This window comes from Muntiacus reevesi, chromosome X (genome assembly GCF_963930625.1).
Source record: "Muntiacus reevesi chromosome X, mMunRee1.1, whole genome shotgun sequence".
Taxonomy (NCBI): Eukaryota; Metazoa; Chordata; class Mammalia; order Artiodactyla; family Cervidae; genus Muntiacus; species Muntiacus reevesi.
Window position 1 is genome coordinate 146974891 of NC_089271.1, and position 111384 is coordinate 147086274.

The 111384-nt window shown below is 48.1% G+C and overlaps 2 protein-coding genes across 2 annotated transcripts; both read right to left on the minus strand.

Annotated features, from left to right (window-relative positions):
• Positions 1-22484: 22484 nt before the first annotated feature.
• Positions 22485-30053, minus strand: IRAK1 (interleukin 1 receptor associated kinase 1). The gene is made up of 14 exons (XM_065915160.1): positions 29844-30053; positions 29572-29739; positions 29317-29448; positions 29096-29199; positions 28750-28938; positions 28441-28505; positions 28121-28235; positions 27620-27738; positions 26949-27156; positions 26635-26700; positions 25294-25530; positions 24309-24720; positions 23750-23893; positions 22485-23463 (listed from the first exon to the last, which is right to left on the minus strand). Exons 1-14 carry the CDS (start codon positions 29977-29979, stop codon positions 23402-23404), a joined length of 2157 nt encoding a protein of 718 aa, XP_065771232.1. The 5' UTR covers positions 29980-30053; the 3' UTR covers positions 22485-23401.
• Positions 30054-35380: 5327 nt separating this feature from the next.
• Positions 35381-92042, minus strand: MECP2 (methyl-CpG binding protein 2). Its single transcript, XM_065914840.1, has 3 exons — positions 91893-92042; positions 43115-43465; positions 35381-41999 (listed from the first exon to the last, which is right to left on the minus strand). The coding sequence occupies exons 1-3, from the start codon at positions 91952-91954 to the stop codon at positions 40916-40918; spliced, it is 1497 nt and encodes a 498-aa protein (XP_065770912.1). The 5' UTR covers positions 91955-92042; the 3' UTR covers positions 35381-40915.
• Between the last annotated feature and the right edge of the window lie 19342 nt (positions 92043-111384).

Sequence of the window (111384 nt, forward strand, 5' to 3'; positions counted from 1 at the left end):
CACAAGAAACACAAAAGTTGAGTTCTCAACAGAATGTTGTTGGTGACTCTTCCCTCAGAGCCAGGGGATGGCTTAGATGTCCTTAGCAGCTAGGGTTACTGAAGTGTCAAGTGTCTGTCACCCATGGAGAAACCTGGGGCCTTTAGGAACCATGATTCCCCTGATGGCATCTCAGGTGCACGGGCCCTGGAGTTGGCATCTTTCAGCCCTGAAGTGCGCTTTTCATGCAGATGATGATGTCTGAACCAGCGGGCCCACCCAGGGGTGGGTGACCCTGACAAATCCTGAGGACTCTGCTTTGGAGTTGCCCTGTGGAGACCAACTCTCTCTGCACTCTCTCCTGTTTGTTAACGTGTTCCTTAGACACCAGTTTCATTCCCCTGTCACCTAAAAGGCATCTGGTCTTTAAAGACACTGGTGAGGGTGGAGAGGAGAAGACGCCCTTTCCCTGCCAAATGGCTCCTTGGTATGGGCAGCCCACATGCATCTGTTCAGTGTCCCCTGAGTGTCCCTAGAGCCTCAAGGGTTGGCCGGTGGACTGTTGCCATGACTACCGCCGAGGTGCTTTTGAAACCAGATACCTGATGCTGGATGTTCTGTCCCAGCTGGCACATCCCCAGTGGGTGGTGGGTCTCAACCAAGTCGTTACCTGAAGGATCCAGCTGAGGACCGTCACCTCTGCCCCTCTCCCCAGGAATGGGGCCCGAGGCGGGGCCTGCCGGGCAGCATTTGCCTCAGGAAGCAACTTTGTTCTGCCACGATTATCTCGAAGGCTCTGTATGTCCTACAAGAGCACAATGGCCAGGACATCTCCTTGAAGAGGCCAGAGGGGAACATCTGATTTCTCGATGGCTTGGTTAGAGATGGAGGTGGGAGGGTGAAAGGCCGGGGGAGGACCAGGGTCTGATCGGGGCGGGGGGGGGGTGGCTCTAACTCCCCTCTGCTCTGCTGTCTCTCTCAGAGTTGCTGTTTCCTTCCTTGACAGTGTGGGTCCCCTGAGAACTGGGACTTTGCATAGCCTCATTCATTCCATACTTTTGAGCCACAAGTACCCATAACATATTTAGTTGTTGTTGTTGTTGTTGTTTTAAACCAATTCCCATTTAATAAATAACCCTGAGAACCTTCTGGGTGTCGTTCCACTCCTGCGTCAAGCTGGGTCCCCACAGGAAACAGGTGGCACACTGAGACCAGGACATCTACACACACCACTGTGTGCAGGTGGGAAGAGTGAGTGGGGAACTGCAGGGGTCTTTTCCACTCTGGGGCCTGGGGAGACCCTGAGCAGGGTGGACTCCGCCCAAAAAAGAGACTCGTGTGGAAGGGACACTTCAGGGGGGGCCGAAACCCCCAGAAGCCCAAAGTCACTGCCTCCTGGCAAGCCTCCCACCTAACATGGTCCGATGAAATACAGGATGACAAATGATATTTCAGGACCACTGTGTCTCCAGTGTCGCACAACACATGCTTATACTAAAAAAATGTTCATTGCTTATCTCAGATTCAGGTTTAACAGGGTGTCCTGACTTCATTTGCCAAATCAGATGACCCCGCATTGAGCCAATCCAACCAAAGCCAGAGGCCTGTAACCTTCCTTCTCTGGCCCATGTATTTGATCGGCGTTTCTCAAAGGGTGGCCAGCGTCTGCCACGCAGCTTCCTGTGTCCCCTCCAGCCCTGGTGAGTCCTGCCTTTCGGGGCTGGTCCAAGCCCAGCCCCAGCCCTGTCTGAGATGCTGGAGGACAACAGAGAAGCCAGTGGTTGGCAGATGGGCCCCTCCCCACATTTGGCCTAATGGTTTAGAAGTTCCCTAGCTGGGCGGGATCTCAGCATCTGTGCAACCCCCTCGTTTCGCAGAAACTGAAACTCTTAGATGTTCGACTGGGCTGCAAATTTCATCACTGAGCATCAGAAAGGCAGGTGGCCGGCCTCTGGGCCCAAAGCCTTGTCCTTGAGGCCACCTCACCTCCCCCAGGGGGCGGTGACCGTGACGTGGCCACCTGGCCCCTTCCTGCCCCCACCAAAAGTAGCGATAACGGTTTCGCTCTGATCACCCAGGTATCCATGCTCACGGCAGGGAAGACAAGCCACCTGAGAGCTCAGTCAGGGTTGTGGTCCCCCCGACATCGGACTCACCCCCCACGGCACCTGTCTTTCCCAGTTGGTGCTGGGCATGGCTGCAGCCGCGTCTACGCAAGCTGCCCTCACCTGATCTCCTGCATTTGTGCCCTGGAGCTTGTCTTCCTCTGAGTCAGCCTCAGGAGGTGACTCAGAGGACACCCGGGTTGCCTTTCCCACTGACACTTGTATTTCCCACAAAAATGTTTTTGACGGTGGTCAGAGAGGTCCCCAGCCACAGGCAAGGTGTCACAGGCTTTTTCATTTTGTGCCAATCTGATGGGGGCGAGGCAAGATCTTGCTTTGACTTTAACTCGTGCCCCTCTACACACACACACACACATGCACACTTGTGCACAACTCGTGCTTGTGCTTTCTATTGAAAGTTAGGATTTGTTCTTCTGTAAGATGTTTATATCCTTTCCTCAGTTTGGACTTTTTCTTCCAAAAGTTTGCAGAAGCTTGTTTTATATTATATTAGCCATTCACCTGTCATATGGATGATACACGTTTTCTTATTCTCATTTGTCTTTTGCTTTTGTGGGCATCTTAAAGGAAGGTGGTTGCAGGTTTTCCCTAGTCATGGATTTCTATATGTCTGTCTTTTTCCTTGTAGCTTTTGGTGTTCTTGTGTACATATCAGCTACCTTTGTCAAATCTTAATATCTGCAATAGCTACTTCAGATATTTTGCCTTATAAACATGTATTCTAAAAGTACTCAGAATAAAAATTAAAGTAGTTGAAGTGTGCATTCAGAAACCAAATAGTGCAGATGTCACCACTGCTCACAGGAAATCCACCAAACTAAACTTGACCAGAGCCATTCACAGTCACAATACATGGCCGAGAGGAAATGCCCAAACCCGAAACGCGTTTCATCAAAGGCTGGAGGACAAAGGAGGTTCTGTTTCTCGGCACTTAAAATTGGCCGCATCCCACAGGTAAGCATTTCCCTCTCGCCTTTGAAGGCCTCCATGAGGGGAAATCTTTGGGTAAATAGAAATGAGGGAATTCCAGTTCCCAAGCGAGCCCCCAGACAGCCACATAACTAGCCCCTTATCAGCGGGGCTTAGGTTCCTGGTGTTTGCAGGTCCACGTGGCCCTCGAGCCGTAGCTGCCTCTCTTCTAAGTGACCTGGAGGCTGCCCACCGCCTCCTGGGCTGAACGATGGGGCCCAGGGTCCTTCTAACCATTTTCATGCGTTTCTAGTATTTTCTTCCATTTCCTGCTTTTCACTTGGAAACTTGCCCTCCATTGAGCTTCAGAACCGCTGACTTCTGGTTTTCCTTCTGCCTCTTCTTTCTCAGCTCTGCCTGCCTTCCACTTGGGGCATCTTCCATGGGGTTTGCACTGCCACTATCTCAGCCATCCCGTGCAGCCTCACAGATCACATAGGGGTCCTGACCCTACCCTCCCACCCGAGGCAGCCGCCCTCGGGAGTTCGGTGTAACCCACTCCCTGGTACATTCTGAGACCTTTCCTGGGGGCAGAGGGAGACGAGCAGCCATGCACACTGCCTGCTGTCACATGCTCTAAACTTCTCTAGATGCACCACGTGGTCCAGAGCCATCTCCCACCAGCTGCAGGACCCAATCTGTGGGCGTTTGCTCCCGGGGCTCCTGGGTACTCAGCCGGGGAGTTCCTCCTTTGGTGCTGCTCTCTGGGACTCCCTGCCTACGTGTGAGCACGTCGCTAGAGAATCTGCCCACGTGCAGCATGCCTGCACCTCCAACCACAGTGGTTGCTGAAATGACTGCCTGCCAGAGTCTCTGTGTGCCAAGCATCACCAGCACATGGTGCTGGGAGAAGGGTTGCTGTCCACTACCCGGACAGCAGCCAACTAGAACTGCACTGCCTTCTTGCTTGCCTTTCCTGGCTTAAAATTGAAGTTGCTCGGAAAAATCAAACATACGATTACCATAGGATCCCGGAATCCTACTTGAAGGGGATCTCCCCACAAGAAGGGAAAGCGGGGCCTTGAAGTGATACTTGTCCCCTTGTGTTCACAGCAGCCTTATTCACAATAACTAAAACATTTAAAAAAACCCAAGTGTCTGTCAATGCATGCCTGGATGAACAGAACATTGTCCAGCCCCATAATGGACTGTGATTCAGCCTTCAAAAGACAACCGCTACAACACGGCTGGACTGACAAGGTGTGATGGTCAGTGAGAGAAGCCAGACACAAGGACAGACACAGTATGACTCCACTGGTATGAGGTGCCTAGAGTCGTCAGACCCTAGACAGAGAGAGGAGGATGGGAAGGGGGCACAGGCTGGGAAAGGGGAGTTAGAGTCTAATGGGGCAGAGTTTCCATTGGGGAAGATGGACCGTTCTGGGGATGGCCGCACACCCACATGAACATACTTAGTGCTGCAAACCTGGACATTTAAAAATGGTCAAGACGCTACATTTGATGTTTGTTGTTGTTTAGTTGCTAAGTCGTGTCCAAGTCTTTGCGACCCCATGGACTGTAGCTCACCAGACTCCTCTGTCCATGGGATTTCCTAGGCCAGAATACTGGAGTGGGTTGCCATTGCCTTTCTCCACGGGATCTTCCAAACCCAGGGATCGGAACCTGGGTCTCCTGTATTAGCAGGTGAATTCCTTACCACTTAGCCACCAGGGAAACCCAAATTTGATGTTATCAGTACTTAATTACAGTTTCAAAATCGACATTGATGTCTGCAGTTCAGGAGCTGGGACACCTTGCGTACATTTTGTCAGCCTTCTGTGCCTCAGTTTCACCTCTTATATGAGCACTGGACAAGGTCACATAAAAGCAGGTCACAGGCTTCCCAGCTAGTCCAGTTGTTTAGAATCCGCCTGGCAATGCAGGGAACATGGGTTTCATCCCTAGTCAGGGAAGATCCCACATGCCACGGAGCAACTAAGCCTGTGAGCCGAAACTTCTGGAGCTCGCACACTCTAGGGCTTATGCCCCACAAGAAGAGAAGCCACCGCACTGCAATCAGAGAAAGCCCATGCAGCAACAAAGACCCAGTGCAGCCAAAAATAATAAATAAATCTTAAAAAAAAAACCAACAAACCCAGCAGATCAGGAAAGTGTCTGCACAGAACCAGGTGGTGTCCTGGTCACCCTTCCCCGCCGGGGCTGCGTCTCTCAGCCGCATTGTAGATGAGGAAACACAGATCATTTCAGGGAGGATGGAGGCCTTACTGTCAAGAACAGTAAGTTTAGAGGAGGTGAAGGACCTTCAGGTCCGAGGAGCTAGGAAGTGGCCAAGGTGAGGCTTGCCCTGCTCTCAGCTGCTACGTTGGTCTTTTTAACTGGAGCCCTTGCTACCATGGCTTGGGAGCCAAATTTCGTTTGGAAAATACATTGAAAAATTCAGATCTGAATGACATACCATATAATTCATGTTCTTTCATGTTACTTTTGATAACTTTTTTTTTGGCCATCTGACCTGTGGGATCCTAGTTCTGTGACCAGGGATCGAAACTGAGACCCCCCCGCTGCATTGGAAGTGTGGAGTCTTAACCCCTGGACCACCAGAGAATGCCCCAATTCACACTGTTAATGTGTATGTTTCAGTGTTTTTAGTACACTCACAGGGTTGTGCTGGGACAGGGGCTGATTTTCTGTTGAATTTTTGGAGGACTGGACGCACCATTCCTACCACTGTGCACGAGGCTTTTGATTTCTCAACATCCTCACCACTACTTGTTACTGATTTTTTTTACTGATTTTTTATTGTAAGCCTCCTAGTGGGCATGATACGGGGTCTCATTGTGGTTTGGACATACATGCTTAATTTCAAAGCCCTCTAATCAGCACTCTGCTGTGTCATGGGGCACCTCAGCTTCTCTGGAGAGCACCCTGACCTTGCCAGGCAGCCATCTGAATTGTTTATCATTTGCAACTCTTTGTCCTTGCCATTCAGATGGGCTTTCTTTCCAGATTGTTCTTCATAGTGTACAACCCAAACAGGTGGGGGAACTAAGAGTGTGACATCCACAATGAGCTGAGCCAGCCCCACAGGACGGAGGGGTGGGGGGTGGGGTGGTTGCTTCTGTGGTGGCCGACACAACAAACAACAGATGTCAACTCTGAGAGGACTTCAGATAGCGGGACTGTTAGAGATTACAGACATTGTCACACTGCATCCTAACCACAACTTCCAGGCATATGCTGTTTACTAGACACTCACCTAAAACATATGTCTGTGGAAAGATCACATGTGACAGAAGGAGAAAATCAAGATCTACTTGGCACCTAAGAACCAAGAGGGAGCTGGTGTAGTTATATTAATATCAGACAAATCTACAACATTTTAGGAATAATGTTAAAATAGTTTCAAAATATATAAAGCACAAATGGACAGAACTCCATGGAGAAATAGACACATCTAGCACCTTAGAGGGAGGTTTCCATGGGCTTTCCTTGAAGGTATTTAGGTCAAGCAGATGAGTTCTGTGAAGATTCAGAAAACGTAAATGAACCTGTGGCTAGGGGCATCTTCCCTGTGTCTGCAGGTGGCTCTGAAGATCATGGTAGTATTGTCACCATAAAGCAAGAAGCAGGCAAGCTACAAGGTGTGGTGTCACACACACACAACTGCCACATGCTGCAAAGTTGAAAAAAATCATCACGAAAATTTAAAAGATACTTAGAGCTATAGGGAATTCCCTGGCGCTCAGTGGTTAGGCCTCTGTGCTTCCACTGCCAGGGCCTGGGTTTGATCCCTGGTCCAGGAACTAAGATCTCCCAAAATGCCTGGAGTAGCCAAAAAGAAAAAGACTTAGAATACAGTAATAGAAAGAAGGAAATATTAAAACTGGTGGCTGACAGTGAAAGTGGTATTTAAAGTAAAATTTACAACTTTATGAGCTTACTTATCTGCATTATTTTTATTGAACCAAAACATACTAAGTGTAACCACTGGAACTTTCCATACACACAGTGGAGGCGCCATCAAACTCAGCCCCAAAGCAAACTCTCCAGATTCCTTTTGCAGTTCTAGACATTGGTATAAAAAGAAGCTCACAGTGACATCCATACCCGTATCGGCACATCCATTCCTTTTTATCACTGAGCAGCAGTCTGTGATATGGAGGTCCCACATCTCTGTTGATGGGCATTTATTTAGTTTTCAGCTGGGGGCTTATAGGAGAATAGCTGCTGTGGACATGCAGGTACAAGTCTTTGTGTGGATGTGTGCATTCCTTGCTTTTTGCTACACACCTGGAAGGGGAATGGGCTTCCCTGGTAGCTCAGTTGGTAAAGAGTCAGCCTGCAATGCAGGAGACTCCGGTTCGATTCTTGCGTTGGGAAGATCAACTGGAGAAGGGATAGGCTACCCACTCCAGTATTCTTGGGCTTACCCTGTGACTCAGCTGGTAACGAATCCGCCTGCAATGTGGGAGACCTGGGTTAGATCCCTGGACTGGAAAGATTCCCTGGAGAAGGGAAGGGCTACCCACTCCAGTATTCTGGCTTGGAGAATTTCATGGACTGTATAGTCCATGGGGTCGCAAAGACGACTGAGCGACTTGCACTGCACTTAGAAGGGGAATGGCTGGCTGGGGGGTGGGGTGCGTAAGTGAAGTTCAAGTTCGGAAGAAAAGTGGCTGGCCCAGGTTGTGCCGCGGTTGGCTCCACTCCCTTGCCGACACTTGGTATGACCAGTCTTTTTAGTGTTAGTCATCCTGGTGTGTGTGTACACAGCCATGTCCTTGCGGTCTTAGGCGTTTCCCGGCGACCAACGAGGGCGGGGGCGGGGCTGTGCAAGGAAGGGGAAGGGGGAGGGGGAGGGCAGAGGCGGGGCGGGGCTCGCAGGGAGGAGCGCCGGCCCGCTGGCCCCCACCGCCGAACCCCGCCGGGCGGCGCGGGTGTCTTCCGCTTCTGAGCGGTGGCCGTGCCCATCCTCTCTGCCGACTAGGCTGCAGACACCGCCGGCACTGACCGCAGAAGAAAGAGAGCAAAAGGGGAGAGTTGTCAAATGCATCCTTTCTGGCTTTACAGAAACGGGTCGTGCCACTGTATTCCAGAAGGTAAAAACGAGCTTCCAAGTGCGTCTAATGAAACCGGAAGAACCTTCTTGAGAGTGGCACACACAGGCCGACTCCCCGTGGTTCTCCCTCCCGGGCTCCGTTGCAAGAGTCCAGGCCGGGCGGGGTGCTCCGTGGATACTTCTGGCCTGACTGACGGTCTGACCTGGTTTCCAGACTTGACAAAGAATCCTTACCCACCCCCCCAAAAACAAACACACCACAAAGAAAACTGCAGATTCTTTGCACCGAAATATTGGTGCACAGTTCAAAAATTAAAAATTAGCTAAGACAATCCAAAAGCAGATTAAGAAATGAATATAGCATAACCTAGGGCTTCCCTGGTGGCTCAGCGATAAGGAATCTGCCTGCCAGTGCAGGACACGTGGGTTTGATCTCTGGGTCGGGAAGATCCCCTGGAGAAGGAAATGGCAACCCACTCCAGTATTCTTGCCTGGAGAATCCCATAGACAGAGGAGCCTGGCGGGATACAGTCCATGGGGTCGCAAAGAGCCGGACACGACTCAGCAACTACATGACTACACAATCCCATAACCAAGTGGAGTTCATTCCAAGAGTGCAGAGGTGATTCAACTACAAATGACGTTACTATAATTAGCAATATTAATACATCCAAGGAGGAAAACATGACCTCAGTAGATCTCAAAAGGGTATTTGAAACAATTCCACCCAAAAGAATTGAAAGCAGGGATTGGGACAGGTACTTATACATCAGTGTTCACAGATGAGTGGACAAAGTGTGGTAGAGACATACAGTGGAGTGTCATTCAGCCTTAAAAAGGAAAGAAATTCTGATACATATTTCAACATGGACAAACCTCGAAAATATGCTGAGTGAAATAACCCAAGACACAACTGGACAAAGAGTGTATGATTCTATGGTATGGGGTCCCTAGAGAAGCTCAGCTCACAGACACAGAAAGTAGGATACTGGGTGCCAGGGTCTGGGCAATGGGAGGGGGAATTAGTATTTAAGGGGGACAGAGTTTCAGTTGTGGAGATGGAGGGAGCTCTGTGGATGGATGGTGGTGATGGCTGTACACAAGTGTGAATGATCTGAACTTAAATACCACTGACCTGGACAGTTCAAAGTGGTCAAAATGGTAATTGTTAAAAAAAAATGCAGTTCGCTTAATAACACAGGAATTGGAATAGATGGCGTTCCAGTTCACTATCCACCCCAGAACGGTGGCTTAAATCAACTCCAAAGGTCCATTTGGCTGGTGGGTCCAAATCATGGGCAGGGCTCATCTCTGTTCTATGTGGTGTCAGCTGGGGCCAGTCCACTGAGGGCTGGGCACCTATTGCCAAGATGGCACGTGGGCAAGTGGGTGCTGGATGGTCCCTCTGCACACGTGCCCCTCCGGGTCACCTCCTTCACAGTGTGGGGCTTCTGAGGGTGAGCCTCTCAAGAGATGGACTTCACCTTGGATGTTACTAGTTTCTTCTGCCAGACTCCATCTAGTCAAGGCAGTCATAAAGGCCCGCCCAGGGCCAAGGGGACTCTACCTTCTGATGGGGGAGTGGAAATGTTCTGGAAGAGCAAATGGTGTGGGGGATATCACTCCAGCCATTGTTGGAAAGTGAAATCTATGATAGATGCTAGCTTCAAAAGCTGATATATATGCCTGCGTGCCAAGTTACTTCCGTCGTGTCTGACTCTGTGTGACTCTATGGACTGTATAGCCAGCCAGGCTCCTCAGTCCATGGGATTCTTCAGGCAAGAACACTGGAGTGGGTTGTCATGCCCTCTTCATGATATATATATATATATATATATATATATATATATATATATCTCAAGCCAAAAGGCTAGGTGAGTTACTGTCTGGATGCTTCACTCTGGGGAATAATTTTGAGGATTAATCTGGGTTGTTTTGTTGTTGTTCAAGTTGTGTCTGGCTCTTTGTGACCCCATGGACTGCAACATGCCAGGCTCCTCTGTCCTCCACCTCCATTCAGGAATCCATCCACCTTGGGTTTGCCTTCTTTCTCGCCTCTCAGTCCTGCTGACCCCACAGTTCTTGCTGCTGGGGATCTCTCAGTAGGACATACTTTTGGGTAGAAGTCAGCGAGAAAGCCAACCTGACAGCCACCATGTCATCACTTTCAGTCCCAGGTGGAGGTGGCTTCCCCCACACGGCAGCAACTTTTGACCTGCTCAGGCGAGAACCACAACCGCAGTCACCCAGCCTCTTAGCTCCTGGTGCCTCTGCTATGCCAGGAAATTCTTGTCTAGGACATAGAAGTTGTAAATAACTTTATTGTTGATTTCAGGAGCTTCCTCAAAATCCATTTATCCAAACATGACCTTCTTTAACCAGTCCTCATCAGGGTGACGGCCTCCAACTGAGCATCATAGCACTGACTTTGCAGAGGGCCCTTTGTTCTTGCAGTTACCTTCAAAGCCCTGGCTCAGCAGGGTCCACCAATCCTGAGTCAGGTTGGCTCCATCCCCATCAGATCCCATCATTAAAAGTCCAGCCTTACAGCAGTTCTGAGAAGTCTCTAAGGCTCTGACAAGGTCGTGGTCTCTCTTAGTGCAGCCCAAAGTGATTTTGGCCTGGCTTGACCAAAAATCATCTTGGTGACCTCACAGGGGAGTGAGTGGGTGCCAACAGTGGCCTAGGGGTCTTAACTTGTGAAATCTGACACCAGCATCCTTTCCTAATCCCGTGTTACATCATACTGGGAACAAACAGACCACCCTGTCCCCAAGACAAACAATTCTGGGACTGGGCATCCTTTCCCACTGTGTTGTCAAACTGGGAACAGAGCAGAGTACACGAGCTTCTGGCTCCAGGACAAACTTGGTCCAGGAAGGTAAGACTGTAACCCAATCCTAGATGAAGACCCACCCCTAGGCTGTGTCCACCAATCAATCCACAGTGACCATGTCATACCCTTGGCTTGCCCCTAGATTCCCACCTGGACATCACTGCGCACTTCCCTGGCTCCGAGTCTTTTTTCTAGCTTCCTCGGTCGAGGTGGTGTCCTTCCTCATCGCCTTTGCATTGAGTCCAGTAAACTCAGCTTTGCCGGATCAAAAGGCTTTGCCTGTGGTCTTTGAGGAGTCTTCCGCCAACAGCTGCAATTGGGAAAAGGTGGGAGGGGGGCCCCCATGGTCACCCCGAGGCAGAATTGTGTTCAAAGCCAGATGGTGGCACCGGGTGGGGGAGATGTGGCCCCAGCCCCCAGCAGGCCTCAGCCAGGCAGGGTCCCCCAAGTCTCATTCCTTCTTACACTCCCTGGGCTCACCCCACTGTGGGAATGCCTCTGTGAAAGGTAAGAACATTTTGCTGAATACAAGCCCTTTGCATATCATTCCATATCACGTGTGGATCTTGTTGGATTCGGTTTTTCTACTTTTTGAGACTATTTTGACATATACCCGGGAATGGAATTGCTGAGTCCTGTAGTAGTTCTATTTTTACTTTTTAAAGGAACCTCCATACTGTCCTCCATAGTGGCTGCAAGCACTTATCCATTCCACCAATGGCGTATGAGGGTTCCCTTTTCTCCATGTCTTTGCCTACATTTGTTATTTATTTGTAGTCTTTTTGATGCTAGCAGTTCTGACAGGTGAAGATTTGTACAATTTTGCATGGCAAGTACCAGGAACAAAATTAAAAACGTGTCCCAAATGAGGATAGAATACTTGGAACACAGATCATCCTGGATATGGAAAGAACTCTCTGTTCCCGATAAGAAAAAGCTATAACTAGGTCGCTCACATGAAAAGAAACTCAAAAGGGCCCATGAAGAACATCCAACGCTACTCAAACCAAAAGAAATGTGCATAAAAAGCAAGCTATGCTTTTTTGCCAGTAAATTGGCAAAGGTGAAACTTTGGCCAATACCTGATGTCTTGGAGGCCACGTGGGCTACGTCTACCAAAATGAGCTAGTGATCCAGCTCCTGAGGGTCTCGCCTAAAAAATATCATTGTCTCAGTGTGTAAAAATACACATGCAAGGAAGCAGGATTGTTTGTAGTGGCAAAAGCACAAAGAGAAGAACTGGAAACAACCTAAGTGCTCCCCAACAGAGGACCACGTACATCACTTGACAGCATATCCAGACAGTGTCTGCTCTGCAGTTCCGCAGAGGAGCAAAATGGGGGGGTCCACCTGCGAGCAGCCTTTGAACACCTGGCTGGATGTGGGGTAGGCTGGGGGAGCACCATTTTGAGCAGCGGCCAGTGGACCATGGAGGCTGGCATGGTTGCTCTCTGTTCTTGGGGAGGAGATGATGCAGGAAGGGAAATTCAGAAGGGCTTTGTCTTCCTTCATATACTATACTCCTAGGCTGTTTGGGGTTCTCCATAAGAAGCAGGTATTTGTAAAAGGCAAGGTTTGATTTGAAAAAAAAAAAAAAAAAAAGGACTCTAAAAATGTTCTGGCTAGGAAAAAAACTGACCACATGGTGGCCAGGAATGGGACTACTGATCCCAGGTTGGCTCTGCTCCCAGCCTGCTCACTGGTTGCCTTAGAAACAGGCTAAGAGAGGGGGAGCCAGTTATCTCGGGGAGCCATTAAGGCAGTGACTCAGCAGAAAACCTAGCCCAGGAGGGAGGTCTCCATTCATTGTTTGTGCCTGCTGACTTTATTCTCTTCTAGAAAAACAACAGTGAGGGAGGATTTCTGATGTCACATTTGCAATCTGGCGAGAGGATAAAAAAATGAAGGTTTTAGGACACGTCGACCCTCTCTTCTATATTGTCACTAGCAGAGTGATGTCTCTTCTGTCCCTAGGAGATCACAGGTCCCCTGCCCTCTGCCAGCCGTTCCTTCGGTTCTACTGAATCTGCAGCTTCTACTTGTGGCCTGGCATCCCAGAGCCTCCCGCTGATGGCGTAAAGCAAGCTTCCTTTTGCAACTGGTGGCTCCTAGAGCACAAGCAAGCCAAAATCACCACCCAGTATTAGCTAGGGAGCTTAGTGTGGTTCATCCCTTCAACAGAGAGAAAAGCAAAGGGACATAGCTTTGCTTGGATTTGGTTCTGACTTGCTGGGGCACAGATCTGTCTTGACCAACATTATAGTTTAATGTCTGAGTTTTATGAAGAGACCCAAGTGGCAGGAAAGAAGGCAGAGGGGAGAGATACACAGTGTGGAAGAAGATAAGATGTGTTGGCTAGCTGGTGTTGGGAGTTCGAGTGAGGGAATGGGAGGTGTCAAGAATAACTTGTGGTGAGTTTTCATTCTGGTCACAATTGATAAGAGTATATCAGAACTAACTCTCCCTGGAAACACCTTGAGAAGTTAGTCAAAATGTATATTTTTCAAAAAAAATGTATATTTTTCAAGAACAATTTGTAGGCACCGCAGAACAAGGCCTACTCGAGCGGCTAAAGAGGAAAGAGGACAGAAGCAATATTTGAAGAGATAGTGGCCAGGAACTTTCCAGAAGGGACAAAAAGACATCAGATCCCAGGTTCAAGGAGGTTACAAACATTGAGCAACACAGAGAGAAAGAAAATCACAGTTAGGCGCCAGGCGCCTTACACAGTCAAACTGTTGAAAATGCAAGAGAGAGAACTATTCCAAGCAGCTAGAAAGAAATGAAACATTGCCTGCAGAAGCATTGTAATAAGGCTGGTAGTGGGCTTTTCAACAGAAATAATGAAAGGTGATAGGATGATACCTGAAACAGTGCCAAAAGGGAAAAGTTGCCAACCTGGAGTTCTATACCCAGAAAAATAGCCTTTAAAGATGAAAGCATAATAAATACATTTCAGGCAAAGGTTAGGGAAACTCAGTGCCAGCCTACCTATCCTGTATGAAATATTGCAGGTAGTTCTTCAGGCTGAAGGGAAATGCCCCTGCACATGAAAAGATGTTCAACACCATTAGCCATTAAGGAAGTAGAAACCTGCAAACTACAATAAGCTGGCCCTTCACACCTACTAGAATGGTGCTCGTCAAAAGGACAGACAATAACTTGGGGCCCTCACACATTGCTGGTGGGGCTGTAAAATGGTGCAGCCCTTGTGGAAATAGATCCTCAAAATGTTCTATGTAAGTTACTATACCACCTAGCAATTCCACTCCCAGAGTAATGAAACACAGCCACAGGAAAACATACATAAATGTTCATAGTGGCACTATTAATAGGCACCCCAAAGTGGAAACAACCCACATTTCCATCTATGGAAGAATGGATTAACAAAGTGTGGTCTCTGTACGATGGCATGTTATCCAGCCATCAACAGGAATGGAGGTCTGACACAGGCAGCAATGTGGCTGAACCTGAAAGTCAGGCTACTCAGGGAAAGAAGTCAGACACAACAGATCACATTTATGTGGAATGTTCAGAATAGCTAAAACCATAGAGAGAGCAAATAAGTTAATAATTGCCTTGGGTTGGGGCTTCCCAGGTGGCACTAGTGGTAAAGAATCTGTCTGCCAATGCAGGAGACTGGTTTGATCCCTGGAGGGGGGAAGATCCCCTGGAGGAGGACATGGCAACCCACTCCAGCATTCTTGCTGGGAAAATCCCATGGACAGAGGAACCTGGCCGGCTACAGTCCATGGGACCACAGTCGGATATGACTGAGTGACTAAGCATAGCCTTGGGCTGGAAGGGGGACAGGGAAACACAGGCAGTGACTGCTGATGGGCATGCCATTTCCTTTTGCAGTTTGGAATAAGTGAACGCTATGGTATGTGAGTTACAGCCAAGAAAGGGTGTCACAGACCTCAGCATAGTCACCCCAGCCCTCTTGATAAATGCGTGAAGGAGCCCCGCATTTCCCCTGCATGCAGAGGTCCATCCAGAGAATATTTGCTATTTAAAGTGTTATTCAAAAAACACTGACGTCTAGGTCATGGGCCCCATAGAGGGGATTTGGTGATGTTTGCAGGAGTCAAGAGCAGAAAACAACAGAGGATGGTTCATACTTGTTAATGGCTCCGGTGGTGATGTTATCCTCTCATTATTTTCTTGACCCTATTTTCAGCCAAGAGATGAAGTCATTTGAGAAATAAAGCAAGGGAGGGAAGGAGGGATCCAGGGTGGAAGACCAGAGCAGCAGGAAGGCATGCAGAGCATTAGAAAGGGAATCTATGCAGTCAACGCAGCATAAGTGAAACCATGCAGACACTATGAAGCCAGGAATGCTGGGGGAGGGGTACATGCAGGGCTGCAGACCTGATCCGCAGGGTAACCCAAGACGGATGACACTACTGACATTGAAAGAACATGAGAAAGGAAAAAGGAAGGAACACAGAGCAGATGGGACAATATGCGCATCTCAGGAGGGAGAATGAGGTGTCACTGGTTAGTGGGCACAGGGTTCATGTTGGTAATGATGAGAAAATTGGGGGGTTTCAGTGGTGGTGATGGTTACACAACACTGTGAATGTATCCAGAGCCACTGAATCGGATACAAATGGCTCACATGATAAATATTATGTCATGTATATAAACCACAATAAACACACACACAACCATATGGGCAATTACATTAAAATGTCAGTGGATAAACAATGATTGCCAGGCTGGATTAAATGGAAAAAAAACCCAACAATATGTTGCTTAAAAGAGTCACATTGTATTTTGAAAAAAAAAAAAAAAAAAAAACAAACCAGCTATCTTGAGATAGAATTGACATAAAATCAACTGCTCATAATTGAAAGCCTAGAACTCTGAAAGTTCTATCTATGAAACCATCACCTCCAAAAGTTTCCCCTCCCTCTTGGTGACTCCCCTCTCTCACACCTCCATCCCCACCCATCCCTAGACCAGCCACCCACCAGCTTTTTGTCAGGAGAGATAAGTTTGCATTTCCTAGAATTGTGTGCTTTTTTTGGTCTGGCTCCTTTCACTCAGTGTAGTTACTCTGAGTCCAATAGTTCATTCCTTTTTATTGCTAAGTTTTCCTCTGTTGTATGATTATACAGTTCACACAGTCACCTGTTGGCTGTTTGAATTGTTTCCACTGTCTGGCTGTTGTTATTAGAGCAGCTGTGAACACTCACATACAAGTCTTGGTGTGGATGGATGAATTTGCTCCTCTTAGATGCTAGCTGGGGAAGAGTGTATCATCATATAAGTGGATGATGACATTTTAAGACACTGCCAAACCATTTTCTAAAGTGGCTGACCCATTTGACATTCCCAGTAGCAGTGGAGGAGACTTCAACTGCTCTACGATTTATGTGGAAATGCAAAGAGCTTAGAAAAACTGGAAGATCGATCTGGAAGAAAAACCAGATGATCTAGAAGAAAAAACCTGAAGGCTCAAAGCTCACAGAAATAGAGACCTGCTCTAAGGCAGCAGTAATGAAGCTGATACGGTGCTGGTAGAGAGAAGGCAGAGAGCCTGGTGTAATGGAACAGAGAACAGAGCTGGCCAGCAGGTTGATGACAAAGTCCCCACTGTGATCCACTAGAGAAGGATGATCTTTTTACTTACTGGTGGAGGCTTCCCCAATAGCTCACAGTAAAGAATCTGCCTGCCAAGCAGGTGATGCAGGAGGTGTGCGTCTGATTCCTGGGTCAGGAAGATCCCCCGGAGAAGGAAACCCCATGGACAGAGGAGCCTGGTGGGTGACAGTCCATGGGGTCACAAAGAGTCAGACGTGACTGAGTGACTGAACATACCTGGGAGAGACCAGATATCCACGTGGGGAAAAAAAGGACAGCTTGATGTCAACCTGCCACCAGAAACAAAAATCAACTTGAGGTATTGCATGGACCTAAATATGAAATGTAAAACAATGAAGTGTCTAGAAGTCAAAGAAGAATATCTTCATGACCCTGGAGGAAGCCAAAATCTCTTAAGCAGAGCACAGACCAACAGAAAAGATCCCTTAACCCAAATGGAAACAATCACTATGTTGGGCTTCATTAAAATTAAGAACTGTTCATCAAAAAATGTCATTCAGAGCATGAAAAGATAAAGCCCAGAGTGGCAGAAGATGGTATGGGACACTTGTCATCCAAGACAAATCCTCTGAATGGACACAGAAGCCCTAAATATCAACAAGGGCCTCATCAGGTGGTGTGCCTTTCCCAGGAGTGAACCTGCAGATGGCCAACAAGCAGATGAACGGACACTGACCATGAGTCATCAGGGAAATGCAAACTGAAACCATGAGATAGTCCTTCACAGCCCTGTTGGAATGACTACAGCAAAAACACGCAGAGAACACCAAGTATCCATGAGGATGTGGAGCAACTGGAATGCTCATGAACTGCTGGGGGAGGGGGGGTAAACTGGTACAGCCTCACTGGAAAACATCTGACAGGACTCGCTACAGCTGACCACATGCATCCCATGGGTATATGTGCCTGAGCTGCTCTGGTACTGTGTCACTCAAGCTGAACTGAAATTTCTGAATTTCCCAGAATTCCCCTCCACATGTGATCCCAGGGCAAGGTTGGCCTCAGGAGAAATTTGGGTGTGATCTGGCAGATAAGGAGGGGGTAGGAAGGCTGGTGGAGGGCGGAGTGCCTTTGTGGTCTGGAGTTGACAACTGTGGGAAGTGTGGCTGGGGGTTGCTGTGCGTGTGACCTTCTGTACAGGCTTGTCCCGGGCTGCTTGCACCATGGGGATATGGTGAGACCAATGCAGGCTTCACTGGGGTTTGCTTTCCCATGAATGGCTGTCTCTCCTTTCCAGAAGCCAGGCCTGCTGACCTGAGGTCCTAGAGAGGCAGAAGCTACAGCCTCACGCACTCCGGCAGGCCGAACCCTATCTGTAACCAATAGTGGTTCTGCCTCTAGGCTGAAACCCTAATGCATGGAACATCCAAGAGAAATGCAGGCATCCATCACCAAGACATGCACAGAAATGTTCACGGCATCTTTATTTATACCAGCCCCTGAATGAAAACAACCCAGATGTCCATGAAGGGGAGAAGGGGTGAAATGTGGTCTGCGTGTGCAGTGGAAGAGCACGCAGGCACAAAATCCTGTCTGCTGCTACCACTCGGCTGTATCTCTGAACAACGTGCTGAGTGAAAGAAACTGGACACAACAGGGCCCATCTATGCGGTTCCATTTCTGGGAAGTTCAAGAACACAGCAGACTCTTCTGTGTTTGAAGCCAGCAAAGTTGTCCTCTTTGTGTAAGGAAATGCCCTTGTGCTGGTTTTTGACACGTCGTGCATCCTCTGACACTCCTCGCGCCAAAAGCTGGATTGTAATCACTTCCTCCTTGAGGATGCAGCAGAAACCAGACCAAAACTAGTGATATGGCCTCCAGCAGGCCATCTCGAGGGGCTCACTCTTAGAAGCAAGCCCCCATGCTGGGAAGAAGCCATGTGGCCACGAAGAAGCAGTATGTGCAGGTAGGTGTCCCGGCCACAGCAGGGTACTTGGCAAGTCCCCAATGTCGACTACCAAACATGTGCAGGAGCATGAGTGGTCCCAGCAACCAGCCTTCTGGCTACTCCAGCTGACGCTGAGTTGTACCCATCAGAGGCCTGCCCACGTTGCGGGTTTACAAAATAAATGTCATCTTTTCAGCCCGTTTTGAGGTGGTTATTTGGGACAATAGATAACTGGTGCTGACTTAGATCTCAGTGGTGGCTGTCACCTGGCTGTCTATAGCCAAACAACATCAATGAGCTAGGAATCCAATGTTCTATTTTGTCATTTAGGTTTATGGCACCTGTGAGACATCAAAGAGGACATGTCTGGTAGGCATCTGGGTGAAAAGGAGGGAGTGGAGGTAGTGAAGGGGTGGCATAGAGGACACAGCAGGTAACATCGCAGAGGTGGCACCCAGAGGCCCGGAGGATGAAGTCAGAAGGGGGAGTCACAAGATTCAGTAATATGGTCAGTGGTATCTTGGACATAACTTTGGTGGAGTGGTCGGGTCAAAGCCAGATTAGAAGGGTTTGAAGAGGAAATGGGGAAAAAGTAGGAAAAGAGACAATTATTTTGAGACTTTTGTCCATAAAGAAGAATAGAAAATTGGGGTTATGATTTGGAGAGAGAAGCTGGGTCAAAGGAATGGTTCAAGCTACTAACCAACTTACTGTATAGCATGGTGAATTCTACTCGATACCTTGTGGTGACTGACCTATAATGGAAAAGAATCTAAAAAAGAACAGATATAGCTATAGTGTATAAGTGAAACACTGTTGTACACCTGAAACAACATTGTTAACCTACTGCATTTCAAGAAAAATTAAAATCAAATCACATGAGACTAGAAAATAAAGAAAGAATGGAAGCTACTAGAACATATTTGATGAATGTAGATCCAGGAGTGAGGAATAAATGGATCCCGCAGGAGAAAGATGGGGTCATCTTAGGACTGAAGAATTCCTCAAAAAAGAGGGGAATGTTGTGATTCTGGCCAGAATAGCCCTCTTATTGTGAACAACTAGAAAACTAGACAAAATATCTGAAACAACTATTTTTAGATATTGGACTACTGGCAGTGATCAGAAGGAAAACAAATGTTGTGACCGCTATGAGCAGCATGGCATTTCTGCCTAGGGGTACTTTCCAGGATATGATGCAGCTCCAGAGTAGAACCAGTGGTCTCAGTTATTAGAGTTAATGAGCCAACAGGAGAGAAATAATAGAATACAAGAAACATGTAATTAATCAAGATATTAGGGACAGAGGAAAAGAGGAACAAAGGACAGATGTGACAGATAGAAAATAAAAAGCAGTTGATAAACTGAAAAAAAAAGCAGTTGATAAATTGAAACCTAACCATCACATGTAAATGGACTAAACAGACGAATTAAAAAGGTAGAGATTATGAAATTGGTTAAAAAAGATAAACCAAAACAAAAAGTAACACTGAACCATATGCATCTATAACTGCACTTTAAATTCAAAGACACAGAACTGAAAAAAAGGCTATACCAGGGAACAAATTAAGCACAAGGAAGTTGGGAGTAGCCACTTTTATCCACACCAGACAAAGCAGACATCAAAAGAAAGAACATTACCAGAGATAAAGAGGGGCATTTCATGATGCTGAAAGAGCCAATTTATAAAGAACACAATCCTAAACATGTATGCACCCAAAGAGAATGTCAAAATACATGCAGCAAAATCTACAAGAATTGAAAGGAGAAAGATGGAGTTACAGCTGGAGACTGCAATCCAGAGACTTGAACACTATCAACCATCTTGATCTGACACTTATAGAATACTCCACCCAACTGCTGAATATATACTCTTTCCAAATACACATAGAACATTCACCAAGCTAAACCATATGTTAAGTCATGAAGCAAGTCTCAATTATTTTCAAAGGAATGCAACTATACAGAGTAGATTCTCTGACCACAACAGAATTAAAAAACACATAACATACAGGTATCTGTAAAATCCTCAAGTATTTGGAAACTAAATACACCTCTAAGTAAGACATTAAAGAAAATAATCACAAGGAAAAGTAGAAAACATTATGAATTGAATGACAATGAAAACAATATATCTAAATCAGTAGGATGCAGCTAACGGTGTTCTCAAAGGGAATTTATAACCTTAAATGCTTATAATAGAAAAAGAAACTTTTAAAATCACTGATTTAGGATTATACTTTAAGAAGTTGGAAGAAAGATGAGCAAATTAAACCCCAAATAAGATTTATTATTCCAAAACAAGTAAAAGAAAGGACATGATAGTGGAACTTAATAAGAGAGAAAATGGACAATAGAGAAAAATCAGTGAAACCAAACTTGCTTCTTTGAAATAATCAATAAAACTGATAAGCCTCTATTTAGGCTGATCAAAAAAAAAAAAAAAAAGGAAAGACATGGGACTTCCCTGGTGGCCCAGTGGTTTGGAATCCGCCTGCCAAGGCAGGAGACATGACTTCAATCCCCGGTCCAGAAAGATCCCTCATGCCGCAGAGCAACTAAGCCCATGAGCCGTAACTATTGAAGCCTCTGTGCACCCCAACAAATAGCAGCTTCCACTCGCCACAACTAGAGAAAGCCTGTGTGCAGCAGTGAAGATCCAGCACAGCCAAAAATAAATTCAGAAAAAGGAAACACACAAATTACCAGTATTGGGGATGAAAGAGGGGCTATTGCTATATATCCTATAGATATCAAAGGGTAAGGGGGCATTATTAAGTGTATGTCAACTTAGATGAAATGGGCAAATTCCTTGAAAGACACCAATCGCTAAAACTGACACATGAAAAAAATCTGAAGGGCCTGATATCTAATTAAAGAAATTGAATTTATAATGAAAAACCTTCCCTCAAAGAAAACTCAAAAAAAAAAAAAAAAGAAAAAAAAGAAAATTTCAGATGCAGAGGACTTCACTGGTGATTCCATCAAACATTTACAGGAGTGACACTTAAGCATATACGAGCCATTTAACAACCTAGGAGGAGAAGGAAACTTTCCAACTTACTTTATGAAAGCCTATCTGATAGCAAAACCAGGTAAAGATATTACAAGACAACTACAGATCAGTATCCCTCATGAACAGATGCAAAAATTCTCAGTATTAGCAAATAGAATTTAGCAATATATAAAAGGGTAACATCATGACCAAGTGCTGTTTTTATCTAAGGAATATAAAATTGGTTTAATATTAGAAAATCAACTTATGGAATTTACTACATTGACAAAATACACCTATGACAATTCTATTGGTAGCATCATGCTTCATGGTGAAATATAACACTTTGCACCTAATACTGAGAACAAGGCAAGGATGTCCCCTTTCACCACTTCTATTCAATACCAGACCAGAAGCCCTAGCTAGTGTAACAAGGTAAGAAAAAGAACAAAGGGAATTCCCTGGGGGGTCAGTGTTTAGGATTCTGTGCTTTCACTGCCATGGGCCTGGGTTTAATCCCTGGTCAGGGAACTAAGATCCCACAAGCTACACGGTATAGCCAAACAAAAAAATAAAGAAAGAAATAAATGAAAAAAAGAACAAGAGCTAAACAGCATACAGAAAGGAAAGGAAGAGGTGAAACAGTCTTTATTTGCACATGAGATGGTTGTGTGCAAAAGCCATCCCACAGTATTTACCAAACAACTATTAGAGTTAATGTGTAAATTGAAGCAAGGTCACAGAAGGTAAAGCCAATGGACAGAACTCAATTGTGCTTCTATACACAAGTAAGGAGCAGTTAGAAAAGGAAACAAAGATGCCATTTACAATAAAAATGTGTAACATAGGGGGAAATATAACAACCTGTGAAAGTACTGCTGGGTAGTAGTGTTGTGTGACCTGTTAGCAGCATGGCAGCTTACTGGGAGAGGAAGCAAGTACCTGCAGAGGATTTGGGGATGGGGTGGGAGACTGGTGTCTGGGTTTGCAGTCAACCCTGAGAAGAAAGGCCCTGGACAAGCTCAGGGCTTTGCCACAAAGTCTATGAGTACAGCCAGAGATGGAAGGGTAAGCTTTTATTACTCCAGGAGAACTTGGACTCCACCAATGCCTCACTTATGTGGGGCCTGTAGTGTGACTCATGACTGCAGACACAGAAGCATCTGGAGCCTCTGCTACAGCCCTGGGCTGCTCTCAGAGACACTCAGTGACAAAAACCCTGACTTGCTCCGAAAACTTGGAGTCCCCTTGTCTTTTTCCTTCCTCTCTGCCTGGCTCCTAACTTCCTGCCTTCTTGGGGCTTCTCACAGTCTGGGTGACACATGGTGTGTGCCAAGCCAAATCTGGAGGGGGCGGAGCATGACCCCTCTGCCACAAGCTGTGCCTGGGGCGGAGCTGGTGGTCTGGAGAGCCCGGTCTGGAGAGCCCGGTCTGGCTCGGTGACCGTCTGCAGCACTGAGAGGTGGCCTGGGTGGTGGGCCAGCTTCTGCCCCCCTGGGGCAGCCTGCAGACACTGGCCTGGCGGGAGGCACTGCGGGACTCCCCGGGGCCTCTTGGAACCCCCGCTTCCAGCTTGTGGACTGAACCATGGGCCAGCCACACCTCTGTGTTTCCCAGTTACAAGGCTGGGAGGGGCCCCGACTCGATGGCTCTGTACCCTGTAGCCCTGGGCTACAGATGCCCTGCCCAACTGGCAGTGCCCACTCCTGACTCCTCCTTGGCCCCTCCAGAGCCAGTGGCCTTCCGCTTCTGCAGATGCTGGACTGAGGGCAGGTCATAGAGATATCCCTGCCCTACTCAGGGCAGGGGGCTCCAAGCCCAGCCCCAAGAGTGCCAGGGCCACCACGCGCCCTCCTCCAGGTGGATGGAGCTCCCCTACCCCCAATGCCCGCAGGCCGTCAAGGGGTTGAGGGCCGTGAGAACTTCTGACCATGAGAACTTGGACTTCCAGGTTTGGGGATCGGCCCAGGCGGGCGGTTCAGCTCCGAAACTCGTCTCTCTCTTCGGGCCCCTGCCTGTCCTGCAGGTCCCGGCCCGAGTCTGCACAGTGGGTAGGAAATGCCAGTCAGTTAGCCAACAGTGGGGCTGCCCTACCCCCTTGTTCCCGGAGCGCTCTCTGGACTTAGTGGTTTCCATTCCTCAGCAGCACTTCTTTGAATGGAACCTGCCCGGGGGGGGCTTCGTATGTTTCGGAAGCAAAGGCAGGGCTGACAATCCTGGACTACGGGGAGGGGGAGTGTTGGAAGGACAGGGAGGTGGGACAGGACAGGACCAGGCTGTGCCCAGAGCACATGATTTCTCAAAGGCCACCATTCTCGGGGGCTACCTGGGAGAGAGCTGGACGAGAGCAGCTGCAGGCTGTCTAGGACTCCATCCTCGTACAACGCCAACTTCTGCAGCATCTTCCGTCGCGCTGGATTGATCACAATCTGCGGGGGCTGCGAGGACGTGGAGCTGCCCAGGAGGGGCCCTGGGGTGGAGAGAGGACCCTCTGAGCCTCTAGGAACTCCCTGCTGACACTCACTGCTGGCCTCACGAGTCGTCCCCATCCCCAGCCTAGCTCCCTCCCTGCCCTCCTGAAGGCCAGAGGCCCTGAGCGCTCTGTCTGTCTATGGGCAAGGCCTGGAGTCCAGTTGTGGACTGGGCCTGCCTTGCTCCTGGCCTGTCCTCAATCAGCTGGGGGCATGGCACAGCGAGATGAGATGGCCCAGGATGGTCCTTCTGTGGACCTTCCTGGGCCAGGTGAGCAACCCAACCCAAGACGGCAGCCTGCAACTTTCTAAGCACAGACAGAGCTTCACGGCGGGTCTTGGGTCTCTCCGCCCAGAAGGCTGGGGTGGGGAGGGTTTGCCCGGAAAGGAGGCCTTTGGTCCCCCTGCTGGTACCTTCCACAGCTGTGGGCTGGAGACCTGGGCCGCTCCCCCAGCTTGACTCTCGGGCGGCGCCTCCTTGGGTGCGGGCAGCCTGCCGGAGGGGTGCTGGCGCCCAGCTGGGGGCCCCTGGGCCCGCAGGGCAGCTGGGGCTCAGATGCCAGGAGTGCAGGGCAGCGGAGAGCTCAGACACGCTCTCATCACTCTCCACGGGTTGGTTGGCACCTTTTTGCGGCCAGTCTGTAGCCTGGGCCTGGGCCCCCGAGGGCGCCACCAGGGGCTGCCGGGGGCTGGCACGGCTCAGGGCGCTCCTGCTGGTGGACATGTAGGAGTTCTCTTGTGGGGAAGGAGGGCTGTGGCTGGCAGCCTCCGGCTCCAGGCATGGCCCTGCCACCACCACCTGCAGCTCCTCCAGTGTCTGGTACACCTGCAGGGAGGGACCGGGGCTCTCAGGGTGAGTGGCCCTGTCCAGGTCCTCGCAGAGGGTGGCGGAACCGCAGGGCAGCTCCGGGTTGGGGCCGGAGAAGAGAATCATCACCACTAAAGCTAAGGACTGAGAGCGGCTTCTCTTTGTCCTCAAGAAAGCAAACCTCGTTGCCCTGATGCCCTCCATGATGCTTCTTTCTTTTCTCAAGAGAGACAAATAAGGGACGGGATGGGGAGGGACATGGAGGGGGTTCAGGATGGGGAACACATGTACACCCACGGCTGATTCATGTAAATGTATGACAAAATCCATCACAATATTGTTAAGTAATTAGCCTCCAATTAAAATAAATAAATAAAATTAAAAAAAAAAGAGACAGAGGTGGAAGGGACACAAAAAAGGCAGATGCAGTGGCGCCAGGCACCCAGAAGGGGGCGCAGTAAAAAGCCAATCGCCTCCCTCTCTGTACCTGGCCGGGTTCAGTGGGGACTCAAGCCGAAACAAAGGGCAGGTGAGCAACATGTAGAGACTGGCATCTCAAGCACTTCCCGTACCCCCAGCTCACAGGACTACCTGGGTCATTGGGGGTCTCCTCTTGGCCCGGCGGTGCAGGCAGCAGCAAGCTAGCTGGCCCAGGGCCAGGCCCAGCTCTGGTGGACACGGCCCCGGCCTGGGGTCCAGGTGCTTCTTGTAGATCTGGGCGGCAACTGGGGCGGCCCACGTGTCTGCAGCTGGCCCGCCTTGGACTGCGGTTTGGGTGCCCTTCAGGGTCACCCCAGCCTCCTCAGCCTCCTCTTCAACCAAGTCTTTCTGTGGGACATGCAACGTGAATCTGACCCCTGTGGGCCGTGCCTTGCTCTGCCATCCTCTGGCCCTCGTCTGCATATGCTCAGTGCTGACCTGGGACCCTGGGATTCAGCCACACGCCCAGCACCTGGGCTGGCTTTCACAGAGCTGACTTCCTGAGAGGGGAGAGACATTGATATGCCTCGAAAACCAGGGGAAACCGCGGCAGGGAGGCCCCTCTGGGGGTTTCGATGGGGGGGCCCAAGCAAGTGACACTTGGGCTCTGATCAAAAGATAACAACTAGCCAGAGAGGGCGGGGCGCAGGGAGATTGGGGGGACAGGACCAGACAGGAAGGACCAGGAGCAGACCCTGGGGTCAGAGGGCGTGGCCTCTCAGGCAGAGGACCGGGGAGCCGCCAGGTCTGGAGGACAGACAGAAAGCTGGCAACCACGTCAAGGGCCTGGGCCTTCACCCCAAGCACGGCGGGGGTAAAGGGGTTCTGCCACCTCCTCACAGTTCTGAAAGAGCTTTTTGGTGGTTTCCCAGAGAAGCCATGGCGGGGACCCTGTGGGGTCTGGCATGCTGCCCCACAGCAGTGCTGACAATGGGCCTGAGTGCTGATCTACTCGGTGCCCAGTTCTGGCGCAGACCCCTCCGAGACCCGGGGATCGACCGAAACAGCCCCGAGCCTGGGCAACACACTGGCTTATACAGTGTGAAGGATCCTGCCGACTAAGCAGAGAGGAGCTGGATTTTGGGCTCTGGGTCAGTCTGTGGAGGAGCAGACCTGCCCCCCAAAACCCAGGGAAGGTGTCTGGGGTGAGGGGGGACATGATCCGATTCCCAACCATTGCCTCTCCCAGGTCCCTTGATTCTGCTTTCCACTGTGATCAGGCTGCACCCCACCCTCTCTGACCACCCCTCAACCCAGGTGGGGTCTGGAAGGGCCCACGGCACCTGCCGGGGACATAGGTTTGTCCCCAGCCAGGCAGATACAGCTGTCTGGGGCCCTGCCTACTCTCAACGATGAGTCAGCAGCGGCTGGACTGGCTCCTGTGGGGCCCCGTGTTCCGGATTGTTCCACCCTCCCTCTCTCCCTCCCCACCTGCCTCGGGAGGAGGCTCACCAGATACTTGGGCTGGGCGCCATGCATCCTCACAGCCCTCTGGCCAGCCAGGGTCTCCAGCAGCACCTGCAGAGAGAGCAGGCTGCAGACTGGGGCCACTGAGAACCCGCTCACGGGACTCAAGCTTGGGGGGTCTGGAGGGCCCACATGGAGCAGAGGAATGGAAAACGACAGACATGAAGGTGTGAAACTGCGTAGGGTGCCCGAGCTGGGGAGGACTGGTCCCAGGAGCTGAAGCTGGTCAGGCCTGCTGGGGGATTCTCTGGGGGCTATGGTCCCCCACCCCCAGACCGGCCGAGGGCCCTGCAGCTTACCACGCCGAAGCTGAAGGTGTCGGTGTCCACGGCCAGCCTCCCGGTCTTCACGTACTCCTCGGGCAGGTAGGCCAGGGTGCCACGCACCGTCTGAGTCCGGGCCACGCTACTGCTCTGGCCAGGGTTGGCCCCCGCAAACCGGCTGAGACGGGCCAGGCCGAAGTCCCCCAGTTTGGGCATCAGTCTCTCATCCAGAAGGACATTGGAACTTGGGGACAGAAGGCGGTGGTGTCAGCCTGGCCCTAGCCCTCTCTGCGACTCATCACCCCTGCACCTACTGCCCCCCTGCCTGGTCCTGAGACAATCAGACCAGAGTTACCGACGTGCACCTCAGTGGCGGATCGTGGCCCATGCTCATGGTGTTCTGGCCCCTTGAGGCTTTGAGCAAGTGGCCCCCAGAGCCCCATCCTGCAGTTGAGGCCCTGTTCACCAGTGGGGCCCATCCTTGGCCTCCAAGTCCACCCCTGGCCCACACTGTATGCTCAGTGACCCGCAGACCCCAGCCCTGACGTCCCCTGTTATCACGGGGATCGCTCAGGGCCAGGCTCCCAGGGACCAGGCAGCAGGCACCCCTGGTCCCTGCTGGTGGGAGGTGTGGGAGCATCACCCCTTGCCATAGGGCTCCTGCCAACCTCGAAGGCCCCCAGGGGCTGGCCGTGTCCCCGCCTCACCTCTTGACATCTCCATGGATGAGGCTGGGGCTATCTTGATGTAAGAACTGAATTGCCCGGGCCGTGCCCAGAAGGATGTTCAGTCGCTGAGGCCAGGAGAGAGGGGGCCAGGCCTGTGTCTGGAAGGGCACAAGGAAGAAAGGGGAGACTGCGGAGCCACCGTCTTTGACGCCTATCCATGCTTCCCCTGAGTGCTGAAGTGTCAGGTCAGAGATGCTCCTGTCCTGGGCTTGGTCAGCCCTTGCATCCTGTGGGTGCCTCTCTAGATGGGGCCCAGTGACTGTCTGTTGCCTCTTGCCCTCTGGGCGATGCCACCAAGACCCTTCCACTACACTGCTTGCCCAGGGGAGCAGACGGGGCCCCTTTCAGAGGCCCCATGAGCTCGGTTTCCGAGCACGGAGAGGCCCCGCTCACCAAGGCCAAGGGCCCTGGCCCCGTGTCCCGCTCAGACCAGGTGCCAAGCATGACACACTGTGCCAGGCCAGGCCGGGCAAGGCTTACCTGGACGTGGAGGCGGTCTTCCAGGGAGCCATTGGGCAGGAAGCCATAGACAAGGCAGTAGAAGCCACTCTGAGCACAGTAGCCGGCAAAGTCCACGATGTTGGGGTGACGAAACCTACTTGAAACAGTGGGGTCTCAGCGCTCTGCTCCCAGCATCCAGCACGCCTTCCATCCGGCCATCGCGGGGTGGGGTGTGGGGTGCGGACAGTCCCTAACCAGGTTCCCTGGCTCGCCTGGGCCTGGCAGGCTGCAGACCAAGGGGGAGCCAGGTCCCCAGACATGCGGTCCTGGCAGGGCCCTGCTCCTGCCCGCAGGCTCACCGCGACAGCTGCTGCACTTCAGTCTGGAAGCTCTGCTTCACTGTGGTCCACTCCAGGTCGGCCTCCTGCAGCCCTCGGGGAGAATGAGGCAGGGGGGACTGGCAGTGTGAGACACCTGTGGCCCAGACTTCACAGCCACCCCCCCGCCACCTGTTCTGGGCCCAGAAGGAGCACGGGGCTGGGGGCCCTGGACTGCGAAATCAGAGGGCTGAAGGAACCCTGTGGGGTCACAAAGGGGGTGGGGGAGGACTACAAAAGCCCGAGTCTGGGAACAGCCATCTAGGGCCCTGGCGAGGATGCTCCACACACCTCCTTGAGCCTCTTCACAGCATAGACAGTGTTCCTCATCACTGCCCGGTACACACAGCCAAAGCCACCTTCCCCAATCTTGAGCTCCTCTGAGAAGTCGTGTGTGCCCTGGCAAATCTCATGGAGGGGCCAGCAGAATGAAGAGGAGGGGGCCCCTGGCAGGAGGGACACGGGGCTCTCCGGGCTGGGCTGTGGGAAGAGACCCTGTATCAGGTGAGGTCCCGTGTCTTCCCCTCTGCCTCAGCCCACCCTTGCTGGGCTGCCTGGGGTGGCCCAGGGGACCAAAGGCGGCTTTGTCACTGCTTGCTGGCATCAAACCTCTGGGTGGGGGGCAGGACCCACCTACCTTGGTAGATGAGGGGGCTGGAGATGGCAATGGTGGCTGGTGGGCAGCTGGGCTTGGTCGAGGACAGAGCTCAGAGTCAGAGTGAGTCTGAGAGCCTGGAAAAGCTTCGTAAAGACACCAGTCAGTGGCAGGATCTACTGGCGTGGCCAGGAGCAAGGGGGTCCTTTCCTGAGGTTCATCAGGCCAACCCCCGCGAAGCACCCCAACCCGGGCTGTCTTACCTGGAGAGAGGAGGGTGGAGGCCAGAGACGGCAACTTCCGGTGGCCGGGAGCCGCAGCCTCGGAGGGTGCGGAGATGCTGCTGGGTGTCGGGGAGGTGGTGCTGGGGGGCAAAAGGGGGGCGGGAGGGTGCCCTGGGAGGCCGGGGAAGGAAAAGACGTTAGGCCCAGGCTGGAGGGAGGAACTCTGGGGTAAGCCCTTGGTGGCCCCTGGCCCAGGGTCCTGGGCGTCCCAGGGGTCCCCGGGGCCACGCTCACAAGCAGTGATGATGTCCCGCGCCCGCAGCAGCTGCAGGTGCGTGAGGATGCGCACGAGGTCGGCCACGCGGGCGTTGCGGTTGATCCACGGCCACAGGACGCTGGCTGTGCGCTGCCCGGAGCGCTCGCACAGCCGCAGCTCGGTCTGGTCGCGGACGATCAGGGCGGCTGCGGGGCAGGGGACGTCAGGCCGCGGCGCCTGGGTCCCCGCGCGGCTCCCCGGCCCGACCCGTCCCGCCCCGTCCCGCCCCTGCCGGCCTGCGGCCACCCACCGAACTGGCACCAGTCGGCGGGCTCCAGGGCGTCCATCACTTTGTAGAAGCGGCACATGACCCAGGGCGGCACCTCGTACAAGAAGTGCTGGGCGCCGGGGACCGCAGGGTCTCCCGGGCCCGGCCCCCCGGCCATGGCCACCGCCGCCGGGCCGGGGCCTCTCCGGGCCGCCGCAGGCGCGGGCCTCGGCCGGCCGGGTTCGCAAACACTGACTCACTTCCCCTTTAAGGCGGCCTCGTGCGACGCCCGGCGGGCCGGAAGGGGCGGTACCCGGGGCCGCTGCCAGCTCGCCCGCCGCCGCCACCGCCAGCCCCGGCCACAAGGGGGCGCCGCGCGCGGTCACACTTCCCAGGGCAGCACCCAGGGCCCGGCTAGGCGGACGGGTGAGTTTCCCGGAGCGGGAGGAGGGCTCCGTGGGCTGCAGGAGAATGTTTCTCGGCCCCAGGGACGATGGGCACAGCGAAGGCCTTCCAGAATGGGCTTGAAGCAGGGCTTCGGAGAGCCACTGGCCGGTCCTCTTTAGGTTTCCGTTTCGTGGGGAAAGCGGTGGAGAGGGGTCAAGACATCCAGGCGGGACAGGGTCAGATGTGGGTCACACCAGGGCTCCCTGCCGACTCCCTGCAGCTGACTTGTGAGACTGGGGGCAGGAAGAACGATCTCGAAGCTCGCAGCATCTCCATCCACCTCCTGGGCCCTGGATCCCATCTTTTCTTGGCCCTCTGGGAACCTGCTCCAGCGGTGGTTAGGTCTTTGCAGCATCTGCCCGCTTTTCTTCTTCGCTCTCTCCTTCCGCTAGCACAGAAAACGTGTTTACCTCTCTTAGAGACAGACCTTTGCTCCGGCTGCCCTCCTCCCTCTTGGCATGCTTGAGGATGGCGGGCTCTGGTGGCTCCCACCCCTTTCTCTGAAGCTCACAGAATGCCATACTTGGCCTGTCTGGCATCTCCCCACAGGCCTCCGGCATGCCTCCATCATGCCTCCATCATTCGCAGTAGCAGCCACAGTAGCAGCCACCAGGAAACTGTCATCTCTCTAAACTTCTCCAGAGTTCCTCTCATCCCCACCGGGCTCTGACCTAGATGAACCTAGCCGAACATGCTTCCCTGCCTCCTCTCGGCTCAGGGGTCTTCCTTAGGCACAAAGCACTCCACACCAGTTTTCCTGCTTAAGACCTTCCCGGGGTTCCTGAAGCCCTCGGAGGGATCGCAGCTTTTCAGCACAGCTTCTGACATTGTCACCATGTGGCCCTTTTGTGCCCACCTGTCTCGCTCTTGGCACTCGGCGGCAGCCTTAACCCAGCCACAACTCCTTGGGGTTCCAAGAATGTGCCAGGGCTCCCACCCTCACGGGTTTGCACTTGCAGCTCCGTCCAGCAGATACTCAGGTAGCTGGAAGATGGCCTGGCATCCCCTGGCGCGTCCTTCTTCAGCCTCAGCACTCATCTGCTTCCCCGACACCCCTCCCCGCCCCCTGTCAAGCAGCCAGGGCACCATCCTCTTCTGTTTTTTCCAGCTGGATGCAAGCTTGAAAGGCAGGTCTTCGCTAGCCACCCCCTTGTCCACTTGATCCTGACCCCTGAGGGCTGCCACCCTCCCTGCCCGCAGGTTGTCCATCCAGAGACTTCAAGAGTGGTTTGCAGAAAACAGATCAGCCCGAGACACACCTCCATGGCAGCCTCTTCCCAGAAGCTGCAGCCATTCCCCAAGAGGAGGCCAGCCACGCCCTGAGCCCCAGTGGCTTCCGACAGGGACAGCTCTTACTGAGACTCCCAAGCTGAGGAGGGAACTAGTCAGCACACACACACTAAGTGAACCAGGACTTGGTCCCACTTCCAATTCTGCTGGACTGCAGCTCCTGGGACAGCCCTGGCACCTCAGGGATGCTCAGGATACACACACGCCATGAATGTCAACCCTCTGTTTTACCATTTAAGGCCAGGACACTCGAGTGCACCTCCAAGTAGCTGTGTTCACATACATGTGCCTGTGATGCTGAACTCTGAGCAGTTCTTGTCACCTCCAAGCCATCGGCAGCCTGATGGAGGACGGCTGTAGGGGAACCACGAGCTCCAGAGAGCGCTCTACCTCATCGGAAGCCTGGGAATGGGGGGGGGGGCGCGCAGAGTGTGTCCTTCGGGCCAGGATCAGGTCAGCAGAGACCTTGGGAGGGTCTCAGGCAAGAGGCACCGGAGGAGTCAGAGCTGGGGGGTTTCCAAAAGCCCTGCAGCCCATCAGGGACAGCCAGGATGCTGTCCTGGCCCTCTGGGACAGGGAAGCTGTGCTGCTCTGCAGAAGGCCCTTCCCGTCTGCCGGCTCAGAGCTCCCCTCTGGGCAGGTGGACCCCAAGGCAGGCCGGTGTGGGGTGCCGGCCAGTGCCCTGTCCTCCCCAGGGTGCCCAAAAAGCGGCTGGCTTCTGTGTGTTCCCAGGAAGTGCCCCACCTTGCTATCCTGGGAGCTGTCTTGATAATGAAAGCCCAGACCTGGAGTCACTTTCACAGAGAGATTTATCGAGAATGCTAACAGCACAGGATACAGTACTTCCCAACAAAAGGTGCGAACGCGTCACTTAGAAAGGCATGCTGAGTATTCTTGGCTTTCACACGTATTAAAAAACTTACAAAAATAAAATAAAACTGCGTGCTGCCCATCTTTTCAAATAGTAAAAGAACCTTATGAAAAAATCACTTGGTTTTACAACAAAAGACACAAACGGACATTTTTATGTAAATTTATAAGGCAAACTCTTTATATAATAAATAGGTTACAGGGATTCAGTGGGGGGTGTTTTTGAAACGTATACAGGTACATTCAGACAGGTTTACTGAAATGGTACAAATTTCCTTAATAAATTGCCTTTTGTTTTTAAATATATCAGTGCTTTCAGTCATTTGGCTATACACAAAGAACCTTTTTTTGAACACTACAAAAAAGCAATCAATATTTTTTTTGTTTTTAAAACGACCTACTTAAGTTTTCTAAAGTAATTGTCCCAAAACACAAAAACTGAAGGTGAATGCGATAGAGGGCTTTTGGAGATCATCTCCAGCCAAGTCTGTCTTGGGTGGCTCCCCACACCCCACACACACTTTTCCAGCCCTTTTCCTCCTGGGCTGGAGCCAGCTCCCTCTGCACAGGGAGACCAGGGTCCCTGCGACTCAGGAGGGGGCGGTGACCCTGCTTGGTTCTTCTTGCTCCTAAGCCCCATGCCTGAATGGTCAGCACTGTCCTCGAAGAGGGGGGGCCCCCGGGTGCTAAGGGAGCACGTGGCCACCCCTGTTCCGTCAGTCCTCAACAGTGTCTGGGAGGTAACAGCTACTCTGAAGAGGATCGGGTTTTGCCATGAAACGAGAAAGGGGGTGGTTTCTCACATCCAAATTTTGCTGGGGATCAGATGACAGCCAAGGGTGTGCGCTCCCCCGCCACCCTGCCATCATCTCCTCATCTGGGAAAGTGGGGAATCCAGAGGTTATGTTAGTGTCGTGCACTGTGGGGCGGGGTGGATTTGATGATGGTACCCCGAACAGTAATGACCCCCCTGGATCAAAATGCCCTGTCCACACACACCTGACCTGTGGCCACAGTAGAGGTCTCCAGGGAGACGCCCAACCTCTGGCCAAGCCTTGCCCCGCAAGCCCACCCTGACCTCCTCCCGCCGAGGTGTGGCTGGTTCTGCTCACACCCCTCCTGGCTCCCCTTGCAGGAATGTCAACCTTGTCCGTCCCTAAAAAAAAATAATCCTGATGCTACTAATCTGGGAGTGGACCAAAACATGGTTTTGTTCTGACTTCACAAATTGCAGCACGTCAGCTATTCGATTTGTCAGCTCTAGGTGTCACTTCTTTGGGTGGCTTCTGGCTGATCTGGGCAGGGGGTCCTGTCTTTGGCTCTCCCCCTCCTGGGGCAAGAGGACAGCCCCTCTCCTGGTTACCATCCCCTCCCTCCGAATTCTTTTGTTGGTAAAGAAAAGGTGTCTAGAAGCATTTGTCTCTGGAACAATTACTTTAAACATGGTTACAATACAGACTTCAGTTCAAACACAGAAGAGATTTACTTCGCAAAATTCCTTTCACCCACCGAAAATTACACAAATAGAAGCCTCAACACCACAGTTAAGAGGACCAGTAGAGAGAAGCTCATGTTTGGAACACAAAAGGAGAACTCAAAACCAAACCAAACCCAAACAGAAACAACCCCAGAGAGATGAGGGGAGGGCGGAGGAGGGGAGGAGCGCAAACACAGCACACGGTACAGTGTCCGGGTACAGGAGCCCCGCACGAGGAGCGGGCTCGGCACACCGAGTAACAGTCCTGGTGATATTTGGTCATATATTCATCAACTACTGACTCTAAAGCGGCTGTTATTGATTGAAGCAGTGACAACTCAAACGGAAAAGGAGGCCTTGGGAGCAAGGGAAGGAGCAGGTTTTGAGTTCTGCAAGCCTTTGCCACGCCACTGTCCAGCAACCCAGGAACAGTGCACTGGGTGGGCCCTGCTGCCTGGGGCAGGCCAGGCTAGAGGTCACCGGCTGAGGCTAACTCGGTGCTGCCTTCAGATCTTGGGCAGAACTGGATATGCGCCAACACCCATCTGCGAGAGGCTGGACAGCAGCGGTTGCAGCAGCTTCCTCTGACCCCCCGGCCCAGGCTGGGTGGGAGAAGAGGCAGGGACCCACCACTAATACTGAACCAAAGGTGGGGCCCAGCCCCCAGGCCCAGGTCCTCCCGGGGGCCTGAGGGGTGCCTGGCCACCTGAAGGGCCTCTACGGGTTTCTTTTGGATGCAGGCCTCAGAAGTAATGATGCAGGGAGGGAAGTTTTTGGCCCTGGTGATTATAATGCTCTCTGCTTTGGAAGAACAAGTTTCTGGATATTATTTTTTTTTTTTTTGGTGTTTTTACTTACTTAAAAAATGATCAAAAAGAACTTACGGCTAAACTCTCTAGCAGATATTGCTCAGTAAGAATTACAAAAGCAAATGCAATTACTCGTAGGATGGGGTGGGGAGAAGAGGAAGGAACGTTTCTGGAGTCTTCGCTACCTCCTGGAAGGGACCCGCTGGACCACACGTATGGTTCTGGGGTCCCTGATGTTCTATCTGGTATGGCTCACACTTTCTGAATCAAGACACGGCCTTCCGTCTCCCCTGTGGTCCCCGGACTCGGCAGAGAGGGGCCCTACCAGTGGGGAGGTTTGCTGCCTGTCTGCACACCATCACTCTGACTGGGTCACTGGAGGGTGTCGGGGGGGGGGCCAGGTCACCCCCATGAATGCCAGCTGCCCCACCCAGAGATCAAAGGGGACCAGGCAGTGTCAACTACATCCTGGGCTTCGCCAGAGCCAGGGAGCACGCTTGCATCCACCCACTGAAACGAACTTTCCTGCCTATGCCAGCGCCCTGGGGCCTCTCTCATAAGCTCGGGAGAAACAGTGCGAAACCCAGGAGCTGCCTCCTTCGCTTGGCACTGGGAAGCCCTTGAAAGAAGCGAGGAAAGACCATGGTTCTGCTTGGACACGAGTGACCAGCAGACGGATTTGTCGGTTTGTTTTTTTGTTGTTGTTTTTCCTTCGTTTGTGTTTTTCCTTTTTTTTTTTTTTTTTTTGTTTTTAAAAATTTTCCCTTGTCCTATGCTATGGTTATCAGAAATATTGTAATTAAGCAACAGGTATAATTTTAACAGGTCTGTGTGTGTGTGTGTGTGTAGCCACAAGCAAAATGAGTTTATAACTGTGCAATATACAGGTATATATATATAAAAATTCAACTGCTTTGTGTGTCTAGTTGGTGTATTTAAATAAAAGGGACAGGAGAGGGAAAAGCAAAACTAAAGAGCAAAACAAATGCCCAGGAGAGAAAAGACCAAGCAGGTCTACGCGTATAGTCTAGAAGATACTGGATATAATCAGGGTCACCAGGAAGAACAGCTTTGTCACTTGACAGACACTTTGGGGAGAGGGACTACCACTGAGCAGGAGCCAAACCTTGTGGCCTTTTCCCCTCACCGCTGAGCAGGAATCGAGGAGATAGATGACCGAGGGGGCAGCTGGCAGAGCCAAGGCAAGTTTCCCCAATGTTTGGAAACCCCCAGCTGGAGCCCCTTCCATGAGGGTCCTCTCCCCTGCCCTCCCTCAGCCCCAGGCTCCAAGGAGGGCAGAGCCAGGGACTGTCCTTGGGGGCAGGCCGCACCGTGGGCAGATGCTGTGGAGGAGACATCACCCTCTCCTGCTTAGTGGCCTGGGCCCTAATTCGAACCAATTCTTCCTGACACCTCGGCATTTGGGGTAGGCTCACTGGAGATGACAGGGGAGGAAGGAACAGGTCAATCAGGTAGTGAGGAGGTTGCACGCCTTCACAATTCCCTGCTGAGCACCCCCCTTCCCACCTGGAGGTGGGCTCCTGTAGCTTCGTGACAGGCAGGTCTCCCTGCAGGGACCACTACCCGAGAGACAGAGAAACAGAGAGAGACAGACTTTCCAGTGACCCAAGGGCCCCAAGGCGCAGACCCAGCAGTTTCAGGCTGGATTCCCCTTCACCTGCAGCGCTGACCACAAAGCAGGCCAGGCTCCAAGTCCTCTTAGACCAGCCTTTTTTTGGCGAAAGCTTGCTCTTATTCACTCAGAAACATCAAGATGTAGTTTCCTGCTCAAGATTTCTAAGTCTTCCTTCTGCAATGTTGACAAGGGCCTTCAATGTTCCCTTTTTCCCCCTTGAACATGGAACTTTAGACCCTGGGTGAGGCAGTATCCTAGAGAGCTCTAACAATTCCGCTATGTTTTCTAAAGATTGATACCATTTCAAAAAGAGAAAAAAGCAAAAACTGAGACTCAACAAACCCCTCCGGTAGACAGGTTCACGCACAGAGCGCTGAGATGGGGCCCTTGCAGAGAGCAACTGAGAGTCGGAACGCAACGTGGCAGGGCTGTCGGGCTCGAGAGCGGGGGTTCCACTATGAGCCTGGCAACATGCCTGTGCCCCAGCCCTCCCTGGGCACTGGGCAGTACTCAGGGGGTCGGTAGGCTGACGCCCACAAGGCTCTAGAGAGAGCTCACTTCCCCGAGGTCTGGATGGTCTGGGCCACCCACATAGGCAACTTGCATCAGGAAAACAATTTGGGGCCATGACCCCACTCGAGATGGATGCACGAGCTAGGGCTGATGCCTGTGACCTCCCCTAGCCCTGTCAGGAACACTCGGGAGAGGGGTACAGAGCTCAGCTGCCCTACGCCACGAGATCCGGGCTGCCATACCTGGTGGCTTCCCTTTACACCCTCTGTTCCCTCCTGGGCTCACGCTGCTTTGTTAGAAGTCACTTCAAATCCAGACATCCTGTCAGCTAAGCCAACTCCTCTCCTATCAAAGATGGCGGCGTTCTTGTGGCTATTAAGCACCCTCCTTCATGATGGCTGTCACGGCAATGACAGGCAGGGAGGCAGGTGACAACCTGGTGCTGTTCCGAGTCCCATCGCCACTGCTCGTGGCCTCTAAGATGGCATACCACCGCCGAGCAGACTGTTACTAGCACCGGCACGGGGGCTCAGGAGAGAAGTCTGGTGCTGGCTGTGGCCGGCATGCCCGGGCCACCACTGCGGCTTCCACCGTCCAGGGAGCTGAGGGGAGTGGCGGGGGGAGCAGGGCATTTCTGGGGGTCTCCTGTGCCTTTCGATAAGGACTACGGTGCAGAAGGGACGTGTACTGGACCCTGCCATGGCCCAGGGGCCCCGCCTCACTGTGGTGTCAACGCCAGCAACGACATGGGTTAGGAGAGCTGAGTGACAGGCACAGGACAGGGAGACCCAACGTACGGACCTAGCCCCTCAGGTATCTGAAAGCTGTTTTATCAATTCCTGCCTTCTGGACACAGTCCCTAAGGGATGCCCCCTGAATCTTCATGGTGTTCAAGTACACACAGAATCAACATCACACTTCCCAACTGGGCCAGACACAGCTGGTGAGCGTTCCAAGGCTAGGCCTGCCCTCCAACCTTCTGTCCACCTGTCTCCAGGACAGAAGTGGTATAGGACCTTCAGCACCCCTGCCCAAAGGTGACTCGTTCCTAATGTCTGTATCTGGGGGAGAGGGAATGTGGATGAAAGGGGGAGAAAACCCTAAGGTGCCACCTGCAGCCTTGAAACTCTAGGGGTGGGAGCTGGGGAGCGAGGGGCCTGTAGGTCAGGCTGGGCAGAAAGGAAACGCCGCTTGAGATTTGGTGTTCTCGACCACTACCATCAGTCAGCCCCAGAAGCAACTGTAACAGGTCAAAGGGGGGCATGGCAGGCCCAGCTCTCCTTGGCCCAGGAGCAGATGGTGCCAAGCTGCTGGGGAGGTCAGCTTTGGAGATCATTCCCAGGAGCCCCGTTTTATGGATTCGGTGTAATTAATGCCTCAAAACCTGACCCAGCAAACTGGATGGTACCTCCATGACAAACGGGCTAGACAGCGGGCTCATGTGGACAGGGGTCCTCTGAGAGTGCCAGGAGCCTTTTGTCCTTGGAGGAAAGAGGGAACCTGACAGACACGCCCCCTCTTCCAACTCCCATCCGTTCCTGGGGGAGGACTCAGAAGTGAAGCCCAGCGGGTGGACAGCAGAGTGGGTTTGGTTGGGGGACTTGCTTTTGCAGCATCAAGAAACATACAAAAATGCTAGAAAGGGCAGCTACTACTCCACAAACAGAACAGGGCAAACTCCCTTGCTTCTAACCGTTCTGGGAGAGAGAGACACGGTTTCATTTTTTTTCTGAAGCTACTGATTGGAACTGTCAACTAGGGGTCCTGATCACTAAAGGACTGGCAAGGAAGTGCTAGATGGTTTCTAAGATGTTTCACTCCTTCATGGTTACACCGCAGTGAGAAAAGCTGGGGGATAGTAACTGAAATACACGAGACAACACGCACTTGACAGTTCATGGCAGCAGCTCACGTGGGACGTGCTTGTGGGTGTTTCTGGAAGCATAAGACTGCTGTCTCATTTGCTACTTTGATAAGGTACTTCTCAGTTGGACAGATTTAGATATAAGAGACATCTCTGTAAACACAGAAAAGGATATACCAATATGATGAAGATATGCAGCTAGATAAGGACTTCCTGAACAGAGGGTAAAAGCACAGGGTCTCGAATTGAAACTGACCAATGAACACCCCGCAACAAGCCCAAGCCTCAGTGCCCCAACACCACAGCCCTGGTGCTGATGGGGAAAAGCATGAGGTACCAGCCACCCCCCACAGCCTCCAGCAAGTGAAGCCCACATGAGGCCCAGCAGAGAAGAACTCCTGCTCAGAGGAGTGGCAGGGGGGTATCTGCACTCGTTCTGCCTGCTGCCCGGCCCGACTACCCCACCCTAGCCGGGTCCTGCATAGGCCAAGGTCAGGTCTTGGCCACTCTGTGACACTGGCAGGCCATAGCAAGTCTCTGCTGCCCTTGGTTCTGCAGTCCCAATCTGGGTCCACTTCTCCTACCCACTACCATTGAGTGGGAAGGCTGAGGAGACCTGGGATCCAGGGTCTGACCAAAGGAGGGGAGTCCTGGGAGAGCAAGATCCTGCCTCTCCCGTGCCCCTCAGAGAGGCTGGGGTACTAGGGCTGGGGGAACTCAGCAGAGTCTGGGGCTTCCTCAGGGCTCAGAAATGGGTGGGAGCGGGGGCTGAGGTGGACGGCAGGAAGGCCAAGGGTGGGGGGAGTTCTGGGGGCCTGAGCTGACCAGTGTTGGCTCGGGGTACAGTTGGGCACTGCGGCTGCCTGGAACAGAAGGGAGCAGTGAGGACGAGGGAGGAGGGGGAGAAATGAAAAGGCTGAAATGAAAGGAGACAGAAACCGAAGGAGAGGAGAGAAACCAATCAGGAAGTCCTTATAAATTGCAGCAAACACTTAGAGTTTCGGAGCTTCGTGGGAACCCTATGTGCTGAGCCCACTTGAAAACAAGCGCAGGTATATACAGATCCAGGTAGTTGTCAACACCGTCACGTCTAGTGGCCTGAGGGACAAAGGGTCACCAAGTCAAGCCCGCTAGCTTGCTCGCAGAGCAGGTTTGTTTTTAAGTGGGAACATGAAGACTCAATAGTGCAAATAGTTCTAAGCTGTCCCTAAAGGAGTTGAGAATTGGAAAAGTTTTGGAAGAACATTTCCCCTGCTTTCCCCCTGGCCCCAGGCCCCATCTACTAAGGCTCAAACTAGCGGGCACAACTGCTCTGAGCAGCTAGGGATGCCCTTCACCTGGCCCGCAGCACTCCGCCGGCTGCAGCCTGGGCCAGCCTGCTGGGGCCTTGGCCCATGGCCTTGGTGGCCTCTGTTTAGCGCTACCCGCTGGAGGCTGGCCCTGGGCCAATGTCGCCTCCGGTGCAGGCCAGTCGACACCCAGGGGGGCTCAAAGGATGCCTCCCTCCTAGCTGGGCCAGAACCGGGGCCGACAGATGCTACATCCCCATCCTGTGAAATGTCTTGGTTGATTTGGGATTGGGGCTGGCAGGGAGCCATCTGTGTGCTCCCATGGGTGGGATCACACGGGCTGGAGCCACTGGCCGTCTCCACCATCTCGAAAGGATCCAACTGTCTCTCTTGCCTCGGACCTCCTGGTCCTGACATGGGTGGGCATAAGGGGGGTGGGGGGTTGGGGGGAGCTCAAGGCCGGGTTGGGTGTTGGGGGGAAGGAGAGCTGAGACTGGGGTACCGATGGCCCCCAAACCAGGAGTGTCTTCTCAAGCGCTCTCTGTCCCTAGTGACCACGTGGGGGGACTGGGTGGGAGGGAGGTGCAGGCACACCCTAAGAAGCCTGGGCAACAGCTTGTCTGGTCAGTAGTATCTGCAGCAAGCCTTGTTGAAGGAGCCTAGTTTAGAAAAGTGCAAAGCTACTTCTGGCCCTGGTTAGGTCTTCAACCTGACTGTGCTTGTCGATAAGAAAAAAACATCCCCAATGCTCCAACTACTCCCACCCTGAAGCCACGAAACTCTAAGTTTACTGAAAGAAAAAAAAATATTTTTTATTTCAGTTAATCGGGAAGCTTTGTCAGAGCCCTACCCATAAGGAGAAGAGACAACAGCTGCCTTTATTCTTGTTGGTTTGCTTTGCAATCCGCTCTGCGTAAAGTCAGCTAACTCTCTCGGTCACGGGCGTCCGGCTGTCCACAGGCTCCTCTCTGTTTGGCCTTGGCATGGAGGATGAGACAATGTCTTTGCGCTCTCCCTCCCCTCGGTGTTTGTATTTTTCTGTGGCCGGGGCCGCGGTGGCGAGCGTGGGCTGAGTCTTAGCAGGCTCCTTGGGGCAGCCATCGCTCTCCAGCGAGCCTGCTCTCGGCATCTTCTCCTCTTTGCAGACGCTGCTGCTCAAGTCCTGGGGCTCGGGGGGGCTGGCGGGGTCCTCGGAGCTCTGGGGCTCAGGCGGGGGTGGGGGCGGGGGCAGGAGCAGTGGCGCAGGGGCCTTCGGGGGCTCTGCATGGTGGTGGTGGTGGTGATGCTCCTTCTTTGGGGGCGAGGAGGCGCTGCCGCTGCGCCCCTTAGGGCTGCTCTCCTTGCTTTTCCGCCCTGGGCTCTTGCAGGTCTTCAGTCCCTTCCCGCTCTTCTCGCCAAGCGTGGACACCAGCAGGGGCTTCACCACCTCCTTGACCTCAATGCTCACCGTCTCCCGGGTCTTGCGCTTCTTGATGGGGAGCACGGTCTCCTGCACGGACCGGATGGACGACTCCTTCACGGCTTTCTTTTTGGCCTCGGCAGCGGCGGCGGCAACCACACTGCCCGGCTTTCGGCCTCGTTTCTTAGGAATGGCCTGGGGGTCGGCCTCTGCTTTTCGCTTCCGGCCAGGACGCTTGATGACCATGACCTGGGCCGAAGTGGTGGCCCCACCCCCTTCCGCCTTGCTGCCCGGCGCAGCTTGGAAAGGCATCTTGACGAGCAGCTTGCCAGGACTTTTCTCCAGAACCCTTTTCACCTGCACACCCTCTGATGCGGCTGCCTTGGGTCTCGTGGTGCCACTCCCTTTGGGGCGTCCCCGACCTCTGCCAGTTCCTGGAGCTTTGGGAGATTTGGGCTTCTTAGGTGGTTTCTGCTCTCGCCGGGAGGGGCTCCCTCTCCCGGTTACCGTGAAGTCAAAATCATTAGGGTCCAGGGAGGTGTCGCCTACCTTTTCGAAGTATGCAATCAACTCCACTTTAGAGCGAAAGGCTTTTCCCTGGGGACTGTGGGAATAAGCGGAGACACATAAAGAATGGTTAGAAGCTTCCAGAGCAATACTGGAGGTGGGGCACAGGAGAAGGTGGGTGGTGAGCCCTCTGACGGAAGGTGTTCTGCAACTGACATGCCTGATGATACAGCTCACCAAGAAGGACACTTAAGAGAAGCTGAGGTGAGCTAAAACTAGGGAGCTGTGGTCCCACTTACACAGGAAGCAACCAGGTCACCCGATGGCCATAGGTGCCTGTGTGGCCTGCTGTTATCTGGATGCCCCCGGGAGTTGCACTCCTCAGCCCCCCAAAGGGGTCTGGCCCAGGGACCCTGTCTACCTGCCGGACTGAACTCTCCAGGAATCAGTTTCCTCATTCGCCAGTAGGATGATGCTTTGCTCACCTTTATCTGAGTTACTGGAATTAAATGAGACTGTCTATGAGTGACTTTTGAAAATGGCTAACCTGTCTGGAGTCATCTAAGGGGGACAAGTGAAACGAACGTAGTCACACTCGTCCTCTAAAGATCAGGCTCAGAAGTGACTCTGTTTCAACAGGTAACACTCGACCACCAGCCCACAGCTGGACAAAGGCCAGAGGGACAGTGAGAAAGGCACTCCGAGCCCATCTGGGGCTCTCTCTAGGCTGTATCAGACAGCCCCCCTTTCCCAGCATGCCTCACACAACAGACTGAACCCTATGAATTCGTATTTCTCAGGGCTCATGAAGTATTGGCACAGAAGGACTCTCCCACAAAGAAGAGGTTCCCAGGTTCTGAGGACAGCCCCCCCTGCTGGGAAACCAACAGCAGAGTATATGTGGCGAAACTCTGCATCCCCAGTGCTATTCTTCCTCCAGACAAGGCCCTGATGGACATCTCCCTCAGGGCAGTGACCTCCCCAGGTGGTCATTCCAAGCATACCTGGTTGCACCCCACCAGCAGTGGTCACTACTCAAGACCAGACTCGAAGTGGGGTTAGGCACACACACTTTCTTGATCCATGAGCCGCAAGGAGCTAACACTCCAAGGGGTCCCCATCAGTTTCTTAGCGGTAGTTCCTGACTATCCCCCCCACTCCCCCACCACTAGCCCTCCCTGCTCTGGAGAGACAGGAATCACCCTCACTTACTTGATCAAGTACACATCATACTTCCCAGCAGAGCGGCCAGATTTCCTTTGCTTAAGCTTTCGGGTCCAACCTTCGGGCAGAGTGGGGTCATCGTACATGGGGCCCCGGTCGCGAATGATGGAGCGCCGCTGCTTGGGGGACGCAGAAGCTTCTGGCACGGCTGGGGCCGAGCCTGACCCTTCTGAGGTCTCTGCTTTGCCGGCCTCTGCGGGCTCGGCAGAGTGGTGGGCTGCTGGCTGCAGGGGCTCATGCTTGCCCTCTTTGTCTTCTTTCTTATCCTTCTTCACCTTTTTGAACTTCAAAGGTTTGTCCTTCAGGCCCTGGAGATCCTGCTCTTCGGACTTTTCTTCCCTGAAGTGTTAAACAAGGATGTAATTATCACAGGGAACAAACTGGTGTGCAGAAAAAAGTGGGCGCCAGCAGGTCTGGGGTACCCAGACACGGGCAGTGCCCCAGGAGAGGGGCTGTCCTGCCAGTGTCCCCCAGATCGAGATGCCCTTCCCCTTTACAGATGACTTGAGAGCCCAGGGCTGCTAACAGTGATGGCCCGCAGCACCCTACACCCTGAGGCCCAGCCCTAGCAGGCTTGCCCAGATGGCTTCTCAGTGTTATGAGCTAGGGCCTCTGGGTTGGACGGATGACGAGAGACTCTCTCGCCTGTTGGAGAGGGACCTACTCACCAAAAAGGAGGGGGCTCCTCTTTCCCAGGGCCTAGCCTGAGTGTTACTCTAAGCTTTTGTGTTTGGGGTTTTCTCAAACGGGTGTTCAATGAAAACCACACAGTACACCTTGATGATGGGAAGAGCCCAACACTGCCCCTGGGTGCCGAGTGCAGTGCTGAGGAAAAATTTGCAGATTTGGAGTAAGCCACACCGAGCCCAAATCATGACTTTTTGCCATTTCCAAACATGGATCTGCACAACTGACTTCAACGTCCCGTGCCTCAGTCTCCTCATCTTGACAACCAAGGTGGGTACCAACACCCTAGACAGAGAAGAGTCACAAAGGCATTGTCTAAACAGTGGGATGGGGCAACCAGACACTGCTGCCCAGGGTTCTCATGTAAGAAGAGGAGCAGTTCCCTGCTGGGGGAGTCTTTCTCACCAGACTCTCCTGACAAAGCGAGGCTTTGGCACTGGGACGTGCCTGATTCCAGGGCGGGTGCATCCCCATTCCTCCGTGCTGACAAACCAGCTCCTCCCCTATGTGTGGGTCCCGCCTGGTAGGGCCTCCTCCTTATCTCCTTGGACAATGGTTACTGTGAGGCTCCAGACTCCAGAATCAGTCTGGCCATGCTGCTCTCTTGGCTGGGCCAACAGAGCAAGAGCATCACTTGGGCCAGGGAGGCCCGGAAACCAGAACTGTGGGCTCACAGAGCCCACAGTCACCTGCAAAGCCCTCTCTCAGAAGCTCATCCTGGAAAAAAGTCAGACTCATCTGTATTCCAGATCTCATCCCTAGAGCCCCTGGATTCGTGCAGCTCACAACAGCCCACCCCAAGTGACTTCCCTTGCTGGCCATGTCCTGGAGACCACCACCAAGGCACCATGGCCTGCCCTGGCCACAAGACTTGAATGACATGGCTCAGTCCCCAGAGGTGAGCTCGCACCAGGAACTCACAGGTTGGGCCTGAGGAAACAGGGCATGGAAAGAGCACACCCCACCATCCGACCTATCCTGGCTGTCTCTAGCAGAGCTCGAGGGTGAGCCTAGGCTTAGCTCTGTGTCGGAAAACCAGACAGTCCCAGGTCACAGCAAAACGTGGCCCCGATGGCCAAGTATGGCTTCTTCAGAGCCCTCATGTGCGTTTGCGGATACTGTAACTACGATGAGCTTTGGCATGAACCACGTGCCCCAGGAATGCCCCTTAGGTACCAGCAAGGGTGTCAATGCCATCTAGGGCCAGTCCTTCTGGAAATTTACCAGGAAGACATACCCACGGAAACGCAAAACAACATTCTGCATTTGAGCATAATGCTATTGGCGATAGCATTCTTTTTACTGGCCCAAGACTGCGGCCAAGCCAGACAGCCACCACCCGAGACCTACTGGGCCAACACTGACATGTGCACACTACGGAGAGTCAGGAAGCCTGAACCCTGGGGTGGGACCCCCAGGAACCACTGTGAGGGCTCACGGTCCACGGTAGGCCACCCTCCAGGGGAGAAATGGAGGAGACTTTAGGAAGCAGAGGGCAGAAATGCACGGAACTAGTCTGGCATGGGGTAGGCAGGACTGAGGTGAGGACTGGCACAGGGCCCGAACTCGCCAGGTGTGTGGACCAGAATTTCATTTTCTGAATCACGTAAAAGTTAACATAACCAAAAAGAAAATGAAGACAGAAGGGAAGAGACTAGAACACGTCTAGCATCCATGGAGGGGAAGCAGGCTGGCTCAGGTCCTAGGGCAGCCTGTGCTGGGGAAAGTGAAGGTCCAAAAGCATGAACTGTTTAGATTTCAGCTAAGAAAAGAACCTGCTTGGTGATGTTGGTGGGGGGGAAGGAGGGAAAGACAGAAAGTGAGGGAGTGTCTCAAGGGTCTTATGGGGAAGAAGGTTCTGGGCAGCAGGGAGGCCTCAAGGGGAGGTCATGGAGCTGTGTCGGGTTTGATTCTGGGTGTGATGGGATTCCTCCAGCTGCTGTGTGGAGAGTAGCCTGCAGGAGACCCCAGAGAGCAGCAGGTGGCCTGGGGGACTCTAAGGCCTGCTAAACTCCATGACACAGCAGCCCCGCAGCAGCGTTACTTTGATGATCTAGGGTAGGGGATGGCAATTCCTCAGGGGGCGATGCCCAGGGCAGGGCAGACCGCTCCAGGGGCTCTTGAGGCACGGTCTCAGGTGAGGCTGGTGGGGACTTGGGACGTGACCAGGAGGTGGAGCAACACAGTTGGCCAGTATAGGGACAAGTGCCACCAACTGAGGACGGGGAAACCTGGGCCAGCAGCAGGGTGGAGCAACAGCCAGCCCTGCAAGGAGGAACTGCAGGAGCAGCTAACACCGCGTTATAAGCTGTCTCCACTTCAACACAAAGGAACAACTAAAAAGAAGCTCAAGGAGGGGAGGAGAGAATTCTTCGGCTACCAAGTGGGGAGACCCCTGTGCCCAGACTGTGACTTGGCCTAAAGGAATTGTGTGGGCTTTGCAAGATTTTTATTACGATCACATAGACATAACGTAAAATTTGCCCTTTCACGTGTTTCTAAGTGTTTGAAAAATGAGTTTTTAATAGCACCAAAGATGGGAATAAGACAGCCTTTAACTATCTATGACATCCTGGCTCTTTCAAATTGAAATTACTTGAAGCCACTAAGAAAATATGGTGATTTTCAATTCTGTGGACTGACAGGCACAGAGGTGGTTTGGTACTTAGATTTTCTGACCGCTACTGAAAACAAATAAAAGTCCACAAAGAAGCCTCGAAGCCATTCTGCTGGGTGCAAAGTGAAGGCAAAAAGGGTGCTAAACAGGTAATCCAAGTGAGTTACTCCTGGCTCAGCTGCCTGCATGGTGGTAGGGTAACCTGAAGGAGGGAGGCCAGGCAAACACTCGAGGCCTCCCAGCATGAGGGTTATGGGATTTGTTAAAACACAGTTTCAAAGAAACCAAACAGTCCTCTTTTCATCCCCCTTTCATCAGACTGTGTATCTCTGTGTGCATGTGCACGTGCATACACACCGCCCTGGAGAGGACCGTGAGAACTGAGCACCTAGCTCTTAAGTTCATCCATTTGAGACTTGCGGGTATCCACCTGATCAACTCTTCAGTGTTATAGGTCAAAAGAAAAGCAGAGATAACCAGACAAGGTCACCTGTCTGAGGTCATGTCTGAGATGACACGTGCTCGTCGATGGCCCTTTCCCAGAGCCAGCCTCAGTTCGGGGCGGGGAGGCCAGGGTAGAACCAGACTCATTCTCTAGGCTTCAAGTGCTCCCCGTTTGGGGGAGCAGATGAGAGGAGGTAGCCATGGGTGACCCTGTCCTCTGTCCCAGGCCAGAGGCAGGCCAGACACAGCAGGTCTTCAGGGCTGATGATGAGTGCTCCAGGCAAGGCAGACCAGGTGGGCCTGGGTGACCCCAGCAACAGCTCTATCCTGCCACCACTGGGACGCCCCTCCCTGGAGGAATGAATGAGTCGGGGTAAGCCCCGTGTGTCACCCTGGCTCTCGACTTCTGAGAGGCCTTTCCTGCTCCCTGCAGTGCCCCAGACAGCACACATGTCCTCTTTCCTGTCGTCCCCCTACTCAGAAACTGTGTGCCAAGGGACGATGACACCCCCTGGCCATCAGCTTCAAAGAGGCAGACAGGACATGCTGGCTATGGGCACCTGGGACCTGGGATTGGCAGGAGAGGGTGCCGGAGCAGCCACCAAGGGCCCAGGAAAGCCGAGAGTGACACCTACAGCGACGGAGAGTGTGTGGCCACAGAGGATGGTCATACTTGGGGTGCAGGTCCATGGATCGGCTCCCCGAAGTGAGGCAGAGAGACCTGCAGACTCCTCTGGTTGAAACTACCAAAACTGCTGGACTGAACGACTTCCAGAAGATGTTATAGAAGACAGTGCTTACAAAGGTTGACCAATATGCACAAACTGGCCAGAGACTAAGGAATACGTAGGCTAAAGAGGCTGGGAAGGGAGGAAGGGAGTCCTGTTCAGTGAGGACTCTGGCAGGCGCCCCGCGGCCGGCCAGCAGAAGAGCCGGGGACAGGGAAAAGCAGACAGCAGCGCCTCCTGAGGCCACGAGGAAAGGCCTGGAAACAGAGGGGCATCCCACGTAGCAGCGGGCATGGACTCTTCGGAATGGGCTGCGGCTTGGGCAGAAAAAGGGCCGGTGACTGAAGACATGGGCCACCCAGGAGCGCCACGCCAGCCTGGACTGGCTCACTAATCTGAAGGCAGCCAGGGAGGTGATGCTGAAGTCCTCGAGGGCTCCAACTGCCCCAGATGGATGCTTGGAGCAGAGTCAGCCTTCAGGCCTCAGGAGGGTGATGGCGTGCCTGACCAGGGCACAGGGGCAGCATGTCCGCAGAGGTGGAGGTGATGGCAACATGACTGGAAACTGTGCTGCCTGACACCAAGATTTCGAAGCTATTTCACCCAAGCTGTCTCACAACTAAAGAGGATGCCTTCACTTCACGTGAATATATTAAAAGACTGGAAACCTTGCAGAAGTGCCTTTTTTAGTGGCTCAAAGCACCACAACATTTTCAATAGCATTATGCTCTACATGCTACAGCTACAAGTGTGAAAGAAAAAGTGTTGACATGTTTCCCTGTGTTAAAAAAAAAAAAAATCACTGCCAAAGGCAGCCTTGCCCAGGACCCAGCTTTTAATATCAATGGAAAAACTAACCTGTGCAATGCAGGGAAGGAGGCACCAATCTGGGGGTCATGGCAAAAACCAGTTAGCTGATGTTGATGCCACTTGCAAATGCCAACAAAGCCTTCAGTGAGCCCTGGTGCTCCTTTAACCACAATGGCTACTGGTTTTGTGAACTCTGATTACCAAATCACACAGGTTTCTCATGGTCTACCCCAATCCAGTTTTTCCCATAATAACTTCTGTTTTTCAATGTGTGATTAGCAGAACACATGATTTGGGGAGGAAATACAAGTATCACATTGAAGCAGAAGGGCTACACAAATCTTAAACGTCTACAAAGACTGAGAGGAGGCTCTTGTGTAAATAAAATCATTTGCTAATTATGTCGGTGAAACAAAAAAACATTAGATCAAATCCTTGCCTTGATCTAGCAAAGGAAAAAGAGTTGCAGGAATCCTGACTTCAGTCCAAATCACTGTATCCCAAGGGGTCTGATGGCGAGAACTGACTGTATTTTCCTAATGAAAGGAACCTCCAGTAATCATGCGGGAGGCAGCCTTGGGACACAGTACCAGGCACTCTTTGGATCCATGACTCCTGTGAATTCCAGGGGTGCAATCACTGACATCGGACACCTGCACTGATCAGACCATGGCCACTTAGGTGGGACTACTCAACCCCCAAGGATTTCAGATTAAAGACAGACAGACCACAAAGCCAGGTGAAGGCTGCAGCTGAAAAGGTATTCTTCCCTTGAAGTGGAATCAGGCTCCCCCAGAGTGAGCTCTAGGACACTTCCAGAGCCCCAGTGACATCCTGACATTTCCTAATTTCAGTCACGCTTGCGTCAGCCCCATCTTGGGAGATGCGTGTCTCAGCACCTTTCATTTCCAGTCAGCCACCCAGTGGAGTCCATTCAGGAGCCCAAGCATCACTACGAAGCCACAAACCAGAAGGACGAGGGGGTGGCTACTTCCCCATGTCAATAGTCTGGGATCCGAGGCGAGAACAGGCCTCCAGGCAGAGGCTGCTTCTATCTTGAAGAGTCACTCCTTGGGGCTTCCAATTCTTTCTCCCTCCAGTACGAGCTGCAGCATCTCAGGATCCAGGAGGCTTCTCTGCACAAATCATCAAGGCATCACCACTGTGAGTCGCCAACTTTTGCCCCTTTAAAGATCTGAGAGCAATCAAACTGGCACTGCAAGATGGTCTCAGGGGTTTCTGTGGAGCAGGAGGAGGGACGAGGTTCTGCTTGAAGGTTTCAGCAGTGGAACCTAAAGTTTAGTGGCCCTGTTCTGAACTCAGTGTATTTTTAATACCCCAGTTTTTAGAAGATGCAAGAAACTATGCTTTGAAAAGCTGTACAAAACACAGTTTGTGCTACCCAAAGATAGAACCCTCCCCAAATGAAGGCAGTCAGTGCCATATGATAAGTCTCATTGTCACAGCACGAGACCACCACATGTGGGAAAGATAAGCAAGTTTGAAAAAACACTGCCACTGTGGAGAATAGTCAGGCAGTTCCTCAAAAAGGTAAACGTGGAGTTCCCACATGACCCAGAGATTCCACTCCAAGGTATGGACGCCAAAGAGTTGAGAACGGGGACTCAAACAAGAGTCCGTGGATGACAATGTTCCTAACAGCACACATCACAGCAGCCAGAAGGTCCCAAAAAGCACCCCAAGTGTCCATGGACAGATAAAAATGCAGAAACAAAATGTTGTCCGTCCATATGACGGAATGTCATTCAGCTTTAAAAAGAAGGAAACTCGAGAATTCCCTACCGGTCAAGTGCTTAGGACTAGGCACTCTGACTGCCAAGAGCCAGAGTTCAATCCCTGCTCAGGAAACAAAGATTCCACAAGCCCCATGGTGGCCAAAAGGGGAAAAAAAAAAAAAAAAAAAGAAGGAAACTCTGACACCTGGTACAGTATGGATGGATTATGAACTGAAGCTGTTAATGCTAAGTGAAGTAAGCCAGACACAAAAGAACAAATATTATGAGATTTCATGTATATGAAATATCCAGAAATAGGAAAATCCAGAGACTGCAAGTAGGATATTCACTGCCAGGGGCCAGATGAGGTAGGTAATAGAGAATGACTCCTAATGAACACAGGGATTTTTGGGGGGGAGTGATACAAACATTCTGAAACTAGATAGAGGCAATGGCTGCACATTTGTTGCTGTTGTTCAGTCCCTAAGTCGTGTCTGACTGTGACCCCATGGACTACAGCACGCCAGGCTCCTCTGTCCTCCACTATCCCCCGGAGTTTGCTCAAACTCATGTCCATTGAGTAGGTGATGCTGTCTAACCATCTCATCCTCTGATACCCCCTTTTCCTTCTGCCTACAATCTTTCCCATTAGAATGTACATTACAAATGTACTAAATACCACTGCATCCTTTAAATGGGTGAATGTCATGGTATGTGACTTCGACCTTAATTTTCCTAAGAACCCACTAAAATGATAGCCGATTCACCAATTACCCTAAATCGTTACGGTAGGTTTTCCGATGCTCTGCCAAGTAGCTCTGCTGTCCCATTCAAGAGAAAGAGGTGAGTGTGGGGACCTACGGGGACACATGGTGGACTGGACCACGCTGACCCAAATGAAATCTCCGAAGCCCAGAACATGGTAACCATGACAATCAGAAAGGAATTTAGTCCAAGAAGTTTAATGACTAGGCATGTAGCCAAGTTGAAGGTTGTTGGTTAAATATTCTGAGGGCGTTTGATCAATTTTTTTTTAATTGTGGTAAAACCCATTATACAAAATTTACCATTAGCAGCACTTAGTACATTCACAATGTTGTGCAAGCATCACCACCATTTAGTTTCGGAACATTTCGTCACACCCCCCCCCACCCCCCCGAGGAAACCTCACACCCACTAAGCAGGTACTTCCCCAGCGCCCTTTACTCCCAAGACCCTGGCAACCACTAATCTCCTTTATGTCTCTATAGATCTGCTTGGACCTTTCATATAAATGGAATCATACAATATATGGCTTTCTGTGACAGGCTCCTTTCACTCAGCATAATGTGTTCAAGGTTCTTTCACGTTGTGGCATGTATTAGAACTTCCTCCCTTTCTATGCTGAATAACATTCCACTGTATAGACACACCACGCTGTGTTCATCCATTCATCTGTTGATAGACATCCGGGTTGCTTCTACCTTTTAGCTGCTGTGGATATTTGTGTACAAGTTTTTGCACAGGTGTATATTTTCGATTCACTTGGGTCTATACCTAGAGTGGAATTTCTGGGTCACACGGGCATTCCACGTGTAACCTGTTGAGGAAACGTCAGGCTGTCTTCCATGTGGCTTCCTCTAGGGGTGATGAAAATGTTCTAGAACTCGATAGGAATAAAGCTGGGTGGCAGAAATGGCTTCTACTCTGGAATGCCCAGCAGGGAGGGGCAAACTTTGAACACAGTTGTCACAACCAAGACACTGGGAGTAGGGAGGAGTGTTTCACGTCACCACTTAATTCACTCCGTAGTGGACGCTCCGGCAACAAGACATGCTTTCTACCTACATCCGTTTCTTCTCTTTCTCCCGGTACAAACAAGCTTTTAAAGAGCTTTTGATGAGTGTTGTCAGAGAGGAGATACCAGGAGCCAGGGGAGAGCTCTGGAAGGTGGTGTGGCTTGCTTGGGGTGGGAAGGATCAGGTCCTGTGTGAGAAGCTGGTAAATTTGTGGACCATGACTAAAGCCAAGCTGGGTGGCTTCACTACCCACCGTTCCCAGCAGAGGGGCTGGATAAACGCATTAAGAATGAGAGGAAACCCAGAACTCAAGTCTTATGACTGACATTTTTGTTATTTTGTCTCTTCCCAGCCTTCACATCTAGCTACTTCTCTCCCACCATGTCTCCAGGCCCCTGTGCACGTCTGTGCTGCAGACTACTCATGTCAAGTCCTCCCACAAACAGACGGACACTCATCAGGGCAAAGCTGGCCTGTGGGGCCCCCTTGCCAAATATCCAGCTTCAGGTCCCCATGGCCCGTGTGCACAGACACTCAGGTTGCGCCTGCCTCTCTGGTTCCCAGCAACAGACTCCCACAGCTCTCGTCTGCTGCAGTTTTTCTCCCAATACCATTTGTTTTCCTCTCACTAGTGTAGGTCACCCCACAGCTGCAGATCTAACAGCCTTGCTTCTTGATGACGACACAGGAGCCGCTGAAGAAAAGGAGCAACAAAAGACAAAAAGAAGGGGTGACACCCATGGCTGAGGCACCATGAGTGACGCCAAGGAAGGACCTGCCAGGTGGGGGGGGGGTGGGTCTGAGACAGGAACCGCCCCCCTCCCACCAGCAGAGCCCAAGGAAATCTTCAGGGTCACAACAGGGGGACCTGGAGCCAGGCTGGCTGAAAAGCACGGTCTGCCCGTGGCAGATGGAAGAGCCAAGAAGCCTGTAGGGTAAGGGCGCCAGCAGGCTGCGGGGTTTCCGTGGGTCACCAGCAGGGACTCAATCTCGCTCCCTGAAACAACTCTGGGGACCGGAGAAAAAGTGAGAAGACACACATCAGTAAGTCAGCGGTGGCCCTGTGTACAAGCACTAACGGGGTAGAAAATACAATGGAAGACTGACTTCCAACCCGCTGGTGGGGAGTCGCCTGGAATCCGCACCTGGGAAGAGATGAAGACAACAGAGGATGGCGGGGGCTGGGACATGCTTCCGGGGACCCTGCATCAGCAGGCACATGACACAATCAAGTCACTGCAGATGAGAGCATCCAGTCCAAATGGTGGTTTCCAACCTCCCACGGACCTGCTCTCTCCTGATCCCGGAGAAGATGGGGAAACACACAGACAGCGAGGAGTGGGAAGGGCAGATTTCATTCCGCCAAGGCAAGGGATGTAATGTCACATGCAGCACATGCCACAACCTGGCAGCTGAGGAAAGGGCTCCAGAGAACAAAATAGCCGCGGGGCTGCTCCACCCCTGGAAGCCATTTCGGGGAGCTCACAAGAGCCCCGAGACCTCTCCTCCATTAAGCTGGAACGGAGGAACTGGGGAGGCATCTCTCCCTCTTGAAAATTCCTTTTGCATTGGAATAGAATTGCTTTATAGGGGTGTGCTGGTCTCTGCAGGGTGACAGTGTGAACCAGACACAAGCACACGTATGTCCCAGGTCTAGTAGCCAGCAGGCCAGGCCAGACCTGCAGGAGGCACCTGTGCTTGGGGCCACCCAGCTCTCAGGGAACCAGCGGGAGCCTGGGGTGCCGCCTTCCAGGAATGGCACGCATGTCCTTCAAGGGGCTAGAGCAAGTCGTGACATAAAACACTGAACACTGTTTCTAAGCTAGTGACTCCAGATGTAGCTGAAGAGTCCCCCTGCCTGCAGTTCTCCTGGTTGTGCAACTTGGTTCTGACCACAAGAGACAAGTTCACGACAGCCCAGAGGGGAAAACACTGAGATGGGCATGCCAGCGGACCAGGAGGAGACAGTCAGAACTCCCCTCTGTAGCAAAGCCAACAGAACAACTGGACGGAGTCATCAAAGCCTGAGCCAAGTTGACAAAAAACCACATGGTACCTCTAGAAACATTTTATGGCCAAAAGCTAAAAAAAGAGAGAGAAGAGAGACAGGGAGGAAGATGGCTCAGGAAAGGCAAACTTTCACCAAGTAGCAAATACACAAAAGGAAGAGAAGGAAATTCCTCACAATTTTATAAGAACATATTCTCAATAAGAGTTCAAAGATGAGAAGATAAAACACAGTAAGATGAAAGGGCAAATTCCCAACCTAGGGAAACAAACTGCAGACCAAGATGCGCCATTATGGAACTAATCAATACATTTAAAAACAGCCAGAAACAGAATATGCATAGCTGAAAATTCAGTCAGACAAACACTGTATGCAGATGAAAGAGATAAAAGCAAAACCAATTAGAGTGACACTAACAGCATTGGAAGAGAGACAAAGATAATCCAACATAAGGATAATTCGTGTCCCTGCAGTAGGGAACCCCAAATGGCACATAGACGCCATCAAAGATATATAAGAGAACTAACCTGAGACAAAGGTGAGCTGCATCTGCAGGCTGAAATAACACACCATGCTTCCAAAAAAAAGAAATTAAAGAAAAAAAAAAACCCATCAGTGAGAGGGATGGTGGTCAATGTCCTGAACATAAAGGATAAAGAATTCTTCAGGGCCTCAAGGGATCATGTAAAGAGGGGTCCAGGCTTAGGGACTAGGAAGAGCCAAGGCCCCAACTCCAGGAACAATCTGGCACGTTCCAGGAAACGCAAGAATGATGGGCTGAAGCCAAGTGAGCAAGGCTGAAAAAAGGAGCTCAACATGAGGCAGGCCTGGCTACCTCGTTTGCAGGACCCAGTATCAAATAAGAATGCAGGACTTCTTCAAAAATGGAGACGTTGGAGCTGGTCGCAGTGGAGCATTAAACCAAGCATGGTTCTTCTAAGCCCTGAGCATGATATAGGCTGCCTGTCCAGGAATAGATGAGATTTTATTCTGTGAGGGATGAGAAGCCCTCAGAGGGTTTTCTCAGAGGAGTGACATGATCAGAGAAACGGTCTGAAGAGGCTCGTCATTCATGGAAGACAGAGTGTGGGGCAGGATGAGTGGAAGGGAGACAAGAGGTGCTGCAGGTGCACTCACTGTGGGATGCTACATGTTTCTTAGGGACTGACACCCATGCACAGAAGGAAGAGCAAGCAGACCGGGGCAGGGGAAGAAGTTGAAGTGCAATGCAGGCTCCAGAAAGCTCTGGAACCTTGGGCAGTGATGGCAGAGCAGGGGTTTGGTACCTGCTCCCTCCATCACCCACCCACGGCCCTGGGATCAGCCTGACTGGGTAAGGAAGCTCTCATAGCTGAGACTAAGGCCAAGGCCAAGCCCAAAGGGGCCGGCAGATGGGGGTGGCCTGCAGACTGCACTCCTTCTGTGGATCTGCATGGTCACCCCCTTGACTACTGTGGGGGCTACTGCAGAGTCTAAGCAGGGGACACTGGTTGGTCTAGGTGCCATCAGGGGAGGGCATGTGTGTGCCAGTGGAGTGCTGGAGATCCAGGACTCTGACTTCTGTATTTTACGTTTTCCACGTTGAGGCATTTCACCTTCGAGGGCTTGAGGCTAGAGACAGAGATCTCATAGTCCTCAGCACGGAGGTCTGAAGAGGCCAGCGAGCAAGTAAGGGTCCCTTAGATATGAGTGTGGACAATATCCCTCCCGTTATCTGGCCCTGTGACAAGGAGAAAGAGTCAGCAAAGGAGACAAAGAGGAGCGAGGCAGGAGAAAGACAATCAGGTGGATCTGTCCAGATTATTGGTGGTAAGCAACAGAGACCAACTCAAGCTGATTTATGCAGAACAGGACTGGATTAAACAGCTCCTGCAAGATGGAAGGTGGTAATGTTTGTACAGTATGAATATACTTAATACAACAGAACTGTACACTTAAATGGGGGCTTCCATGGTGGCTCAGATGGTAAAGCATCTGCCTGCAATGCAGGAGACCTGGGTTCGATCCTTGGGTCGGGAAAATCCCCTGGAGAAGGAAATGGCCAGCCACTCCAGTACTCTTGCCTGAAAAATTCCATGGACAGAGGAGCCTGGTAGGCTACAGTCTATGGGGTCGCAAAGAGTCGGGCATGCCTGAGCGACTTTTCTTTCTTTCTTTACACTTCAATGGTAATTTTTTTTCAAGTGTATTTTACCCCAGTAACAAAAATTGGGGGGAATGAAAGACTTATTAGTTGGGCCAGAGGGCGGGAGAAACAGGTTTGAATCTAGTTAGCCGGGAACAATATTCCAAATTCTGCTGCCAAGGTGGTGCAGGGCAGATAGCACTGCATCTGCCACCTTGCAGAGGGCAGCCCTGGCCACAGCAGAGCAGCCACTGTGGCCGGGGAGCTGGCCCTGCTCCCTTGGGGAGGGGCGGGGTCTGATGAGCCAAACAGCGACACATGGCCATACCTCCGTGCAGGGCTTAGGGCATTTTTGTCTGCCAAGGGCCACACAGCAAGCATTTTTTGCTTTACAGGAGGCACTCAACTTGCCAGTGAAGTGGGAGAGTAGCCTCAGACAATGCATACAGGAAGGAGGAGGGCTGGGCTGCAAGAAAATTTTCTTTACAAAAACAGGAGGTGGGCCAAATTTGACCATCAGATGTAGTGTACCAACCATGGTTCAAGCAGAAAGGGCAACTATGAAAAAAAATCATAAAGCATTTTCAGTGACTCCAGTCAGAGTCTCTCATCAAACTTCTAAGATGGGGCGGCTCAGATGTGAAGTAAGAAAACCAAATGAAGCCAGTGACTCTGCACCAGTAGAGAGTTAGGGTTAGGGTGGGACCCCTGAAGAGATGCAGGAAGAGGATTCCAGGAGAGAACAAGCTTGTTGGGAGAAATTCCCACTGGCCCAGGTAAGGCAAACATCCACTAGGGGTGGAGCAAAACTGGGAGGTAGGAAAGGGGAATATTCAGTAGACAAGTCATGAAAAGCTTAGGCAAAGAGGGAACAGAGAACTGGGAAGAAGCTAAGGCGGGAGTGCTTGTTGAAGCTGGGAAATTGGAAAAGACGTTTGTACAGTGATGGGCAGGATTCACGAAAGGAGGGAAAACGGACAGATTCCAGGAAGTCTTTGTCACCAGGGGAGCTGTGTGCTAGCACTCCAAGGGTGGGGCAATCTCCAGGGACATGATGAAGTGCAGACTGTGACCTTGGTGGTGGGTGGCTGAGGTCATTGGAGATGATCAAAAGTTGAGAGCCAAGCACCAGGAGGACCCTCTGTTACTGTTAGTCACTCAGTCGTGTCCAACTCTTGGCGGCCCTGTGGACTATAGCCTGCCAGGCTCCTCTGTCCATGGAATTCTCCAGGCCAGAATACTGAAGTGGGTTGCCATGCCCTCCTCCAGGGGATCTTCCCGACCCAGGGATCAAACCCAGGTCTCCTGCACTGCAGGCGGCTTCTTTACCCTCTGAGCCTACTATGTGCCTGCTTAAGTTATCTGTGGGATGAGATGGTCGGGAACAGCCAGACAAAGCCTGTGAGCCTGGCACCAAGTTCTCGATGGAGGGGGGTGTCCAGAGGGCAAGCAGGCTTGCCATGGGGACTTGAGGAGTTCAAGCATCACAGCCGATGTTCCTCATAGACTGGCTCATGACTGTGGGCGACACACTTCTGTTCCTCTTCCTGCCAAGGGTGTGCGGGGTGGGACAGTCAACACTGTCCTCCGGTGGGGAGGGACCTGCAGGAAGCTGTAGCTCGAGAGGAGAGATCTGACCCCAAGGGGGCATGTCTTCACATCTTCGAGCACCTGGCAGAGGAGGAGGGGCAGCAGGGGAGCTTGGACAAAGGCCAGGCAGCTAAGTGCAGCTCTTCACGGCTGGAAAAACATGGCTGAAAGAGGCAGGAATCAGGTGAGGGGCCATGATGCCAGCAGAGGATGGGGCCCCACTCTGGGGGTCCAGCAGTGGAGTGAGGTCTGACACTAGACCCCGTGGGGCCAGGAGAGATGTTAGGGAGAGTTGGAAGGCTTGAACCAGGCCAGGGCGGCCAGGAGGCAAGGGCAGAGAGGTGGGAGAGACAAAGAGCGGAGCAGAGCTGGCAAGGCCCGTTCCCAGGTGGTGGAACCGGGGCTGCCTTCCACCACAACAGAGACCAGACGACCCGGGGTCTCACCTGCCCGCCTTCTGGTCGATCCACCTTCTTTCTGGAGTGGGGGGCGGAGCGGGAGGGTGGGCAGTGGGATGAGAAGGGAAGGGAGAAAAAAGGGCCAGGACCCTATGTGCCTTTGCGTGGTCCAATCTGCTGAACATACACACACATGCACACATACACACACACACCCTGTGAGCCTTACACACACACACACACACACACGGTAAAATCTGATGAACACACACACACGTACCGTGAGCCTTACACATGCACACACACACACCCTGTAAGCCTTTCTCTCTCTTTCACATACACATACACTGTGAGCCTTTCTCTCTCTCACACACCCACCCATCCACCTACCTTGTAAGCTTTCTCTCTTACACACACACCCTGTGAGCCTTACACACGCACACACCCTGTGAGCCTTACACACACACACACACATACCCTGTAAGCCTTTCTCTCTCTCTCTCACACATACACTGTGAGCCTTTCTCTCTTTCTCTCTCTCTCACACACATACCCACCCACCCTGTAAGCCTTTCTCTCTCTCTCACACACACACACCCTGTGAGCCTTTCTCTCTCTCTCTCTCTCACACACACACCCACCCCGTGAACCTCTCTCTCACACAAGGAAAAACAAGTTCAATTTTGTTCATACAGTGCTCTCTCGCCACCTAATGGGATGTCAGCTGAAACCCCAAGGTTCACCTGTGGACTGATCTGCAGGTGACCTGAGGCTCCCGAGGTGACTGCCACTGAGGCAGGAGGGGATGGAACAGCACTTGGGTGTCGGAGAACTTGCTCAGTCAACTTTAGATCTCTGAAAACGCCTCTAGGATTCGTGGGACCCCCTTCTGGAAGACAGAGCTTCCTGGAGCTAACAGAGACAGGTGTGTGTTGATAACACCCAATTCCACTTCAGTTCCTTTCCCAGAGACACACTCAGACTTGGCTACACTCACAGAGACTACTCTGCTCGAACACACAGCTCCCCACGACCAAGCTGGTCTGGCTGAGAGAACCACACCTCTGAAATGGGTCTTTGGTGGGACAAGAACTCCGGGGCACTTGAGCATACCCGAGCTGTTTCCGGTTCCAGTGTTTCACGTGCACCTGAAGGCTGAGGGAGACTGACTGTATGTATGGGAACGCAGAAAAATCTACTGAAATGTCTCAGCTCAAGGGGTAAAACAAAGAGCTATATCCCTTGCTGCTAACTGCCTTCTTCCCAGAGCTCTGACGACTTACGAAGGTCACTCACAGACAAGAAGAGGAACACATACCACCCCAAGGACGCCAGGGGAGGCTGTGGTAGGCAAGAAGATGCAGCCCCCACCCCCAGTGGCTTCACCTGATAGGAGACACGTGCAGCAAAAGACAACTGAATTATCACATAGGATACTAGGAGAGAGGCCACAGAGCCCAGGGAAGCAGGAGGGGATGAAGAGACAAGAGCCAAAGGGCATGACCTGGTTGAACGCCCCTTTCTGCCAGCGAAGAGCTGCCAGAAGGAAATGCAAATTTTCACAGGCCATGGAGAGGCTACTAAGATACATGGTGAGCCTGGTATGTTCTCATTTGGAGGGCACAGGTTAAGGACAGTGTGGGTCCAGTGGGAAGATTCCAGGAGTGGATCCTGGTCAGGCAGGCAGACAGCAGCTGGTCTAGAACCACCCCCTCCACCCCAGTTTGTGTGTGTGTGTGGAGTGAAAGGACTGAATGCGGATGTGATCCCAGGACCTGACCAAGGGGAACATGAAGCTTACGAACAGAAACTACTCTTGTGGAAAGTCTCACATGGAGAAGCAGCAAAGCGTCCAGAGATAAGGGACAGGGAGCTGAGAAAGATTTGCTACATTTGTGATGGAATCTAAGTGAGCTTGCAAGGGATGTTCCCTGTTTTTCTTAACAAAAGTGTCTCAGCTCAGGCTGCCATGTGAAATACCACAGACTGAGTGGCATGAACAACAGAAATTTATTGCTCACAGTTCTGGATGCATAAGTCCAAAATCGAGGTTCTGGGAGATTCCTTGCTGAGGGCCCTTTTCCTGGCTTGCAGATGGCTGCTTTCTCACTGTGTCCACCTCATGGCAAATGGCAGAGAATGGGCTCTGTGGTGTCTCATCTTATAAAGGCACTGATCCCAGTGGGTCCCAGCCTCATGACCTCATCTAATCCTAGTCACCTCCCAAAGGCCCCACTCCAAACATCCTCCCATTGAGGGTTAGGGCATCAACATACGAATCTGTGGGGACACACAAACTTTAGTTCATAACAATGGAGATGCTTAAGTTCTATTGTTAAATGATAAAGGGGAAAGCAGAGTATAGCACTATGTACACTGCCTGACACCAACTAAAACTCATTCGCAGAGATGGTGGTGCAGCGGTTTACAAATGGGGAGATGGTAAAGTTTATGTTACGTGTATCTTAAGATGATAAAAAAAAAAAAAAAAACAACTTAATCCAGCCGAAGGCAAGAAAGGAGAAAAAAAAAAAAAAACAGGAAATGTGGGAAAAACAGAATGCACAAAATAAAATGGTATAGACAAATCTAAATTCATTAGTAATTAAACAGATGTTAATGGATGTAACAGACAGAATGAATTTTTTTTAATCCAGCTATTTGCCATTTTCATGAGCTACATCTAATCCATAAAGACACAAAAAAGGGGAAAATTCAATGCAGCTGTGCTGACCGAAAACACAGGTGGTGTAGCACCATTACTATCAGATGAAGCAACAGTCACGGCAAAAGCACTACTAATTACCAAGAGGTTCACTTCATAACACCAAACAGCTTGATTTACCAGGAAGACAAAACAGTTTCTAAAGCTTAAAATTTGGTCTTAAATAATAAAGGTAAAATAAGCAAACTGGACTTTGTGACACATGCTCCCCAGTAGTGAACAAAAGTAGAACAAGAGTAAGAAGAGAGGACACTTTCATAATGGATGAGATGAAGGAGACGAGCTTCCTCTGGCTTCTGTTCCCCACCAACAGCCCATGCTCATCCGGTCCTTCACTTCTCCACAAGCCATGAGGTGGATGCCCCAGAGATCACAGTCTTGGAGCATGGTGCCATTCAGCCAGAACTGGACTTTTAAAAATAGCAACTAGGAAAAAACCCACAAAGCCATGTATTTGGAAATTAAAACACACACACACACACACATTTCTAAATGATTTGTGGGTCAAAGAGGTATCATAAGAGGAAATTTTTGAAAAAACCCTTCAAGCTGACTTTCAGTGGAGATGAGATACACTGAAACTGGCTCAATGCAGCTGAAATTGTTTGAGGATCAGCTTTAAATGCTTATGTTCGAAAAGCTGAAAACCAGTAAGCTAAGTTTAGACTTAACAAGTGAGAAAAAGAAAACTAGAGACTGTACTGCAAGAAAGTAGAAGATAGAATAAAATTTTACACCACTCAATGGACTGGAAAGCAGATATACACGTCAAACAGGACAACAAAGCCCACAAGTTCACTTTTTCAAAGACCAGTAAAACCCACAGGTTACTAAGGAAAAAGAAAAGGAACAAAAACAACAATAGCAGAAGAAAAAAGGAGACAAATATGGATGTTGCAGAGGTTGATGAAAAGCTAAGCACAGCTTCTTGCTAGTGAACTTAGGAATGTAGACAAAATGGGCAAAACTACACCTTAGCTATGATGACCCAAGCAGGTGCAGGGAAATCAATGTAGGTTTAAAAATACGTGTCTGTGTATAGAACACCTCAAAGGACACAAAGAAGCCCCTGGAGACAGTCATTCCCTGCAGAGGGGCCCAGGTGGTGGCAGGGACACTGAGAGACCAAACATCACCAGAGAGCTCCCACTTCCTGAGTTGTGAACCATGTGTGTAGGCTGCCTGCTCGATAGTGGATCCAAATACGTCCAGAGGCAAGGCATGCACCTGACCACATGTGCAGGCCAACCTAGGCTGACAGAGATGGAGTGGAGCTGAGCCCAACATTCGCTGGCACTAGGTCTTTTCTTTCTACCCAGCCTTTGAATCTTTACGAATCTGGTAGGTAAAAATAGCATGTGCTTGTTTCCATGCGTGTTTCTGATTATCACCAAGGCAAAACTCTTTTCCTATCTTCATTGGCCACCTGTCTCTCTTCTGTAAAAGCTTCCTGTTCATAGTTTTTGCTCATGAGTGGACTGGTACTAAATTAGCAATAAGAATCGTCACACTCAAGTCTAGAATGAGAAGGAAATTTAACAGTTGGTCCCGGGGCACTCATGATGATCACTGCTCCCACTGCCCAGTGGGAGGCATTAACCCTAGGAAGATTCATTGGAGGGTGAGCTGCGGCTTAACTGTTTTCTTTAAAGACTTTCGACTTGCCAGGATCCCGAGAAATTGCACTGCACCATCCCTCCGTTCAGAAAACAGCCTCTGGTTGTCAAGTACCACTGTGCTTTGCCAGAGGCCAGGGTCTGCCAACAGCCTGCTAACAGTGAGCCCCCACAGGGCTTCCAGTCCTTTCTCACTCCCTGCCCAGAGGGGCCCGTTCATAGTACTATTCATAGAGCTATTCATAGTACTCCTGGGTTGTTAACCCACTGCCCAAATGATACACAGTCCATCAAAAAGCTCAGGCCAGGATACTTTCCCAGTCACTGCTTTACACCCACTATCAGTGAAGGCTCAGCTGTCGTCACAGAAGCAGAATTTAAATAAAGGTAACACTGAGGCTCAAGGAGGAAAATGGAACCTGAGAGCTAGTAGGTGAGTGAGCTGGGATTTAATCCTAAAGTGACATGGCTCCAAAAGCCCCTGTTTATCCAGCCTACTCAAGATAAAACTGAAAGTGTCAAGGTACCAGTTGCAAGCAACAGAAACCACCTCTAGCTAGCTCCAGTCTCAAATGAGTTCTGCAGAAGAAGCTGGAAATGCAGAGAAGACTAGAAAACTCAGCCCCTGGCAGCAGCTGCCTGACTGAAAACACAGCCCAGGTGTTACTGCGGGGACCACCTGGTCTGGACCTCCACCCTGGGCAGCACCACGACTCCATCATCAGACATCAGTCACTGCCTTCCCACTGCACGGGCTGTTACCGTGACTTCTTTCTCACTGTCTTTCGAGAGTCTGAGTCTCTTCGAAGACAAGAGGTCATGTTGGTGAGGTCCTTGGTGGTCCAGGGCTTAGGAATCCAGGCTTTCACTGCTGAAGGCCCAGGTTCAATCCCTGGTCAGGGAACCAAGATTCAAAAATCAGAGTCCTGGAGGGCAGAATGGGTTTGGCCAAGGCTGGGTCTCAGGGCCACCCCCAAGCTTCAGAAGACCAAGGGAAAGGAATTATCTGTCCCCCACGGCAGGCACTGCCAGCTGGCCCCCAACACACAGGTCCTCTGTATGCTCTCCTCACAGGACCCTGTGCTCTGTTAAAGAAAGCTATCTCCCTGCTTCTTAAAGAGCTGGGACGGCGTCCCGGGAGAGGAGAGAACATAGCAGAACATGCTGCCTGTTTGAATCTTCTGCTCTCGCCCAGTGGACTGTGGGCAGAGCACACCTCCCTGCCAACAGGCTCTGCACGTGCTCATACACACCTGGCTTCACCGACAAGACTCAGGAGGCAGAGACTTCATTTTTCTTAGTTACTTGGAGGCAAATCACAAGGTTGTGTTGGTTTCCGCCATACGACAACCAGCCGTGATAATACGTATCCCAATCTCCTCTTGAGCCTCCTTCCTCTTCACCCGTCCCACCCACCCCTCGAGATCATCTCAGAGCATCAGGCGGGGCTCCCTGTGTTATACAGCAACTTCTCACCAGTTATCTATTTTACACACGGTAGTGCATATATGGTGATGCTTTCTCCATTCATCCCACTCTCTCCTTCTCCCACTGTGTTCACAAGTCTGTTCTCTAGGTCTACGTCTCCATTCCTCCCCTGCAGATACTTCATCAACACTTTTTTTCTAGACTCCATATATATGCGTTAATATACAAACTCTGTCTTTCTCGTTCTGATATACTTCAGGCTCTAGGTTCATCGACTTCATCAGACAGAACTGACTCAAATGCATTATTTTTCATGGCTGAGTAATATTCCACTGTATATATGTACCAAAGCTTTTTTATCCACTCATCTGTCAATGGACATCTAGGTTGCTTCCATGTCCTGGCTATTGTAAATACTGCTGTGATGAACACTGGGGTACATGTGTCTTTTTCAATTATGGTTTTCTCGGGTTATATGCCCAGTGGTGGGATTGCTGGGTCATATGGAAGTTTTATTCCTAGTTTTTTTTAAAGGACTCTCTGTACTGTTCTCCAAAGTGGCTCTACCGATTTATATTCCCACCAAAAGTGCAAGAGGGTTCCCCTTTCTCCACTTCCTCTCCAGCATTTATTGTTTGTACACATTTCTGGATGATGGCCATTCTGACTGGTGTGAGGTGATACCTCATTGTAGTTTCAATCTGCATTTCTATATTAGTGACGTTAACCATCTTTTCATGTTTACTTGGCCATCTGTCCGTCTTCTTTGGAGAAATGTCTGTTTAGGTCTTCTGCCCATTTAAACTAAATTTATTTATTTGTCTGCACTGGGTCTTAGTTGTGGCATATGGGTTCTAGTTCCCTGAATATGCCTATAATGCAGGAGACCTGGGTTCAATTCCTAGGTTGGGACGATTCCCTGGAGAAGGAAACAGCAACCCACTCCAGAATTCTTGCCTGGAGAATCCCATGGACAGAGCAGTCTGGTGGGATCCAGTCCATGGGGTCGCAAGGAGGCAGACACGACTGAGTGACTAACACTTTCACACTTTTTCCTAACCAGATATTGAACCTAGACCCCCTGCACTGAAGCATGGAGTCTTAGCCACTGGGCCACAAGGGAAGTCCTCCTTCTGCCCATATTTTGACTGGCTTGTTTGTTTTTCTGATACTGAGCTGTATGAACTGCTTATATATTTTGGACATTAACCCTTTGTCAGTTGTTTCATTTGCTATTATTTTCTCACATTCTGAGTGTTGTCTTTTTACCCTGCTTACAGTTTTGCTGTGCAAGACATTTTAAGTTTAATTAGGTCCCATTTGTTTATTTTTGTTTTTATTTCCATCACTCTAGGAGGTGGGTCAAAGAGGATCTTGCTGTATTTCTGTCAATGAGTGTACTGCCTATGTTTTCCTCTAAGAGCTTTATAGCTTCTGCCCTTACAGTTAGGTTTTTAATACATCTCGAGTTTGTTTTTGTGAAAGGTTATTAAGAAGTTGAAGTTGGTTCCAGTTTCATTCTTTTACATGTGGCTGTCCAATTTTCCCAGCACCACTTATTGAAGAGGCTGTCTTTTCTCCATTGTAGATTCTTGCCTCCTTTGTCAAAGGTAAGGTGTTCACAGGTGTGTGGGTGTATTTCTGGGCTTTCTATCTTGTTCCATTGGGTCTGTATTTCTCTTTTTGTGCCAGTAACATAACTGTCTCCATGACTGTAGCCTTGTAGGATAGTATGAAGTTAAGAAGGTTGATTCAGTCAGCTCCTTTCTTTCTCAAGATTGCTTTGGCTATTCGGGGTGTTTTGTGTTTCATATGAATGGTGAATTTTTTTGTTGTTGTTGTCTGTGGAAAATACCATTGGTAGTTTGCTGGGATTGCATTAAATCTGTAGACTGCTTTGGGTAGTATAGTCATTTTCACAATATTGATTAGGAAGAGACTTTAAAAGGCCTTTGTGTGACCATTCACTCTTCCTGGGCTCCTGACATTGGCTTAAGAAGAGACCATCCCTGGCAGTTGCTTCTCCCTCTTGGGCTGTGGAACAGGCTTGAGAAAAGATCTGAATCCCACCCAAACCCATGAGTGAGAAAGAAACAACTGTTACTGAAGCTACTGATTCTTCCTCAGAAAAAAAAAAGAGGGACACAGAGATAGAAATGGAAACTACTGAATGGGACTGGAGGGTGAGCCAGAAATTTCCTTTTCCCTTTCCCCCATGCCTTCATCCTCCTTCCCTGGAAAGCAAGATGCAATGGCTAGAGCTGCAACTGCCATCTTGTGACCATGGGCAAACTTGAGGGTGGAAGTCATCTGCACAGGGTGATGGAGGAAAAAAGACTGAGGGGCCCTGGATCCCAGATACTTATGGAGCCACAACAGTAGCCATGGACAGCCTCCCTCTAGACTTCAGGGCACACAAGGGGACACCACAAGCCTCCAACTCAACCTTTAGGCTTTTTAAAGTAGAAGCTAGGAAAAAAAATAAAGTAGAAGCTAGGATTCACCTGCTTCAAACCCAAGATACAAAGAGTAGGAGATTCTTTTAACACAAAAAAGGTATTGAATACTTAGAAGTAAACAAATACAAAATGTATTCATGATAAATCATATGTGAAGTTTACCTGCTACACAGCTTTTTCACCAACTTATCATAATCACTATGACTCAAGCTACTGGAAAATGCAATTAATTCTGAGCTTCTTTCTTCCTATTTCTGTAGGCTAAAGAGGCAGCCTTTGAATTGTGTATAAATGAATTCAAGAGACAAAAATAAATCCAGATAATTCAGAATGTACCAAGGATAACACATATGCCTTCTATGTGATAAGCTCTCGCAATTATTTATTCAAAGAACTCACTGCAAAATTAAAAAAAGCTTAAAAATCAAACAATTAACGACACCACATACCACCTCCTACAATACCAGATTCCTTTTCTTTTCTTCGTAGTAGTGGGTGTCATAATCCATCCAGGACAAAAACAAAACAAGGGTTTGAATTGCTGAGACTCAGAAAGGTTGATTAGCCAGAGCATCCTGCCCTCCCAAACCAGAGCCACCAGACAGGTAAAGGAGCAGTCCAAGCCTGCAGAGTGAGCTGAGACACCAGGTCCAGGGAGTGGGCACACACAAACGTGTGCCCCAAAGCTGCATGGTGAGCCAGAAAGACTGTCCCTTGCGGTTCCCAGGAGACCCAGGGAGGGTGCCACTGGTCACTCATGCTGGGCGCTGGAGTCTGCAGGGGAAAGCCCCGAGGAGTCATGTGGGGTCCCTGCTCCAGAAGTTCATGACCCGCTGGGAAAAGCAACATGCCAGACACAGTTGTCCCTTCTGGCTACAGGGCCTGCATCAGATGTCTGTAGGGGTCGCTCGGGGCCCAAGGGAGGGGCAGTCAGGCCCCCAGGCCCAGCAGCTGGGGGGGCGGGATCTGCCTATTCAAAGGCCATTCTCCTGAGTACTTTAAGCTGCACATCTGTTGGCAAAACACAAATATTGTTATCCAAATACGAAGCCACAGATGGCAAAGGCACCTGACAGCCTTTAAAATTCCTTTCTCCTGTTTTGCAAAGCTGCCCTGGGAAATTGTGCTGTTAAATTATACACTCATAAAGGATGTACAGATATACCTCAGAGAGACTGCAAGTTTAGTTCCAAACCACCACAAAAAACGCAAGTATTACAACCAAGCGAGTCACACAAGTTTTTGTCGTTTCCCAGTGCATATAAAAGTTATGTTTACACTAGATCACAGTCTATCAAGTTGTACGAGAGCATTACGTCCAAAAAAATGTGCAGATTTTACTTAAGAACATTTATTACTAAAAAATGCTAATCGTCATCTGAGCCATGTAACAGTAACATAAAAGATGACTGATAAGAAGTCAGCATAACAGATACAGTAATAATGAAAAAGCCTGAAATGCTGTGAGAATTACCATAATGTAACACAGAGACACAAAATCAGCAAACGCTGCTGAGAAAAGAATGGTGGCACAAGTCTTCAGTTTGTAAAAAACATACGACCTGTGAAACACTATTAATAAAGTAAAGCACGATGAAACAAGTCATGCCTTTCTGTTCAAAAAATGGAGGACTTGGGAATTCTCTGGCAATCTGGACTCCACGCCTTCACTGCCACGGGCCCAGGTTCACTCCAAGGTCGGTGAACTGAGGTCCTGGAAGTCATGTGCCATGGCCCGAAAAACAAACAAAAAAAAACGTGGGGGACTAGTGTGGGTGCCATTTAGATTTTCACCAATGTATACCATGTTTTGGGCTAATTGCAAATCTTCCAAAAGTGTCTTAAACTCTAAGTCCAAGGACTTCTCTGGTGGGCCAGTGGCTAAGAATCCGCCTTGGAAGGCAGGGGATGATGCAGGTTTGATCCCTGGTCGCAGACCTAAGATCCCACAGACCTTGGGGCAACTAAGCCCACGTGCCACAAGTACTGAGCTCGCACACCCCAACTAGAAAGTCTGGGAGGTGCACCTAAGACCCGAGGTAGCCAAATCAGTTTAAAAAAAGAACAACCCCCCCTGCTCTGCTACCCCCAGTAGCAGAGCAGGTTGTATTCTAGGCTGCCCCTCTCAGTATAAGACAAAATCTTAGGGCAAGGTCCCACTGCAGACTTCATCCACCCAGTATGTGCGCCTGATTCCAGGCCTTGGAGATACCCCAGGGGAGAGGCAGGGAGAAACCGAGTCAAACAGAATACAGGAGATGGTGAGAGGGAAGGGTGAGGCAGGCGAAAGTGGCCAGGTGGAAGCAGGTGTCCAGCTTCAGGGAGGGCAGCACTAGGAAGGAGCCGATCGAGCCGACCTGAGGGAGACCTGAAAGGGAGCCGTGGGATTCCTGGGGGAAGAATGCTCCCGATAGAGGGAGGAGCTGGGCTGAGACCCTCAAGCAGGGCAGGACCTGGAGGGGCCAGGGCGGCTGCAGTGGATGGGAGGCCAGAAGAGGATGGCAGGAGTGGAGCTGGGGCGTGAGCAGCTCAGGGCTCTAGTACTGGCTTTCTGAGCTGACCACCAGGAAGACAGAATTGCTATTTACTGGGAAGGGGAGGGGAGGCCAGGCAAAGGCCAGGCCTGAGGGACCAGGAGTTTAGGAGCTCAGGCTCAAACAAGTTCAACTGGAGAAGCCTGCTGGAAGCCGAACAGAGATGGCAAGTCAGTGTTGGATGCGCAAGTCTGGGGTTCAGGGGCCCCGGTCAGCCTGGAGACATGGAGGAGACAGCCGGTGGCTCACAGGCGGGGGTGAGGGTGGAAAGACGTCTGAGCCCCAGGCCCCCAACAGCATGCAGAGAAACTTGGCGCACACTCAGCCATGACCTCTCAGGACCCGGGGACACCACACACCATTCCCTGGTAGCTCAGTTGGTCAAGAAACCACCTGCAGTCCAGGATACCTTGGTTCGATTCCTGGGTCGGGAAGATCTGCTGGAGAAGGGATAGGCTACCCACTCCAGTATTCTTGGGCTTCCCCGGTGGCTCAGCTGGTAAAAAATCCACCTGCAATGCAGGAGACCCCAGTTCAATTCCTGGGTTGGGAAGACCCCCTGCAGAAGGGGTAGTCTACCTACTCCAGTATTCTTGGGATTCTCTGGTGGCTCAGACGGTAAAGAATCCACCTGCAATGTGGGAGACCTGGGTTTGATCCCTGGTTCAGGAAGATCTGCTGGCGAAGGGAACAGTTACCCACTCCAGTATTCTGGTCTGGAGAATTCCATGGACTGGATAGTCCATGGGGTCACAAACAGTTGGACACAACTGAGTGACTTTGGGCTTCCCAGGTGGCGCTAGTGGTAAAGAACCCACCTGGCAATGCAGGAGACGTGGGTTGTATCCCTGAGTTGGGAAGATCCCCTAGAGAAGAAAATGGCGACCCACTCCAGTATTCTTGCCTGGAGTATCTCATGGACAGAGGAGCCTGGCAGGCTACAATCCATGGGGTTGCATAAAGTCAGACACAACTGGGCACGCAAAGTAAGTAAGCCACCTCAGTGAACACAGCAAATAACCCGACCCTGGACAGTTCTGCCCCAGCAGGAATGACAGACGGTTAGATAAACATTCTATCAGAAAAGGACTAAAGCTACCATTTGGAAAAAACAGGGCATTCAGGTAAGGCCCAAGTCAGCAGGTGCACAGCCTCAAAGGAGGGGAGGGACTAACTCACATGGATCCTGGAGTCACTGACAGTGGAAACAGTGACAGAGTTTTATTTTCTTGGGCTCCAAAATCACTGCAGATGGTGACTTCAGTCATGAAATTAAAAGATACCTGCACCTTGGAAGAAAAGCTATGACCAACCTAGACAGCACATTAAAAAGCAGAGACATTACTTGGCCAACAAAGGTCCATCTAGTGAAAGCTATGGTTTTTCCAGGAGTCATGTATAGATGTGAGAGTTGGACTGTAAAGAAAGCTGAGTGCTGAAGAACTGATGCTTTTGAACTGTGGTGTTGGAGAAGACTTCTGAGAGCCCCTTGGACCGCAAGGAGGTCAAACCAGTCAATCCTAAAAGAAATCAATCCTGAATATTCATTGGAAGGACTGGTGTTGAAGCTGAAGCTCCAATACTTTGGCCACCTGATGGGAAGAACTGACTCACTGGAAAAGACCCTGACGCTGGAAAAGATTAAAGGCAGGAGGAGAAGGGGACGACAGAGGATGAGATGGTTGGATGTACCACCGACTCGATCGACGTGAGTTTGAGCAAGCTCTGGGAGCTTGTGATGGACAGGGAAGCCTGGTGTGCTGCAGTCCATGGGGTCGCAAAGAGTCGGACACAATTGAGTGAATGAATAACAACAACTAACCACCAGAAGAGGCACGAGAGAATCCTTTGCTAGTCTCCAGAAGGAGCAGAACCACGCAACAGCTTGATTTCAGACCTCTGGCCTCTGGCACCGTGCCAGAATGTCCTGCTGTTGGTAAAAGCTGCCCACTTTGGGGTCCTTTGATGCAGCTATCCCATAAATTCATCAGCTTCTATTTGAGCTCTACTTCTCACTAGACTCCTGAGCTTTGTACAAAGGATCTATGCACCTTCTGCCCTCCCCATCTTTTTCAAAGAGGAAGCGCCTACCTGGAGCCTGCCCTTCCGTGGCCTCTCATCAAGCAAGGACTCTGCTTGTCCAAGATGCCATCTCCTCCATCTCCACCTCCTCATGCAAACATGCTCTCAGATCCATCTACCTGAAAAAGACCCTCTGCAACCCCACAACTGACACTGACTCCGTCCACCCCTATTTCTCTGGTCCTCATCACAACAAAACTTCTCAGAAAGAATTGTATATACCCAGCCTCCACTCCCTCACCTCCCACCCATCCATTCTAATCTGGCTTCTGTCCTCACTCCCTCTGATAAAGCTCCCCATGTTACAGCCAGCTCCTTGCTTAAATCCTTCACTAGAGGATGACCAACTGTATACATGCATGTGCTCTTAGCCCTCCAAATCTCAAAGAAACAAAGTTCAGATGTATAAAGAGGAAGAATCCTCCAAAAGACAACAGAAATGATAGCAGGAGGAGACTTCTGAACAGATGAGATATGCCTCACAAATTTCCAGATGCTGGAAATAGTGTGTGGACTAATAGAGTGAATGTTAGTCAAGGAAGCTACAAAGCAGAGGGGAGCCCCTGTTCAAACCCCTCAAAACGCTCAGATCAGAGCAGACCAGACTTGGGGCAAGCAGTGGCCCTCAAACTCTCCCAGACAGACAAGTCACCTGGGGGTTGCTGACCATCAGATTCTGATCCAGAAGGTTTGAGCACAGGGCATTTTCAGTCAGCTCCCAAGTGAGGGTGATGGCGCTGGGGTTGGTGAGTGTGCACACGTGGAGTGCAAGGTGCCACTTCCTCCCACAGGCCAGAAACCAGACAGTTTTTTCTAAGTTTGCGGCTGGAACCTTCCTCTCCTCCCCGCAAGGTTCCTGGTGGGGCTGACAGCAGCCCAAGCGAAGCCCACCTCTATCCATGGCGTCTGTCTGCTTCCCACCAGAGCCAAGTCTGCAGGTCGGCCTGCCCTGCTCGGGTCTCCACTCCCATAAAACTCCTATGCCCACCCTCCCCAGGGGAAGGGACCCTACAGGACAGGGGTGACTCCATCAGCGAGCAGGGGCAGGGGGCCAGTCACCCAGGCCTCCTGTCCCCAACACGAACAGCTCCCCAGGGTTCAGGGAAGAGACCCAGCAATTGGAAGAGAGATCAATTCTGTCCCTAGAGGACACAAGAAAATATTCTCATGTTTTCGAAGATAATTTAGCCATAAAACCAGAATAGAAACATCTACAAACAAGAAAGAAACAGACAACGGGAGTTCAGAGGTTAAAAATGGATTAGGCACAAATACAAAACAACAGAGCGTCACTGTTTACAACAGGAAAAGACTGAAAAGTACCCAAATGTCTATCCACAGAGAGCTGCTTGACTAAAGCATGGTTCATCCACATAACAGAGTCTGTGCAGCAGGAACAAAAAGAATGCAGAAGGGAGAGCTCCATACCACTATAAGCAAGGAGGGTAACAACGCTGGTAGGTAGTAATCTCCAGGACAGAGGAAGTGAAAACAAACAAAAAAAGATGCAGAATGGTATATCAAACATGTTTTTTGTATAAGGTGGTTAAATAAGAATATATGTATATATTGGTTTATCTTTTTGCAAGAGGAAGCAGTAGAAGGATAAACAAGAAACTAATAACTTCTGAGCATTATATGGGCTTAGCTTCTTCATATTAAAATTTTTTGGGCCTATTAAAACTTATATCTTTCAGGTATACAGCATTTGACTTCTGCTATACAATACAAAGTGGTCACCACCACAAGTCTAGTTATCATCTGAGGCTTGGCTTTTTTTTTTAATTCAAGCCTGTTACACTAGATTCAATAGATACCAAATTTCATTTCAATACATCTGATCAGAATAAGTATAACAAAAGAGAATTATAAAACCCATACATTTTGTTTACATGTACATCAAGTGTGCATATAGGCTATTAATACAAAGAATCATGTAGGAGGAAATGGTAACCCACTCTAGAATTTCTGCCTGGAGAACCCCATGGAAAGAGGAGCCTGGTGGTCTACAGTCCATAGGGTCACAAAGAGTCAGACATGACTGAAGCGACTTAGTACACACATAAAGAATCATTATAACAATCATAACACTGTTATTCCACAATCATAACTGAAGAAATTTGCTAAAGGAGCACTTTGCCAATTAAATTAGGCTTGACTGTTGGACTATCAAATACATATTCTACAAATAAAGAGAAAAAGGCAAAGCACAACATTGAAAACAAATAAAGCTAACTACATCAAATCAGTAACATAACCACACAAAAAAGAATTATTCCAAACGACTTTTCCCCAATACATTATGAAGAAAAATTTGCAACATACAGAAAAATTGAACAAACTGTACAAAGAACACCCACATATATATCACCCAGATTCTACCATTATTGACATGATTCATCCACACATCAATCCATCTTATTTTTGATGCATTTCAAAGTTCACCAGTACACTTCATCTCCAAACAAGTTAGCATGTATATCATTAACTAGAGATGAAAACGCGTTTTCATTTTTTTAGGTAAAATTTACATCCAGTGAAATGACAAATTTTAAGTGTACCATCTGATGAGTTCTGTCAAGTGTATGCACCTGTATAAGCCAAACACCTATCAAGATAAAAGATGTTACCATGGTCACAGAAAGTTCCCTGGCACGTTTCCAGTCAGCCCCACCCCATATCCTCAGCAACATTTGGTGTTGTCAGTTTTCAGTTTTGGCCCTTCCAGTGGGTATGTAGTGGTATTTTATTGTGGCTTTAATTTGCATTTCTCTGGTGACTAATGTTAGCATTTTTTCACGTGAAAACTGGTCATCATTCAGATGCTTTCCTTTATTAAGTACTTACTAAAATCTTTTCCTGTTTCAAAAATAGACTGTCTTTTTTATTATTGAGTTGTAAGAGTTCTTTATATATTCTGGGTATAAGTCATTTGTCAGATATACGACTTTCCTATTCACAACTTGTGTCAACTATTTCCCAGTGACTTCTGTCTTCTCATTTTCTTAATCTTACCTTTGGAAAAGCAAAAGTTTTAAGTTTTAATTAAGTCCAATGAATCCATTTTTCCCTTTAATAATTACTGTTTTCTGTATGCTAAGAAACTTTTATATCAAGATTGTGAAGACATTCTCCTGCTCTTTCCTAAAAGCTTTATATTTAGATCCATAATTAATCTTGAATTAAATTTCATGTATGGCATGTTCAGTTCAGTTGCTAAGTTGCGTCCAACTCTTTGCAACCCCATGGACTGCAGCACGTCAGGCTTCCCTGTCCATCACAAACTCCCGAAGCTTGCTAAAACTCATGTCAATCGAGTTGGTGATGCCATCCAACCATCTCATCCTCTGTCGTCCCTTTCTCCTCCTGCCTTCAATCTTTCCCAGCATCAGGGTCTTCTCCAATGAGTCAGTTCTTCACATCAAGTGGCCAAAGTACTGGAACTTCAGCTACAGTGCCAGTCCTTCCAATGAATATTCAGGACTGATTTCCATTAGGATTGATTGATTTGACCTCCCTGCAGTCCAAGGGACTCTCAAGAGTCTTCTCCAACACCACAGTTCAAAAGTATCAATTCTTCGGTGCTCAGCTTTCTTTATGGTCCAACTCTCACATGTATACATAACTGGGATGTGAGAATTATGATCATTCCCAGAGTCATACTGGGAAAACCATAGCTTTGACTAGATGGACCTTTGTCAGCAAAGTAATATCTCTGTTTTTTAATATGCTGTCTAGGTTGATCATAGCTTTTCCTCCAAGGTGCAAGCATCTTTTAACTTCATGGCTGCAGTCACCATTTGCAGTGATTTTGGAGCCCAAGAAAATAAAGTCTGTCACTGTTTCCATTGTTTCCCCATCTGTTTGCCATGAAATGTTGGGACCGGATGCCATGATCTTCGTTTTTTTAATGTTCAGGTTTAAGCCAGCTTTTTCACTCTCCTCTTTCACTTTCATCAAGAGGCTCTTTAGTTCCTCTTCATTTTCTGTCATAAGAGTGGTGTCATCTGCATATCTGAAGTTACTGATATTTCTCCTGGCAATTTTGATTTCATTTTGTGCTTCATCCAGCCTGGCATTTCTCATGATGTACTCTGCATATAAGTTAAACAAGCAGGGTGACAATACACAGCCTCTTTTCCCAATTTGGAACCAGTCCATCGTTCCATGTCCAGTTCTAACTGTTGCTTCTTGACCTGCATACAGATTTTTCAGGAGGCAAGTAAGGTGGTCTGGTATTCCCATCTCTTTAAGAATTTTCCACAGTTTGTTGTGATCCACACAGTGAAAAGCTTTAGTGCAGTCAATGAAGCAGAAGTACATGTTCTTCTTGAATTCTCTTGCTTTTTCTATGATCCACTGGATGTCTGCAATTTGATCTTTGGTTCCTCTGCCTTTTCTAAATCCAGCTTGAACATCTGGAAGTTCTCAATTCACAAATTGTTGAAGCCTAGCTTGGAGAATTTCGATCATTACTTTGCTAGTGTGCGAGATGAGTGCAACTGTGCAGTAGTCTGAACATTCTTTGGCATTGCCTTTCTTTGGGATTGGAATGAAAACTGACCTTTCCCAACCCCGAGGCCACTGCTGAGTGTTCCAAATTTGCTGGCATATTGAGCGCAGCCCTTTCACAGCATCATCTTTTAGGACTTGAAACAGCTCAGCTGGAATTCCATCACCTCCACCAGCTTTGTTCTTATTGATGCCTCCTAAGGCCCACTTGACTTCAGACTCCAGGATAGGATGTCTGGCTCTAGGTGAGCGATCACACCATCGTGGTTATCTGGGTTATGAAGATCTTTTTTGTGTAGTCCTTCTGTGTATTCTTGCCACCTCTTCATAGTATCTTCTGCTTCTGTTCAGTCCATACCGTTTGTCTTTTATTGTGCCCATCTCTGCATGAAATGTTCCCTTGGTAGCTCTAATTTTCTTGAAGAGATCTTCAGTCTTCCCTGTGGTGAGCAGTAGTTGAAATCTCTATTCATTCCTTCTGCCTTAGCTGGAGTTTAGTAGAGTTTCTATGAAGAATTTGCCTACCTTCCCCACTGCCTGTGGCTAATCTGCTTTCCAGAATTTCTGCCTTCATTCCTCTTATTCCTTAACCCTCGAGTCTAGGTCTCTATCAAAATCTTTGTTTCCCTGCAGCAGCACTGAGGAGGACTGTCTATGGGTAAATAGCTGCTTTTCGTCTAATGCAGTTTCCTTCTTCCAAGTATCGACTTCCCTCTAGTTTCTGCCTGTTTTCAGTTTCTCTCTGGTGCCTTAAAACAACTGGTTTTTTATTTTTGTCTTAAGTTGTTAGCTGTTATCTGCAAGGAGGTGGGAGGTAGTCCAAAATGAGCTACCTCGCTACTACTAGAAGCAAATCCTCCAGGTGGTTTTTGAACACAATAATCTTGATTTTACGTCCCTGGTGAGATATAGCCTAAGGATAAGAAGAAATCTGAAACTTCATTCATAATTATTATTTTCGTAATACTAATGATATTATAATTTGATAATTATTTTATGTATATTACAAGATAAAGTAAGTAACCTTTCATGTTAATTAGGAATGAACTTTTTTGTGTAAGAAAACGATATACAAGGGTAAAATAAAGTTGAAGACAAACCCGCTAATGTTAATTTAATGACAAACCCTCTAATGTTAATTTCCATTGTAGATATCGTTATATATTTGTGAGGTAAGAAAGTTTTTCAGTATGTTTTCTAGCTTTGTCCACTGAAAGATCATAGATACAAAGGCACCCCAGTAAGAGTGTGCACATCTAACACCAAAATCTTGGATTCTAAATACCATTTCCCACTAAAAGGATCCAGAACTCCTGGAACCAGTTCTGGGATAGGAAAAGCACACACTGGGATGGAATGTCTTATCCCAGAAAGAAAAGAATCACTCAAAGACTAATTAATAAGGGTATGACATCTTGGTATGTCCAAGATGACACAGGTGCCAGCATAAAGGGAATCTCATTGGCCACATTTGGAATAATTTGATCAAGAAAGAATAGTGACTTTGGCTGCAGAGTAGAACATTTAATAAGTAAAATTCCTTGAGTCTATATTGACATGAAAGAGAACAGAAAATACAACAGCAAATATTTTGCCACCATTTTAGGTGACCATTACACCAGCTCCTTACTCTGGAATTTAGTTATCAAAAGCAAACATTTAGTATTTATACTGATCCAGGGTTATTATATCCCCTTCCATAGAGGGGAAGTGTTTTATGGACTAAAGGTGATGGAACAAGAACCACTGTTGTGAATATGAATGCCAACAAGGGAAGTGATGTAAGCTGTCTTCTTTTGTAACTCCCCAACACTGTCAAACCAAGACAGATGCATAAAAAAAGAAAGATGCACAAACATACAATTTAGTTTTGACAGGAACCAAAGAAACTCAAAGGAGACACCATAAAAAGCTGGCATCACATCTCTGGGTCATGGAACAGGAAAGGAGAGGGCTAGACTGTTGTTTTCACCATAACCTCGAGGTTATGCTGTTATCAAGTGGCTATAATACTTTTGATTATAAAATAAAAATCCAAACAACCTAACCCTTCGATAGCTTCCTACTATTATGACATTAACATCAAAAATCCTGCACCCACCGTGTCAGCCTCTCAGCCTGCATCTCAGCCCCTAACCCCTGCTCTGCCGCAGCCTGCTTAAGTATCTCAGTTGATGAAGCTCTGGCCAGACTTGGCTTTCACAGGTACTCTTCTCCACCTGGAAAGCCCTCCTCCACTCTGGGCTTTGCCCCCTTGGTCCCTCACTTCAGCACTGCCTCCTTCAGGTGGGCCTCCATATCCCTCCCAAGGCTGGGCTATTCCTCCATTATACACGATCACAGTGAACCCTCTTCCAACTCCTCCTTTAGAACACTGAACCCACTGTAATTACATAATCACTCAGGAATTATTTAAAGTCTGTCTCTCCAGTCACACTTGAGCTCCATGCAAAAAAGATGCCACTCTGTGTTGGTCACCCTACAGCCTGCCTACCACACTGCCCCAGGTACCGTAGATACCTAACTCCATCATGGGATGAATAGCTGGATGACAGCCTGATGAACTGCAGATCCTTCAACACAGAGCAGCAAGGAACCCAGTACTTGCATGTGGAAACATTTAATCACTTAGAATTAAGTACCACTGTAAAAAAAAAAATAGGCCTATGAAGTATGTAGCTGTTTCCAAGTGTGGGTGAGAAAGCTGCTCAACATGTGACCTGAAGTCTTAGAGCATCTGTCTGAGAAGTGACTTGTGGTGGGGACTGAGGTCTTAGTGGAGGTGGTGAGAAGTGGTTGGTTCTGGGGTACATTTTGAATGTGGAGGCCCACAGTACTTGCTAGTGGATTAGAGGATGGTGAGAATCTAGGACGTCTAGAATTTTAGACTGGTAACTGGGTGGATGCTGATGACATTTAATGAAACAAAAACTAGGAAGAGAAGCAGATCCATTATTGGTGGTGTTCAGTCGCTCAGTTGTGTCCGAAGCAGAGTTGAAGGAGGGAAAAAAGCAAGAGTTCTGTTTGAGACTCGTTAAGTTTGAGATGGCTAGGAGTAACTCCAGGGGAAAGACTGAAGAGGCCATCCAATGTGGGGCTCAAGAGGTTAGAGATGCCAAAAACCATCACAATATTGTAAAGCAATTATCCTCCAATTAAAATAAAGTAATTAAGGAAAGAAAAGCAAAAATAAATGAGGTTAGAGATGCAAGCTAGAGACACAGGCACAGGGTAGAATGGTCAGCACACAGCCACACACAGAAATGAAAGCACAGAAATAATGGAAACAGCCCTAATTAATTAAATAAATAAATAAATAATAAAAATGATAGCATAAAAACATTATCTATGTGTAGATGGCAGTTTTATGGACAATCTTTCCATTTCCTCTTCCCAAATTCTCTAAAAAACATTTTCCCCCACAGGACAGTTATTACTTTTATAATTAGAAAACACAAGTTATTTTCATTTTAGAGAAAGGTGATGATACGTATTTTTACTGACATGGAAAGATATCTACGGCATTATCAATGTGGAAAGAAGGCAAGTTACAACAGTACATACTATATGATCCCATTTATCTCAATCAACATATAGGAATTTCTCTGGTGGTCCAGTGGCTAAGACTCCATGCTCCCAATGCAAGGGGCCAGAGTTCGATCCTTGGTCAGGGCACTAGATCCACCCTGCAGGCTACAACTAAAGATCCTGCATGCTACTACGAGGAGTGAACATCCCATGTGCCACAACTGAAACCCAGTGCAGCCAAAAAACAAATAAATATTCAATAAGTAAAACATAGACACGTATACACAGGTGTGTAAAGAAGACTCTAGAAGGATATTTAAAATGCCAATAGCAAAGGTAACCTTTAGGTTATAATTTGCCAGTTGTAATCGCAGTACACTTTGCACAGGATCTGGAAAATATTAATGTGTTTATAAAAATATTTGATATAGTAACTTAAACTCACTTTTCATGTCATTCTGTCTCTCTTTACTGCACCTGTGTTTTAGAGCTTTCCTGATCTCTTTCCCCAACATAGCGACCACTCAAATGTTGGCTGTTCTTATATCTGAAGTTGCATGGCATAATGGACTTTGGCCCTCTGAACCACTCCTCAGAAGGACATTTTCAAATGCATAAAATAAAATACATAGAAACTGATTAACAACTTACTTCGAGAATTGGTATTAGAGTAATATGTGCCTCTTTAGTAAACCACTAAATAGCCAGATCTGGAGGTGAATCTGACAACTAAGTTTGAGTTGTGATGAACACGAGCAATATTACAAAATCTCCATAACTGCATGGAATATGATATGAAAGCATCTTTGATCTCTATTGGTGATAAAAGCACAGGTACTCCTAACACTACCATGGTCTGCTGCCTATATCTGTTATTAAATTTTTAGTGAGAGATTAGTAAAAATAAAGGCCAAGTGTTTCTCCCATCCAAGGTTACAGAACCCCTGACTTTTCAAACTTGAGCCAGAACCCTCAGTCTAGAAAGATACACACCAAACTGTAACAGCAGTTTTCTCTGCATGCTGGAATTTCCAGAGTAATTTCCACATGCATTTTCTAAATTTCCTAGAATGATGCTTTACTTATGTAATTAAAAATAAAGAGCATAATGAACACTATTTTTGTTTGGTTGTTCATTTTCTTTTGTCTTGAACAATCTGGAAGAGTGGTTAAGAAATTTTACACAATTGCTCACAGGCTATATTAACAGTTTCTTACAGGGTCATACCACTGAAAAAAAGACTTTCAATTTTGCCTAACTACTTATTACAATGACTTGAATCATTCCTGTGTTCTTACAAGCCTAGGAAAAAATTCACTAGAATTATTTATTCTGGAATTAAAAGGAACAAAAAGACAAACTGTCACAACTACAGGCATTTGTCTCCTTTTTTTTGCCAAGTGTAATTCCAAAAACAGCTGAAAATATTAGAGCAAATTAGTACTTTATATGGACTAATACCTTCTGCTGTTTACAAAAACAGAAAACCCAGAAACATGGAAATTTGTATTTTAAAAACAAATTACTAAAAACATATATACAGATTTAAAGTACTTTTCAAAGAAATGTCAAAAGTACCAGAAGAAACCCCAGAAAAACCCAAGTGCTTACATTTTTCAAAAATAATCTACATGAAGACAGTCAGCTCATGCTGAAAAGCACTGAAGCTGGTGTCTTAGCAGCAAAACGTGAAAAGGAGATGGGAATGAGGGAAAATGTGCCTATCTCAGAAGCCTTTGATTTCTTTCAAAACTAAAAATAAAACCTTCGGACTGCTCTATTAATAAGTCTAGAAAATGGATGCCTTTTTTTTGTGGAAAGTTTTCACAAACACCGAAATAAAAATATCTTCTCAGTTAATAGAGCTGAAGGATGTAAACATAAACCAGATGTCAATCCTTGTTTCTCGACAATTCCATTCTCCCTCAGGGCTCTGGTGGGACTTCGGTTGTAAAGATGTTTCCACAGCACAAGGAGACAAGTTAAATGAATGAAGGGCTGCACACAGCAACACGGCCCAGGCTCAAAAGCCAAGGAGCACGTAAAAAGCACAAGCTGCAGAATGTCACCTGCAGTAGGGCACTGTCCTGGGAATTCGCAAAGTACTTTCAAAGGTTATAAACTGGCCCGTGGAACACAGCACGGAGCCTGGCTGGGGAGTAGCCCCATCGCCTTCGGGGGATGGGCAACCTCTCAGTCTCCAGGATCAGGGAGGAAAGGAAGGTTTGAGGAGGAGACATGGAGCGGGAGCCCCTGGGGTCTGATGAGCAGATGGCTTCCAGAGCCCAGGGGTTGGGGGGACAGGCCAGGTGGCCAGAGTGCCTGCCACCATCTCCTGGCGCTCGGGACCCTCTCAGAGTGAGACCGCTGGAAGGAAGCCTGAGCCTATTTGGCACAGCCGGGCCAGCTGGGTCTGCTCTGCCACCAGCATCCCTGCCAGCACAGCTGCTCTGAGACTCCTGCCGCCCCATTCTCCCACCCTGAACTCTCCGAGTTCTCTCCCGTCTGAGCCTCCAGACACACAGCCCTCTCCTCTGCATGTGCCTCCTCCTGGAATCTAAAGGTGCCTTATCATTCAGGTCCTGGGGGGGGGGGGTCACTTTTCAAAGAAGTCTCTTCCCTGACGCTACCCAGGATACCAGGTGGGATCTGTCTAATGTTTCCGTGCACTCTAAGTGGCCACTGTTGCCTTTAGCCCATTGTAAAATAAAGGCGTATTGGCCTGTTGTCTTTTAGACCAGAAAATCACTGAGTGTATGAACAGTCCCTAGCATCTAGTTCAGGGCAGGAACTGACAAATAAAAGATGCTCAAATAGTCCAGGGTAAGTGAAAAAAGGACTGCAATAGAAAGAGTACCACAGTCAACGAGAAATGAGGTGACAGCAATATGGTCCTGAATACTTTCAGGGTACTCCTTATGACATCACAACACAAATGAGAGAGAACGTTGAGCAGCTGTGGCGCTCTTCAACCCTGAGTCCCAAGGAGCCGCTGCAAGTTAGAACGTACCAAAATAAAAACACTCCATTTTCTTCATGATCCACAAATGAGAACAGGCTGACGTTCTCCTTGCCAAATAAAGGGTCCCGTCTCAGTTCCTCTGTTCACACTAGGTCGTGAAATGGAAGCTTCTGAAGTTTTGCTTTCTCATGCTAACTACTGAAAATGATTTCTTCCTACCCGAATGAACAGCTCTCTAATCTCTACAAATTTGTGCTTATCTACTCAAATGTAGTTTTTTTCCCCCTCTAAAACCATGCAATTGGAAGGCCATCCTTGATTTAGCAATATCTATCAAAGTTTAAAATGCATATATCCTTTGACCCAGCAAGTTCCAGCTCTATGAATTTCTCCTACAGAACTTGACTGTGAAAAATGGTATTATATAAAAGACTATTCACTACAACATTAATGAAATAAAAAACACTGGAAACATAAATATCCATCAAGAGAAAATAAGTTAAGAAATTATGATGTATCCATAATGGACTACTACCCCAACCCTTAAAATGAGTGACATGTCTCTACAGAAATTGATATCACACACGCATCAAAATATATTAACTAAAAAGAGCAAACTGTGCAAATGTGCAGTTTTACTATTTGGTAAAAAACCACATGCACAAAATATACACATAAACACACATATAAAAATATATAATAATATGAGGTATCTAGAATAGTCCATTTCATAGAAGACAAAGTAGATGAGCAATTGCCAGGGACTGAGGGAGGGGGAGGAGTGGGGAGTTCTCATTTAACGGGTATCATTTCAGTTTTGCAAGATAAAAGGGCTCTGGAGATACATGGTGGTGATGGCCACACAGCAAAGAGAATGTACTCAATGTCACTAAACTGCACACTGAATAGTTAAAACAGAAAATTTTCTGTTACGAACATTTCACAACTTCAAAATTACACATGCACACTCACAGATTAATAAGAAACTGGTAATGATGGTTGCCTTCAGGGAGAAAGGGATGTCTGGGGACAGGATGGCAAGGAGATCTTATACCATGTAACTTTTTATACCACCTTTTTAATGCTGTACTGTTATATACGTATTTAAAATAATCATTTAAAAACCTCAGCCTTACACAAGAAGCCTTTTCTTTAATCACATGTCACTTATGTCATTTCTTTAAGTCAAAAAGAAATTAGGACTCCACTTCCGTTTTGAGGATAATTATTAGATTTAAATGATGCCAGCAGCAAAAAATTACACTTGTTCCCCAAAGATCACATTCACCAAAACCGTGTCTTTATTTTTATCAGCTATTACAGAAAGCTTCAAAATCATCATAGAAGAAAATTACCATTTTTATCAGAGCACAACTTTTACTCCATCACAACCAAGGCAGTTGAATATAGAACTATTTTAACGGCAAAAAGCCCTCATCATAAATCAAGACACAAATCAGCCCGCAATTATCTGAGTTAGAAAACAAACTATGCTTATGTTGCAGTCTACCCTATGGCTCTGACTTCCATGTCAGAATTTAAAACACACACATGCATATATACACCCTCTGAAGTCCTCCTAGTTTACCTAAAACCTACTTTTGTGAAGATCTGCTATTTTCTCAAGTCTTTTGGAATGGGCAAGGGAGCCATGCAGCTGGCATCACGATCTCTGTCGCCTTCCCCAGCACCCCACGGCCAGTGAAGAAGGCAGCACATGCAGGGCCCAGCACCACCCCGGCTCAAAGCAGGAGTGAAAATATTTGTTGGATGAATGCATAAACCATTATCTGTGGACGGGTTTGACCTCAAGAGCCTCACAAAGAAAAAACTTCAGAAAGAAGTAAAAGATGCTCTGTTCACTTGAAGTTGGCATACAATAAAGGTGAAGACCAGATGGTTCAACAAATGGCTATGACATACTGGCTAGCTGGACTCAAGACCTCATTTCGTCCCAAAGTTAAACACTAAAACAAGTATCCCAAATACTGTACAAAAAACATAAGACAACTTACCTATATGAAACTTTTGCATATATCAAATATGTATGTACAAATATAGCACATCATCAAGTTTTTTAGGAAGAAAGAAAATCTAGATGATTATTGTCATGTCACATAACAAAGAAAAATCTCTGCAGGATGACAGAGATTTAATATCCTTAATATATTAAGAGTTCTTATAAACTGACTTAAAAAGAAATACCCTGATGGGAGAATAAATGCAGGACATGAACAGGCGATTCACAAAAACCAAATACAAATGGTCAGTGACCACTGGCGTTCAACCCTAGTAATAACCCAAGAAACACATTTAAAAAGGACATCCAATTCTGGGAGGGTATGGGAAATAAGGGAAGTGGCACTTGCTAAGACTGTCACGGGAAATGGGATAGACATTTTGGAAGGCGACGTGGTTAAGTTCCCACCAGCAACTTCAAGTCTAGGCAGCCATTCTTCATAAGGACTGGCACCTGAGGACATTCAATCCAATAGCATCTTTAATAGTGAACCATCAAGAAAACCAAAAAGGGGAACACTTCATGACAGTAAATTGGCACCAAACTATGCTTCTATTTAACAGAAATGAGGCAGAGAAACCTTATCACATGGATAGATGTAGAATACGTACCATGCGATCCTTATTTTGTCAAAAATACAAACAGAACATATTTGCAGAGCCTGGGAAGAAGAATCAGAAGTATCTACATTACACTATTAACAGCGGTTACTTTGGGTAGTGGGTGCGGAGAGTACTGGGAGCATTTGCTTTTTTACTGATATACTTTAAAATAGTTTGACTTTTCTTTTTTTAAAAAAGCATGTATTATTTTTTATAATTTCTTAAAAAGCAAAAGTAGTAAGAGATCAAGTACTTATCTATTAAAGACAGGTTCTGTCCTTTGAGAATTCCCTTCAAATCTCCCTGATAGCTCAGTTGGTAAAGAATCTGCCTGCAATGCAGGAGACCCTGGTTCGATTCCTCGAAGATCCACAGAAGGGATAGGCTACCCATTCCAGTATTCTGGCCTGGAGAATTCCATGGACTGTATGCTCCATGGGGTCACAAAGAGTCGGACACGACTGAGCACCTTTCACACTCACACTCACTTCAAAGTCCCTTGAAGCTCAAACAGCTGTGTCTCTCCCATTCATAAGTAATAAGAGTTGTTTTTTAAAAACATCTCTTCCTTTCTACATTGTTTAGAAGAAACTGTACAGAGTTGCCACCATGTGTGTTATGAAATTCATCTGCAATTGGAGAAAAAGACTATTAAAAACATCAATCACCCCTTCAGGCCTAGTATCTATCAGAAGAAACCCATTCACTGCCTGTATTACATTTCGTCCACACAGTTTCTAAGACAATGCACAAAGCGGCAGACAAACGACTCCCACCAGCATAAATACGTGGTGTACAAAGAACGTCCTGTCAGCAAAGCCCAGAGCACACCCCGCAGTGGTAAATGGGAATGACAATTTAAGTCACAGGATCACAAGCAGAACCAAATTTGCGACTTGGAGGCAGCGTGATGCTCTTCACTTCTGTCTATACCTTTTCTGCTCCTCCACCCAAACTCTCTGCCCCTCTCCCAGCCCCGAAATGGGCCAAAACAGATGTCCACACAGTTTCAGACTGAAGCATCACAAGTCGCTAGAGAGAGACAACTAAGCGCACAACTTGAGGGGGTCAGCTGGAATCCCAAGGACCGCATATGTGTCACATGTTTTTCTTTGGAGAAGAAATGGAGAAATCAAATTAGCGTGTTCAGTCTTACCACACGGGATGTTTGCAATCCAGATGTCAAAACATCAAATGTGGATGTGGCCTCCAAAAAAGCTTAAGATACTGAGCCTGCCAGTTTAGAAATGAAGGAACTGTTCGATCTGACCAAATTCAAAGGCCAGGAGGTGGTGCCCAAGCACCTGAGACACAGGTGACAGGACCCCTGCACAGCAGACTCAGAGGGCCTAGCTTCCCAGCTTCTCAAAAGGCCTTCCTCCTGCTCTAAAGTCTCAAGAGCCCAAAGGGCCTCAGCGTGCTCTCTGTGGCCCCTGTGGGAGGTGTGTGGCGTACACACACTCAATTCCCTGGTGGCTCAGATGGTAAAGCATCTGCCCCGCAGTGCAGGAGACCTGGGTTTGATCCCTGGGCTGGGAAGATCCCCTGGAGAAGGCAATGGCCACCCACTCCAGTCCTCTTGCCTAGAAAATTCCATGGATGGAGGAGCCTGGTGGGCTACAGTCCATGGGGTCACAAAGAGTCGGACACGACTGAGTGACTTCATTTTCTTTTCTTTATTTCTGCTGTCTGGCCACAGCTTACAGGATGTCGTCCTTCTAGGGGACCACACGAGGGTTCCCATGTCTGCAAATGCATCACCGCCACTCGCTAATGTTGACCGGGAAGTCATTTACCCAAGACCAGAGCAAATAGAGCACCATGCTGAAGGCCGCTAGGTGAGAGCCAGAGCAGCGGGTGAGAGCTCCCAGCGCTCTCCGCTCAGCTGACCTGCTTGAAGGTGAACTGAAGGGGCAGGTCACCAGTTCCAGCTCTAATCTGACACCCGCCCCCGGATCATACCGTGGCTACCAAGGAGCCTTAACCCAACTGACCTTTCAGGGCTCAGGGAAGTGACTTTTTTTTATTATATGGCACAGTTTGGCACCGTTATGTCTTTAGTCTTTGGGGTACTTTGATAACGGTTCAAGAGTAGTAGATCTTGTTTGATTCATTTTTTTTTTTTTTAAAAACAGATGGCCAAACCAGGACATATACTAAAAAAAAAAAAAGGAAGGTTACTTACCTGAGCCCTAACATTCCAGCTACCATGGAATCTTGTTGGAGCTGGTCTACAGAAGCAAGATGTATTCTGGGGAGTCACATGTCACATCAAAGCAGGAACTGGTGAGTCTGTATTTTTATGGAGCCTAAAACAAAGAAAATCGTAAGTTGAAAGCCCCCATCGTGCTGCACGACCTTTTTCCCAGGGCTATTTGGGACATTTTGAAGATAAACATACAGACAAAGTACCTGGCTATTTCCCAGCTTACCTAGCTCGAAACAAAGGATACACTGAAATTTACTGCCAGATAACACACAGTGCTAAAGGAAAGATTCATGAGTGTTAGAACTGACACTATCACAGGTCTTGTCACCTCTGAGGAACATTTTGACAGTATAAAACGTACAGTTAGGAAGCGATCTCCAGCAAGTACTTCGTGCAACACGTCATACAGAAATACCCAGAGACAGAAGATATGTTCCAGAGAACACACAACATCAAAATGTCATCCCAAGAACACATGAAATGCAGAGGCAAAGTCTCCTATCATTTTCAAGCAGCTGAAGTTGCAACAAGCTGCTGTGACATCACGTAAAGAGGCTTTAGCCAGGAGAGAAAAAAAAACAGGTGGAACCAACAGAAACCAAGTACCCCGGGAGATCCTAAGCCATCCTCAGATATACACAAGACTGTTTTTGAGCACTCACTTTTAGGTCTCTCAGATCAGTAAAATGTTCAACAAACTGAGTTAACAGTATGATACTTTCTCTTTTGCCTTTGAACACATGTTCAAAGAAAGTCTTCTGCCACTATACTTTTCATCAAGACAACCATCATTTCCTTGTTAAAACCTCAACTGCCCCATATTAGCTAATTTCTGATACCTTGCTGGCCCAAGAGTTGCACTTTTATCTTTAGACTAAAAAAACCTAGCGTGTACAACTTAAGAGACCATTCACACAATTACTCATGTAATCAAACTCAGAAATGCAACACCAACCAAGTCTTTTATTGCTGATCTGGAACTAACAGGATGGTATCTGGAATTATCTATTGAGGTACAGTGAGGCCTCAGAATTCCCTTAAACAGTCGAGTCATAGAATGCTCTAAAATCCCAGAAGTCAAAGTCACAGTATAACTCAGTTGTGCTGGGCTTAGCTGCTCTGTCGTGTCCGACTCTTTGCAATCCCATGGACTGTAGCCTCCTGGGCTCTTCTGTCCATGGAGATTCTCCAGTAAAGAACACTGGGGTGGGTTGCCATGCCCTCCTCCAGGGGATCTTCCCAACCCAGGGATCGAACCCAGGTGTCCCACATTGCGGGCTGATCCTTTACCATGTGAGCCACCAGGGAAGCCCGTGAATACTGAAATGGGTAGCCTATCCCTTCTCCGGGGGATCTTCCTGACCCAGGGATCGAACCAGGGTCTCCCACACTGCAGGTGGATTCTTTACCAGCTGAGCTATTACTCACTTATCTATATGATAAAATTCAAACTGGCATCCTGGCTGGGAGGCCCTAGAAAAGCCACAACTTCTCACAGTTGTATTTTTTTTGGTAAATTGCATTTTTATTTGTAAACTGAGGGACGTAGACTAAGGTTCCTTCGAGCTCTGAAAGTTTAAGATCTCTGATAACTCAACATTTCGTGGAGAAAAAAAATAATAAAGAACCAGCAAATGAGAGCACTTAGGTGAAAACCCAATAAAGCAGTGAATTGCAGGTCTATATATATGTATATAGAGCGCCCCCAGCTCTTATGCACGGAAGCCTTTCTAAGGCTTGATCCCAAGAGTCCAGACTTCTGCAGTATAACAAAACAGCTATGCTCAAGACATTCATATACCAGCAGAACCAACGTAAGTGTGCCTTGAAGAAGTGAAAAAGGCCAAGGCTTTACTCTGTAACAGAATGGTCACAACTCCCCTAAAATATGGGGGTGGCCATGCCCTACCAGCCCCCAAATTCCCATTCTCAGTTCTCCCCAACACCATACCTACCATCAAAGGGGTAGAACCAAGTATTTAAGCAATGGCATACAAAGCAAGCTTTCGATAGGAAGGGGCTCCGTGCCAAAGAAAGGCAGAAGAGACCAGGTAAATGTAAAAGAGCACAACTTTTGTGTCAGTGAGTCCAAGGAAAAGAGACTTATTTACATCCATCCTACCCAAATTGAGGTAAAGGCACAGTGGTGACAATGACAGTTTGACTGGAAGGCATTGGTACAGAAGCACTGAGAACAAGGTTCACACGAACCTCAGCCACACAAGGTTGGTCTGCGTGCGCAAAGGCGGGGAGAACAAACAGGTGTCTGCCACGCTCCCTGAAACCACCAGTCTAGGACTATGCTTTACCCCCACTGTGCTTGAAACACTAGTTAACTGCAAATGTCAAACCCTTTCTATAATTTTCTTCTCATAGATAACTCGGGCAGGCTGGCCACAAACTGCTCTTAGCCAGTTAAAAGATTTTCACTGATATTCACCTTTACAAAAGATCACAGGTTCAAGGAGACATCATTTATCATGTAAATAACCCCGGGCAGGTGTATTAACGGTGGAAACCGCCCTCCAGGAAGGAACTAACACTTTTCCATCGGTTCTTCTTTATTCTAGGTTCGTTCGAGAAGCAAGGTTCTCATTCTGTCTCCATATGGGAGAACGGGTATTCAGGAGGGGGACATCATCATATTGGACTCCTCTAGCCAATTCTTCTGTCAAATTCCACAGCGTGCCTCCCCATCCCACTAGATTCAGCCACAAAGAGGCAGGGCCAGCCGGGAAACAAGGGCTGTGGCTGGAAATTGCAAATAAAATGCAAAACTGTACTCGAACCCTCCTGCAACATAAGCAGCGCAAAAGTTGGAGTATGGTTGGACTGCATCATGCTCTGTCAGGTGAAACAAAGACCTGGGATTCTAGGTTGCAAGCATTCCAGGCAAAGTTGTAACAACAAAAAGCATGGTGTGTACTGGCAACAAAGCCATAGAGGGTTTCCTCAAGCTGTTAGGACACCATGACTTCAGATGCCGCCAGGTACTTTGCAGACAAACTATATTCTGGAGGCTGTGCAGGTTAAAGGGATAGGGGTATGATGGAACGGCTCACTGGAGGGGCACTCGAGGCAGCTAACACGCTGCCAATGATGTGAAACAAAATAGAGCCCTTGCCGGTCACATCTGAGGCTCAGATGTACAAACCTTGGAATCTTCGCTGAGGCTTGTGTATCTGTGTGTGCAGACAGGAATGCACCTCAGTGATCAGCCCCTCGCTGACATGCCACGAATGGGTGTTCTGTGGCAACTTAGTCAATCAACTCTACACCTCTGAAACTGACTGTGTCCTTTAAGGTTCTGATACGTCCGTGTAAAAAATGAAAGCAAATGTTTCCTAGGTTCCAGAACTAGGATTTAGAAGTCCTTCAAAGCCCATAAATAAATCTATTTCCCTAAATCCCTAGTGGAAATTCCCAAAAGACCTAAAACTAAAAACCAAATTTTAAAAAAAAAAAAAGAAAGATTCAGCATATTTCAAAGGACCCAAGAGGTTAATGGCATTCTTAGTTGAAATCGTTCAGATGCAAATGAAAATTCTAACGGTGGAACCCAAATTTCTCCTGGATAGCAACTGCCTGTTAATAATGATTTTTGCTACCAAGGCCCAAATATGCTTCATTTTCGTAATGTAACAAAATGTCTAAAACTTGCCAGAGTCCTCAACTCTTAAGCCACTCAGCCTCACAGGCCAGTAGTTTCAGTTCTGTGATCACCAATCACCCACAGAATTCTAGGCTACCATCTCACAATTTGGGGCACTGATCGGCACAACAGAGACACAACTCTGAATGGCTCTGCAGCCCGTTCCTGTTCCTGGAAAAACGAGAAGCATACATCTGCCTGACCATGAGTCAGGAATATCAATTTTGTGGTGGAGCCCATTTCGGCTGTGACCAATCCTCACCGAACACACTCACAGTAGAAGCGACGGCCACAAGAGGTGTAATCCACAGCCAGCTTCCCCCCCCCCTTGGAATCCACACTCAGCAAGGCCATGAACGGTATCCTCTGTGAAAGCAATCTTTTAAACTCTTCACCATGACCTTAAGTCTTCAGTGCAAAACCACAAAAAACATTGCCACGCCACTAATCAGTCACCTGAGTTTCAGTCTGGGTGACTCAGAAACAAACTAGAAAGAAAATAAACTTTCAGGGATCAAGTGATAGGCACCCCGGCGATGCGGTGAACTTGCCCCATCTGGTACTGGTGATCTTGAGGCGGGCGCGCTCCGGGACTATGGAAGCCCGTCACAGACTGAGTCCCACTCCACTTATGTAACTGGAAGATCGCCGGCGAAGGGGGGCGGGCGGGGGGGGGGGGAGGATGGGAGGGCGCTCGTATTCTGAGGCCATGGCCCCCCCAAACGCCCTGGGGGCGCGCTCCCATCGAAGCGCTTCGGGTGCTGCCGGACACCCCGTCCCCTCCCCAAGGCTCCTGATGGCAACTATCACCGCCTCTTTCTGATGAGCTCTGGGGCCAAGAACACAATGTCTAGTGCCTTTTGTGGGTGGACAATAATTCCCACCTACTTGTTCCTGCTAGATGCGAAAGGAACTCGCTCGCGGCGGGGGCGGGCAGAAAGTCATGGAATGGGCGAGAAGGAGGGGGAGGCAAAGCCTGGAGATGGGGGCGACAGCCCAGGAGCCCTTGTGGCGCACTCTCCCGACGGGAGGCGAACTGCGCACGCGCGCCAGTGGGGGGGCCGAGTAACGGGAGAGGGGGCGCGCGAGGGAGGGAGACGGGAAAGCGCGAGCCAGGGAGAGGCCGGGGACGCGGGCGCGCGACGGCGCCGCGGGCCCGAAGCCCCGCGAAGGGCACGACGCGCGCGCAGCCCCGACAGGCGAAGCCCAGGCGACAGGGGCGCCCGCGGGGCCGGGGGGCCGGGATGCGCGCCGAAGGCGGGAGGGCGGGGGGAAGCAGGCAAAGACAGCCTGAGGAGGCCGCGCCGAGGACGGTCACCCGCAAGTGCGGGTAACGAGCCGCGGGGGGGGGGGGGGGGGGGTGCCGTCACCAGCGGGAGGGGGAGGGTAGAGAGGAGGGACGCCATCCGCCAGCCGTGTCGCCCGACCCCGCGGGCCCCTCCCGCGTCACGTCCCGCCCCTACCCCCCGCCCCCCAGCAAGGGTCCCCGCCCGCGGCCGCGGCGGTCCCACTCACAGTCTCTCCTCCTCGCCTCCTCCTCCTCCTCCGCTCGGCGCGGCAGCGGCGGCGGCGGCCATTTTCCGGACGGCTTTTACCACAGCCCTCTCTCCGAGAGGAGGGAGCGCGCGCGCCGCCGACGCCGAGACCCCGCACGGCCGACGTCGCGCCCCGCCCTCCCGGCCGGCTTGCGCGCAGCTGCACCTGAGCGCCTGCGCCCCGCCCCCGGTGCCTGAACGAGCCGGCGCGCCATTGGATGCGGCGGCCGGGGTGGGGCGGGGCCTCGGTGGCGGCGCCCCCAATTGGCGGGACTCTGTGTCCGTTCCGGCGAGGGAAAAGGGGGCGGGCGCCCCGTCTAGCTGCCGATTGGCTGCCAACGGCCGTCATTTGGGGAAAAGAGGCGGCTTGAGCGCTGAGGGGATGGTTTAGTGGGCGGAATTTGAATATTAAGGATTAATAGGCCTTTGCGGATGCTGCGGGCAAGCGACGGCCTAGGCTCCAGACGCCTGTTTGAGCGACCATCCCGGGCTCTTGACCTGCTGTCCGCAAACACACAAAGTACATTGCTATAAGCCTCCCGCAACAGCCACATTTTCTCAGTATCACCACCTTCAGTACAAGCAGCAAAGTTGCCTTACATTGTTCCAGACAAGGGACCTTGGTTTACGAGGCCTACCCAAGGCGTTCTTTCATTTGAGCCTACCGTGTGCCACACTCTCAGAGGGGCAGGGAATAAACTGAACAACGGATTGTAGCCTTGACCTTCTTGCAACTCTGGTGGGGCAAGAGGGTGCATGCCAAGGCTTGCACGAAACCTGTCATGGTTGGATGAGATGCTTTGGGGTGAGTGGACAGAATGGGTAGTGGGAACACAAAGAAGTCAGCGCTCGGCCCGGAAGAGGTGATTGGGGATCCCACAACACTGGTATAGAAAAATATTTAAGAGTTTGAAAAAAGTTTTAGCTAATGGGGGCTTCCCTTGTGGCTCAGCTGGTTAATAATCCATCTGCAATGCAGGAGACCTGGGTTCCATCCTGGGGTTGAAAAGATCCCCTGGAGAAGGGAAAGACTACCCCACTCCAAGTATTCTGGCCTGGGTGGGGTCGCAAAGAGTCAGAGGCGACTGAGCGATTTTCACTTCACTTCACTTTAGCTAATGGAGTGTTCAGGATAGGACTGTCTGTCAAGGCAACTTTACTCTGATTCCAGCTATCATCCAATACATCCAGTGCTCTTTTTGCTACTTCTCCGGTTAAGAAGGAACCTTCTGATGTGACTCCCTACCCCACCCCCATTCAGTTATTAAATCCATGTTATGTACCAGGCACTGTTACAGGCTCTGGATGCAGAGTACTGAAGAAGACACCAAATTAACATTCTTGTAGGGGAAGATTCAGAGTGAACATACAAAAAGTATAAAATAAAATGTCACATAGTGATAAGAATTTGGGGTAGTTAAAGCAACTGTGAAAGGGGTGCTCTTTAGATGTCCACTGGCTTTTGCTCTCATTTTATTCCCCCATAGGGTTATCTATGACCAGTGTCTTCTCCTGGCAAAACTCTGTTAGCCTTTGCCCTGCTTCATTTTGTACTACAAGGCGAAAATTGCCTGTATCTCTTGAGCTACTTTTGCATTCCAATCCCCTATGATGAAAAGGACATCTTTTTCTGATATTAGTTCTAGAAGGTCTTGTAGATCTTCATAGAACCGATTGACTTCAGCTTCTTCAGCATTAGTGGTTGGGGAACAGACTTGGATTACTGTGATGTTGAATGGTTTGCCTTGGAAACGAACAGAGATCATTATATTGTTTTTGAGATTGCATTTCTAACTCTTTTGTTGACTATGAGGGCTGCTCCATTCCTTCTAAGGGATTTTTGCCCACAGTAGTAGATATAATGGTCATCTGAATTAAATTCACGCATTCTGGTCCGTTTCAGTTCAGTGATTCCTAAAATGTTGATATTCACACTTGCCATCTCCTGTTTGACCACACCCAATTTACTTTGATACATGGACCTAACATGCCAGGTTCTTATGTAAGATTCTTCTTTACAGCATCAGATCTTACTTTCACTGAAATCAGATTGATTATATTCTTTGCAGCCGAAGATGGAGAAGCTCGATACAGTCAGCAAAAACAAGACCTGGAGCAGACTGTGGCTCAGATCATGAGCTCCTTATTGCAAAATTCAGATTTAACTTGAAGAAATTAGGGAAAACCACTAGGCCATTCAGGTATGCTCTAAACTAAGTCCCTTATACAGTGGAAGTGACAAATAGATTCAAGGGATTACATCTGATAGAGTGCCTGAAAAACTATGGATGGAGGTTTGTGACATTGTACAGAGGCAGTGACCAAAATCATCCCAAGGAAAACTACAAGAAGGCAAAATGGTTGTCTGAGGAGGTCCTAAAGACAGCTTAGAAAGGAATAGAAGTGAAAAGCAAAGGAGAAAGGGAAAAATATACCCAACTGAATGCAGAGTTCCAAGAACAGCAAGGAGAGATAAGAAAGCCTTCTTAAGTGAATAATGCAAAGAAATAGAGGAAAGCAATAGAATGAGAAAGACTAGAAATTTCTTCAAGAAAATTGGAGCTACAAAGGGAATATTTCATGCAAATGTGGGCACAATAAAGAACAGAAATAGTAAGGACTTAATAGAAGCAGAAGAGATTAAGAAGGATCAGCAAGAATACACAGAAGAACTGTACAGAAAAGGTCTGAATGACTCAGATAACCACGATGGTGTGGTCACTCACCTAGAGTCAGATATCCTGGAATGTAAAGTCAAGTGGGCCTTAGGAAGCATTGCTACAAACAGCTAGTGGAAGTGATGGAACTCCAGCTGAGCTATTTCAAATACTAAAAGATGATGCTGTGAAAGTACTGCACTCAATATGTCAGCAAATTTGGAACATTCAGCAGTGGCCACAGGACTGGAAAAGGTCAGTTTTCATTCCAATCCCGAAGAAAGGCAATGCCAAAGAATGTTCAAACTACTGCAAAATTGCACTCATTTCACATGATAACAAGGTAGTGCTCAAAATCCTTCAAGCTGGGCTTGAACAGTACATGAACTGAGAACTTCGAGATTTTCAAGCTGGATTTAGAAAAGGCAGAGGAACCAGAGATTGAATTGCCAACATCCGTTGGATCATGGAAAAAGCAAGAGAATTCCAGAGAAACATCTACTTCTGCTTCATTGACTATGACAAAGCCTTTGACTGTGTGGTTCACAACAACAAACTGTGGAAAATTCTTCAAGAGATGGGGATACCAGACCATCTTACCTGCCTCCTGAGAAACCTGTATGCAGGTCAAGGAGCAACAGTTAGAACTGGACATATAACAATGGACTGGTTCCAAATTGGGAAAGGAGTACATCAAGGCTGTATATTGTCACCCTGCTTATTTAACTTATATGCAGAGTACATCATGCAAAATGCCGGGCTGGATGAATCACTGTAATCAAGATTTCGGGGAGAAAGATACCTCAGATACAACAACCTCAGATACACAGATGATACCACCCTAATGGCAGAAAGTGAAGAGGAACTAAAGAACTTCTTGATGAGGGTGAAAGAGGAGAGTGAAAAGCCTTGCTTAAAACTCAGCATTCAAAAACTAACATCTTGTCATTCAGTCCCATCACTTCATGGCAAATAGATGGGGGGAAAGTAGAAGCAGTAACAGATTTTATTTTCTTGGGTTCCTAAATCACTGTGGATGGTGACTGCAGCCATGAAATAAAAAGATGCTTGCTCTTGGAAAGAAGGCTATGACAAACCTGTGCGTGTTAAGTTGCTTCAGTTGTGTCCAACTCTTTGCAAACTGATGGGCTGTAGCCCACCAGGCTCCTTTTTCCATGGGATTCTCCAGGCAAGAATACTGGAGCAGGTTGCCATGCCCTCCTCCAGAGGATCTTCTCGACCCAGGGATCGAAATCATGTCTCTCATGTCTCCTGCATTGGCAGGCAGTTTCTTAATTCCTAGCACCACCTGGGAAGCCCTATGACATATCTAGACAGAGTATTAAAAAGCAGAGACATCACTTTGCCAACAAAAGTGTAGAGTCAAAGTTATAGTTTTTTCAGTAGTCGTGTATAGATGTGAGAGTTGGACCCTAAAAAAGGCTGAGTACCAAATAATTGATGCTTTAGAACTGTGGTGCTGGAGAATAGTCTTGGGAGTCCCTTGGAATGCAAGGAGATCCAACCAGTCCATCCTAAAGGAAATCAGTCCTGAATATTCATTGGAAGGACTGCTGCTGAAGCTGAAGCTCCAATACTTTGGCCACCTGATGGAAAGAACTGGCTCATTGGAAAAGACCCTGATGCTGGGAAAGAATCAAAGCAAAAGGAGAAGAAGGTGGCAAAGGATGAGATGGTTAGATAGCATGACTGACTCAATGGACAAGTGTTTGAGCAAACTCTGGGAAATAGTGAAGGACAGGGGAGCCTGACATGCTGCAGTCCATGGGGTTGCAAAGGGTCAGATAGGACTTAGTGATTGAACAACAACAATTCCAATCATAAACAGAAAAGAAAGAAGTTCCTTCAAACTTACTTTATGAGACTAATATAATTACTATAACAAACCAATGAAAGGATGACACAAAATATGGAAATGGATGTAAAAATTCTAGACAAACCAAATCCAGCAGTATATATTGATATATCCTAACCAAGTTGAGTTTTATTCTAAGATTGCCAGGATGGTTTAAAATTAGAAAATCAGACTTAACAAATTTAAGGGAAGCAAATTATATGACCATGTCAATATATGCAGAAAAAGCCTTTGATAAAATTCAATACCTACTCATAATAAAAACAAAACTAACAACAACTTAGAGAACTATGAATAGAAGGGAATTTTCTTAATCTGATCAAAATCACCTATTAAAAAACTTAAAGCAAACATCATGTTTAATAGTGTTAATGGGAACAAAGCAAGAAACAGAAGATTTTTGGTGCAACATCATTCGTGTAAAATAAAACACACATCCTTCACCACCCGTTCTCTTTTAAACCTTATCCTTGGAGTTTCACTGTAATGAGAAAGACCCATTAACCTCAAATAGATTCCCTTGCTGTTAGGATGCAGGCATACAGATCCAGCCAGTAACAAGCTGGAAAAGAAATGGGGAAAAAAAGCATTCAACTTAGGCTACAAAAATTATAAAACAGTTTGGAATAAATAATAAAACATGCTAAAAACTATATTAAAAAAGTATAAAACTTTACTGAAAAAAATAAAGTAAAACTTCACTGAAAAAAAAGAAGACCTGAAAAAATAGAAACTACCACAGTTCTGGAAAGGAAGAGCTGACATAATAAAGATGTCAATTCTTCATAAATTAATCTGGAAATTATTTGCCTGAGTCAAAAATCTAGGCGTTTTTATGGACTTTTAACAAGTTAATTCTAGATCAAGAAGAGTAAGTATTCAAGACATGTTTGAAACAGAAAACCAATGGTGAGGGTCTTGCCAAATTCCTTAGTTTGAATAAATGGAACTTAAATGATACAATTTCACTCTTGCCATTGAAAAGTAGAAAAATAAACTAGAGTCTAAAGTATCTACTAGTAGAATTTTAAATGGGCCATTTTAAAAAATAGGATGACTATAAAAATTTTTTAAATGCATCCCCTTGAAAATGGGACTATATAAGATAAAAAACAAGAACAATATAGTATAGATAGCAATTGACAGAAAAGCCACAACCTGGAGGATTTTACTGATATGGCAAACAGATCATAAACTTTTACTCTGTCTTTCTAAAAACCCCTGAACTGATAGAAAGCATATATATTTTTAGAGTAAATCCAAAATGACCACAGAAAATAAGAAAGGTAAAACAGTTCAAAATTTTAGAACTAACATCCCAGATGATACCACAAAACATGAAACACAGAAATATATTTCAAACACTATGGAACATTTTGTAAAGTTGTTTATGAATTAAAGTTTGTTTTTCTTAAACTCAGTAAATTCCAAAATGTAGAAATCATGCAGTTCAGTCTCTGGCAACAATACAATAAAATTAAAACTTAAGAACAAAAGAATGGGCAAAAGTAAAACAAAACAAAACCAAAAATGCACTCTCCACTTGAAAGTTTTAAAATAGGCTTCAAAATAACTCTTTGGTTAAAGAGGAAACTTAGAGTAAAATTATAAACTCTTTAGAAATGACCAACAATGAGAGCCTTACATATTAAAACCTATGTTATGTGGCCAAACTGGTCATCTAGAAAAATTAATAACTGTAACTACATTTATTAGAAAAGAGGAAAATATAGAGGACAGATGGAGTTGGAGTTTGCAATTCGCAGATGCAAGCTATTATATATGGATGGCTAAACAACCAGGTCCCGCAGTATAGCACAGGGAACTATATTCAATATCCTGTGATAAAGCATCATGGAAAAAAAATTTTTTAAAAAGAATGTCTATATGTGTAACTAAGTCATCTTGCTGTACAGCAGACATTAACACAACATTGTCAATCAACTATACTTCAATATAAAAAAACAAAGAAACATTTGACTTACTAAAAAGAGGAAAATAGATAAGAAATGAATTGATTCTGGCACACCATGCTTACATTTCTGTGTGCACACCCTCATGTACACACACAGGGGATCTCCTTTCTTTATCATGAGACGCTCACTACGAGAAAAGTATCCAGGAACAAAAAGGTATAAATTCATCAGAGTGAAGGGAATGTGGTGAGGATGGGAGGTTATCCTCAATTGACAGATTTCAACAATTTTTTGGAGATCAAGATGGGAATTAGTTGATGAATAAAACAGGCAGGAAAAATTCAGCCTAGAATATTAGACAGAGGGACCACGGAGTAGGTGGGAACCAGTTGGCCAGATATAACACCAGAGAGTAGGCTCACAATCAGCAAGCATGTGGTGGAAGGCAATAGAATTAAATGGGTCTGAGCAACTGGGGATTCATTGCAGGCCCCAGTACCAAGTGGTTGCATCATTTGAAACCTCCTCTCCTCTACCAGACAACTGAGTTAGCAGCTGTAGCAGGCCTGCAGGGAAAATACCTGACAGTTCTCTAAAGCAATTGAATGAAACGTCTGTTGAAAACTAGGGCTTCCTGCATGCATGTGGGCAACTCTGTTCCTCAACTCCTTGCTTTCCACCGAGGAGTCATAGCAGGAAAACGGACCTATTCCCCTTAAACCTGATTAAATCTCCAAAGCTATCCAGCCCTTTTTTGCTGAATATAAACCAACCAAAAAGCATCATCAGAAATTTGAAGAGAGCCTTCAATGTGAAAAATAGTCAAATACAATTATAGGTGAAAAATGAACTTGGAAGAATCCCAGAAAATGTGGAGGGAAACATGAGAAATTTTAAAATTTTAATTAGCATATCAGAGAACTAAGAAAATATTTTATCCAAAGAACAAGAACAGAATATTATGTAAAAGGAGTGGAGGATAAGAAATAATTATTGGAAATTAAATGTGATTATTAAAGTTCAAATTTCAATTGAAATATTGAAAGATAGAACTGAAGAAGTCTCCTAGAAAATAGAACAAAGCAACACAGACAAAAAATATGAGAGATAACATAAGGATTTTGGTGAGTGATCTAAGAAGTCCAGCCAGCAGCCAACAATAATTTTTGTCAAATAAAAGCAAGAAAAAGGAATAGGAATCAGACCTCATAATAATACTGGAGGATAAAAGATAATAGGACAACAATTTTAAAAAGATAATAAGGCAATGCTTTCCAACTTCCAAGAGAAAATGACTTTCAATTGAGAATTCTACACCAGCCAAAATATCCATCAAGTGTGACAGTGAAATAAAAATATGTAATACCTAAGAAAATTTGCCTCTCAAATATATTTTCTTAGGAAGCTACTTGGGCTTCCATGATAGCTCCATCAGTAAAGAATCTGCCTGCAATGCAGGAGACCCTTATTCGATTCCTGGGTCAGGAAGATCTGCTGGACAAGGGATAGCTCCCCACTCCAATATTCTTGGGCTTACCTTGTGGCTCAGCTGGTAAAGAATTCACCTACATTGAGGGAGACCTAGGTTCGATCCCTGAGTTGGGAAGATCACCTGGAGAAGGGAAAGGCTACCCCCTCCAGTATTCTGGCCTGGAGTATAGTCCATGGGGTCGCAAAGAGTCAGACACGACTGAGCAACTTTCACTAGGAAGCTACTTAAGGATGTTCTCCAGTAAAACAAGAGCATAAGCCAAGAAAAAGGAAGACATAGGAGCCATAAGACAGTGGATCAAATCCAGGAAAACTGTGACAGGAAATACCAAGGTTGCCAACTGGGCAGAAGGCCTGATTGGCAATCAGTCCAGATTGGAAGATGAGAATGGCAGGCTCTGGGAGAGAGGAAAAGTAAAAAAAAAAATCTTTTAAAAAACTTTTTAAAGTGTATGTATGTGAACTCAACATATTAGATAGTGTGATTGGGAGTTTGAAGAAAATTGAATTTGATCATGGTAATTAGTTCAAGAAAATAAGGAAAGCAGTTAGAAACAGCAGGGGAAAAAAGAACTGCACTGTAAGCTATCATCAAAATAAGAAGCAAAGTAAAATATAATTCTACCAGTTGATGATGTTTAAGAAAGGAGAATCTGTTAGCCCTTGACACTAAGAAACTTCTCTTTTCAAATGGCCCAGGGGTCTTCAAATTAGACTTATAAGAAGGAAATGTAATCCTCTTTTTGATTGAACTTTTTAAAATATTTACAGAAACATCCTAATGTGAATTTTTGTCTTTGATTTTTCAACTTTTAGAGTCAACCTATGCACCATACATGGACAGAGAGGTTTTTTTATAGAGTGGGACACAGCTCTCTTCCCCCCAGGGGTAGTAAAGGGTTAACTCATCAGCCTTGGGTGTTTCTGAGGGTGGTCTTGGTGACCCCTGACATACCATATTTGACATTCACACTGTTATCTTTAGTTCTTTGTAAGTTTGAATAATACACTCAGATCTCTTGCTCTATTAACTTTCTATAGCCATGTATCTTTGACCACTTGGTATCAGCTACACTTATATTGTCAGAGTTAGCATTTATATACCATATAATACCATATATACCATTTATATACCATATAATACCATAGCATTATATACCATACTGATAAAGATGAAAAGATAATCACTAAGGGGGAGGTAGGAGACTGGAGGAAATTCAGGGAACAAAAGCATATTGGGGTTTGAAAGTGCTCAAGAAATCACAGAAGAAGCTGAAGTGGATCAATTCTATGAAGACCCAGAAGACCTCCTAGAACTAACACTAAAAAAAAGGATGTTCTATTCTTCATAGGGGATTGTAATGCAAAAGTAGGAAGTCAAGAGATACCTGGAGTAACAGGCAAGATTGGCTTTGGAGTACAAAATGAGACAGGGCAAAGGCTAATAGAATTCTGCCAAGAGAACATACTGGTCATAGCAAACACCTTTTTTCAACAACACAAGAGACGACTTTACACATGGACATCACCAGATGGTCTATACTGAAATCAGATTGATTACATTCTTTGTAGCTGAAGATGGAGATGCTGTTTACACTCAGCAAAAACAAGAGCCAACTATGGCTCAGATCATCAACTCCCCATAGCAAAATTCAGGCCTAAACTAAAGAAAGTGGGGGAAACTATGAGGCCAGTCAGGTATGACTTAAGTCCCCTATGAATATACAGTGGAGGTGACAAATAGATTCAAGGGATTAGATCTAGTAAACAGAGCACCTGAAGAACTCTAGATAGAGGTCCATAATACTGCACAGGAGGCAGCAAACAAAACCACCCCAAAGAAAAAGAAATGCAAGAAGGCAAAGTGGTTGTCTGAGCAGGCTTTACACATAGCTGAAGTAAGAAGAAAAGCGAAAAGCAAGGAAGAAAGGGAAAGGTACACCCAACTAAATGCAGAGTTCCAGAGAATAATAGCAAGGAGAGACAAGAAGGCCTTCTTCAATGAACAATGCAAAGAAATAGAGGAAAACAGCAGAAAGGGTAAGACTAGAGACCTCTTCAAGAAAATAGGATATATCAAAGGAACATTTCACCCAAAGGTGGGCACAATAAAGGACAGAAATGGTAAAGAACTAGTAGAAGTAGAAGAGATCAAGAAGAGATGGCAAAAATACACAGAAGAACTGTGAAAAAAGATCTTAATGACCCAGATAACCACAAAGATATAGTCCCTCACTCAGAGCCAGACATTCTGGAGTGTGAAGTCAAGTGGGCCTTAGGAAGCACTGCTGTCAATAAAGCTAGCAGAGGTGATGGAATTCCAGCAGAGTTATTTCAAGTCCTGAAAGTTTGATGCTGTGAAAGTGCTGCACTTAATATGTCAGCAAATCTGGAAAACCCAGCAGTGGACACAGGTCTCGAAAAGGTCAATCCTCATCCCACTTCTCAAGACGGGCAGTACTAAAGAATGTTCAAACAACTGGACAGTTGCACTCATCTCCCATGCTAATAAGGTTATGCTCAAAATCCTCCAAGCTAGGCTTCAGCATTTCATGAACCGAGAACTTCCAGATGTTCAAGTTGGGTTTAGAAACCTCAGAACAACTAGAAACCAGATTGCCAACATCTGCTGGATCATCAAGAAAGCAAGGGAATTCCAGAAAAACATCTAACTCTGTTTCATTGACTACAACCCCCCTCTGCTGCAGGCCCGGGGTCCCCATCTGTCCCCCTTCCTCACCCCTGTCTGCACTTCTACCCCAGTCATCATGCAAGGGATGCATGAGCTCCACCAGCCTGAGCAAGTCTTTCAGGATCCAAGAGAGGACGAGGGCCTTATAGAGGCACAGTTCATTTGGGGTGAGGAGGAGAAGGAAGAGGTGGAGGAGGAGGAGGATGTGGAGGAGGAGGAGGATGTGGAGGAGGAGGAGGAGGAGGTGTAGGAGGAGGTCATAGCTTTTCTTCCAAGTAGCAAGTGTCTTTTAAATTCATGGCTGAAGTCACCATCTGCAGACTACACTAAAGCCTGTGACTGTGTGGATCATAACAAACTGTGGAAAGCTCTTAAAGAGATGGGAATACCAGACCATCTTACCTGTCTCCTGAGAAACCTGTATGCGGATCAAGAAGCAACAGTTAGAACCCTGTATGGAACAACTGACTGGTTCAGGATTGAGAAAGGAGTACAACAAGACTGTTTACTGTCAACCTATTTGTTTAACTTATATGCACAGCACATCATGTGAAATGCCAGTCTGGATGAGTAACCAGCTAGAATCAAGATTTTCGGGAGGAATATCTATAACCTCAGATATGTGGATAATACCACTATAATGGCAGAAAGTGAAGAGGAACTAAAGAGTTTCTTGATGAGGGTGAAGGAGGAGAATGAAAAACCTGGCTTAAAATTCAATATTAAAAAGAAAAAAAGCTAAGATCACGGCATCCTGTCATATTACTTCATCACAAATAGAAGGGGAAAAGGTGGAACCAGTAACAAATTTCCTCTTCTTGGGCTCTAAAATCACTGCAGATGGTGACTGCAGCCAAGAAATTAGAAGACGATTGCTTCTTGGCAGGAAAGCTTTGACAAACCTAGTTCAATTCAGTTCAGTTCAGTCGCTCAGTCACATCCGACTCTTTGTGACCCCTCGAACTGCAGCACGCCAGGCTTCCCTGTCCATCACCAACTCCTGGAGCTTGCTCAAACTCATGTCCATCAAGTTGGTGATGATATCCAACCATCTCATCCTCTGTTGTCCCCTTCTCCTCCCGCCTTCGACCAGCATCAAGGTATTTTCCAAGGAGTCAGTTCTTTGCGTCAGGTGGCCAAAGTATTGGCGTTTCAGCTTCAGCATCAGTCCTTCCAAGGAATATCCAGGACTGATTTCCTTTAGGATGGACTGGTTTGATCTCCTTGCAGTCCAAGGGACTCTCAGGAGTCTTCTCCAACACCACACAGTTCAAAAGCATCAATTCTTCAGCGCTCAGCTTTCTTTATGGTCCAACTCTTACATCCATACATGACTACTGGAAAAACCATAGCTTTGACTAGATGGAACTTTGCTGGCCAGGTAAGTCTCTGCTTTTTAATGTGCTGTCTAGGTTGGTCATAGCTTTTCTTCCAAGGAGCAATTGTCCTTTAATTTCATGACTGAAGTCACCATCTGCAGTGATTTTTGAGCCCAAGAAAATAAAGTCTGTCACTGTTTCCTGTTTCCCCATCTATTTGCCATGAAGTGACAGGACCAGATGCCATGATCTTCATTTATTGAATGCTGAGTTTTAAGCCACCTTTTTCAGTCTCCTGTTTCAAACCTAGACAGGGTGTTAAACCTAGACAGCTGGCAAAGACATCACTTTGCCAACAAACATCCATTAAGTCAAGGCTATGGTCTTTCCAGTAGTCATGTACGGATGTGAGAACTGGACAATAAAGAAAGCAGAGCACCAAAGAATTAATGCTTTTGGACTGTGGTGCTGGAGAAGACTCTTGAGAGTCCCTTGAACCGCAAGGATATCAAACCAGTCAATCCTACAGGAAATCAACACTGAATATTCATTGGAAGGACTGATGCTGAAACTAAAGCTCCTATACTTTGGCCATCTGATATGAACAGTCAATTCATTGGAAAAGACCACAATGCTGGGAAAAATTGAAGGCAGAAAGAGGAGAAGGTGACAGAGGGTGAGATGGTTGAATGGCATCATCAAGTCAATGGACACGAACTTGGGCAAACTTCAGGAGATGGTGAGGGACAGGGAAGCCTGGCGTGCTGCAGTCGATGGGGTCTTGAAGAGTTACACACAGCTTGGCAACTGAACAACAGCAAAGAAATCCTATCCATTTTTTTCCTACTTGAGAGTCATGGAATATGACAATATGATTCTAAGGTTCATCAGAATAAAGGCACACAATGAGTAAAGAAAATATTGACTCAAAGGAAGACTTGCCATACCGGCTACCCAAACACACGTGGAAATGACAATGAGGAAAAGAGTGCAGCTTTCGTGCTGAAGGAGGCAAAATATCAATGGGACTGAGAAGACCCTTGAGAAGACCCAGACACAGTCAGGGCAGATCCTCTTTCTGCTTTGTCAGCCGAACTCTGCTTAGATTTTGAATTCCACTCTTGTGTGATTCATAAAGAAATCCTGCTGTGAGGAATTGCGGTGACCCGTGACCTAGTTCTACCCAAAGAAAACTTCAGGCCGATCCTTCAGGGGCTTCTGGTAGGCCTCAGCCTCTCTAATCTGCTTGGACCAGCTGAAGGTGACATGTGAAATGGTGGTGGTAGCTCAATCAGGCCCTGGGAGTCTCTTTAGAAGTTTCTCTGTGGTTAAGGGTTCCTCTGATATAACTACTTTGTCCATTGTCTCAATCACAAGGTGCTTGTGACCCTTGGGTGGCTTATAGCCACTTCTTTGAGGCCTTGGGAGATTAGAGACTTCATCAGTATGTGTTGTTTTTTCCTAGTTTAGGTTTTCTTTTTTGTTTTTAGTCTGTGCTGAATTTGTTACAATATTTCTTCTGTCTTTGGGTTTATTTTATTTATTTATTTATTTTTTTCTGGCCACAAGGCATGTGGATCTTAGGTCCCCAACCAGGGATGGTACCTGCCTGCACCTCCTGCATTGTAAGGTGAAGTCTTAACCACTGGACCACCAGGAAAGTCCCTCTAGTTTAGGTTTTCACCTTTGTTTTTTCCCTTGCTTAGGCTGACTACTGTTCTATCTTTTGGTCTCGTTTTTGGGTTCTCAGAAAACCAGTTTAGAGATTCATTTATTAGTTCTCTGATTTCTCTGTGTTCCAACTCATACTTTCTGTTCTCATCATCCCTGTTTTCTACAATTTTCTACAATTTCTACTACATACAAATATTCTACAAGTTTTCCTGTGAATTTTTTTTTTTACCAAAGATGATTTTTAAAGCAAGTCCTTTTAAATTCTAAAGGTAGGCTTTTTCTTTCTTTTCTTTTCCATTTTTGTTACTAACGTTCTATGCCAAGCATGTGTTTTGGATTACTTTCTTTTCTGTTTTTTTGGAGTTTCAGCTTCATATTTGGTCACTGTTTCATCTGTCACTCTGCTCGAACATGACACCCAGCAGGGGCTGTTCCTTACTGTGGTCTCCTATCTATTGGCTAATGGCTAGTCTATCCATTGGGGTCCTCCCAGAAACCACTCTGGTTGAGGGCATTGAATGCCAGGAAAGGGGCACCTAGGACCACTGGGAAGTAGATGGGAGAAAGTGAGGCATGAAATCACTGGAAGAACGCAAGAGAAGATCTGGAATCTGGGAGGGCCTTGGTAGGAGCTGCAGCAGGTGCCCTGGGGGCAGAGAGGGAGACAGGCAGTACCCCTCTACTCAGTCCCTCCCACCCTCTAGGCTCTGCTCAGGCCTCCTGCCGTCCATCCTAACTGGAAGCCCACTGAGCCCAGAGCCTGGGAGAGGGAGGCAGTGAGGCCTGCCCCAGAAGGGCAGGGCAGAGATGAGGCATGATATGTGGCCAAAAAGGCCTGGGGCAGTCCCGTAGCTGTTAAACATGCTGTCTAGGTTGGTCACAGCTTTTCTCCCAAGGACCAAGTGTCTTTTAATTTCATGGCTACAGTCACCATCTGCAGTCATTTTGGAGCCCAAGAAAAGAAGGTCTGTCACTGTTTCCATTGTTTCCCCATCTATTTGCCATGAAGTGATGGGACCGGATGTTATGATCATCGGTTTTTTTTTTTTTTTTCTTTTTTAAATTTAATTTTTATTTTTCAGTGGGTTTTGTCATACGATCATCGTTTTTTGAATGCTGAGTTTTAAGCAAGTTTTTTCACTCTCCTCTTCCACTTTCATCAAGAGGCTCTTTAGTTCTTCTTCACTTTCTGCCATAAGGGTGGTGTCATCAGCGTATCTGAGGCTATTGATATTTCTCCCCTCAATCTTGATTCCAGCTTGTGCTTCATCCAGCCTGGCATTTCTAATGACGTACTCTACATATAAGTTAAATAAGCAGGGTGACAATGTACAGCCTTGATGTACTCCTTTCCCAATATGGAACCGGTCCATTGTTCCATGTCCAGTTCTAACTGTTGCTTCTTGACCTACATACAAATTTCTCAGGAGGCAGGTCAGGTGGTCTGGTATTCCTATCTCTTGAAGAATTTTCCACAGTTAGATGTGATCAACACAGTCAAAGGCTTTGGCGTAGTCAATGAAGCAGAAATAGATGTTTTTCTGGAATTCTCTTGCTTTTTCTATGATCCAACGAATGTTGGCAATTTGATCTCTGGTTCCTCTGCCTTTTCTAAATCCAGCTTGAACATCTGGAATTTCACAGTTCACATACTGTTGAAGCTTAGCTTGGAGAATTTAGAACATTACTTTGCTAATGTGTGAGATGAGTGCAATTGTACAGTAGTTTGAACATTCTTTGGCATCACCTTTCTTTGGGATTGGAGTGAAAACTGACCTTTCTCAGCCCCAAGGCCACTGCTGAGTATTCCAAATTTGCTGGCATATTGAGTGCAGCACTTTCGCACCATCATCTTTTAGGATTTAAATAGCTCAGCTAGAATTCCATCACCCACTAGCTTTGTTCGTAGTGATGCTTCCCAAGGCCCACTTGACTCCAGGATGTCTGGCTCTAGATGAGTGGTCACACCATCATGGTTATCTGGGTCATTAAGATCTTTTTTGTATAGTTCTTCTGTGTGTTCTTGCCAACTCTTCTTAATCTATTCTGCTTCTGTTAGGTCCATACTCTTTCTGTCCTTTGTTGCACCCATATTTGCATGAAATGTTCCCTTGGTATCTCTAATTTTCTTGAAGAAATCTCTAGTCTTTCCCATTCTGTTGTTTTCCTCTATTCCTTTGCATTGATCACTTAGGAAGCCTGTCTTATCTCTCCTTGCTGTTCTTTGGAACTCTGCATTCAGATGGATATATCTTCCCTTTTCTCCTTTGCCTTTCACTTCTCTTCTTTTCTTAGCTTTTTGTAAGGCCTCCTCAGACAACCATTTTGCCTTTTTGCATTTCTTTTTCTTGGGGATGGTCTTGATGACTGCCTCCTGTACAATGTCACAAACCTCCACCCATAGTTCTTCAGGCACTCTGTCTATCAGATCTAATGCCTTGAATCTGTTTGTCACTTACACTGTATAATCATAAGGGATTTGATTTAGGTCATACCTGAATGGTCTAGTGGTTTCCCCTACTTTCTTCAATTTAAGCCTGAATTTGGCAATAAGGAGTTCATGATCTGAGGCACAGTCAGCTCCCAGTCTTATTTTTGCTGACTATATAGAGCTTCTCCATCTTCAGCTGCAAAGAATACAATCAACCTGACTTTGGTATTGACCATCTGGTGACGTCCATGTGTAGAGTCATCTCTTGTGTTGTTGGAAGAGGGTGTTTGCTATGACCAGTGCATTCTCTTGGCAAAACTCTGTTAGCCTTTGCCTTGCTTCATTCCGTACTCCAAGGCTAAACTTGCCTGTTGCTCCAGGTATCTCTTGACTTCCTACTTTTGCATTCTAGTCTCCCATGATGAAAAGGACATCTTTTGGGGGTGTTAGTTCTCGAAGGTCTTGTAGGTCTTCACAGAACCATTGAACTTCAGCTTCTTTGGCATTAGTGGTTGGGGCATTGACTTGGATTACTGCGCTAGTGAGTAGTTTGGCTTGGAAATGACCAGAGATCATTCTGTCACTTTTGAGAGTGCACCTAAGTACTGCATTTCAGACTCTTGTTGACTATCAGGGCTACTCCATTTCTTCTAAGGGATTCTTGCCCTTAGATTTGCCCATCCTGGTTCATTTTAGCTCACTGATTCCTAAAATGTCAGTGTTCACTCTTGCCATCTCCTGTTTGACCACTTCCAATTTACTTTGTTTTATGAACCTAACATTCCAGGTTCCTATGCAACATTGTTCTTTACAGCATCAAACTTTACTTCCATCACCAGTAACATTCACAACTGGGCGTTGTTTTCACTTTGGCTCTGTCTCTTCATTCTTTCTGGATTTATTTCTCCACTGATCTCCAGTAATATATTGGGCGCCTACCGACCTGGGAAGTTCATCTTTCTGTGTCTTATCTTTTTGCCTTTTCATACTGTTCATGGGGTTCTCAAGACAAGAATACTGAAGTGGTTTGCCATTCCCTTCTCCAGTGAACCAGGACTCCAGTTTTGTCAGGACTCTCCACCATGACCCGTCTACACGGCATGGCTCATAGTTTCATTGAGTTAGACAAGGCTGTGATCCATGTGATCAGCTTGGTTAGTTTTTTGTGAGTGTGATTTTCATTCTGTCTGTCGTCTGATGGAGAAGGATAAGAGGCTTGTGGAAGCTTCCTGATGGGAGGGACTGACTGTGGGGGAATCTGGGTCTTCAATAATAATAATAATTAGATAATTATCATCAAACAATATAGTCAAATAATAATTAAACAATATAGTCGAACCTTTACTACTTGATTGAGCAACATTGTGCTATAGCTCTTCTTGAAAGATAAGGAAGTCAGTCCACTGGAAATTTCTCCCATCTCTTCTCCCTCTAACCCAGATTTCTTTTTCTGAATTAGTATTTCTGTAAAGTCACCCTTCCAGACACGGATGTTGCATTTGGTGCAACAGCTCCTGATCTTCATGGACTTCATACTCACCATCCTTCTACAGAGTGTTTCCTTTCAGATAATCGCTCATTTCCAGAATGGGCTGATTACACCTGAAGCAGTTACAAAGATGACCCTGGTGCCCCTCCACCCCGTGGGCTTACCACTCCCAGCCAGTTCGCCCCTTAGATGTACCAGTTCATTTAAATAGCGTGTGCTTTGGCTGTACTCTTCAGAGAAGTGTGCACTCTCAGCTGCCCCCTTCATAAATTAATAGAAAAAGCAACATTGGTGTCTGACAAAGGAGAATTCAGAGAATATGAAGTGGGACCCAAAAAGTACCATTTCATGTCAATGAGGAGAGTACTTTGCCATCAAGAAGTCTCTGTGAAGAATCTTTATGAGCAGCCCTTCACTGAAGCAGTTTCCTTGGTGACTGATGATTCCCTGGGATTCCCTGGTGGCTCAGCTGGTAAAGCGCCTGCTCGCAATGTGGGAGACCCGGGTTTGATCCCTGAGTCGAAAAGATCCCCTGGAGAAGGAAATGGCAACCCTCTCCAGTACTCTTGCCTTGAAAATTCCATGGACGGAAGAGCCTTGGGCTCCACTTGAGCTACAGTCCATGGGGTTGCAAAGAGTTGGACACAACTGAGCGACTTCACTTTCTTTCTTTTCACTGAAGCAGAGAAAACACAATTTGCTGGAAATGCTTGAAGAAGAAATGGGCAGGAATATAGCAGCATTTTTCTTGGGGCGAGACAGAGAAAAGGTTTTGAGTTGGTGTTTCATAGTCTTAAAGGTTGATACAGTGGGTCCAGGCAGCAACAGGGGACAGGGCCCCAGGAAAATAAAGTGCTTTCCCTTCTCAGGTCCTAGAGACAGGACGCTTGACCTGTGGGGCCACATGGGGAAGCCCCAGGGTGGTCAGGAGTCAGGAGAAGCTGTAGGTTAAGGCTGTTATTGGGGTCTCTGAGGGCAAGGCGGGACAGGATGAATAGCTGTGAACAGGGTGATGACGAATGGCTGCTTTGGCTAGTCTTGACGAGCTTTGGGCTGGGGATGGGGGTCTCTAGTTGCTGGCTAGCAGTCTAGCAGCTGGCTTTGGGATGATGAGGGTGGAGGAATATTGCCTCCCAGGCTGTCGAAACAGATGCAGGAGGCCTGGTGCTAAATTGGTTTGCACATCTAAGACATACACCTGCCTGGACCCTTTGCTATCTCAGGAAATTGGATGGCCCAGGGAAGGGCCATGTTTCCCAAGCCAGAATGTCAAAGTCCCATAATTTACAGAACATTATAAATATTTACTATAGCACACAGTCAGCTAAAACTCTCTTCCATGACATAGGTATGGACCTAACAGAGTATACTACTGGAAGACATATTTTCCTGGTTCCAAGGAGAAATTGACAAAAAGTGATCCCAGAGTATGCTTCAAAGGAAATTGGAAGCAATCACTCGAGTGTCCTGGGCATGGAGAAGTCCTCCCCACCCACAGCTCCTATAATTGCCACTTCTGTGCTATACCATCCCACTCCACACCTGAGCTCTGCACCTACTCCAGGTACCATCTCTCCTCAGCTTTACAGGATTGAGAGACGTGCTGAGTTTCATCCCCCCCACCCAAAGGTACGCGCCACGGGGGCAAGGCTGCACCTTGTTCTTCACCCACCCTTGGCATTCGAACATCAGTTGTCCCAACAGAGAAACTCCCAAGAAACACCTGCTTGTCTATTGCCTTTGTTATCTGAAGCAGGAAGGAAATAGCATCTTTGTCATGTCATCATAGAAGGGTCCAGACTCCCCAGAGATGGGAAGCTGGACAGAGCTGTGGTTTGGCCTCTGCTTCTCAGGGAGCTCCCTTTCGGAGATGCCAGTAGGCACAGTCATGAGCAACTACTGGGAAATAGGGCTCCCTGGTTGGGCA

Bases quoted from the DNA above. Each gene is read 5' to 3' on its own strand.
- IRAK1 (XM_065915160.1), bottom strand. From the start codon at position 29,979: ATGGCCGGGGGGCCGGGCCCGGGAGACCCTGCGGTCCCCGGCGCCCAG. The intron at 29,200-29,316 runs GTAAGACAGCCC...GTCTTTACGAAG, and splicing joins CTCCACCCTCCTCTCTCCAG to CTTTTCCAGGCTCTCAGACT. The intron at 24,721-25,293 runs GTAGTCCTGTGA...CCCTCCCTGCAG, and splicing joins GGAGACCCCCAATGACCCAG to GTGTACCAGACACTGGAGGA.
- MECP2 (XM_065914840.1), bottom strand. From the start codon at position 91,954: ATGGCCGCCGCCGCCGCTGCCGCGCCGAGCGGAGGAGGAGGAGGAGGC. The intron at 43,466-91,892 runs GTGAGTGGGACC...TTAACACTTCAG, and splicing joins GGAGGCGAGGAGGAGAGACT to GGAAGAAAAGTCCGAAGAGC. The intron at 42,000-43,114 runs GTAAGTGAGGGT...TTATTCCCACAG, and splicing joins TATGATGTGTACTTGATCAA to TCCCCAGGGAAAAGCCTTTC.